The sequence below is a fragment of the Pseudomassariella vexata genome (genome assembly GCF_002105095.1).
Source record: "Pseudomassariella vexata strain CBS 129021 chromosome Unknown BCR38scaffold_6, whole genome shotgun sequence".
Classification (NCBI taxonomy): domain Eukaryota; kingdom Fungi; phylum Ascomycota; class Sordariomycetes; order Amphisphaeriales; family Pseudomassariaceae; genus Pseudomassariella; species Pseudomassariella vexata.
Genome location: NW_024467961.1, coordinates 1,163,798 through 1,295,427, shown reverse-complemented (window position 1 = coordinate 1,295,427; position 131,630 = coordinate 1,163,798). Strand labels below are relative to the sequence as shown.

Sequence of the window (131,630 nt, the reverse complement as noted above, 5' to 3'; positions counted from 1 at the left end):
AACTAATCGGAATCCTCTTCCTCGTACGTATCTTTACCATTCTCACAAGTACGAGCATTATGTCCGGGCTCTCCGCAGATCCTACAGCGCCGTCGGCGTGGCTCGGCCGGTCTCGTACGACGACGACTTACACGTATATCATCCTGTAGCTGCTGTTCAATATCCCGTTGAGACTGTAAGTCCTGAGCGTCTCGTAAACTAAGAGATCCTCCATCTTGTACCTGTCGATTTTGAGTCCTTCGACGACGGCTTAGCTCTTGATTAGCCTTCCGAAGTGTAGTAACCTCATCCTTAAGTAAAACTAACCGATGCATAACAGCCGTCGCACCACGTGAAAATTGGTCAATAGCCGTAAGTATTATCGTCGGGGAGCTATTCTGTGAAATCACATATTCCGGGTCGTACGGAATAAGTCCTGTCCCCCTGAAGCCTGCCTGGATATTCGACTTAGTTATAGTCGTACGATACGCCCTATAGAATGCCGAAAAGAAATCCTCCTTCGAGATATAGGTTATATACGCCCGTATTAGGTCTTCAATTTCTTTGCCGTACGACCTTTTCAAAGCCCTAAAACAGCCTACATCGAGAGGCTGGAGCTTATGTGACGAATGAGCAGGCATACTAAGTGTAATAATAGTATGCTGAAACGGGGTCAGGCGGTCAGTAGGATATACCTACCACCTAACACACTGAACAGACGGCTCCAGTACCAACATATCCCATCTGTTGGTCTGATCAGACGAAGATCGTGGTACTGGTTGCAAGAGCTTCGCTCTTGCACGTCTGGTGCGCGAGTTGGTCGGATGTGCCTCTGAGACTCTCGTCGGAATGATTCTCAGAACAAGACGTCTGGCTCTGGGAGTCGAATTGAAGCTCTCACTGGCACTGGATTTCTCTGATCAGAGCAAGATACAAGCTTTTGTCATTGTAAAGGCTAAGATAAGGGCATAATAATAGGATTTCGAAAGTAGTGTCTAAGTGCACGTAGGAATGAACCGCATAATTGAAGGGCTAGCTAACTGGAATAGAAAACAAAAGTCAAGTTGATTGAATAAGATGATGAAAAAGATGACGAGTTGTTGAAAGTCGCCTGTTATCTCCGTGTCCCTTTTTGAAGTAAGGAAGACAGAGGAGCCCTCCCTAGCCACCGTAACTTATTTCCCTGGTGTCCGGCCTTACCCCGTTACAATTCTCTTTGCAATATAGCTCGAAGTCCGTCGAGTGGTGGCTCTCATGCCCGTCGAGGATAAGAAGACGATAAACACCCTTCGTACGATCCATCGTATAGCGATCAAAGTGCTGAATACAGTCTACGCCTCGCTCATTTGTTGTCCAACCGTTTTTGGTTACAGCGATTACCCCATCGGACGGGAATGGGCTATTCTCGTACTAGGATAAGAGGTGGTTTTGACCCGCGACAAGAATATACGGCGGGATAGCCTAGCCGGACAAATTAATACCCTGGATTACTATAGCCTATTCTCGATTACCTTGTTGGACTGTACGAGGCCTTACACGTCGTTCGGCACTTATAACTACCATCTCGGATGAGATTAAGCCTATCGCGAACCCTGTCTCGTCGAAGTTATAGATATCCGCCTCTTAGATACTATATTTCGTAATTGTATTTCGTACAGGCGTAAACCACGCGCGATACGCGTTAGGATCTTCGAAATAGGCTGGTTGGTAGTCGATTCTTCGATTAAAACGCGTCCGAAGGTCTGGTTGTCGTCGTACGAAGTTCGAGGCCCAGTTGACGCCGACGCGTCCAGCGCCACGGTTACGGAGCAGTCGGTTAGTGTCAGATAGGGCACCTGGTTCCTAGGTTCAGAAATAATATGGCACTAGAGAAGACTAGTGTCACTTAAAGTTCAGACGGCGAAAGGAACCCCTCTTCCCAAAAGTAAAACCAAAGTTACTGTCTACTTAGGGGTCAGACACCTGAACAATGTACCTCCGACATGTTCTAAAGAATCTATAAAAGGCAGAGCAACGGGAGTTCGCGAGAACAGAACACAGAGAACAAGACACCTCATTCATATACAATCTTACGCACTTCTGACTACTCGATTGGACACACGTGATATTCGACAGTTAGCTATAGCTTCAACACCATAGAGCCGGGGAGGAAATGATCGCGAATCTAGGTCAAGTATGTATTGTACGACCGCTAACTCTTCTGATTCCGTAAGCTTACGACTAGATTGCCGAGTATCGCGTCGAGATAGTAGTCCGCGTTTTCGGTTAGCTAGAGTTATACGAGGGATATTATAGAGTTGGGTAGCGCGTCGGATGCTTAATTCAGGTTTCGATTGAAGCGCCTGATACGCTAGAATCATATCGCTTTCTTTCTAATTCGATCCCATCTTGGTATGTGTAAAGATGTTAATTAAAAGGTTGTTCGTACGGTGCCAAGAAAAAGTGGCCAACTTGCTTGTGGGGTACGTTATGTTCATGGTTATTTATAGCTCTATACATGTGTCTATAATTGATGGATATCTTGCCACACCCCTGATGTCAAAAACGACGGGTCACATGGTATTGGAGCATAGAAGCACCATATCGTTAGTTCTAGCTTTGTCTAGACTGTTGTTTGATATTAAATGTGGGATTGAGCACCACAGTGATTCCTAAGGTTGAAAGGCGCTTTATGCTTAGAATAAAAGCGCTTTGTGCTTCAGGATAAAGGCGGGATAGAGGTAGCCTAGTAAGGCTGGACCCTTCAGATTACTTAAAGGCAATGCACACAGCCAAGAGAACAGAGAGAAGGGATCGAGCATGGAAAAAACGGTGACCTAACCGTAACCACCAAATTATTCTTTTCATATAACCGTCATATCACGGTCATACTGCAAGATACGTGAATATCTAACACATGATGCCCCAAATGGTATCCCAGAGAACAAACCGTCCTATTCCGTGGTATAAATGCTAATATCCCATGTTATGAAAGGTCTTATTACGTGGATTAGGTAGTCTTGTTTCATGGAATACCCGTGGCGCCCCTTGAATCATCCAAATGTCCTAGGATTACTACAAAAACTGCTAGTTACCGCTACTTAAGGAGGGCTAGAATCAAAAATAACCAAAGCTGTGCCACAGCGAGGGGATATAAAAGATTGCATTACTCTTGTTCTCATTGTGTGCACTAGTCTCAATAATTTCCGTAGTCCTAAACTCAATACAAGCTAACTATCCATACCCTCTCAGACGTCAAGTCTTCAACAACATTGTCTGAGGGTATCCAGCTGCACCCTGAGCAGTCAACTCAAACCGGCGTGGCCGAGATCTATATACACTCTTCCAAAAACGACTCAATCATCGCAAAACTCTGAACTGCATATGCCACTTCATCCCCTCCTCAGACTGGTCCTCGCCCTGGATATAGCACTCGCCAAACGTATCCATCAGGTCAATGAACTTCGCCATGTCGCCCTGTTCCAACAGCGCCTCCATATGCGCAGCCATAGTCCAGTTCTGCCGTCCCGCACCAAATGCGTACACATGCTCGGAGAAGGCGCGCAATTGCAGCGGCATGGTTGGGTCTCTATTATGCATGTACTGCTTCGTCCACAGCTGCTCCTTGCTCTCAAAGTCGACTGTGAATGGATCTCGCCAGTCGCGTCGGCAGAAGGCGTATTGCAGGACTTGTCGGTGGTGGCCTTCGCTCCACCAGGGGGGCAGGAGGCCGGGTCGCGAGCGGCAGTACCAAAGAAATATCTGGAAGCCTTCTAGGGAGGACGTACAGCCCCAGAGGTTAGGTTCTGTGTTCATGATCCAAGGATCGACTGCTAGAGGGCCCGAGAATCGGAGGTTATCTTCTTGGCGTAGACGGTACGCTGAAAGGAGGAGCAGGTAAACGTCCTCGACGGGCCGATTATAGAGCCAATCACCTTTATCGAGGTGGGTGAAGGGCCTGCGGCGCTTGATTTTGAGGCGTTGAGGAGGGTCGCTGGCCGTGGCGACCGGCGGATCATAGGCCTTGTGGGACGATGACTGGGGTTGGGGGCTAGTGTGAGATCCCTCTGCCTGGCGGCGAGGTCCTACGGTGTGGGAGAAAGGAAGGAGACCTTGCAATTTACTCATACAGGCCAGGGCAACGTCGGTAAATTCGGGATACCCACTGTTCGACAGTTCCGAGGGCGGCGTCTCAGACATGAACCCCAAAGCTTCGGCAATCTGAAGTGATTCCGTATCTTCGGCTTGGGGTTGTGACAGTACAGAAGCTGGGTCGCTTTGCAGAGCGAGTGCATAGATGGAAGCTAAGCCAGGATCTATGTATTGGAAACGCATTCCCTTCTTGCCCTTGTTAGCTTGAGGTTCGTCTGTGACCCCTCCATCCGAAGATGGATAGGTTCCTGGCATCTCCGAAAATCTTTGCTTGTCCAGACGTTCAGCCATTTCAGCTGCCGCTTTTCTTAGAATGCGACTGGCTTGTTGGGAGTCGACGTTAGCAGCGGGGGTTGCTTTAGCTGGCTGACTTGGGATCATGGGTTTGGGTGGAAGACCTGCACTGACGAAGAGATTCTCGAGTCGTGGGAGCACTCCAGCAACTATTTCGCGTGGAGACTGCTCTGAGGATGGTTTTGCAGGAGTCGCCGGCGGAGCTCTCTTAAGGGCCTCTAGAGCAGCAGGCAGAGGTGGGACTTTCTTCAAGTCAGTTTCCGTTGATATAGAGATTCTAACAGCAAGGGTGGGGGAGGGGGCGAGGGGCGCTTACCTTCTCCTTGTTGCTGCTGAACGGTCGACGGTTCAGGCCCAACGGGAGCAGACTTGTCTGGCGACTTCGAAGGAGCAACTTTCTCGCTCGTCTGTGGCGCTACAGTCCCGAAACCACCGAGTTTTACGCTAGAGTGGGCTTTATGCCCACTGCAACAGCAATGACCGCAGTTGTCGTCGCCTGTGCTGTCTTGCTTCTTCAGTTGCATGACCGAGATGAGACATTTGGCAATCTCATTGGCCTGGGTTTGCTGAATATTATCTAGAGGCGGTCGATGGCGATGTGTTTTGCCCACATAGGTTGCCGGCGGCGCCGCATGTGCAGGAGGTGTTTGTGGAAGGTAGCTTCTGAGCTGATGAAGAACCGAGCCCGCGATGTCTTCAGATTGCGCTGCCTTGCTCAAATTGGGGCCGCGGTACGAACGGGGCGGTTCTATTTTATTACCAGGGGCTGGTTCTTTCTTAGATGCTTTCTGAGATGCCACATGAGAGGTTGCTACTAGGCTTGGAGCAACATATGAGGGGAGTACTTTCTTGAGAAATTCTCTCTTAGAAGCTCCGTGGGAGAGTGCTGCTGTCGAAGTTACAGATGAGGACGGCGCTGGCATCGAAGAAGCACAAGAGGGTGATTTTGTTTTGGAAGCCACGGCCGGGGAACCTGATGTTGAACTGGGAGGTATCGGGGCTTTCGTCTTTGCGTTGTTCTGTTGCAACGCCTCCCCTAATCTAGCACTGGCATCAAGCACCATATCGTTTACTTCATTGAGCACGGCATGGCATTCCTCAGGTGAGTCAATGGACGTTGGTTGAGCGCGACTGGCCATGGAACTTTGCCAAGGACCACTGTGCGTTGGCCAGCCCATGTTGGCCGTCGAATTATGGTAAGGGTCAACCGAATACACAGGCACAGGTGAACCATCAGGCTCACTATGGCTACCATGACCCTTGAAACCCGCGGGGACTGTGCTTGAGTGACTGTGATCGAGCCTGTTAGTCTTGTGTGATGTAACTGTCGATTTAGCCGTCACAGCTTGCTGAGGGCCTGATGAGTACTGAGGTGCTGGCGAAGCTTTGGGCCCAGCATGGCGACTATGACCGTGGAAACTCGTGGCAGCTGCAGCTGAGTGACTGTGACAGTGGCCGTGAGTGGCGTGTGACATAGCTACTGGTTTGACTGTCGCAGCTTGCTGAGGGCCAGGTGAAGACCGAGGCACAGGCGGAGCCTTGGACCCAGAATATCCAGTATGCTCAGTATTATCATGGACACACGTAGCGCCTGCAGCTAGGTTGCTTTGAGAGACGTGTGCTCTGACTTCCTCGGCGGGCATAGCAAAGTCGCGAAGTTCCTCCACGCCGCAACGAGGCCCGTGATGTTTGCGATCAGATCGCTGACAGCCGCGCGAACAATAGGGAATCATTTTGCACTTAGGGCAGTATGACATCTTCACATGCGATTTCCCGCATTGAACGCAGCCGGGCTGCTGCTGGCTGGGTGTGGTGGCCATCTTGACGTGATAGTAAGGTGCATGCGGTTTAATCGTAGGGAGAAGTAACAATCTGATTCGCACGCCGTGATGACAGGAAAATCGACGATCAAGTGGAAGTTGGGGTGTAGTGATTGAAAAACGTGATCTTTGGTGATTGAGTCGTTTGCTGGCCACCCTCCAGGGCTTTTGTTTGATCCACGCTAATCTGCTCCCTAGCTGGTCTTGATGGGATGGATCAGACAACAGGGCTTGCAGAAAAATCTGAATGTCGCATTGAGGTGAGCCTAAAGAACTGGCAACCAAGAGGCATTGGAATGAGTATGGGATCAATGTCGGTGTGTGAAGTTCTGAGGTAGATGCTGGGTTGCCTAGAGTTGTCGGCCCTCATCTTTCGGGTTGCAAGCAAGGGTAACGACCTCAAGACTTTGAACCCTGAAGTTCAATGGCCAGGAAATTCGGGCTGGCAACGGGTATTAAAGCGGGTCTACAATTGGCTTCAATGATTTTCTGGTGCCTAAGGCGTCAGAGCTCAGTCTTCACTATATCATGTATCAAGTCGCCTTCGTTTGCTAGGCAACGGTCGTGTAGGTCGGATAGAACCGTTGGTGGAGGACCAAATAAATCAAGGCCACCTTAAAGAAGATATGACATTGAATTTGATAGGAAGGTGGACACACTAAAGGCACTAAGAATCAGACGAGTACTTTTCAGTACCTGTTTCGTACCGGGCATTGCTAGAACATTGAACAGGAAAGTGATTCTATCATTGATTTGGGGGTTGCTTACTTGAGCAGCTAGGGCATCTAGGACAGAACGATATCAGAAATCTATGCATTTATCCATCTATTCAAAGCATCTCTTCACAGTGCTGACTGGCACCTCCTTTGTGACCAGTGTTGCCTTGTTCTCATGAGCCACTCCTGTAGGTGGGATTCTCTCTAGTGTCATGAGGGTAGAAACTCCGAGGCTCTCGAGGTATTCCAGTGCTCTTTTGTAATTCGTTGCCACCTGGGCGATGCCATGACTATCATCTGAAAGAGTGAACTTGCCTCCTCGGCTCAACCACTCCTAATCGAAGGTCAGTTCAGACATCTATGCAATGTCTAAAGCGAAAAGGGAAAACAGGAGAGTTAAAGAAAGGCACCTTGCAACTTACCTCCGCAATGGCACGGCATGGATAGGGCTCCACAAGCCCCTTTCTTAACGCACTGCTGTTGCATTCCAGCCAACCTCCATACTCGGCCACAAACTGCAAGTTCCTCACTATCCTCTCCCAGACCCCCTTCCACTCCCTCACATCTCGACCTGGTTCCGCGCTCAGTAACCGGCATAGATCAAAGTGACCCACGACTCTTGGCTTCAGAGCCTCGAGCATCTCAAACTGCTCATCGTAATACTTTTCGTAGAGCCGCTCCTCTGTGCCGCCGGCGGATTCCACCGCTTTCTGGTAATACGCCGAATCAAAGTCAATGGGTATGGCATTCACGTGGTGGAGCGAGCCCATGAAGTAGTCGATGCAAGGGTGAGAGGCCAAGGATTTGATGAGTGGACCGTAGCTAGGACGCAACCATTCTCCCTCAAAGCCTATCAGGAGGTGGATCTCCGACGCATAGGCGGCCTGTAGTCGTTGCGCTTCGACCAGGTATGCCTCATGCCGAGGACCCAGTTCGGCAAGGGACTGCTCTGGGTTGTCGAGCTTCGCAAAGTTAGACATATGAGAGAAAATGCCCGAATTTAGGACTTGGGATGATGTACTTGCCTCTTCAGGATAAAGGTCGTCCAATCCCGTTCGTGGCATATGCTCGGTGAGCCCCATCGTCGTGAAGCCTAGACTGATGGCGTGCTTGATGATATCCTCCAGCTGGTCTTTGGCATGCCCAGGGCAGAACTGCCCCGAATGGGAGTGCATTGTGAAAGCCATTTTGATTATTGGGTTGCTCCAACGCTGGCAACTGGACAGGATCTGAGAATTAATAAATAGGCAATAGCCAACACGAATTGTCGTTTGCTTAAAGCCCTACGATTGTGTTGCAGAATTTTCGCTGGCTCCCAGTGGCTCCCTATGAATCCGAGATACGGTCAAACATTATTGGAGAAGTATCCCTAACTTACTTTGGAAGGTCACTCTGAAATAGTTTTCTCATGGAGTTGGGTTCTTTGAATCATCTCAGCCAAGTTCAGTGAGACCTTATCGAATTGTGGATGCTATCGATAAAGATGCAGTAACATTGTGTGCATTGATCCCTGCACAGTCGGAGCTGAATCGAAAGGAATCCCTTACTGCTTTTTCCATACAGCTGAAGAGTGATACATGATATTATGCCTTTATTGGCCCTTTAGATTACCACCGTTGTAGTTGTGAGGGTAATGATGAGGAATAAGGAGAAGAAGCCTCCATTCGACCCGGTGACCATCCCACAGGTGGTTGTCCAAGTAAACTTTTGGATGCCCCACCCCACCATAGATCTTCCCACTAGGCTAGAAATGGTCGGTGCCACAAAAGCTTTCGTCATTAGGGTGGGCTTGCATGGTTCATCCAATCAGCGTGCAAGCATCAAATTTTCAAAGCCGTGGCTTCCGTCAGCCTTGCAGCTACCCTAGGCAAGGTATCGAGCTACACTTTTGGAGCATCAACAACGCAAGCACGCATCAGCAGCACAATTGATCGAATGTGCCAACAGCTATCGGCCGTTGACTTCGGATCAAGAAGCTGTAGCTGGAAGAAAATGGTCTAGCCTCATCGTGATCGTTGTTGCCTTCCGATTCACCATCATGTTATTCGCTGAGAATGACGCGCCGCTGCTCAAAGCGTGGATTGTTCAGCGGCTCGCAAATACGTCAGTTTGCCATCTTAGTCACCTATCTAACTCCTACGATCCCCAACTCACTATTACTTATCCCTCTAGATCCGATGCCGATGCCGATGTCTTGGCTGACTACGTTCTGGCGCTCCTGCGACACGATGGCGATGTCGACTCCATACGGAAGCTTTTCGAGGAAGAGATACCGGATTTCCTTAGAGAAGGTGTGCAAGCTTCATATGCTCCCCTTTCTTCGCGTACTGACGTTTGGTTACGTTTCAGATTCCGCTGCCTTCACAAACGATGTCTTCCAAGCTGTCCAGTACCGATCGTACGTTCCCGGTGCTCCGCCGCCTCCCCCGATCCCGCGACAGGCGCCCGCTCCGCCCTCGGCACCGCAAGCCCTGCAATCTCAACATGTACCCCAGGGGCCAGCATCACAATTGCAATATCAGCCGCCGCAGCCCCCGCCTATGTTCCCGGACTCGCATCATACTCCGTACGTCGATACTCGCGGTCCCTTCTCCAACCAACCTTTCCGTAATGGATCGAAAAAGCGGTCTTACCGTGACTTGGATGCCCCTGACCCTCTGACCCCGGCGTGGAGCCCCTATAACCCTTCGCTGTATCAGCAGGATGACACAGACCTTCCGCCATATAAGCAGGCACGAAGAGGCGGTATCTTCACACCGCGTGGCGGTCGCTTTGATGACGCCTATGGTGCACGAGGTCGTGGCGGTCCCAACGGCTATCTCGTCAACGAGTTTCCCGGCGTTCCTCATAGCACAGGACCACCTGGTTATAGTCCGCATCAACCCTTTCAGACTTCGTCATCACAGGGTATGCCGCCTATTGATGCCAACAGTATTCTCGAGAACATTCGACAACTGCAGGAACTTGGTGCACAAATGGGAATCCAGATGCCCCAGACAGGACCTCTCCCCACGCCGGTATACTCAGGGCCCGCTTCGACACCGCATACGCAGAGAAGACGCGGTCGCTGCAGGGACTATGAGACGAAGGGTTTCTGTTCCCGAGGCAACAAGTGCTTATACAAACATGGAACTGGACCTGCCTATCCTGCAAAGGCGCCAGGTGACGAGTACGATCCCAATGACGCATCTATGTCTATTACGTTGGAGCACCCAGGACAACCTGTTAAGCCCGTAGACATGCCATTGCTACAAATGCCCCCACAAATGCCGCCCTTTAACCGTCGAGAACCTAAGAAGTCGAAACGTAAAGGTAGTCGGGCACCTTTCTCTGCCGAGGGACCTGTGCATGACAAGACGAAGACGCAGATTGTTGTGGAGAGCATCCCCGAAGAGAACTTCAACGAAAATGCAATTCGCGAATTCTTCACGCAGTTTGGTACCATTGAGAATGTATCACTGCGGCCATCGCATCCTAAGCGCATTGCTATTGTCAAGTTTGACAGCTGGGCCTCTGCGAATGCTGCTTGGAAATCTCCAAAGGTTGTCTTTGATAACCGATTTGTTAAGGTATATTGGTATAAGGATGAGTCTCCAGTTGCATCTAATGCTAAGCTAGCGAACGGTGCCAAAAGTGACTCCGCAAATGGTCAAGCAGGCAAACTAGCGTCGACGGAGCCTGAATTTGACATGGAAGAGTTTAAGCGCAAGCAAGAAGAAGCCCAAAGGATACACGAAGAGAAGACGCAAAAGCGCGAAGCTATCGAGCGGGAGCGACAGGCTCTTGAAGAGAAGAAGCGTGCCTTAGCGGCGCGACAGCAAGAAGAGAAGCGTAAGCTGCAAGCCAAGCTCGCTGCACGCGGTGTGAGAGAAGCTTCGCTTTCGCCTATCTTATCTAGACCGAGCAATGACGGTGCCAAGCCGTCACAGGCGGAAACGCTACGTGCGAAGCTGGCTGAGCTGGAGGCAGAGGCTAACTCACTTGGACTCGATGCCGACGCGGTGCAGGAGGAGGCATCCTCCTGGGCGCCCAGAGGTCGTGGAAGAGGCAGACGGCCCTTTTACCGGGGACGTGGCAGCTTTCCGCCCCGAGCTTCCAGAGGTGGTTATGGGTACCGTGGTAGGGGAGGCGCCGGTGTAGATGTACATGCTGCGTATGCTGCTTACTCGCTTGACAACCGGCCTAAGATCATCGCATTAACAGGTGTGGATTTCACCGACCCGTCGAAAGACGAAGCATTACGGCACTATCTTTTCGTAAGTGTCAAACCTTTTGTTGCCTTCCCAGTGTCTTAGCTAACCAACATTCAGGGCATCGGCGAGTTTGCAGCAATCCACACAGACCCCACGACAACTCATATCACCTTCAAGGACCGCAAGACGGCAGAGCAATTCATGTTTGGCGCCTCAGCTAACAAAACGATCCCTGGAGTTGAGGGGATGCTGGAACTTACTTGGACTATGTCGGCGCCGAAGACCGCTGGGGCAGATAGCGACTTGCCCGTGGCTAGTGGCATTGATGAAGAACAGTCAAAGGCTCCCAACGTAGACGCAGACGAAAACGCTAGCTTCAGTGCGGTTGCGGACATAGGCGATGCTGGTGATCAAGGCGATATGGACTACGAAGGCGGCGAATGGGACATTTCTTGAGTTTTTTTTGGTATTGAGCACAGAATGATTTGTAAAAGTTGTCGGTAATTATGTATTAGTTATATGGCAGGCGAGAGGTTGCGGTGATCCAGTGGAAACACTGGTTGATGAGATACCACTTGCTTGCGATGTCCTTGGATTTCAAATGTGAAAAAGGGCTACGAGATCCAGGCGATCCTAGTTAATAGTTTTTCCCTTTCTCTTCATCTTATTATACTATATTATCTTATACTCGTGTTCTACGCAAGGTATTGTGAATACAGACTCAACATCCCAAATCCGCTGACGAAACCACGCCCAAGACGAGCTGTCAGATACGCGATATCGGCAAAAAATGATCGCCAACCACCCGCCGTAGGTACCAGGGGGTGCCAAGGGGTTTGAGGCTATAGAAGCCGAATTCAGGGTCGAACGTACCCAAAGTGCGGCCTTCAGGAGGATTTAGACTGCTTGAAGAGAGAAAAGAAGTGTAAGGCACTAAGTAACCCGAATCGTCGCTTTATGACCATTGCAGAGGCTATAGCCCACGGTGAACCGATTCAATCTAAGCAGCCACCTCAACAGGCCAATAACGCGGAAGTTGTGGTGGTTGAGGAGGAAGGGAATGCATCAGCGGAATCGGACATAGATCCCAGTAAGCCGGCCCCCGTCATTACGAGTGGCCGCACCATCAATATAATACAATAAGACTGATCTTTAAGACAGAAGCTATAACATAATATATTGACCTTATAAATCACTACATGGTCTGTTAAGTTGTGTGTTAGTGAAGTTGTGATGTTGTCTACGGTGGACCACAGATTAACGATACCCAAAGGGTGGTGGGGGGATGGCAGTCTCGAGCACGTACTTCGGAACTTTCTCATCAAAGTCGTCGGTAGACATGAAAAAGGAAGCCAACACGACCACCCATAAATGAAGCTGCCGGTAGCAGTCCTTATGCTTCGGCCAGTACCTCCCTGTCTGTAGTTAGACTTTCTCAATGTCTTCCGAGGGAGCTCGCGTCCGACAGGCCCATCGTTATTGAATACATATTCGAATATTATCCTTATACGAGCTACTATTAGGATACATCCTGGAGTATTAGAGTTTCGTAGCACCGAACTTAGTAAGGTGTAATGGGAACGCTCGAAGACTTGGAGATTTTACCTCACGGATCTTATTAAGTCCAGTACTGGCCACCTGTCAGATATTTCGTGAAGAGCCTCGGAATGAACAGTCTACGAGGTAGAAAAGAAAATATCTCGGGGTATTGATTGTGGCTCTAGATATATTCTTGGTCTACGCCAGAGACGGTCCTTGCATTAATGCGCCTCGCTCATTGCAGGTTGAGCCATCTCGGCCCTTCTGAATACGGTCGCTAAAGCGGGCGTCCGGCTGAGCGTGGTCAGAAAAGCGATTAGCAGTTTCGGATTGGACTTGTCGCAGTTGGTTACTCCTTTTCGGGTAATTGAGCTTGTCTTCCCGATTCTGTTACAGAGACGTTCTCCTGCTAGCTCTACGAACAGCACCAAGGCGCTACGGCGACCACGTGGGATTACCAGATCTGCCATTATTCAGTACATGTCTCAGCAAGAGTATTACCGATGTCACATATCTTGCCAGCTCGAGGGGCCAGCAGAACAATGTGTACGCAGGCGAAATATAGTTTCTACCCCACGGTACAAAGGATTGAAGGGATATGAAGTTTACAACTCCACGTCTGCGGCAACCAGAAAAATGAAAGGTTGTCTATATAAAGCCCCGGGCCTGGCAGTAGTTCCTCTGCCTAATCCAGTCAACTCGTGTCAACTGACGCCGCCCAGAAACATTCTTCTGGTTCCTCGTGTCTAGATGTCCTTTCCTGGCCGTTGTTCTGGTTGATGGACCTACCTATCGAGCCTCTATTGTCTCATTCCGCCTCCACTGAATCAAGGGGTAGCATATTTCGCAGGTGAATGTCTACGGCTCTGCTATCAAATGGAAAACCCTGGGGGCTCATATTGTTACACCCGCATGAACTCGAGTCGGCGGTGCAAAATGCGAAGCACATCCGGCTCACGTGCCAAGTCGGCAAGCCTAAGGAGCTTGTACATTCAATCCTCGGGACCTGCTGCGACAATGTGTTTCAAGCTGACATTGCTCTCGCAGATCGTCTTGATGGTAATGATCAGGTTATATCGTGAGATGGTCGGATACAGTCCAAGCTGTAAGATAGTTGATTAGCACAGAAAGCCCTAGTAAATATGCGATGTTTCCATTTGCAAGCATATGCTGAACAGGTACTTACTAGTATGTGGATACAGGCATTGAAGATTACATTTGTCTCCTACTGTGGAAGACGTATCGCAGTATCGTATACAACATGTCACAAGAGAAAACTTCAGGACGGAGAACAGTAGGGAATGGACCTGGTCTCCCATGAGTAGAAACAAGGGTGCATATCCCATTTCATGCCCATTCATCTATGTGTTCAATTCCTTCATCCGACTTCACAACTTTGTGCCCATATTGATATGCACCGCCTTAATCTGCGAATACCCCTCCAGCCCCGCCTCCCCCAACTCCCTCCCAATGCCACTCTGCTTGACGCCCCCAAACGGTATCCGCGGGTCGCAATCTTGGCTACTATTCACCCACACCATGCCCGCCTCAATATCGGCTGCCACACGATGGGCCCTCTCCAAATCCTTCGTAAACACGGCGGCGCCTAGCCCGTACGTGGAATCATTCGCGAGCGCCACGGCCTCGTCCTCGGCTTTGAACCGGCAAATTACCACGACGGGCCCGAAGATCTCCTCTCGCCATACGCGCGCTGTACTTGCGACGTCGGTGAATACTGTCGGCGCGATGAAGAATCCTTTCTTACTGCCTTCTTTGACTCCCAGTGGGTTCAGCGCCTCGCCACCGGCAGCCAGAGTAGCGCCCTCGGCCTTACCGATCTCGATGTACTCGAGGATGCGGTCGTATTGCACACGGGACACCTGCGGGCCTTGATACGTGTCTTTCTCCCACTGGCTACCGACCTTGCTGACCTGATTCACCGCGTTGAGGAAGCGCGCCAGGAAATCATCGTACACCACGTCCTGGACTAGAATCCGCGATGTGGCGGTGCAGATTTGCCCCTGGTTCGACATGATACCCATATGTGACCACTTGACGGCCTGATCCAAATCAGCGTCGGCGAACACGAGCAATGGCGACTTGCCCCCGGTCTCGAGCGTGATGTTCTTGAGCGTCTGGGCCGAGAGCGCCATGATGGATTTCGCCGTCGCCGTGCTGCCCGTGAACGCCACCTTGTCCACGAGCGGGTGGCCCACCAGAGCGGGGCCCGCGGTCCGACCTAGCCCGTTGATGAAATTCACCACGCCGGGCGGGAACCCGGCCTCCTTGATTAGCTGGCCGAAGACGAGGATGCTGAGGGGTGTCTGCTCAGCCGCCTTGAGAACGATGGTGTTTCCGCAGGCGAGCGCGGGGCCTAGCTTCCAGGTCGCCATGGAGAGGGGATAGTTCCAGGGGATGATCTGGGCGACCACGCCAATGGGCTGGCGGATCGTGTACGCGAACTTCTGGTGCGTTGTGCTGATCGTCTGGCCGAAGGTTTTGTCGCAGAAGCCGGCGTAGTACCGGATTACGCCGAGAGCCTCGGTGAGGTCGGTGTCGAGTGCTTCCTGGTACGTTTTGCCTTGGTGCTGCCGTTAGCTCAAGGAACAAGCACGTCGTCTGCATAGGGAACGCACCGTTGTCCCAGGCGTCAATCGTAGCCAAAAGCTCCCGTTTCTGCTCCATGAGGTCGGCGAGGCGGTACATCAACGCCCCGCGGTCTGAGCCCGACATCAGCCGCCACGAGGGGTGCTTGAGCGCCGCGTGCGCTGCTTTGACGGCTCTGTCGACATCCTCCTCGCCTGCTGCACACACCGTCGCGATCTTTTCTTCTGTGCTGCACTATCATATCAGCGTCAAAGCTCAACAGTTGCACCGGAGTGTCAAGTCCCAAGGGCATTACTCACGCGGGGTCTATCGCGTCAATTGTCTCTCCACTTGCCGCTTTGACGAATTCATTGTTAATGAACAGGCCAGTTGGCTGTGTCCAAGAGACTCCATTGGGAGCAACCAAATCCACCGACAGGTCTGACATTGCTACACAGTTCTGGGAATTAAATGCGCATGAGACAGGGACGGACGGGCCAGCTTGCTGTGATGTGCTGGATTATGGCGGCCTTCGTTGAAGAAGTAATTTTTCTTGCGTGGCCAAATGACGAGTAACGCTGCTGAGAAATGCAACAAGTAGCGGGGTATGTCCCTCAAATCATCACCTCCACGATATCGGCGCGCAGTGAAGATCCCGAGCAAGAAGATCATTATGCAAACTAACACGGTCGTTTCCTATTCGAGCTTGTGGACCCGATGCGATTGGACGGGGCGGAAACTTACCTATTTTAAAGGCGCCAAGAGGAGTGTTATCAGACATGGTTATCCAAGGTAGGCTAAATCTTATCGGCCTGGGTGTGGGTGTGATCAAAAAAGCGCGGGTCGGGATCAAGTGGGCCATCTACTGGGCAATCATCAATCCGCAGGATATCCAGTACCGAGTAGGCAAGGTTGAGTCAACGCAGCGTCTCTGCTCCCCGCTTTAAGCTGACATTACCATGTGATGTGCTTACGTAGCTAGCACTTGCTTTCATCTTCAACAGTCGTCACACGGTGGGTAAGGGAAACAGACAGCGTTTCAAGCATTGAGGGTACTAGTGAGACCAGTTCAAGGGGCCATTTCACTCTGAACGGTTGGAATCTTAGCTTCCCTTTGTCTTCTTTGCTTCGGCAAGACTTTCCGCCTCTCTCGCCACCGTCCGCGGAACATCCTCCTCCAAGCTCCCTTCCTCCGGCTTCCAACTCAACAACTCCGTGCCCCGCCGCGCCTTGCTCCTGGCATTCGTGCCAAACAAGACGGATCCATGCGGGAGCACCGTGTCGGCATCCGGCCGGACCAGCTTCTCAATAGGGGTATCCGAGCTGATAAGTTTCTGGTTTGCAGCCTCGGCCGCGATTTTGGATGAGATTTCCCCGAAGGTCTAGGGGAGTGAACATCAGTGATTGAAGTCATAACATTGGCGAGAAAACAGGGCGATGGGTCGGTGGATGTCACTTACCAGCTCGCCAACACCCGTCAAATAGAGCCCATTCTCACCCCATACCTCGTCTCCCCCGTCCTCACCAATCGCCTTCTGAGTCAGTAAACCAAACAGCCTTCCAATATCCCTAACGTGCACATTGCCCCACCGTGCAAGCCCCTCGCCAACCTGCACGCCCCGCCCCCGCTGTATGGTCGTCTTAGCCAGCTCCGGGATCTGGATGCTCCGCTGGTTGACTGGCCCCTGGCCCAACCCGTAGATGATGGGCGGGTAGACAACGGCCGTCTTGATTTTGCTGTTATCGGCGCCGGCGGCGACGTTGAGCATGTAGTTGTCGACCGCCCGGCCTGGATGCGCGCGGATTAGGTCGCGCAGCTTGGTGATGTCAGATACGTCGTCAAAGATTGCGTCGGAGGGAGAGCCTGGGGTGAAGGATGGGGAGGCGAGCTCGGCGGCGGCTAGAGCTGAGGCGCCTGATATTTGGATCCAGTATGCTGGACATGTGCTTATCAGACTAGGTTCTTGTTCGACAGCGTTCTGTAGATTTAATTTCGACGTACCGGGTTTGACTGAGCTTCTCTTCAAAAGGCCTTTGTGGATCGCCTCGACACCCTTGAGATGCCCGGCAGCAGCCAAGTCTGTGTCTCGAGTTAGTAAATGGTGTGTTGGGAAATAGATGTGTGAATACTTCCTCAGCACGACATCTGCTTGCGATACTTCATTTTGCACCAATTCGGCGTTGTCCAGACTCCCCAAAACAACTCGAACGGACGGGAAAGCACCAGCGACCACTGTGGACTTTTGCTTGTCCTGAAGAAGGACCGTGATGTCAAGTTGGGAGTTCGATGCGGCGATTTGATGAAGCACCTGGCCGCCGACATAGCCAGAGGCCCCAGTGCTGTTCTCATGTCAGCTGGCCCCTCCACATGCGCTTTCGGCGAGGACGGTTGGGGGTTCTTTCGTACAGGAAAACCTTAACCATTTCTGCTGATTCTGCCCTGTCTGGTTGTTTTAGCTTCCGAAAAAGACGAAAGGAAGAAAATATATAATTATCGCGAAAACCGCCTTGGTTGACACTACTAGAAGGTGTGTTATCAGGGGGGAGGATTGATCGTGGTAAGATGTACTGTGTATGCCAACAAGGTCAAAGTCATGCAAGCGAACCACAATTTATATCAGCTGAATCATGCCGATAACGATTTTTTTCTCCAAACGTCATTAATGACACTCAATGGTATGTGGGGGGGGGGCCGAGGGCCTTGGAGTTTTGGACAAGCTGCTAACGCACCCCGCTAATGCAACACTAAGGCCGGCGTGGCTTTCCAGAAGCTGTTTGACTTTTTGGGGCCGGTGAAAAGAAGACTTGAATTAAAGCCGTTATCGGTACCTAACCGTACTATCATGGGATGGGCATTGGCAGCAAAGTATGCGCCCTCTAGCTGCCAAGAAACCCTGTATCTGCCTATAGATGCGTATAGATGAAAGCCAGTTCCTACATTGCACCTCACTCAATCAATACTCGCCACTTCTGCCACCAGTTATCCCTAGGCCGAGCCGGCGTCTCAGCAGCAAGGATCTCTTCCAGACCAGTCGACAGGTCAATCTGATGCACCGGTATAGCCCAGGCGTCCTGCCTCCCCACTGTGAGCTTGTGGCCGAAGTAAAGAGCGGCAAAAATGGGAATCCCAATGTAACTGCTCACGAAACTGGCAGCGTCCCAACGCCCATCGAAGAAGACCTTGAATCCGCTGAGAAGTAGCATTACAGTGAAGGCAACGATACTGACGTAGCCGCTGTATGGCTGGAATCGCGAGCGGTAGGGGATGTCGGTAATGCCCTGAGCAGCGGTAGCTTTGCGGAAGCGCATGTAGATGATGCAGCAGCAGATCCAGGACTGGAAACCACCCGTGTTGATGATGTTAACGAACCAGCTGAAGACAGTGGCGCCCGAGGCAGCGACGTTGAGGTACGCCAACAGCGAAAACGACGCGCTCGCCGCGGTGGCGTAGTACGGGACGCCCTTCTTAGTGCAGCGGGTGAAGATCTTGGGCGCATTGCCCGCGAGTGCCATTGAGTACATAGTCCGAGTGGCGAGATACAGATACGAGTTTCCGGCCGACCAAGCCGAGAGGACGATGACAACGTTGACGACGGTGTCGAGGGCTTGGATTCCTGCGTCGCGGATTCCAATCGCCCAGGGCGACGCAGCGGCACCACTACCCGCCGAGAGCAGGTTCGGGCTGTTGCTAGGGACGAGGATGCCAATAGCCAGGGCGCCCAGGACGTAGAACACGAGCAGTCGATAGAAGTACCTCTTTGTGGCTACGGGCAGGTTTCGGCGGGGCGACTCCATCTCGCCGCCCGTGACAACCAGCAACTCGGGCGCGAAGGCGAAGGCGAAAACGGAGAAGGTTATGGTGCCGATGAATGCACATAGCCTCCCCGCTGCCCCCTCTACGAGGTACTCGTTGACGGGTCCTGGGTTGTTCCAATGTTTGAAGTAGAGGGGTTCATGTTTAGGGCCGCCGCCGAAGAACAGCACAACAGTCATGATGAGTAGACCGACGATGCCAATCACTTTGGTTGAGGCGAACCAGAATTCCGTCTCGCCATAGAATCGCACCGGAAGACACTACACAGATATCTCAAGTTAGTAAGTTGATTTGCCTGGCTTCAGAATCTTGAGAGGCCCCGGGGGGGATTGGCGATGAGTGGATGCGTACGTTAAGCAAGATAATCAAGACCCCAACAATAGTGAGCCAGACAGCCGTGTGAAGCGGGGGATCCCAATACTGAATCACCAGCGTCGTTGCCGTGATTTCCGCCGGCACCGTAATGGCGAAGATATACCAGTAGACCCAACCCATCGTGAAGCCCAAGCTCTTGGACACGAACCTGTTCCCGTAGTACAACATGGAGGCTCCCGGGACCGGCAAGTATGAGCTAATCTCTCCCGTCGCCGTAGCCACCCCATACAGGCATAGCGTGATGCAGCAGTAGGACAAAAGCAGAAATAGGGGACCGCCCATGGCGAGACCTTGCCCCGCGCCCACGAAAAGACCCGTGCCGATGGTCCCGCCCAGCGCAATCATCTGCGCATGGCGCGACTTCAGGCCTCGCTGTGTCGTGTGTGTTGCGGCGGCTTCTGTCGACGCATCACTGTTGCTTCCCAGTGTCTCGCCTATGATCACCGACGTGTTTCTTTCGAGGCCGGCATCGGATTCCCGCTTCTCTACTCCCTTCTCATCTTTAGGAAATGCCGACATGGTAACAACAATTTGATCTTGATCAAGAACGCAAAGAGGGACAGGATAGTGGAACAATGGCGAGATCAGATGCGCACGTCTTGGATATCCAGCGCTTTTTGTCTACAATCCCAAAGAATACTTATACGTTATCAGTCCACCCCCATGGAGGTATGGCCCCCACTGAGCTCTACCCCAGCTCCTTGGCCCTTGGAACATGGCCATCTGCTACGAATTGATGGGCCGATTATCTTGGAATTTACGATAGAGGTGGCAAAACGTGTTACCAACAGCAGCAATTGATAGCTACCGCCCAGAGTCAGCCACGGTTCCGAACATCCATAAACATATATGAACTATCTTTCCCCTCGTTCAGCTCAGGGGTAAGTGGGGTAAGGGTATCCTTGAAGTAAGTTTCCGCGTCACTAGCGTCAGGAAACCTTATCAGGATTGCCTGGTTCCCTGACCAATATTAATTGCAGATTGCTCGTCGGGTGCGGCTGGCTTACAACAGGGCCTGCAAAGAGGCCGATTGCCCCAACACGCACCTTTTGCTCGTGGGCCAATTCGTCGTAACGATTATTTGTACACCTCCTCCAGCATTTGGAACGTTATTGCAGTTACAAGCCCAATACCTACACAATCATTTGCTAGTACAGTATGAAGTATCTCCGCATACAAATAAGTATGTAGAGGTAGTTAACAGCAAGTATGTCTATACACTTTTGCGATATTCTCGGCCATTTATATATACTATAGACGATAATATAGAAATGTATTAACTTGTATTCTAGTTGTACTAAAGCCTGCAACTTAATATTACGAAATAAGCTAATACTTACTAGCCAAATTATATAGAGTATTGAACGTTTATAAGACCTTCCGAATAATCTAGTTATGAAGGAACGATGTACTCCTTCCATTAGGAGGATGTCCTATGAGATCGCATCATCTTATCATAAGGATCTTTCATGAGTCGAACGACTAGAGATTTAAACTCACAGAAATGTCCCTGGCTAGCCCTACGAGCGGGTTATGGAGGTAACTGTGCACTACGCTATGTGAGGTCCACTTACTCCAAAGAGAGAAAAACATATTATTATTAGAGCTAAGATAAAGGCCTTTCCAGACGAGGCCCACCGCTACCGTAAGATCATATAGCCCGACTCAAGGTTCTTTATACCGGAGATCTCTCTATGTAGAGAAAGAGCGTTAAATATAGCTGTAAAGAAGCTTAATTCTCATCCTTAAAATCGACGTCGGTTAATCGAGCTTACTCGAGTAAATAAGAACTAACAAAAGCGTTTCTGATACGAAAAGGTAGGGGGACTGATACGTGACCCCATGGGGGGTTGCCCTATAGCTAGAGATAAGATAGATAAGAGCTATAAAAGAGCTCTGCCAGGCCAGAATAGCTGACCTGGCCATCCTTTCCCAATACAACAATTCACACCCCATATGCACTCGCATCAGGCTCTCTCCAGCCCAGGAATCCCATCTGGCTGAATGGGTTCGAATCCAGGCTGCCCTAGGCCTCCCACCAACCCATCAACAGCTCAAAGACTTCGCCGAGCGTATCCTACAGATCCACCGAAACACCGAACCACTTGGAAAGAACTGGGTCCAGGCTTTTATCAAGAGGAACCCTTCAGTCAAGGTCCAGAGAAGCAGAGCTATCGATTCCCAGCGTATTAATGGAGCCTCAGCTAATGTGATCAGGCAATGGTTCAAATACCTCACTATCCCTGAGATCAAAGCTATTAAGGCCTCGAATCGATACAATATGGATGAGACAGGTATTCTAGAAGGTAGAGGATCAAATAGTCTTGTTCTAGGATCATCTGAGACTCGTTCTATACGGAAGAAACAGCCTGGATCTCGAGCTTGGACATCTCTTATAGAGTGTATCTCTGCGACTGGTACTGCACTACCCCCACTTGTGATATACAAGGGGAAGTCTGTCCAGCAGCAGTGGTTTCCTCTGGACTTGACTCCATACGAAGCCTGGAGGTTTACAGCAACAGAGAATGGGTGGACGTCAGACTCTACGGCTATTGAGTGGCTACACAAGATCTTTATTCCTTTGACTCAACCAGAGGACCCTGAAGAGACTAGGTTACTTATCCTAGATGGGCATAGTAGCCACGAAACGACAGAGTTTATGTACCTCTGCTTCATAAACAAGATACACTTGCTTTTCTTGCCGCCACACACATCCCACGTTCTCCAGCCTCTCGATCAGTCAGTCTTTGGACCCCTCAAGGCAGCCTATAAGAAGGAGCTTGGTTACCTTGACCGATGGGATACTACTACTGTCGTAGGGAAGATAAACTTTCTCCACTGCTATAGAAAGGCACGTCTAGCAGCATTGACCGCTAAGAACATTATCAGTGGATGGAAATATACTGGTCTCTGGCCTTCGAGCATAGCTAGACCCCTTATGAGCCCCCTGCTCCTTGAGAATACGTCAGCACCAATCAGACAGCCTAGTCAGACTTGCAAAGGGTACTCTGATAGTAAGGGTAGTCAGGACTGGTGTGACAGGCTATGCTTGAAATGGGATCCGGAGTTGCAAGAACCTTGCGTCCGGATCCACCAAAGGAACCATCGAGGGCATATAAAAAAACATGGTTTGTGTTCTCGGAAAACTCGCTTATTTTACTTTCCTCCTTAGTTAGATAATTAACAGTATTTGGCCATGTTGAGCTGTATAGTTTCGCAGTGAGCCCGTCACAACTGGGCGTTAGAGACATCAGCAGTAGCCTGGTCAACGCCTAAGAGGAGAGATGAGCTCCAAGATCAACTCAGCTTATTCAGCAAGCTTGATAGTGATCCAAATACCCAGCGGCTACTCTTTCGGAAAGTTCAAAAGGGCTTTGATGAGAAGGACTGCTAATTAGCTGTCGCACAGCGAAAGATTGAGGCAATAGAGGCATAGCTTGAGGCTAGTAGGGCCAGGAAGCGGATGAAGGTCAAGATGAGCCCAAATTCGAAGTTTACTAATATCAAGGCTATTCGGAAGGCTCAAATCGAGGCTGGTGAAATTGAGGATAGTACAGATGAGTCTAGCGAGTCTGAAAACCCCAGTGACGGTGAAATCTATATTGTAGTCGCATTAGAATAAGTGTAAAAAAAGGTTGAAGTTAATGGTTATAATATACAGCACCATTTTTAGGGCGTCCCACATGTGGGGGTGTCCCGGATGTAAGTGTGGGACGTTAATATAAAATAAACCTCACAGTCATTCTCGGCACAACCAATACGAATGTGACGCACCGAGGTTCGAGGTCCCCATTCTACGTTTATCTGCTATTTCTTGAATGGATTCTGGACTTCTATATAAGCGAACTATATCTGTTCTTACTAAAAGAATATAAGAAAGTTATTCAGCATCATAACAAGTCAAAGAAGACAACACAAACAAACCCCTTATAGTCACTATTGTCTCTCGCCCTGTTAGGAAACTAGATAGAGGACTACTATTCAGTTTCTATAATAATACTCGTAATTTGCGTTTCTTTATTCTGCCTCCCTCACATATTATATCAGACTCGACAAGTTATTGGCCAAGTGGCATAACCAATCAGAGTTCTCTTCTGCCTGGCTCGAATGGGTCTTGCCGACACGATATCGGGAGTCCTGTTCGGGTACCGTTTTCGCTACCTTGAAGGTACCAAGATACCTATCGTCGTTCGGTGCGACATTTGGCTTTACTCGGCTTTCACTGATTGCCTTACAATTGTCCACGTCAGTGGTCTTGAGATGGGAGTGGGGTGGATAACAGCGGGTCGAGTTCCTTGCATCTACTCCGCACAAGATAAACGGTAAGTTTGCGCGCCATTGTGTGGATCAAAGCTCTAATGAAATAGAACATGGGCTTTGGATCCACTACTCGAGGACCAAGTGTTGGGAACGCGTCCAAGTGTCTCCAGATGCGGCAGGTGATGTCGAAGGTAAAGATATGAACGGTATTGCCCATTTGCGGTGCCGAAGGAGATCCACACTTCCCGTCGGAATTGACACCTTACACTTACAGGGAAATACTTCACATATCTTGAAGTCTAAGCCTGGTCTACTGAGGTTGCCGTCTATCCCAACTAGCTAATGTAGCTTGGCCCAGATCCTGACCAGTTCATGGATAAGCTTTAGACAGGACTATCCCTCAGCTAAACGGATGACTTCACCATACCTTGCAGTTCGAGCGCCGTCTATAACTCTCTGAATCGACTTACACAACACCAACACAAGAACACGTGTTGAAAACGTAGATACGCAGCCATGGCGAACCGTGGGGCAAGTCATGATGCCCGGGTTCACACCATCGGGGATTTGAAGGAGTTGGGGAGTAACAAGCTTCCCAAGATGTACAAAGGTATGCGCCAAGAAAGAAAAGCTGTCCTAGCATGGCCATGTTCACGTTAATCTGACAGTAAACCCGAACAGACTATTTCAACGAAGGAGCGATGGACTTGATCACGCTGAGCGACAACGAAGCCGCCTACAACCGGTATAAGATCCGGCCGCGGATCCTGGTGAACGTGGATAATGTCGACACGCGGAGCTCGCTGTTTGGGATCGAGACGGCGCTGCCGCTAGGGTTCAGCCCGGCCGCCATGCACAAGCTCGCCCACCCGGACGGCGAGCTGGCCACGTCGCGAGCCGCCGCCGGGTTCGGCATCTCCATGGGCTTGTCGTCGTACGCGACCGAGTCCATGGAGAATGTGGCGTCCCAGGGCTTGGGGAACCCCTACTTTATGCAGGTGTGCGTTTTGAAGGACCGGTCTACCACGCTCGATATTTTGCGGAGGGCTGAAGGTGTGTTGTCTCTTCAGTGGAAAGCTGGATATGTAATGGAAATGCTGACTAACAAATTTTGAAAAGCGGCCGGATACAAAGCGATCTTCGTCTCCGTCGACTGCCCCGTCCTCGGCCGCCGCCTCAACGAGCACCGCAACAGTTTCGCCCTGCCCGAGGGGCTCTCCTGGCCTAACCTCGGCTACGACGGCGGATTCCGGCGGAACGAAACCTCCAACGCGACAGAACAGAAGCAAGAAGAAAATAACGACGCGGACAGATTCGCGTTCGACGCGTCGCTCGACTGGGAGACGACCATCCCCTGGCTGAAGGCCAACACCAAGATGCAGATCTGGCTCAAGGGTGTGTACACATCCGAGGACGTCGCTCTTGCGGTCGAGTATGGAGTTGATGGTGTTGTTGTGTCTAATCATGGCGGGAGGCAGCTTGATGGTGTGCCTGCTACGCTGGATTCGCTGCGCGAGTGTGTGGTTGCGGCGGGGGGAAGGATTCCCGTTGCTATTGATGGGGGCATAAGAAGAGGGACGGACATTTTCAAGGCCTTGGCGCTGGGGGCATCGCACTGTCTTGTCGGCCGAATTCCGATCTGGGGATTAGCTGTGAGTGGTTTTCTTATATTTGCCTGCATTGAGCTTTGCGAGGACTTGACTGACAGACACGAATTCAATAGTACAACGGTCAAGCTGGCGTCGAGCTAGCTCTCAAGATCCTCACTGACGAGTTCAGAATTTGCATGGCATTAGCAGGGTAAGTTTCTCGCGGGACCTCCGTGCCCTGACAAGACTCGTCATGGATTTCACTGACAGTGCGTTGCTGTGCAATAGTTGCCGGACCATCAAGGACATCACCCGCCAACATATTACGTTCCTCAATTCAGAAGGAATACTAGCCAAGCTATAGATAAATGACGGATATCAACGTACGATGAGATGAAAGGATGAATGTAAATAAAATAACCTGGTCTTGAGTTCGGGAATAAAAATAATGACTCAATAATGTCGACCATTCGAAGTTGACCAACTTGATGAATGGCCCGGGAAAACGCGATGTTGAACTTGTAGCAACCCACGGTTCAGGAGAGTGTCACTAGTTACAGCTAACCACCGCTAACCAAGATACTGACACTGATCCTACTGCATGCGAAATTCTCACTATACAACTCTGACCCGACAACACACAGTAACCAGCATAAGGTGAGGTAACGAGAATGACCGCGCACGAGAGCTTTGAAATGAGGCGCCGAGAAAGAACATGAAATAACGGCCTTGACGATAATGCTGCAGTCGTATAAGCTCGTATATTCCTATACAACTCCAGCTTCGACGTCATTTCGAAACTAAGTCTGTTGCATATAGTTATAGTCTAGTCCGTAGTGAATATCATTTTCATTTTCAGATGCTTAATGCCATTTAGGCGGGTCGTCCAACCCAGTTAGCTAATACGGCTTAGTCCATTCCCCTGACCATGAATGATTTCATAGTAGTTGATATTACTAATCCCAGCACAAACCAAAATATGACTGGACAGGAATCACTCGGAGTAACCTTACAAACACTATTATTGTATCTGTCGTGCACCCGCCCTCGACGTGACTCGAGTTGACTCTGAATCAGGAAATGCGAGATACCGGCCAAACTTTCCCTTCCCGTTGGAGGGGAGGAGGGGGGGTTGATTACCCCTCTTTCCGGTTCCGGTGCAGCCTTAGTTACCTTATTGGCCCGATGGGTTATCAGTCGGTGGCTATCGTTCCCGAGCACTTGTAGACGCAAATTGGGGATGTAGCAGGAAATTGAGGGTCCTAGATCACATTATGGGCTCCTCCCTTTCAAAGTACTTAGATAATGTAGGTTATTTACTTCTCCATCGTCTAATTTGAAAATCTGCTTACATCTTTTCATCCGATCAACCAAAATCTACGACAGCTACATCCGAAGAAAGACGCGTTGAACTGTTTCCATTACTTGAATTTGGGTTTGGGCCATTCTATATCCACATTTTCCTTTTATTCTTACAACATGGCGACCCAAGAACAGCTCAAGGGCATCCTTGTCGCCCTGACGACTCCCTACACGGCCGATCAGAAGTCAATCGATTTGGAGGCTCTAGACACCCACATCCAGCGCCTCATTGCGGCAGGGGTCCACGGACTCGTCCCCGGCGGCAGCACAGGCGAGTTCGTTGCACTCTCGACCGAAGAGCGCAAGATTCTCGTAGAGCAGTGCGTCAAGTCAGCAGCGGGCCGCGTGCCCGTAATAGCAGGCACAGGCGACCTCTCGACGGCGCGGGCCGTTGATCTCGCCAAGCACGCGGCTGAGGTCGGCGCCAAGGCCCTCATGGTGGTGCCCCCTTATTACGACGCCGTCAGCGTGCCCCAGCTCCGCGAGCTCCTGCGTGAGATCCACGAGGCCAGCCGACTGCCCATTGTGTACTACAACATCCCCTCGGCGAGCGGGCTGACGCTGCAGCCGGAGCAGATTGTCGCCCTGTCCGAGGTGGGCGTCATGTACATGAAAGACACGTCGGGCAACGCGCCCGTGCTGACAGACCTTCTGTTCACGAGCAGCTATAGCGACCGCGTCACCACCTTCAACGGCTGGGACACCCTCACCTTCTACGGCCTCGCCGCCGGCGCCAAGGGCTCCGTCTGGGGTGCGACCAACATTATCCCCGAGCTGTCCATGGAGCTGTGGGAGGCCGTTGCTGTCCAAGGGGACATAAAGAAAGGCCGGGAGCTCTGGACCAAGATCTTTCCCGTCTGCAAGTTCCTCGAGTCGCACAATTACGCTTCTGCCATCAAGACGGGCATGGAGCTGCGAGGGTGGGGGACCGGTGGCGTGAGAAGGCCCTTCACTCTGTTGGAGGGAGGGCTGCGGGAGGAGTTAAAGTTGATACTCGAGAATGCTGGTGTCAAGACGGTCTAATTTAGTATATCAAACGCACCCAGCAATACCATAAAAATTGTTAGCTTATCACGCGCCGGGCCAGCTCAGCGTCCAATCTCCTGATGCCAATCGCTTCGACCATATATTGAATACAATGTCCCTCATGGGCCCGGTGGTGAAGGGAGTCCCCTTGTCATCTATGGCGCTGAGACACTTCAACGCCTGTTCCTGCAGCTCTGGCGTCATGGCTTCACAAGATGCGATGAAGACGGGCCAGACAATGCTCGTCGCAAAGTCTTGGTCGTCCACGCCCTCGTCGATGCAGGGTTGTAGATAATCTAGGGTTTTCCGCACTGAGTCTTGCAGAATCATGGCATTCACGTTGTATACTCGCCGGTAGAGGTAGATTATGAGGGCCTGGTGCATGGCCAGCGTCATGGACCTCGCGTTCGGCTGGTCCCAAAGGCCGTGGGCGCTATCTTGCAGAGGCTGTGGCCCCGTTTCGCCCGGTAGTTTCCAAGACCATATGTTGGATTCCAATGTTTTGATATGGTGGTTTAGCGCAGTGGACACGGCCGGATCATTCCGAACTTTAGACTCCAGCCGCGTCTTCTCATTTGCAAACGAGATGACCTGCGACAACAGCGTAATGAGGGATTCGGGAACTCCGTATATCTCGGTAAACAGCGTTTCCTTCCAGTACCCCTGAACCTCGAGATGTATGTCGTTGTAGCCCACCTCCATCGTCTTCTCGCGAGCCGGGTCGAGGCCGATGTTCAAGGCATCCTCAGCGATGCGGAACCTACGCAGGACCACAGCGGGAGTCCCGAAACTGCCTTTGTTGTTGACGTCGGCATTTGCGATGGAAGTGCTCTCGGCGACAACACGAAGATATGTATACATGTGGTGCAAGATACGCATCTTGTACGTTTTTCGATGTTTCAAGCCATAAAGACGTATGAGTCGCTCGGCATCCAGAAGAAAACTTCTAAAATTATGGGCGCTATTGAACAACTGGGGATACCTGTATTAATGTGCAAAAGAATTGAATATTGGGACGAAAAGACTTACGGAAACCATGGCCGCGGCAAGAATCGCCATGAGCAGCTGCGTGTACTTGACATGATCACCCCCCTGCATTTCCGTCTGCAGGGCTATGCGAAGATGACGCTGTGCGGCTTGCTGATGTTTGAGCCCAACAACGCCCCAGGGGACCGTCGAGGGGAATTCGGGGATGTTTTTCTGGTGCAGTTGGAACGCACTGTGTGCTACCAGAGAGTAGAGGATGGTGGACCGGGTATGGGATGATTGATTCCACAGGGTCAGCTCCGCGAAGGTCTCGAGGGCACACGGCAGGAAGAGAATCTGCCATGGCGACTTGCGTTTGGCCTGCATGGATGAGCTTGGCTTCATCATGTGCTGCTTGTAATATCGCAGCAGAGGCCCGGCGTGCTCAGGGACATTCTGCATGCCGTCGACACGCTCGAGTGCGCTTCGAGGTGACACAACTGGTGGGGTATCAAGGTCACGCGCCGAAGTTTCGTCATCTGCATTGTCCAATCTTGACTGACCGACACAGGGTAGGCCAGGGCCCGTGTTGGGTAGGATGGCTTCGTGGAAAAAGCTACCCGGCATGCCAAAATCATAAAAGGACGAGTCTGGGAAATGAAGATCTAGGTCGGGAAAAGACTCATGTTGGTGAAATGTAGTAACGAGGGCGTCGTCATCGAACATGCCCAGGTGGAACTCAATCATGGGAGCATCAAAGTCTTCCCGCACGATACTCTCGAGATGGCCGTCACCCTCACCACCAACTAGCGATGTCGAGGGCGATGTTTCTGTGGAATCGTCGGGTGACCTTGATGGAGCTGGAGCTGGAGCTGGAGCTGGAGCTTGAGGGCTGAAAGTAGGGGATGCCAGTGGCTGCCATGACTGCGAGGGCCTGATATTGAACACACTAAACGGGCCCGCCGAGATGTGGTCCAGGCTCTCTGCCTTTTCACTCTCGACGTCGAGAAGCAGAACAAGTTCGGAAGCCGAGCGGCTTCCCAAGCTCGTCCCGACTTGGATGCTCATCCGCCGACGTTCGTCTTCTGAAGAAATGTTAGCATAAGCTAGGTCAACAAGCAGAAGCGGGATCGATCGAACATGCCGGAGAATAGCGGGTATCGATAGCTGGACGCGGGTCCCCGATGAGTCGACGATGCCGTCTTCGCCTGCGGGCTGGCCCCATGGTCGGCGAGCCAACGCAATTGTGGCTGGTATCCTTCACACGGAATCCCGAGTCTCTCGCAGGCTGTGCACGAGGGAAAACCTTCGTCGCACTGGAACTCGGCCGTCAGTTGGAATATGCCTGCGCTGTGTTTCTCACCTGGCTGCTGACCTTGGCATGCCGACTGCGGCAACTCCGGCAGCCGGTAAAGGTCCGCGACCTGACCGTTTTGGCTCCACTTGACATATTGTTGGGTGGGTTACTGAAGGCTAAATGTCGTACGATGAATTCTGCTCGTCTGGAGAGGAATGCCTCCACGACGTCCAGAGACGATCGGGAGTTGACTTTCCAAGCTCAGACTTGATAACGTACCCCGCGACGACAAGAGATTCCATCCCAGAAGACCCATAATAGCATCAAGCTAAAGACAACGTAGCTTTGGAGGCAGCTATGGAAAGGGAAGGTTTCCGCGCTGGGTGGGTCAACAAAGTAAAGTGGGGGATATGATACATGATAGGTCCTCCGTCATGCTACCAAGAGTGCGCACCTACTACAGCTTACTCGTGTCACAGCATCAACAGCTCCGGTCTGCATACAACTATAGAATCTGCAAATAGAATCTTCCAAGATATGCACCTAGCTGTTTCTCGGCTATCATACGAAGTACGAACCAATCAGTAGTTGCATGTTGAATTTCAACAAGGATAGCATCGAACTAATTACGAACCCAGCTTACAACCTAGTCCTACCAAGTGCCTTTTCTCATGAGCCTGGCTGGTCTGCGTGGTCAGTCTCAACAATGTCAAAACGTGGCCAACAACTCTCTCCAAATCTCATCTAGGTAGAACATCCCCGCAATATGACCCCATGAACCGTCTTTATAGCAGGGTTCTCCTGAGCCATTCGTTTATCGCACCAACCAGCTTATCCCTATCTGTTCCAATAATGAGAACCGGCTTCTAGTGTTCCGCATCTACTTCACTAAGCACAAAGTCACACCCACAACAGATACCCAAAGCTTCTCACTGCCAGAATATTCACGAAGTGTCGGCATGGGAGGACGACGCTGTAAAGGAAGGGGGTAATGGATGATTCCCGCTCTTAAAACTTCTTCTTTTCTCCTTATAGATTGATTATACTCGCAGAGTAGGCTCGGCTAATTGCAACATTACCCTTAGCCCTTACATTACACTTGATCTATCAATTATGGCATCGGAAATTATTAGCCACTGTTGAACTTATCAAACCCCCAAAGAAGAACTAATAACCGCGGGAGTAGCTTAGGCCACCAGGATAAGCGATATCCTGTGTTTATACATAACTAATCGACCGGATCTATCCGTGATGCGTGCACCTAGGGGGTAAGGCATTATAATGCAGTAGTGCGCAACATTATAATGTCTAATTGAAAGGGATTCACCTAACCAGTGGGTCCCCCTACCTTTTCGTATCAATCCGGCCCCGACACTTACGACTATACCCTCCCGTGCTCGAAGGATAGCGGACTAATCACAGATTGTAAGCTTTAGAAATACTATCTTAATTAATATTTAATGCTTAGGTGACTAGCGATGAAAGAAACCAACTCAAATGTATCTTTCCTAGCTTAGGAGGAACTATACAAACGATATATATGATATTTACCTGATTGGTTCGTACTTCGTATGATAGCATCGATCTTCTCAGGGGGGACTTTGTTGGTAGGTTGAGAACCAACGTAGTATGGTAGTGGACGCAACGCAGTCGCCAATAGGGCGAACCGACGACGCAGCGTATGTATTTAGTCCAGCCATTAGGGCACGGTTTGACATACGGGAGTACTAGCAGAGGTACCGGGGGCTTCGAGCCTACGGCGTATTTAATAATAATAAAAAAATGATATTTACCCAGCACGACCGTCTTGATAGGCAATTCGATCTTAAAGCTTTAATAATATACGTATACGGACCTGAACGTTACATCAAGTATCCTATATAAAGTACGTACGATACGGTAAGGCGTTAAGGAGAACTTAGCATTCCTAACTTGTTTCGAAAAGGAAATAGCTTGTCAGTCAAGCCTCAAACGACAGGTGGTGGGCATCTGCCAAGTATGTCAATAGTACCTGGCTTAATGAGTCAAGTCATCGTTCACCAACTACGTTGAAGGCCCTGACACATTATAAATTGCAATTAACTTGTCGGTCTCGGTTTGGAGATTTAGGGGACTTAGCTGAAGCATATACCCTGTGGTGCATCGATAATATGGGGGCGAATAGCAAAACTGTCTTGTATGTAGACCAACTTTCGAGCCGCCATGTTAGATCTTCTCCTTTTCCACTACTATTTTTTCATCATCCACTCATTGATTTATTGATTTTTTAAACTAATAACTGATCCTTCTGTCCATCAAAGAAAATCCATATATTTCAACTTCTCAACTAAACGTTCAATAGAACCCCCTCCCCAGCCCAACCATAATCAAGAGCAGGCTTCAAGATTCGGTCTATTATCCAATGGTATGCAGGTAAATAAAGCTCTGTGTTTCCTTGAACAAGATCGTGGCCGTCTCTTCAAACCTCCATACATCGACCTTCGCCGCAGCCGGTCCTGCTGCCCCTGACACCTCCGCCCTCCGGGAAGCCGCCAAGGCATATTCTGGGATTTTGTCCTGGACTTGAATAAGTGTGACAGCAATACGGGAAAGCCCGCTGGGCAGCATCTAGCGCTTCTTGGACGGCAACATCTGCAACGGCGGTAACCATGGCTTTCGGTCCAAGGCGTCGCGCCCTGTTAATACCGGTACCGGCGCCATCGAAGGCTACATTGAAAACTCGTGCCGCATCAACTGAAAGACCTCCAACGGCAAGCTTGCCATCAGCAGGCAGACACTCAACGCCGTCGCCTTTGGCAACCAGCGGAAGGCTGGCGAAATTAACTTCTCGGATTTTTTACCGGCGTTTTTAAACGCGTACAACGCAACTTTCACGGTTTCAAATATCCAAGGAGGTTTCCGAGGGGTAGGAATAGTTCCGTACGATGCAGATTATGTCATATCACAGCTCGATGTGAAATTACATACGCCAACACCTCCGGGTAGCTCGGCTGGTCTCCCCGTCCCTTGGGAATCAAAGACTCCGAACAACCCGACCGAAGCCCAATCACAAACCGATTATGTGAAAAATAGGATTGTACGACATCAAAATATCTCACCAACGTCAATTTCTGCTGGAATAGATCAGATTGCGCGAGGTACAACGAAGGTTATGCATCGGCTTGCCCTTTTAGAAGGCGAGGTCGAATCACTTCGAAAGGCAAATGAGACCTTAAGTCGATGTCGCCGTGCGAAGGAAAAACAGCTACAGAGTGGAGGGTTACTTCGTATACAAGCTGGACAGGACCTACAGTCTCAACGAGAGGTTGATGGGCAGTTACATGACGAATTTCGTCAAATTGGTGGTCGTACGAGGCGGCGAATTGCGCGTGTACGGCGCTGTAGAATCTGCGGCGAGCCCGGACATAATGCGCGCACTTGTGGAAATGATGTAGAGACGTCTGAAGATAACGATTCTGAGTAGTTTCAATTGATGATAGGCGTTGTGGTTGAATTAACTTATACATTGTCGTATAAGGTCTGCCAAAGTGTGCAATTGGACCGTGGACTACGTTAGTCATTAGGTCGTAAGTGGGCTAGATTTCCTCAGAGTTTTGTCAGTCCAGTGAATGTATTGGCTTGTGTAATGGGTTTTGTAAGTGACAGCACTATACCAGGAGATATTTTTAACAGAATAGGGCTATACAGACAAGAGGGTTGTATTGGTGATGATGATCATAATGATAACGCTAAGTTCCAAAGACTGCAGCTACGGAAGGGCTTTCTATGGGAAAATGACCCAAGCGCTGTGCTCAACAGCCAGGCGGTGTGCCTGGTGCACGCAACACATACGTATCCCTTTGTTTTTATTGATCAAGACCCCTTTGCAGGACTGACCTTATTAGTATAATTCCTAATGTAGTGACCCTACTTGAAGGTTCTTCCGTGAGTTTGCGGAGTTTGTTATAGATCCGAGTCTCAGCTTCTCACCTATAAAATCAAGATTCCTTAGTCCCATACTAAACATATATTCTCCAATGGTACCCTATTGTACCAACATAAACTGCCTGGAAGTATGTGTAATACACGTGTTCTGTGGACACTAAATAGATAGGCGTCTTCGGTTTTACTGAATATATGAAAGGACAAATACGCCGGAAGTCACGCATCACTGTTCCTCCTCAGCCTCTTTCCAGCCGTCTAACTCTTTGCGCTTCCAGAGATCATCATAGTTCTTATCCGCATTGTCGGCCGACTTAGCATTCGGATGAGCTCACCAATGCCCTGTATATCCCGCAATGTCTTCAGGATGCGCCTTGCCGTAGTCATTCAAATTATCTGAGTCGTGGGCAGAAAGGTGACATGACGTAGCTTTTGTAAGTGTTTGCTGGGAGACCGTAAATAATTATTGCGGCGCAGAACTTTGTCCACGATTTGCATGCTACCTTCCTCGTAGGTGAGCAAATCCATGTTGGGGCAAAGCATGAGAAGCAAGGCGGCGGCATGATGTGCGAAAAGGATGGTGTGTATTGGGTAGAATGGATCGATTTTGAAGGAGCGGCAATCACTTGCGATGGCGTTTTCACCTGCTGATTATTGAACTCGTGTAGATCAGTGTGTTTTCTATAGATATACGCCTTCATATGATTTCTTATATGCTTGATTAGCGAATAATCAGGACCATAAGGAGCTATTTGAAAGTCCAGACTTTGGTTTATATATGACTGGATATAGGTGCTTCAGTCAGATTTATACGAAGGCCAAAGAATGATGTTTTTTTCTCTCTTATTCTGATGGTTACTTCTGGTTTGAGGCGGGGTTTTGTAGCCCTGCACTTGGCCGTACCTTCCCATCCGGATACCAATTTCTCCAAATCCCCCCTTCTGCTACGTCACAACTTCGCAATGAACACCCTCAGCCGTGATGACATGTTCGGACTGCGTGCAAAATCCTAGTATTGCTTCAAGATATTCCTATCCCAATGCTTAGTTTCTCTTTTCACCAGGGCGAGGGGGTCCAGACGGGCAGCTCTATAGGGCGTGTCGAGTCAGAAGCCTGGAACACCTTCACGAAATTCTCGCCACGCGAAGCTTTCTTTTACTATTTTCTTCAGGAATCTCTGGTCCTGTGAAAGATCTGAGATCTTGTGTCGAGATCACGGGTGAAGATCCGCTTGTGCGGAAGGTTAGGCGCATAGCAACACTTGGCTTCATCGGCATGTTTGCAGTTCGCAGTCTACACCAGCGCTTCAGATCACGACGGATACTGGACTCCCGGATTTTGGTCACTCAATGGGCACGATGTGTTGGTTTTCCAATTGTATCCATGGATTACCTAGATAGCTGCGACATTGTGGTTTATGGCATAGACTAGCATGTCTGTGCCGTTTTATTCTATACACTATTGATAAACATGACCATCATAACAGGTCCACCGTCTCTGTCCGTTTATGCCCTGAGACGCCCAATTTGTGCCAGAGTTTTTATCTAGTCCAATATCTTCCCAAACATGTTACAAATGAAATCTAGTGTTCAAGCAGCAATTCGCCTCTTCGCATCTCGCACGCTGATGGCAGTACCCTCTTCGATAGCAGTCTTCTCTTCCTGCCCAGGTATACTGATCCGATTCGCCTTCGCCTCATCCAGCTCAGCCTGTCTATTCAAGAAACTCAGATATGTCTGCCAACCAACGGCGATGAAGCCGGTGAAAATGCTTCGATATTCCATGGGTAAAAATGCGAAACTGAAGGCTGTAATGGCAGGCCAGAGCTTGCAACTATTGATGATGCTGATGGGAACCGTCCTCGTGATGCGCTCCCATGTCTCTTGTAAAGTGTCGCCCGATAGCAGGGCCTGCGAGCCGAAGAAGTATGTGTTAAACAAAGGAGTGAAACAAATCTGGTTCACTAACACCTTCGTGCCGATCGAGATGATGCGCGAAGAATAGTTGAAATGATGCGACAGGAACATGAACCTATTCGCGCAATAAGAAGATTAGCCATGATCACGCTTAGGAGACGTGCTAATTCGGGGATTAGGATGACCTACCACGTATAATTAGGAATGGCAGCGAATGCGCCGACAGCTAGCGACCGCGCCGTGCGTTTGATATCGTAGTCCTTGCCACTCATCCTTTGTGCACTGATGTCGGCGCCAAGATAGATAACTAAGGCGCTCGCGACTTGCGTGACATACGGTCTCTTCCGCTGAGCGCGGGCATATGCCTCGGCGGTTCGGGTCAGGGGACCCAGACGCTGCCAAAAAGGCAAAGGCGCAACTGTGCTCGGTACCGGTATGGGGTCCTCCGTCTTCGCCGTTTTGGAATTCGGACTCGAGCCGGTTTGCGATGACTGGAAGCGTCGCGGCGGCTTGCGCTGCAGGCGCAATAGGTCGAGATGCCGCCGAAACGCGGCGCGAAGGGTTGGACTCGCCATAGTGGTGTGAGGAGAGGGAGACCTGGCTGGCTGTTCTACCGGACTATCATGGTGTTCGTTGGGGGAAGAAAGGATCCGGGTTTCGGGACAAAAGAACAGGAATCCCATCTTATCAATCTAATAAGTACTCCCGGCTGCGAGTTGATGTACTTAAAGTGGGTCGAGCCTACTTAGCCCGATTCCGAGCTCGGCACTTTCGACAGTCTAACCAATAGTGGCAAGCAAGCTAATGAAATGACATCACCGCCAATGTAATAATATGGGATAGCAAGATATCCAAGGTATAATAAATTGATATAAGCGCTGTGAAAGCTGGCTCATTTCACTTGGGAACACACCATTCAAAGTAATATTCCTATTCTCTATTTGATCGGAAATTCCTCCAAGTTTCAGCAGTTAACATTGATCTGTCTGCGCTCAACCCACTTTTGATCGATTCACCACGAACATGATCCATTGATGTGTGCTTTGTCTTACCTGCGATGCTGGCAACCCTCTCTGACCAGGCCTGCACCTGTGGCCCACGATGGCGGCCGAAGCAGCATAACGATTTGGCAACAGGTAGAAGCAGTACATCATGCTTGAAAGGTCATTGGAAAAAATACGTCACCAGCTGGATGTGTTGCTCTGAAATGTTCGAGATTGTCTGCATCAAGCGAGACCACCAGGCACGCATCAGACTCTTGGCACCTGACATGGTGCGGCTGAAGCTCGTCGTGTGGGTTATGTCCAAGGTTGCAGTTAGCTCCACATCCTAGTCGTCGGGGCAATACGACTGATCTTGCTATTTATCGTCCGTCGTTGCGAGGACTCGACCGCATTAAACATCTCTTTCATCTAGCATACTATTACTTTTTCAACCGCAACATCCCTTAGACTCTACTCTAACATGGTATGCGTAACGGAATGCAAATGCTATAGGCGGATGACGACGGAGTGTTTAGGTAGAGGAAAAAGTTGAGCAATCATTTATACGCAGTTACATTCCAAGTAGAAGATATTGGCCCATATCGATTGTAAGGGTTATACACTGGGTGTGCTGTTGTGTTTTCAATAATGTAGATGGCGGTGTTTGAAATGAAGACATAACTGCTTCCTTGGTTCATTCTGCGAAGGGTTGAAAACTAAATTATTATGGCGTTATATATAGACTGTCCACCAGTCCATTCAACGAACCCTAACGACTTGTTGAGACCTTCAGGCTGATTGTAAGGTTTTGTCCATTGACCATAACCTTGGTACGCGGTGCTGATCAAGACAATCCAGTCTGAATGAAAGAATCCCACGCTTAGGTTAACAATAAAATCAAAGCAAAGAGTTTTTACAGATTTTAAAACAGCACTGCCTCCGTGGAGCCTCTGTAAGATTCACTACCAGAATGGACCCACTGGTGTCATCGCCCGGCTCGAAGCTCCTTGCAAGAGGTTGACGAAATAAAAGGCGTGCCGAAGGTAGAACAACCAGGTTATACCCGTCTACTTTAGTGAAATATCGGGGCATGTTATATTATTCCACCTCCAGTGCGCCGTTTATTCTGTCCACCCTTGCTGAGTGCACTGATTTGCGATTGCAAATAGCCCTACAGATGTATTTTATCGTTCTAGTAACTCGATGAGATTTCAAGACTAACTGAAAATCGCGTGTAAAGAGACTTTTTAACTAACATCGATAAACGTACCAGAAATCCTGTCTAGCTCTAAGGAGTAACAACATTTAATGTAGAAAATAGATGGCATTCTGAACTTTGTGTAAGCCAGTATTGACCGTCAAGAAAACACATATAGTACTAGCAATAAGGAGAAAAGAAAAAAGCAAATGCGGCGATAATATGCAAGCCATTCCACGGATCCTAAACCATTGCGGTTCCGAACGTGACGACGGGCCAGTGTGTAGATCTCAGTGGGCCGTTGAATTGCTTATATCGCGGGCGCGCTAGGGAAATAAATCATGTTTCTGTTATTGAACCCTATTTCCGAGAACCCGATCCGAGGTATGAAGTCATTGTGCATGATGCTGCTTGTCTCCTATAAGACGATTTGTTGAATTTGTCCAAAACTTTCCATATGGGACACAGGTCCGTCATATTGGAAAAGGCTTTTTCGACACTGAGGCTGTCCAAGCATAAAGTCACGAAACAAAACACAAATTCGGCTCACTCCCATGGCGAACAAGCCAACGATAGTGCCGAGGCTAGCTCCTATTCTTATTGCGATGCCGACGTAGCCCGAAACAGTTAGCTGTGCCTTTCCAATCAGGAGTGAAACCAATACCTTGTCTCGGGCCGATGCGTTGTCCTTGATTCCCCGCGGTGATCTAATTGTGGATTGAATCAATTCAGACGATATGCTTATAGAAGACCCGTATAACCAAGCTAATATATGTTGCCGAAACTCGCGTGTACGGCATTATTCAAAAACTCTCCTTTATTTAACTGTGCTCGGGCCAATCCGACAACGAATAACGAGAGAAACAAAATGTTTCACTATACACACGGTCTTGCCCGCACATTCCACAACAAGGGTAACGCAACAAGGGCCAGCCTCCGACGCCAGCGACTTGTGACCCAAATGAAGGCACTCTAGGACCGGATAATGATCGTTGAATTCGTTTTTAACAACACAGAGGTATAGAACTAGTAGTCTAAGAAGGCTCCTGCTGAGGCGATTAAATGAAGGTATTTTCTGCCTTCCTCCACATCCAGGGTGAAGCGAGATATTTTAATCCGGACTTAAGACTTGCTAACGCAGTATTTACTGACTGTAATGGGCTTATTGGAGAAAATCAGCCATAAGAATCCAGCCTATGATGCTAGCGAGCTGATTAATTATCTGCTTGGAGGCTATGCGGGGCTGATCTAGAAGACTAAGTAGACACAAATGGCAGGCACGTGCATGTAATAAGACTTTATACCTAGTGATTAGGTTACTATGAACCTTAGCGTCTTCGAGATGATATTTCGCTAATTACTTGGATACGAACTCGTTCGTCGAGGCACCTTCACTTGGTGTGGACATAGTATTAAGCTACGCCAGCCAGGTAACGATCAAACCCTGCAGGGATATACCCTTGATGTCCGCTATACCAGGGAGCCGTCCCTATCAGATGCTATTTCGAGAAAATGTGGAATTCTCCAGGCGGCTATGTTTATTACAACGCTTACCCGAAATGTTCTAAGCGCTAATAAGCGTAGCTTATCTACAAGTTTCGTACTTGCTAGAAACCCTCCTTGTGCCTTTATATTACATGCCGGGCGAGTTCATGATATCTATGCGGGTCTGCTTTCCCGAATGCATTGATATGGCAGAATCGGTTAACGATCCCGACGACGCGGATAACTAACTAGGAAAGTGCATCTACCGGCCTCTAGCGGTGATCACCGTACCCGATGATTGAAGTACAAGACTTGGCTACTACATTATGTACGAGCGTCTTAATGAGAATGAGTGGTAAAATATGTCTGTTTGCAGCTTTGCTTAACCTCATCAGCACCGCTAGTACTTAGGATATCCCTTCAAGTGTCACAGGACGTCCAGTGGAAAATGGGCCCTTGCCAGTATCCCAATCATTTGCGAGTAGATGAGTAGTAATGAATCATATAATATGGGCTTTTGCTTCAATTATGAAAGCCTCAGTGCAAAAGCAAGGTTTGGAGGTATAACTAATGTGCCCCCGCAGGCCCTCAGGGCCCTGCTGAGGGTTATTGGTTCACTAGCCGGCATCGCCAGGATCACACGTGTCCATTTCAATGTAGACAGTTTCACTCCATTGTAGCAATAGCCCTGCAATATCTGCCTCATCTCAGCCAGCGTTGTGTATGATATATGATTCCACGATCCACATGGGTTGCTTCGTTCAGCCATGTTCTATGTCAAAGTGAGAATCTCGTACGAGTTAGTTCAGGGACGGCGGAATAACAAAAAAGAGTAAGGCGAACCTACCATTTCTTAACTTCAGATGCCCAACTCGATTCCTCTTACTTCGGTGTCTCCAATATCTTGTAGTCCCGGTGGGCGCGGCCAATTCCTAGCCCATCTCATCGTTGAAGTAGAATGCCCATCTTGCCCCGCTTTGACCTTCGATGTCATACATGCGGACGACCAGGAAGACCATGTTGGGATCTCGTCGGGCAATCTCACGCTTTTAATTGCTGGAGTCAGTGACATGGAACGAGGCCAAATGAAGGAACAATAGATCTTACCAATTCCCTTTGGCTCCGGCTCAGCTTATAACCTGTTTTGTTTTTAAGCGTCGTCTTGACTTCCAGATGGAAGGTAGTCTTGTTAGACCACTTCGGATCAGGGCCGAAACCTTGACTAACAAGGTAGCTTTTCATTTTGCCATGTTCGTCCGTGAAGGTAAAGTCGGCAATGCCCATCTCCGACTCGATAAATTCGGGATAGCCGGCATCCGCTCGGAAGTGACTTGTCCAGTTGCGGTAATCCCAATCATCACCAAGTACGCTCTTGAAACGTTCGTAAACCTGAGGCCGTACTGTTAGTAGGTAAATACCATCAGGTCAGCATCAATTACCTCGGTCTCTCCAAGGAACCCTACGTCGTGTCTCAGTCCTTGAAAGGGAGCTGCGTGCAGAGTTGTGCGTGCGCTTTTGGCCGGTCTGGGATCTGCCTGAATTTGGCTCTCCTCGGCCAAAGATGACTCATCGCGACTGCGTTTCTGTCCGCTTGTTCGAGAAATATCTGGGGCGGGTGCATTCTCCCGGAATTTTCGACCCTCTCCTCGTCTGCGTTTTCTCTGAAGCCTGGACGGGTCTCTCCCTGCTATGTGTCAGCTGAGTCGGTTCAAGTTGGTGCCATTTGAACTCGTCTCCTCTAAGTCCGTGGCCAAGCCTTCTTGTGGTTTGAAGCGCACCATTTTTAGACGGAACAAATCCCTGGGGGTCCAGTGGGACTTGTCGAGTTTCACCAGATCCATTCTTGTTAGTTTGGACCTGTTGACTTTGAGGTTCCACTGGAACGTATTGCCTTTGGGGTTGAACCTGTGGCTGAATGTAACCATCTCCGACAGGGCTGTGAGTTGATTTGCACCAATCGCCCTCGCTGGACTCAAAAGTTGCAATTTGGGCAGGCACTAGATTTTGTTGGCGCCGGCGTTGCCCCTGAACTTGTTCCTGTTGCTGCTGATCACTACGACTTCTAAGTGGATAACGACAAGTTTGAATTGAGCGTGGCTTCAGAATCTTTCTTGTCTGCATATCAATGTTCTCCACAGCCGCCGACTCATCACCATCACGGTCGATTACAATAGGATTACGGGGACCCTCTCCTACCGGGCGAGAACCGACATCAGGTACCAGAGCGCAACGGCTCTGATGGGGAACGACATCAGATGCAAGTGCCTGCTGGAGCGCAACAGTGGGCAAATCCGCTAGTCGGAGGCTGTTTCCTGGAATCAGTGCCGGACGGTTACCAATAGGGAAATCCGGCGTCGGCGGGAGGCCGAGTCCCGGAACCAAGGTCTGGTGACGACCGACCTCACATACCTCAGCGGGGTTGGGATCAGGTCCAGATAGCCGAGCTTCACGAGGACCAAACACACCTGGCACGGCGGAGGGAAGACCGAGCCCTAGGATCGATGCCTGATGGCGACCGAGGGCTGGTACCAGTACTTGTGCTGAACCGGCAACACCTACGGCCGTGGTTTGACGAGGGCGGAAGAAATGAGATATTAGTGATTGACCCTGAGTTACCAATTGCTGGGGAGAATTGGTCTCAGATTGCTGGGCCGTCAGGCGACCGACCTGTCGTTGATCACGAGATGCAGGTCTCAAAGCCAAACTGTGGCCGATATCTGCCTCGAGATCTTCATGCGATCCCAATTCAGGATCCTGGGGTTCAGGTGGTGGAAAATCACCAGTAAGGTCGATGACAGCGTGATTCTGTGAAGCCATATTCGGCAGGACTAAACCTATCGTTCTTAGTAGAGAACTCGTGAGCTTTTTCTCTTGGCTGGCTTGCGGCGACGCGCAAAGCTTTCTAATCTTGCTCAGCGCGAACTCAGATTCCTGGCCCTGTGACTGCTTGTGACCCGAGGCAGGAGTTAGATCTGGTACATGGACAAGATCCAAAACTTTGCGTCTGTGCCGAACACCACCCAACTGAGAAATTTGGGGAGATGAACGAAAGAAAAGGAGCAGAGATGGTCTGGAAACACGAAAATATTGAAATAAAAGCGTCTTCGGGTGCTCGAGGCCTGCGAGCAAGTCGAAGGTGATTGGAGGGTGAACTTTTCGGATTGAGGTGCCTATTCGCCGGTTCAACATGCTGGGCGGGAATTTGGTTAGTAGATGTGGGATCGAGCGCCACAGTTATGCCCTAGGCCGAAAGAGGTACAGTTGTTAATGTGGCTAGTTTCTTGCACCAACCTACGTAGCACAACGCGTAGAGCAACCATAGCGGTCATTATGACATCCATCCAGAGTCATCAACAGAGGACTGACTCCCTCAGTAGGGTTGCAGCTGTTGACTGCCTTAGATAATTCAGACTAACCGCGAAGATTCAGGGAGGCGCCACCCGGCAACCCCATCGATGACTCTATTTGCATTGTGGTCGCCGCCTCGAGCTTCTTACTTCTCGCCATGGTACATTACAATTCCAAATTCTGACGGCTCGTTCAAAATGTACGTCTAATAGCATTTCTCTCTACTCTATCACATAGGTCATACACGATAATGCCACTGAAGCCCGTCATCTAATCTATTTGGCTTACAGCTTGCTTGTTCTCCCATCCTTCTTGAATAGTACTCTGCTGTTGGGATAGGGATCAACAATCACCTTGTTTAACGCATTCAGCGAACTCGCTCTGTGGAACATATCTTCGTAAACCTTCCCATCCGATCGTCCGAGACTCGAGTCTAATTGCCAGTCTGGAAAGCTCCAGGCATCGACCAATCGCACCGCGTGTGGACGGATTTCCTCGAGTAATTTCATCGAAGCCTTGCGTGCCAGCTGGATTTGGCGCACCGTGGTGGCAGCGCTCATGAAGAACTCGGAGGCTTCCTGTTCTAGAGTGTGGAGCGCAAAAAGCCGGAATAGCTGGTACAGAATGGTGATGGTGTCTTGAGGCAGCGACTCTTGCGTCGCAGGCTCGCTGAGAGCATCGTGGAATGACTTGACCACCATGTACTGCGCATGAGCGGTGCTTAACCGCCAGAAGTCAACTAGAAGACTGTTCCAAGATTGCTTCTCTTCATCTCGGTGTCGCAATGCCTCGAATGTGAGGAAAGCCACGCGCCAGGCGAATGCATCCACGAGATCGGTATCGGATCCCAGAACATCGAAAGCAGCGCCCATGTCCTGACGAGCTAGGAATGCTTTCAAGATGCGCGTCGTGTCGTTGGCAGCCGCTTTGCCTGCGAGCACAGCGCGCGCCGACTTCAGCAGGTATCGGGCCACTTGTTGCGTCAACATGTAGTTGTCACCTTCCCACGTCACTGTAGGCAGATAATCCGCATAGTATGACCCGATGCCTGAAAAGGACGAGTAGCCGTGACCTCCGCACGCGCGACGGCAGACTTCAAGCCCCTCGGCTGCCATCGTGCTACCGTATGCTTTCAGCGCGCATGAGGTCGCATGCAAATCAGCGAGAAGATCGGTTCCAGGATTCAGTTCTTCTGGTCCGGGGTGACGTTTGGTGTCTTCCGACTTGCTTGCGTCCCGACTGGCTGACATGCGCTTCTGATTCTCCTGGTACATCCGAATCATTCCACGGCCTGTGAAGTGGAGTGCAAACGTTGTTGCAAGCAGAGGCAGCAGGCGATATTGCACCATAGTGTAATTGAGCACCTGGTTCTCCCCTGCTTGAGACGCCTCGGCGTCTTGGTCCTGGAACTGCCGCCGTACTGCGCAGTAGCGGGTTGCGATCGTCACTCCACGGGCTAGGACGGAGCCAGACTTGAGCACAATATCTGCTCGTACGAAAGTGAGCGTGCCGTAGATTAGGGACGGATTGGCCGGCCGAGTGTACTTGCTTGTCTCTGGATCGATGCGCGAGAACCTTGCAAGCATGTTGACGTGAGGTATTTTGACCTTGTTTAGAAGGAGGTAGCCGTTGTCCATCTGAAGTCTTGTCAGCACATTTCTCCCGAACTGAATGCAGCGTGATACTTACTGTATTGAAGCCAAACTTTGGCCCAACGTCACCCACGTGGACATTGGGCAGAGGCTCGTGAGTTATCATATCCCTGACTGGCACCACGAAAGGATGCGGGCCATAGTTCTTGCCATTCACGCTGAGCTGAGCCATAACAACAGCGTGGGTGGCCACTATCCCGAGAGATCCAATCCACCATTTCGAGGAGGTTAAGTGAGGCGAGTGGATTATAAATGTCTTGTCGGCTGCATTCCACGTTGCTGTGGTCTCAAGTCCCCGCACATTGGAGCCATGACCCAGCTCCGTCTGCGCATAGCACCCGATGATTTCGTAGTTCTCGGCCTTCTCCAGGAACAGCTTGTGTTGCTCGGGCGTCCCTTGTTCTCGAAGAGTCACCAAGAACATGGAGTAGTGGAGCCCATATGGCGTGGCCTCGCTGAGCAGCTCGTTGGCACACATGAACTCATCCTGCGTCCAGTTGTGTTGAACCTGGAGCTGACGGAGGCGCTTGGCTTTGGCTAGGGAGGCTTCTATCCTTGCCTCGCGGCCTTGGAAGTAGTTGTGCGACTTGTCGAAGACAGGATCCGCAGTGAGAAGCTTGAGAATTCTCTCGTTCCGTTCAAGCGCTTCCTTGGTGAACAGAAACTGGGCCAGCTGATTGGCGTCGATATTGCTCTTGGCGCGCTCTTGCTTGAGCAGCTCGGACCCGTGAGGTGCGGCTGGGGTCAGCTTCTGAACCCATGATTTCGAGGCCATGTTGACTGCTTGTGGATGAATAGATGAGAAGAAATCGACTAAATTGAGGCCATTGGCAGCTTCGGATATTTAAAGGGCAGATACGGACACCATGTTGTCGAAAGCAACCTCGGTGCACGACCCGATTGTGGATCAATGATCCATTCATGATCCACTCCACACACTTACCAACGCCGGCACCACGTCAAAATGGGGTATCATGGGGCATTGTGCTTTATCAGATGTGATTAAATATGGGTGCAGCATTCCATGTGACGGAGGGATTCGGGGGGTTACAGCTAGAGCCTCAAGTGTGAAGTGTGAAGTGGAAAGTCGCTATGTTTTGCTGGATACATGCCGCGGTTGATACTACAAGTGTGAGTTTCAATGATGCCGAAACAGCCGAGGAGACGACCCAAATTGTAATTGGCTTGTCGACCTCAGCTCCGATACCGGAATAAGGGAGCTCCTTGACACTAACGCTAACCTCAACCCTGACCCTAACCGCAACCCTGACTTGCCTCATCTGCTTGAACAACCGCCTCAGTTCTCGAGATACCACGAGTCCCTCATTTCACTCTACTATATCAGATTACATCACACATGCACCATCTGGTCTATGTCTTCTCGCATTGCACCAGCAATTGCAGGCAGCCTGTGAGCTACCATGATGAGATACTGTGCTTTATACCTAATTTGGTAAGCTATCCTTGGCAAGAACTTGGCCAGGGTTAGATATATTTCTGACCCTGATCAACTTTGCTGCGCCACAAAATTTCTACCCCTTGGTCAACTTTTTCTGACCCTGGTCAACTGTACGCTCCCATATATACTTTCAGCATGAGCTCCTCATGGATGATGTCGAACATATGGCCACTTACCGTACGTTATGGGCCAATGTGGCCACCACCCATCGTAGTCTGGCTTTGTCTAAATTGGAGCCAATGCTGAGGAAAGGTAACAAAAAAAGAAGAAGATGCAGTAGATGCTACAATGAATGAGAGCTTTCCCCAGCCGGAAGATTGGAAATAGTAGCCTAAATACCTTTCGTCCGGCGGATACGGGCATTCCGTCTTACCATAAAGTGCGCTGTCGTTAGCTTGCCGGTTCAGATCTAGGGCAACGGAGTTGCTAGTTGGAGTTTTGTGATACCACCGGCTGCACTCTTGCTGGATGGTAAGCTTCATCATGCGAAGGGTCATAATCATCCATGAGAACTTTGGTAATCTTATTCTGTCTCTGTTGAAGTTCATCCAATTTGCCCTACTTTTGCATGCGTGCATCTTTGAGAATAACATCTGCAATGTGAAAATGCTGTGCTACCCAGGATAGTCAGGGAATTTGCATTGTTAGTCTCAGCGTATAAAAAACCGTCATTAGTAGCCAGGAAAATTCTTACGCCTATATTCCGTACCAGTCCGTTGGGATTGAAGAGCTTGCCGACAATCTGATCTCGGTCTTGCCGTCAAGGCCACTAAGATTGTCATTCAGGACCAGTATTTCAATCGAGTATATATTGCTGGAGCAAGTGCCTTCTAAGACCTTCTCAGCTCAGACTTCAGAAACACCTAGGGCTATGGAGACTTACAAGTCGTTACCTTTGGCCATCAGACAGGTTCATGCCCCTCGAGCCTATGATTGTGGCATCTCCATGTTGCATATGATTTAAGTCTTTCCGTAAACAGCAGGCATCTATCACGCAGTCATACCACAAAGTGTCCGACATAGAACTGCTAGTGAGCCCCTTAATCGCATCTTTGATGCTTGTACTGTGAAGCCAGGTTGACTGTGCGCAGTAACTCCATTCAATTTAAGCTCAATGATATGAATATGCTGACTGGACAGACTTCTCCTATAATCGCCCGCACAATTGTTGTTTTTGCTGCTGTAGTAGGTCCCGCGCAGATCACGATAGTGCCTTTTGGTACCTCAAAGGTGATATCCTGCAGTATTGGATGTGATGTTCCCACTGACACTTGCTCAAGCCGACATCCCTGGGGAACGCCTTGCTATTAAGGTATCTATGAATAACGGGAAGGACACGTCGATAATCTTATTTCCGACTTGGGAAAATAGGCTATACTTAGGCCGGTTAGGGGGCTAACGGTAGGGATATATATATATAAGAGGTATTGCGCCTGATGTAACGATTGTCACGTGACTAACCGAGACTGGTCCGAATAGATTAGATTGACAAGTGGTTGTAAGTACCGAAGTCCCTGACTTGGGTGTTGGTCTCTTTTATGAAGACATCTAACGTGATAGCGCAGTGCTTAGGATTGCAGCCTCCAGCGCGGCGTGACACCCAAGGCTCTTCTTATCTAACAGTCCCTTCTACATTTCTTTTTTTCCTCTTCGCATCGTTCAAATACCTCCCTCTTAGTAAAAGCACTATATCTTGACATAGTAATTGTGAGACGTGTGGCTTTAGGTTCGGAGAGGTACGAGGTAGGCAGACACGCGTCGTAGGATTTAGGAACCCCTCTGGCCCAACTTGGGATTGTTCCCTCACGCACCTTCATAATACTATAATATATAGGGCCTTAAAAGTTTAAAAAGTACAAGGAAATATATTAACCAGCACTTTTGTGTAGATATATAAAGTAAAAGAAAAGTCATGTAATAGAGAGCGCCGACGATGAGGTTACGCTTGGAAGTACTACAAAATCAATCCACCGAAGTATAAAACCTCATGCAATAAACTACATTGCATATTAGAGTTAATAACTATATGTAGAAAAAGTTTGTGGAATGAGGGGTTGCGCGGAACGTACGTATTGGTTGTTAAATAACCCCTCCTTAAGAAATATTCCAATTCTCAATTCATCGCAAGAGAACAAAGTATTCATACCTGCGGAGTCTTCTAATGAAGCTTGGTCCCATAACTTAAGGATCGGCAGTATACTTCGGCCGAGTGTTCTGGGTGGTTAACTTTTGCCTTTGTCTTTTAGGCCATGCCGGGATCCATCCTGGAAAGTCGTCGTCAATACTTCTACCCTGGAACTTTAGATGACTATGAAGCTCAACAGAGCACGTGGGAACTTCATACTGACCTGATAATGCGACTCAGGCACTTATTCAACATCTAACTTCACTGCTTATCTATAGTGTTTGAGTGCCGCTTAACCGGGGATCCTGCGATGTCAAGCTCACCCCATTACACCTCAAAACACGGCTGAAACCCAGCACCAAAAAACCTTCAAAGCAATCACTGGATAGCACGAGTCGCGATTGATTAGGGACGAGATGATCTAAGAATTTTGAATTCAGTATTATGGATAGAGATGATCGGCTTACATGCACTGGTCTATATTATGTCTTTTGTACTCCAACAGTAAGTAAGCTTTATTAAGGCTCACATTTGGCCTCTGATGTTCTACAACAACCCTTAACTGACTGCATCCTGAAATTCTCCTTTGCCCCTGGCTGCCAAACTTCAGGATAAAACACCGCCCCTTGGCACCATGAAACGCAGTCACACTAAGGCCGCATCAACCTTCCCTTTCCACCAGCACTAGTCGACGATACCCCATGTATACATGGTCTCATAATATTGCCAAGTTAGTCATGATAATCCTGGCCCTACGGCTATCATACCCATGACGCGGCCGGGAAATGTGTGTTTATATCAAAACAGTCGAAAGATAATACAATGGAATATTCCGCATGGATTTCGGTCTGCTGACATCTGAGGATAGATGGACTTCGAGGCGAGTTCTGCTTTTCTTCGTCAAAACTTGCGCTACAATATCTCGATACGCAGGTTCACGATGGATTCCAAGGACCAGACTTACAGCAATGTCTCGATTAGTGATTACCACGAGGAATCATCATCGAGCACTGAGGTGGACGAGTCATTGATGGGCGACGAGAAGCATTGGCAAAACGAAGATTTCAAGGGGAGGCTGCGGTCGAAGAGGAATACATTGGTGATGGTCATCGGCTCTGTGAGGTTGTTCGTCGATTGTCTTTTACTCCTTATCATTGCCGCATTATTATTGCTGCTATGGGAGCAATGGAAGGAAACGTCGTCAGGTTCATGGCAAGTCGGTGGAGACTTCACCGGAGCCGGCCCAGAGTGTACGCCATTGCCATCCAGCTCACTTCCAATGACAAGATAGAGTACTAACGCAATACAGTTACGACCCATGTCGTCAAATGGGAGGCGGATTCAACGTTTGTTCCTAGCAACATGTCTGAGTGGTTTTCGAACGAGACACTGGCGAAATGGAACACCATTATGCCTGGTATGTCATTCATTGTGCCCAAGGTATCAGCTCCTTGTCCAATGCTAACGTTGCGATAGCTGGCACCCATCCTGCTCCGAGTAATGAGACCTTTTTCACAACCTCCGTCACACATCAACTGCACTGCCTGGTCAGTAGTACACATCACGTTCCAGGTTGTCCAGTTCCGTCACTGACAACTAACCAGTTCATAATGGGGCGTATTTATTCCGGCGTGGTAACAAACATGACCGAGATTCTCCCAGTTGATTACCACACCCACATGATGCATTGCATCGATTATATGCGCCAGGCTGTGATGTGCTCCGCAGATGTGGCTCTTGAACCTCATGAGTTGACGGACTCTGATGATAATGGGCCTGGGGATGGTGGCTGGAACGGACATCATGGTGAGTCTATCCGCAGGTCAAGGTTGTCAACTGCATACGCATACTAACAATGACCAGTGTGCAAAGACTATAACCAAGTCATACCCTACTTAGAACGTAAGAAGCCTCTCTGCCAGCAATTGGTTCGTTGACTGACATAAACACCCCAGAACAAATTGTAGACGGGATAAGAACGGTGTTGCCCATTGACGACTAATGATGGCTAGTACCTTATACAATTAACATGAAAAGTAAGAATAAACTTGCATTATTCTGCGCAGAATGACTGTTCGTAACTAGATCTGGAAGATCAGAAGCGGCAATTATCCTACCATCAACAGAAATATCACACATGAGAGGTAACTACCCTGCACTCAACCCTCCGCTATCTTCCTCGCCTTCACCACCACCATACTTGGCATCTCCAAAAACAAACCCCAAAACTCCGGATCCCTCCTAATAATCTCAGCATTCTCATACGGCTCAACCTCGATATCCACCAACCCAAACCTCTGATGCATCTCTGTCGACCCAGAGTAACTAACCTCCATGGACGTCGCCTCAAACTCAATCGGAGGATCAGTTGACAACACGTATCGGAATTTTAACCCTCCCGGAATCTCCTCATGGTCTTTATACGTGGTCCCATACTTCCCACTCGTAATCCCTGGCGCCTGCGGGTCCCCCGACCTCACCCCCACGAACCTTCCCCCGGGGCGCAAGTACGACACCACATTGCGCCACATGCCCTCGAGCTCCGCAACACTTGACGCGTGATCGAAGACCCAGTTCGCCATGACGAGATCGTATTCCCGCAGGGGCAGATGGTCCAGCGGTTTCGAGACGTCGGCCTCAAGCCAGCGGACGCGGTCGAGCCCGTTGAGGGAGGCCTCAATGGATTTGCCAATGCGCAGCATTTCGGGGGAGATGTCGACGACGTCTATGGTGGCGGCGCCAGCGTCGAGCGCTTGGCGGGCTCGGAGGCCGGTGCCGCCGCCTAGATCTAGGACGTAGAGGCCGGTGCAGTCCCCAAGGGCAGAGGCGAGGAGTTGGGATTCGAGGATGCCGTGGGGGATGTAGTCATAGTCGTTGTAGATTGTGGCTTGGTTGTCGTACTCTTTTTTGACTTGCGCGAAGTCTGCCATGATTGGTGCGCTTGTGACAGTGGCAAGCAGATTCTTGGACAAGGTGAACACAAAGAGGAGATGACGAGGAGATGACGAGGAGAGGGCTGCTACGAATTGCCTGCCGCTCACATACATATATTTATATATACATTTGTCTTGGGGTTTTACAATATCCCCGCTCCATCAATCCTTGTTTTGATGTTACGTCGGATGCTTCTAGCCGACTACTGCCGTTTCTAGTTGTGAAAGCTGCTGGTTGAACGATACAGCATTCGCTTAAGGTAACATACACAGCACGTTGCCAAATTCAATGAGACGTATTTGTGCAATCTTCGGCGGAGCTCCTCTGGGTACATCTGACCGAGGAATCACGTCGACACCTTATGTACTACATGACCACACAGTCCCAAAATCGAAATTATACAAGATTTTGTTCTCTTACAACCTCAAATTCAGTCTCTAATCGGCTTGAAATAAAGTCAACAAATGGTAAACAAGCGCAATGCAATCGAGCCCAAAGACTGGATTCGATCGAGAAACGACGCGCTATGCTACGCAACCTTTTCCCAAACCGGACTCCAAAATAAGTGCTGCCTAACTCCCCTTCCCTAGATATTGAGCACTCAATTCAACTGTCTCGAGCCGCGGAACTTCTTCCTCGCATTCTTCAGACTATCATCAATCTTCCCGACAAGCCGTCGCGCGACGAATACAGCCTCCTTCTGCCAGTATCTGGCCGAAAAAGGCGGCACCGACAGCTCCGCTCCGCGATCTTATCTGCGACCTCTTTCTTGACTTCTGAACCAGAAGCGCTGCCGGACGCTTTTCTGCCTCGGGCTGCTCCTCCTCCACCTCCGAGATGTTCTGTAGTTTGGGCTTGTAAATAGGTTTGGACTTGGGCACGGGCTGTTCTTCCTCGTCTTCACTGTCGTAATGCGGCTCGTTAGCGGGCTTCTTATTATGATAATTGCGTGGTGTGCCAAGCTCGTGAACCTGGGCATCGGTGAAGATCCCACCTTTGAGTATGAAGCCATCTTTGTCATACGGCTCGGGCGTAGCGACGGACGTCCTCTTCTTTCTCCTCCTCAAGGTCTTCATATTTACAGACAGTGACATTTGACGTGGGCCAGAAATAGACAGCCCTGAAATAATCCAGGAGCGTATCGACAACCTTGGCCGTTTCGGTGATTTCGATGTCCTCGAGCTCTACTTGAGTGAGCGCGGTTTCGATATCGTCCTTGTTCATCTCCCTGCTTCGGCGCCGGTACTCTTGAATGATAAGTCCTACGAGGCGGTTGCCACTGGCTAGGGGCTCATCCTCGGGCTTGAGACCGCTCTCGGGAAGGGAATAATCCCCTGGCTTCTCGCCATAGTAGGGAAGCACCTCCCATACGAGACCGTTGGGTTTGACCTCGAGGCTGGCCTCGTCTATGATGTACAGTCGTCGCTTGGACCAGTCTGTCTCAGCTTCCTGAGTTCTGGAGAGGTAAGTGTGAACTAGCTCAATCCAATCGCCACCCCTCTTTTTCAGGACGTTGACCTCGCTTCGGTAGCTCATCATCTTTCTAGCGGGTGATGCCATGTTTGTGGTTTTGTTATTCTGCATATTTTTGTGATTCAGTTGTTGAGTTCCAATGTTCCTTCTTAGCATTTGCTTAGAGAATACCAAGAAGCTAAAGATAGGGATAATTTTCACCCTTTCATATACCGGAATGCTTATCGACAAAGAGCAAATAAGATCGTTATCCGCGGTGTAGCCACACTAGAAAGCAAAGCTTGCCATTTATAGAACAATGAAACACTTTGCCCGTTAGATGGCTTCTGCTAGAGTTTTACCACTCGTCCCTTACTTTCTATCGAAAAAATGAATGTGCAAGATTGCTATCCGGGATCTAGAGTCTATAACGACGACTTCCGCCGAGTTTTTGGCCCCTTCGTTTCCCTTGTACCAGGTGAACATTATGTGGAATTGGTCATTCCATGTCAAAACTATAGAATAGTGTAGCTGATGTTACAGCCCGATCATAGTTACTTAAGTGGAAAGAAGGCATTGCCTTCGTCGTTCTTGAGACATGATTGGCCAATTCATAGGAACTTCTAGTCCAGGCAGGGGAGGGGGCAACGCAACGGCCCCCTTCCGCCACGCTAAATTTGAAAAGAAATGTCAGCTTCCACAGATTCTGTCATGGGTTTCAGAAACGCTCACGATAAATTGCACGTGCTATCGCGTGTTCCCCCCTTATTAGAAAAGTTCTGTTCGAGTTCAATAGATTATAGATTTGTGGCTTGGCGCCGCATGTTTGACAATCTACAAACGGCTGAGCGTCGATGCAGCGCCTCCATTGATCCAGACTCGGGGATATTTGCGCGCCTATCGCCGACAGGAATCCCTTTTTCCAATTGACTAGACTAACCAGTAACAGGAACAGAGGCTCCGGAAGTGCGTGGTGGAAGTTGAAAAAGTATTTTGATCCCTCCATCCATCCATCCATCCTAAGCGGATGTACGGCAAGGGGAAACCGACTTACCGACTTACTGATTTCATAATCCGCTTTCACTGGTCGGGTTTGTGGGGGCCAATTGAAGGGGGGGCGCCTTTTCAGTTTGCCCAGACGGGGTCAAAGGGGGGTCTACGGGCTGTTTTCAATGGGCCGTCGCGTAATGAGGCGTATATCGACGGTATTTGCTAACTGGAATGGATCGCTCTGACAGCTCATTGCATCATTCATCAGCACGGTCGCAAGCCACCCAACGCATCATGCCTCCTCCGATCCGTTTAGCTCATGAGATTGAGTTTTGTCTCGTCGGTGCGGTGTATACTTAAGGGAGGAAGGGAATGGTTGTCGATTTTCGGTTGGGAGGAGGGTGAAAGAGTACTTATTTGTGAGGAAAGCTAGAAGTTTTTCAAGAGAACACACTTGAACGTCTTTGTTAGGAGTTGCAACATTCAAAGTCGAAGATGGCCGTACAAGATCAGGTGCACACTATGCGGCATCATCACCCACACAACAAACAGTGGCATCTCAATCCGCTCCAGGCAAACCTCGTCGCCGCCGCGGGTGAGTTCGTCGGCACATTTCTCTTTCTTTTCTTCGGTTATGGCGGGCACATTATGGCCGTCTCGCAATCTGCCTCCAATGGTGATAGTCCTGCCCATACTGTAATATTTGTGGCCCTATCCTACGGGTTTTCGCTGCTAGTTACGGCCTGGTCTTTTTATCGTATCAGCGGTGGACTTTTCAATCCAGCAGTATGTTAAAATCCATCTCAACATTAAGACAGGTGGTCTTGCTAACTGGAAACCGGAAAATTTAAGGTCACGTTTGGATTGTGCAGCGCCGGTCAACTCTCTTGGACTAGGGGGGCTTTCCTGATTCTATCACAGCTCGTCGCCTGTATATGTGCGGGCGGTATCGTCTCGGCTATGTTTCCGCCTGATATCTCCCTGGTCAACACACTCCTCGCTCCAGGGGTCAACACGGCACAAGGTTTCTTCATGGAAATGTTCTTCACATCCTATCTTGTCTTCGTCGTCCTCATGTTAGCGATAGAGAAGTCAAAAGACACATTCATTGCCCCTATCGGCATTGGCTTGGCCTTGTTTGTGGCAGAGATCCCGGGTGAGACGCACTATCGCCACTCAGATGGTATATACTGCTAACAATAGGTGTAGGCGTATACTTTACCGGAGGCTCGTTAAACCCGGCAAGGAGTTTCGGATGCGCTGTTGCCGCTAGGAGTTTTCCCGGTTACCATTGGATCTACTGGTTTGGGCCACTCATGGGAGCTGTAGTTGCTGCTGGCTTCTATCGTTTCGTCAAGCGGTGCCACTACGAGGAGGCAAATCCCGGGCAGGATGATTCAACGGCGGAAGAGGTGTAGGACTGCTTTTAGCTGAAGTATGTAAATTGTGAAAGGTATTCTGATTACTTCAAATCAGTATGAGCACCATCTGAAGAGCTGATGAACATACTTTTAATTGGAAAGATTAGTCAAGTAGCCCTTTTTCTGCATGTGAAGGTGTTTTGGTGTATTGTTGTAGCGTAGTAGAAGATTGCATTTCATATTTAGGCGAGATGGTAATATGAAACGTATAATTTCCCATCAAAACATTGGCAACATTGTACATGATGCAATACGTGAAACGGTTTAGTAGAGACACGCTATAAGTATATACATTATAGTTGAAACATCACGTCTATACATAATTGGTCATATACTGAATACGTCCTACAAATTATGTATCTCATGTGTTCTGCAAGTTGAAATTGAATAAGTCTCTTCATACAACTATATGTCTCTGTTGAACATTACTCCAAGATGCGACAACAAAACTATAAATAAGAACTGAAATTGCAATTTCCGTAATTATCCCCTAGATCTTATTCCCACATAAATTATTCTTGTACTTTGAATTACCATGGCCTTAACCTATCATCCTTTTCCCCTGTTCGTTGATTTCATTTTCATTTGGTGTTTACTCCGACATGGCGCCCAGATACCTTCTTTTTTATTTTAACAATGGGTGATTGTCATGTTAGTTATTGTCAAACCCCAGGTATCCAAAAAGTGTTCTCAACCAGCAACCAACGTTCTTACAACTTCCAATAAAGACCCAAAGAAGTCATTTCCACAATTTAAATATATGTGGCGCTTGCAACTACACTTAGCTTTGATACCTACACACCTGCTTTCATATTCATTCCACAAGAGCGCATGCTCCTTTGCCCACCTTCCGAAGGCAATATAACTCGTATCAGCGAGGTGCGTTTGACCACCTGCGACCAAAAGAAAACCCCTTATTGCCCTGGATGACTTTAACTTACCCATTAATTAAGAGCGACCTCTTCAGCCCTTCTACGCAGCACACACTGGATATTCACATTCCCGTTTTCATTTTATTTATTAGTTCATAGAGAAATTTCCATCAAGAAAGCCTCGCTCAGACAACTATATTAAAATGGAAGGTAGAATGGAACATTCCGCGCAAAAAGAAACGAGCCCCAAGGGCATCCATCGGATATCTGACGATCTACTCCTGAAGATCTGCCACTTCATGGACTAAAGAGGTGCTACTCGCGTTGGTTAAAACAGCTTGTCAGTTTGGAGAAATATCAGTTCTACGTAGGTTGCCCAAATGGAGTGCCATCTAGCAGAAGGATCTCGTCGAGTGGGCGCTGAGGTACAACATCAGAATGTTCAACCGTTTCGATATCTATTTTGGAGACGACATGTATCCGCCCAATGTTATTTTCCAAGCAATCGCTCATCACGGACCGTAGAATCGTTCGAAGTGGCGACCAAGGCACGCAAGCGGGTCTTTCCACAACTGCTCGACGGCTTTGATTTCCAATTTGGCAAACTAAATGTACCCAGTATGTCCCGCGCATACCCCAGCGAACTCAGTCTCGAAGACCTCTTCAACCCGCTCCCTCCACTTCACGGTAACCCAATGGTCCTATAAAGCCCGAAGTAGAATCTCTTGTCAATTTTTCTCCGTCTTTCTGTTACGATGAGCCGCATCAGGAAGACCTCGACGCCTGCCCCATGGCGACCCTCAGGTACTTTATGATGCTGCCCCGCTTCCGTTTGCCCAGCTGACGCCGGACACGTACAAAGTCTGGTTAAAGCTTTATATCGCAACCGGTTTCGAGGGTGCTTATGATGGACTACTCCCCCCGGCGAAGAGGAAGGCACTTGATGACGTGAGGATGGCACACGCATGCATACGAATATGCCTCATATCCAAGGGTTTGAATGTGGTCCAGACGAGGTCAATTTAGATGATATTCCACGTGCAGCTGACAATGTCGCACCTGTAACGACTATAATTCTGGGGCGTGTAGTATCTGTTAAGTGAAGTATATCATTATCCCACGCTTTCGCTTGTCACATTACAACAGTGCCGACATGTTTGATGGCATACGCAGCTTAAATGTATCCATCCGTGCATTGAGAAGCACACATGAACCCCAAGCAGTGACTAGAGATATTTAATACCCTGCCTTTTACTCCCGTTTGGGTCCACTATGATGAACTCAAATATTATGATACAGACAAAATGACAGAACCAGAAACGGCACAGGAAACTACTTTAAGGGGTATCTTGACGCATGGAGCTCGTTGCCTCTAGTTGAGGACTGGATGGTGGTACACATAAACGCAACAAACCGCAATGCAGGTCCGCGCCAGAAAAAAATTAAAACCAGAAGAGTCAAACAGATCACACCTTTAAATGTCGTTGATCATCGCCTCCATGTGTAGAGGTTCTCCGTCGCGTACGCCACGCAATGGGATTTTCATCCATCGCCGAGTTCGACAGTCTCTAGCCAATTTCTGATAGCCCCTCTCAGAGCACTCTCCCGTTCAATCGCCTCATATGTGATACCTGTAGGCTGTGTCTGGCCCTGTTTCTCTCGTTGGTCGACTACATCCTGCACGATCCCACCAAGAGCCGACAAGACCACCGTCTTACATTCTGCTCGAGGAACCTCTCGGATGTTGGGGGACGCCGTGGCCACATCGAGTTTGTCTGGTTCCGAAACTCCACTATCGCTTCGCTCACGCCGCTTACTCACTGACCGAGACGAGTTGGTCGAACTACCCTTGCTCGCGTCATTTGCCTGTGCAATCACCTTTTCCACGGCGTCAATTAACACCTCATCCAGTGTGACCAGAGTCTCTTCCTCGATCTTCTCCTTGATGGGATGCTCGTACGGCGACAGTGCAGGGGTCATCAAGGAAGAACTGTAGGGATTTGTCGAGCTTGTGAGATTATGCGTGCTGCTCCTGTCCGCAGCAAGTTTTGGCTTCACGAGTCGACGATATCGGTATCGTTTGATGGTGAAGTTGGTCGCATCGGCAACGATTGCGCTGCTGACATCAACCCAACGTTCCACAGGCCATTCAACAGGTGCTGACAGTGCATGGGTTGACGGGGTGGGTTCGGCCTTGAGAGATTCCTTTATCTCGTCCAGCAGATTGGCCTGTGGAGGTATGGCCTGCAGCGCGAAATCCGGATGATATTGTTGCAGCCAACCCGCAACATTCAGTGGCGCTTCTCCTTCGATGGCAACACGGGAGAATTGCTCGAAACTGTCAAGCCCCATTCCCATACCAGGCGTCGAGAGATACCCACTGCTTGAGGGCGAACTTATGGCGGATTCAAACGACGTCAAGTATTCTGGAAATTGCACATCCACGTCTATCACCCCATCGTCTGTGTTGATAGAAGTCTTCACAGGGGATTCGAAAGCCCCTGAAGGGTCAGGTATTCTGCTCGACCCGATGAGTTGAGCTTGGCTCCTGCCCTCCAACGTCCGAAGTGTGTCTGGTAGGTCGGCCGTAGCCGGCGGCAAGCTATCACCAGCTCCGAACTCGTCTCGTGCTGGTGTCTCTATCACCTGTGCCTCGCTGACCATCTCAGGCCGTCTGTCTTTCCGCCCAGTAGGGTGCGAAGGAGATGCAAGGGGACTTTCCTGACTCTGAGGGAAATCCATTGTTCGAGAAGAGGTGGCAGTTGAGTCCCTGCGTCGCGTGCTCCATAAGCCGCTGATCATACTGCCCCAGTTCGAGCTTCTGCTTCTCGAATCGGTGCTTGCGATACTTATATGACCGGTGCTTTCGCCGCGTCTGAGAGTACGCTTCAAGTCATCTGCAGCAATGCTACCGCTGCTTCCGGGACGATGTCCCCGACGCAAGTTGTTTTGGTGGACTACGGAGAAGTGTGGAATGGCAGCGTCTGGGGTTATTGTATTGGTCGTCGCGGCACTACTTTTCCTAGTGCTGAGATCGCTTCCAGGGATAGGTAGATTGGCCGGTTTAAATGTCGAGGGCGCATCAGATGATTGCCTGGCGTGGTGAGTTTCCATACTCAGATGAGCAAGCTGCGCGGGTATACCCGATACGGACCTCGTCGTGGCCTGGGACTGAATGCTGAAGCTTCGGTTATGCGACGCGCCTCTGGGTCCTGTAGGACGACGGTTAATCTTGCGACGTAGAGACTCTTCCTTAAGAATGGGGACGATGTAGGAAGGCGGCGAGTGCGAGAAGGATGCAGATGTAGATGGTCTTTGAGTTCGAACTGTCGGCAGTTGTTGATTAGCTGGTAGAAAAGCGGACAACAAGAAGACTAGTCGCCTAGCAGCCATCTTATCTTTGGCCACAACAATAGTACGAGACGGCAACGACGTATCTTCCTCACTCTTGGCCTTTTGTTGTTGGTAATGGCGTCGACGATACCACACTGGACTCAGGGCCTGCAGCCAATCGGTATGTGTTGCCAAGAAACCAGTCAGAAGGTTGAAGAAGAAGAATCCTTGTTCTTTGCCTCCAGCCCATTTCGCAACCCATCTTGCCTCGTCACGCCATGGGCCCCAGCGGCCTTGACCTGTCACGACTCTCGTGGCTCGAAGCCCGGATACTATCCGGACACGCGCCGCACCGACCTCGCGACCAATCTGTTGATCCTGCATCAAACAATGCGGACCCAAAGTCACTAGTTTCGCATTCGTCTTTGGCGGCTTCATCTGGGACGCGTTCGAGCCTCTACGGCTGGTTATCGACGACGCCCGGGCAATCTGAGCCGATACCGGCGGTGGTTGCGGATCTGGAGCGGCGTAGTCTGCTTGCTTAAGCATCGGGAATAGAGCCGTGGCCACAACTGATTGGAGATGAGTAAGAGTTCTCATGATGATATCCCAGTGTTGGGTAATGGCGTCCATTCTGTCTTCGACATCGTTGCTATAAATCGAGTCAAAGGCCTCTGCGCCATATCCCGAGCCAACCATAGACCATCCCGACCGCCTTGCCGAGTTGAAAGACGAGGAAAAGGAAGTTTCTGGGTCTGTATACGAGCTGGGGCCACGGAAAGCCTGCTTAGAAGCTCCAGCTGCGGAGCTTATCTGATGGGCTGGCAACTGCAAAACCAAAGCCACAGCATACATGGGAGTTCTCTTTTGCTTCGGCTGGTGCTTCTTCTTCTTCAAGGTGGATTCGTCGGGAGAACAAGGAAATGGAAAGCCGCCACCGTCTTCTGACATGCGGCTGTGGACTGTTGCGCTCGTATTGGGGGTGTCGAGGTCATCATTCGGCAGGTTGACTGGGAATAGCCGAGTGACGAGGACTTTCTTGCGTTCCACCGGTCTTCCCGGGTTGTTAGACGCAGCTGTCGCGGACTCCGACGTAAAGGACTGTGCTAGCCTGCTTGTCCGCATGCTCGTCCTGCCCATGGACCCGCGGCTGTCCCCGACGTAAGAGCTGGCAACGTCAGAGGACCGAGGTTCACTGGGTACAATGTGCACCTTGGTCGAAGTTCCCTTGTAGGACATGACCTCGGTGTTGGCAAATATGCAACTCGAAAAGCTCGCGAGTTCTTCGCGGTACTCCCTAGAGGCACGTTGTGTTTCTGTCTCGACGTACGTGTGGTTTCGCGACTGGAACGACGACCTGCGGTCAAAGGCGCCTTGGCGAGGTTGGGGGCTATCCGGCTGGTTCACCACTGGACGCGACTGGCTTAGACTCGTCTTCCTCGGCGACGTAGGGTTACGGCGAAGGTCTTGAACAAGAGTCTGCGCCGGTGTTTGCGTAGGCGTGGCTCCGGGCGACGGCCGGTCGCTTCCTGAAGCTACGGCCGGGCCAGGGTGGCTGTCGAAGAGCAGGGACGGGTTTACTGACCCCAAACTGTCCTGCATGATGATAACGCGAACATCACGAACGTCGAGCTCAAGTTCGCCATCGTAGTCGAAGGTGTTGGGTGAGCTTGACGGCAATGCTGTGGCCGTTGGTAGCGGGAAGACTTGGTCATGGCGATAGTACAACGCTTGTGTGTCTGGAAACAGAAGACTCCAAGTGTGAATTTCTTCCTGTATAGACTCTGGTGACAGCCTTGAAGTGGAGGAAGTCTGATTAGCAGACGCGCTGCCAGCGCCGCCGGACGTCAGGTTGAACAATTTCCCTAGCATGGTCGCCTCAGGACCGACTGAACGGGATTCGACTCAGATGTGCGGAATGGGGTCGCAAGAATCCAGAATGCCTTAACATGCCTCCATGACGACAACCACAACCATTGTGGGCTTCATCGTCGCGTAGAGAGCCATGTGGAAGTCGTTGGTTGAGGTTGTGTTGTTGGTGATGTCCGTGTGGCTCGTCGATGATGGCGATTTAGGAATATGACAATCCTGGTTGAGCCAATCACAAGGAGATCTGCCAAAGTGAATTGATGTGCCCAGGAAGCTAAACGTCAGCAATGTTTTGACTCTAGTTTTTGTCGAGTACTTTTTGGGGAGCCTCCAACGTCCGAACGCAAGTTTTGCGGGTATGGCGTGGGGTGTGATGGTCTCGTGAGGAAAAACGAGCAATTCCACTGATCGGAACAACCCACCGACAAACTGCATAAAATTGTGTAGAAACTAGCAGAATAGTAACCATGGAAAGGCTCTCATAGGAAGGCAGGGCCAGATAATGACGTCCTCTCGAGGAGGTTGCGCAAAAAGGTGTCGAGGGGAAACCTTGCACGCCAGCCCGCAAACATGAAAGGGTTATTATGACACAAGAGAAACGAGCACTTCCGGGGATCGGAGACGCCGCGGCAAGCCAGGTCAAGATGCGAATTGGTCCATTCTTTTCAAATCGATCCTTGTTTTGATGTTAATTGTGAATGGGCCCCTGCCACTCGTCACTGCCTCGTCCCACGGACTACAGATATCTGTGTCTCGTTCCATGGGTCACGGATCTGATGAGAAGTAGGAAGATGCGGTGAATGGAAATGTACTTTTACGTGTTCTGGCGGTGTTCTAGGTCCTAGCGGCGGTAGGGGTTTATCGCTGGGATGGGCCTGTGGCGCTCGGTCCATCGGGACATGGAGGGGAAATAGGCAGGATGGAAAATGGGAGTCCAATCACTTTGCACTCAAACAGACCCCTGCGACAAACATCATTGATGCCTTACGTGGCCCGTGTGTTGCTGCAGCTGGATTTGGCCATACCTCATTGTCGCGATAGTCGCGACAATGAATGGCCTCACAACCAGGTGGCTCTTCCGCAGTCCAGACACAACTGCTTGGGCAGATGCGAGGAACATACCGAGCTGTCGGGGAGTTCTTGCCATGAACCGCCGACGAAGCCTTCCAGCCTTCTAAAGTTCCCAAGAGTTGCTTGCAAGTTCTGAATCTTCTTCCATCCGAATCACCTTTCATGCCGATACTTAATTTTAGTACTTCGTACTGCACACCTTTGAAGGTTTAGTATTCCAAGCACATCGTCGATTCCGATACCTGGCACCAATATTTCTCGAAAGTTCTCCGTCGATATGCCATATCAATTGCCGAGCGGCAGCATCCGTATGGTAGGATGCTGACATTTACCGCTTACCCCTTCTTGTCCCTGGCCGCTCTTTAATTTTTGCGAGTCGCAATCAGCCAGTCAGATGCGATAGGCCCGGACGAAGATGCGTCTTGGATGTTGATATCTGATACTGCTATATACGAGCGGTGAGAAGTCGTTTTCAGGGTTTCCGTTGTCAATACGAATGCCACCCCTATCCCAGCTTAGCCACAAGCGCTTCAAAGGATACGCATGCGTCCACATCACGTTGGCCGTTTCTGCCAGTCCAGGATTCTCCTACTTCCATGTTTCGTTGACCAGCATAGGTAGTGGCCACACGGTAATGCACACTTGCGACGCTATCGGTAGCGCGCCCGCCTGTAGCATCGGCTTTCGACTGATTACAAATGAGGACATATTTGCGGCGTCCAGATGCCACGCGCTCCGAATGTAAAATTCAGCTACAGACGGCTCGCCTAAACCCGTTGACAGCCTCTATGGCATTCTGGCATCGACTTCAAGTCTTGCCTACGGCTAATATACAAGTGCGTTGTCCGCATTCTAGATCCGGATAGCGCCGCGGGCATGTGGCTATTCTAGCAAGTGATTGGCGGTCTAATCGCTTAGTCAATGCTCTCGAAGTGTCACTGCAAATTCAAATTTTCCATTTGGTCGAATATCCAGATCGAGGCCCACTGAATAAAGGAACGGCTATGTCGGCTAGCATTTGGACAACCGGCGGCACTGGGTATTGGGATGTTCCGGAACTTCTCCGCGTATCGGCGCATCTCATCGGCCATGGCCACTCCGTCCGGCGTCAACTGAGCCACACGGCCACAACACAAAAGGTGTAAATCCAAGCTTGTCAGTTTACGATCCAGTCATTGTCGCGGCCGAGGAGCGACATTATGGGCTTCCGATCTACAGATGGAGAGCTCTCAGCTGTCAGATTTCAAATTCCAAGCCTTCGGCTAGATGATGCTTATGGCTGCAGCCATCTTACAGGCTCGCACCATTTACTTGTTTACATGCTGCCCCAACAGTCTTCCCAGTTCCAAATTGAGCGGTAAAAATTTTTGTTCCTAATAGATGATGAACATTGACTCATTGTCGTATGTATCAATACTTCTTAGCCCTGAGAAAACACATCAGTGCCTGCTTGTTTCTGGGCCCTGATTACCAAATTCCAACTCCTTACATGATCGTATGTCGAAGACCATGAGTTATTCCGTGGATGACACCAAATCTTCACGTATTGACACGGCATCTTGTTGCGGCGGTCAACGATTGAGCGCAAGAATGACTTCCAGGGTGTTCGATGCCACTATCTAATTTGAGCAACGACCCTGCATCCATGAGTTCAAAGGTGATAAATGTATACCCGTTGGAAATACCCGTTGGAAATATCCGTTGGACGCTTGAACCAAATTCCAAATTCCGTTCCGTGCACAGTAACCAACGCAGTTGACAAAATGTCAGGACGGGTCTTCCAAAGTATGGTGACGGCATGATGGTGTACTCCAAAGATGAGGCCATGAAGCCTCGGATCATCCAATTCCTACAGTGTCGTTTGAAACGAGCCGGCCCCGCCCGTTAGGCTTCAGCCAAAATATGCATGCACTGCCGGTCCGATAAGACGCGCTTCAGCTCTGTTTTGGTCGGTCACACAGCGTTGCACTTTCTCCCCGGTCACCTCTTCCCGACTTGGCAGGTAGCTCTTGACCGGTGAACGACGAGTAAGTGGCCGGTGAGGCTTCTTTTCGCAATGTGGCAGCCTTGTCATGCTCCTCCGCCTGTCAGCTGCCCCCGGCCCCGTTACCAAACAAAATTGTTGGGTGTTGTAGGGCAATTTCCACCCTAGTTCATTCATTCCTGCTGCTCTCGTTTATTGGTGCGTATAGTTGGCTCGGGACGTGCTTATGGGGGACGGCAAATCCTCCGGTCGGCGGTTGGAATAGTCCCGAGGGAAACACAGTCGTTCCCATGATCCCCGGCGTGCTATGGTCGCACGTTACGTTCGTTTCGTCTGAAACTCGCTTTGCAAAGCTGCTTATTCGCCAGAGCTATTTCCCTGATGAACCTACTTGTCACCAAATACAACCTGGATTTTGGAAACCAGGCTATCGGGTGCCCCCACGCTCGCAATGGTTGGGGTTTTGTGGATTCGTGCAACCAGAACCACGGTGCCGGGTCCAGGGGGCGACGAAGAGGGGCGTAATGATCTGCCAATTTCAACTGCCGTTATCTCGTTCGGGGTGCGTTGAAGATTACGTCGTGTGTGGCAGCGATTGCATCATTTCGTCGCAGTAACTACGAGGCTACAGTTTGCGAGATGGAAAACCCCTCAGCTAGCATAGTGCTACAGATGCCGACCAACCTGTCGTATCATCGCCGCCGCGATTCCTGCTACGCGTACTGTCTTGGTCGGTTTCTAAGATGTTATCGGATGGACTTTACCGAAAGCTGGACGGGGCTTACGTAGGCCCGTTCCAACCTGGTCGTATTTTGCAGTCTTCACCGCAAGTACTCGATATTCTTATCAACGGCCTGACGTATCATATTGAATCTTATTCCCTAGTCAGTTTGCTGATAAGTTCATCCTCCTTACAATGCAATGTTCGTATGTAGCTGTAATATCCGCAGCAGAAAGTGATAGCTCGTGCGAAGTCGAGGAAACAAAAAGGAGCCGTAGATAGGAACCCCTTATGTTAGGAAATGCTGGGAATCGTTGAGAACCCAGAAGGAAGTTGGCGAGGCCATGAGTTCCCGGGTTTCCACAGGATTGGCATATTTGAACGGCATTTGATATAGTTGCACGTCGAGGCCACCAGGCTTGTCGTAGTACTGTATAGAAAAGAGTGGCGTGCATCTGTTGTTCTCTTAGAGCCCTGCGGCTCTCATTCACACGGTACTCCACGAGAGTTTCCTGTCTTAGAAGCCCCATTCCTGTCCTCATGAATGCGAGCGATTTCCCTCCACTGATATTACTGGCACAATCTGTGTACAAATTTCTCCGTTACCCCACTATTTGGCCCCCACTTCGTATAACAACCCCAGACCTCCATGGGTCATTCTTCGGCCAATTTACACTCAAGTAAACTGGGGATTTCTGTAAGTGTTTCCTTCAGGCGTATACTCCAATAATAGGCGTATCAGCCATGAGCCCTACGCACTACAGCGATCCTATAAGGCATAGACCGCATTAACTTTAACAACACGTCCGGATCCAGCTCTACCCACGCTATCTAGATTGCGTCTCTGACCCACGCTTTAGTCGTGATGTTCTGCAAATCGGCAAAATTAGGCTCGATTTTATGAATGATTGCAGGGAAACGGATTTGATAGACAAGGCGCTGTGGCCCACTGTAAGATTCCGCTAGTTATGGTACTAATTGCATTGGCACCCCTAGACTGCGAGGTTTTACACTAGGGGCTGCACAGTCCGCACGCCTGAATAGGTACCCGTGCCACACCCCACTTATTTCGGATTCGCTTGAGCTCACCAACTTGGCCAGTTTTTCGACACTTTCAACTTCAACCTATCCTATCTTCGTCAATTCATTAGCTTTTTCCAATCGCAATGGACTCACAGCTACAGGAAGCCGTCCTCTACATGCAAGAGCATCCTCAAGCCAAAATTGCCAAGATTGCGCGAGAAAGCGGCGTAAAACGCGAGACCCTCCGATACCGCGTCAAGCAAGCTGGGAAGACTAAGAACCACGGAGGACTCAACAAACTACTATCTGAAGCCGAAGAAAAGGCCCTCTGTAATTACATCGACCGCCTTGATAGGATCAATCTTGCGGTTCGCGTAGAATTCGTTACCGACGCTGCAAATACGATATTACGTGAGAGAGTCAAGGTTCTACCAAATCAGCCACCACCAACAGTGGGATCAAACTGGACTACACGTTTCCTCAAGCGCCATAGCTACTTCCACGCTTCCCAGCGGAAGCTCCATTCAAACCGCCAGACTGCTGAAAACCTCGACACTATACGAGAGTATTTTACACGGCTTGAGAGAGTCCTCCGGGAAGAAGGAATCGATCCCTCTGATCTCTGGAATATGGACGAGACTGGCTTCCGGATTGGTGTTGGTAAGGATCAACTTATCATCACTAAGCGCAAGAGGGCCCATTACTTCGGCCTACCAGAAAATAGAGAGACAGCGACAGCTATTGAAGCCATCTCTGCTGCTGGCGACGTAATACCAGCTTTCCTCATACTCACGGGGACTATCCACTCGGCTCAGTGGTACGCGCAAGACCTTCATCCAGATACGAAGCTACGGCCGGTCGATACAGGCTATTCGAATGACGAGATCTCTCTCGAGTGGCTTATGCACTTCGAACAACACTCTAAGAAAACGCAGAAAGGTCAAAAGCGACTATTGATCTTAGACGGCCACGGCAGCCACCATACGAAGCAGTTTATCCAGTACTGCAACGACCACGATATTATACCCTTCGGCTTGCCCCCCCATCTTACTCGTCTCTTACAGCCACTAGATGTGGTTGTTTTTCAGCCATATAAGCACTGGCATGCGAAGTCCCTCGATCAGCTAGTACGGGATGGATGTACCAATATAACCAAGCTAGAGTTCCTCTCAATTATCGAAGATGTACGCAAAAAGACCTTCAAAGCGAGTACTATCCAGTCAGCCTTCAAGAAAACCGGCATATATCCATTTTACCCTCATCCAATACTACAAGAGATTGAAGAACGTATACCAAAGACGCCATCACCATCACCAGCCCCTTCATCTTCGTCATATGAAGGCACACCTACTACTTTTCGACAAATTAATAAAGTAGTTAGCAAGATTACGAACTGTCTTACTGATCCAGAGCTTGGTATTAGTCCAGATCTAGCCTATCGACTTAGTCGCTTTGTTAAAGGGTCCCTCGTTAATGCGACCGAGCTTATACAGACTAAGCGCGATCTTAGTCGTACAAAGTACGCCGAACGTATATCAAAACAACGGTGCGCTACGAATAACTATCATCTTCAATCTGGTGGAGTTTTATCCGTTGCAGAAGGTAGAGAGATGGTGAAGAGGAAGGTTGAAGATGAGGTAGCTAAAGCACAGAGAGTTCTCGCCAAGTATCATGAAGGACTACGTAGAGTAGCCAAAAAGAGCTTTTCTGATGCCGCAAAAGAAGCTAGAAGACGTCGATTTACAGGCCAATTACAGCCTACAGATGTCTTCGAGACAGGCCTTGGTTGGCGGTTATTACGTAGATTCTAATTGAAGGTTGAAATCCGTCGAAAAACTGGCCAAGTTGGTGAGCTCAAGCGAATCCGAAATAAGTGGGGCGTGGCACTGGTAGTCCTGGTTCTTCCTCTTGCAAGCCGTTGTGAAATAGTCCCAATACTACGAAGTCCACCCGGCTGCTTCCGTCTGATTGTCTGAATCACTGTTTCACCTACAATATTTTTCTTCAGAGCGTGACATCCGTGCTCTGTAGGTTTCTAATAGGCTATAGGCCGACTATTCGATCATCTAGATACCGTGTTTCTCTAATACGGTAAACTAAGGTTGTAAGGTTACGCTACTATAAGGAATATCCGGATTCCCCTCATAGAAGACTAACTTAGCTATACGGGCCTTACTATTCCATAGCTAGGTTATAGACCACACTATAGTATGAGTCCTCGGCTTTCTATAATTATACGGCAAACTTTCAAGTTTCCCAAACTGTGTATCTTCCTCATCTTATCCACTCTAAGGTGCGAAGTTGATTACTCCAACGAATTCCACTCCAAAGTCCCAACTCACTTCATCCCATCTGCACATGACACGGCTGTCAGAATCCACCTACGCAACTCAGGTGAGCTCGATGACCCTCTGCTTACCGGGAATCAGGACTCCCACAAAGGACGAATAGTCAAGAACGTTTTGCCATGATCCTCCCGCATCTCACATTTTCTGACTTGATGTCCCCCCATCCAATTCGGATCCAAGACAACATACACCTGCGTGTTCAATAGCGTCTCCTCGCCCTCAGTTGTAACTTTGCATGAGCTAAAATACGTGACCACAGCTCGCATGACCCGTAAAATCTCCACGTAGGTTGCAAATGCCCAGATGTGCGAGCCCAGTGGTGCTGAGGCCTGAGCAGATGCGAATGTTGCCGCCATATGGTTGTCCCTTACCAAGGAACGACTACCGAGAGTCGTGGCTCCCACAGGCTGGAACCCGGTCGTTGTTGAGTCTAAGCATAATGATAATTTGAAGACGACAAGTTTCAAAATGCCGAGAAGGTATCCGCACATATGGACATGGTGTTATTGATGAAACGCTTTTCTGCAACAGAACGTGGTATAACATGCTATATACATGGTGTAAGTGAGAGTGGGTATGAAAAACACGTGTAACACGCGGATAAGCACAAGACGATTGCTCATTCGGCAGTTTCTACGCTCACAGTCCTAAGCATGATCAATGGGCTGATTCTTCGGACCGATTCTTGAATGGCAACTGGGTATGTCACAGCCCCTCAACCTCAAGTTCGGCAGCTCCAGATTGATAAATCTTCAGGACCGGTCAGCCAGCAGCTTAAGCGGGAGCAGGACTTCTCCTTTCACTTCCTCGATGGTCCGATTGAAACGCAACAAGCAGCCGAGTCCACCGCAGGCATCTTCGAACCTCCTTTTTTCAGCAAGAGGCCACGGAAGAAAAAGGTCCCTTTGACGGAATCATCGGCTTCTCGCAAGGTGCATTGGTTCTCTCTGCATATCTGCTTCGTTTGACGCACCAGAATGGCCACTGTGCACCCTTCCGGTCTGGCTTACTCTTCTCCAATGGTGGGGTCCCCGACTCGTACCTGGATAGCCACTTTATGGGCGGAAGGCGCGGAGTCAGACTCAACATCCCGATCTTGCATATTTATGACGAAGCTGACATCCATGTGGCATCATCTGTTGTGTTATCGAAGCTATGCGAGGGAAGGCTGACATCGTTGGTCGCTCATAAGCAGGGACATGTTATTCCTCGAGATGGGCCGATAGTTTGGAGGATTTCTGGCGCTGTTGACAGTATGATGCAAAAGGCTGTGTCTTGATTCCGTGTTCTTGTGGGTGGGCAAATCGAGTTACGTCCTTGGCCTTACACAATCCGTGATTGCTTATCAATGAGCTATCCGTAACCGGTGAATATAGCACAATTTTCTAAATGGGCTGTGCCTTCTTGTTGCATGCTTCGCTCCCACTTGGGTTGCAGTATTGAAATATCCTCAGCAGATCAGTAAGCAGGTGTCGTCTGATTGGGAATATTTGGGTTGCATTTATCCTACTTCGACCTATATAAAAGTGGGCTATGCACATCACAAAGGAGTAAGTCGCATGACATTTATCCAACCGTTGATGGTCCTATTCGTTGAACTCAAACTGTTACAAATTTCGTAGAGTTCCATTCGCACAGTTATTCACGCCTGTTTTCACCATGTCATACTATTCTACTTGCAGACATGTATGTGCCTGGTCAAATGACTTTCCTGCGGTGGCCGTCTTGCCTCAGTTCTGGGTTCTCCTTGGTCGCGGCTTACAGCTAAGATATTATAGAACTTGAATGCCTACGTATTTTTGGGCAATTCAGGATATTTGAAATGACGGGTACTCCCGCTCTTAGTCTACCTACAATAAGATGCCTAGGCAGCCAGTCTGTGTCGCACAGTATTGCACGGATTGCAGCGATCGTGTGCTAGAGGTTGGAATCATTGTGTTACCTTTCACCTATTACTTTTACATATCGATTAGTTATGAGGCGGGTGGTCTATTGTTTTTGGACATATCTCGTAAGGATGTGAACAGTAACATGGCCATGGCAACTTGACTACAGTAAACTACCCATTGATGATATCGGCCTGGGTAGATTGATGTTAATTGTGTTGTATCTGAGCCCTGGAACTCCGCTGAATTGCTCATACTCCTTTCCTCGCCTACAACATCGTTTACGCATACGCATTTAAGCACTTCTGGTGTGCCCTCTCTGATAATGATGGAAATAGGCAAGTCAACGGAAAAGGAGAAGATGTTCCCAATCGCAGCCATAAACCCGAGTGGAAATTTTGCGGTTAGAGCCTTGAACCCAGAGAAACTGTGGGAGATGTGCTCTCGGGGATGAGATGCTTGGATTCCCATTCCGGCGCCAAGATTCAATCATGACGCTTTCTATCATCCAGCCCCGTCACTGAATGCGTCAACAAATTTCGAAGTGGGCATTCTATGCTCGCAGGCCGATTGTTGTAATTCTTCAACCTTCACGGTGGAGCAATGATAATTGAGAGCGCATGCTCAGCATCCAGTGGCCCTGCAAATGGTATCTCCAGCTCTCAGGAACGGGGAGGGCAATCTTGAATGCTCTAGGGGGTGAATTACTGAAAGCATGTATAGGTTCCTTAATTACGACTTTGCGGACACTGGTTTCTTTGAGATCTTGCAGGAGAAAACGGCTCTATGGGGTGACCATGAGAAGTACAGGCGACCGAATATCGAATGGGATCCAGACGAGCAGGGCTTTGAACTCGAGTCACAAGACTGCATCATCGCGGCCAATGCGCCACACTCTACAGAGAGAATAAGCCATACCATGACGAATATTCGCAAACTTCTCAAACCTGATGGTAGCCTAGTTCTGGAGGAGCTTATGAAGAAAAAGCGTGTTTACACAAATATCTTCGGCATCTTTGATCGCGGATAGGGAAGGAACCTGATCGCCAAGACGGCCCTCTCCTGTACGAATCAGGTTGGGACTCGTTGTTAAAATAGACAGGATTCACAGGCCTGGATTTTGTGATATGGGACCTACCTAATACGGAAGTACATTAGGCGAAGACCAGGTTTCGAGTCTATCAATTCCATGACAGTCTCCCGCTCAGTCATTATAGTCGATAGTATCTCTAACCAATCGCTCGCAAGGACAACCCAAATTCTGCAAGCCAACTTGATCACCCTTAAGGTTATGCAACCATATCCACGATAAGCTTGCGCAGTCATCTCGGGATCACGTTCGTCTGTGCTGAAATATATTACCAGCAAAGTCCTCATGGTCACGCTGGGTGCTGCACTGAAATCGATGAATCCGGACCTGAACCTCGTTAACGGATTCTTCGCATCCCTCCGACTAAATAATGTCGGCTCTCCATCGTTCATCTCGACTTAGACCCCGGCAGGATACTCAATAGTGAAGACATGACAAAGCTCATTACTGATGTGAATCGCCAACTTTTCTCCGAGGTGCCACAGTTGAAACCAAATTCGACTTCATAGAGCGAAACGGCGTGGTAATGAATCCACGCTACGTGAAAGATTAGCAGGTTAGTAACGTCGTATCATCCATGGTAGGAATGCTCACGCCAGATATGCAAAACAATTTTTAGGAAGGGCGGCCTCTGAAGCTGCAAATTGGAAAGCCCGGGTCACTTGATAGCCTCTACATGGTTAGAAGATGCCAGAGCGTCTGTGGTTCATCCTTTCAGAGAGGATAAGGGCGGGAATGTCTTAACATGGCTCGTCAGGCTGGCTGGCGGCAGCAAAAAGGAGCAAGCTCTGTGGAAGAATGGACCTCCTTCGCATTTGTGGTGCTTGACCTTGGTTAAAGCTTAAAGGGTGTAAAGACTCCGCAGGGTGGATCGGCGGTGATGCTAAGAGCAAGGCAGCTCTCGAAGAAGGCGAACAACATGAAAGAGGCGGAGGTTCTTGTGATAGGTGCCGTCTTAGAAAATGTATAAAGCTTTCTGCGAGTGTCGGTGTACGAAATCGAGGCTTCGAGGCCTTTGAATCACTACGGGCTATACTCGCTGGTCGCGGTGGAGTTGCGGAACTGGATCACGGGTGGAACTGAGGTCCCTGTTGCTGTGTTGGAATTTCTCGAGATCAAGCCCCATGAGGAGCTGTGTCGGAGCATTGTATAACAGACGAGTATTGCGAGGAAGGAAGTGATGGGGGAGAAGGCTGTGGGTTGATAGTTTGACTGGAAACTACGATATTCATAAGTGGTGTAGTATCAAATCTGTTAAAATACAGAGGTAAGGAATTCGTTCTTTCTCTTAAAATATACGTAGGTGTTTTCTTACCTCGGCCGCCATCTATGTACTACATCGATACGTGAAATGATATTTGGGTCCTCATCACACAGCGTAATAAAAACTGAGCGCTTCCGGTGCTACTGTGATATCGACCTATCCACAGCGGTACATATTAGAATAATGTGATAACTGAGAGCTGCACCTCCGGCTCGTCAAACCTACGCCCAACTGGTGGATAAAAGGCCGCACTCAAAACAGTTGTAGTGCTTATATTTCCTCATAGATAATCCCTGCCCCCTGTATGAAGCTCCACAACACCTGGCTATCTCGGGATGGACCCTTTAATCGGATGGCTGCTCACGAGTGTATTCATATCTTCCATGGTTGGGGCGGCATTGCCAGCAGCTACTAAGATGGTTTCACGACTAGCAAAGACCGACATCCTTCCCAAACAGTCACACTCGCGATCGACTTAGAAGCCTGACAGGAACAGACTAGGCTTGCCAATCTTGCGGTTATTACTCTGGAGAAGCTGGTACCTCCCAACCCTTTATTCTTTCCAGAGTCCACAAGCCTGCTGTTTATTGCCAAGTTCAGGTACTAACGGGCATAAATTTGAGGGCTACCCCTCGTGTGCCCAGAGGGCGAAGCATGTCACGTAAATACCGGGCTAAGGGCTGTAGGATGCGTCATCACGGGCGTGGGCGAAGGTGCCTCGGACCAGTGGGTCCCAACCAAAATACTTCAACTCAGAAGACTGGCATACGGGGGCCCGCGACTCTATGGCCCACGGACGGGATGCTGGTAAATTGAAATGGCCAAAGGGAGAAGAAGCCCAATCCTGTTCTGTAACGAATCTAATGGAGGCAATGATAATAACAACCGCCCTCAAGATCATCTAGCTACGATTCCGGTTTCCCCGAATGTATCGCCTTCATTTACACCGGTACCTAGTTCGAAAACTACATCCTGCTCCGATGCGGACAGATGGCCGGCCTGGGATCCGACCTTCTGGCCAACCACCGCCGCCAACGGCACGGCGCTGGGAGAAGCAGCAAACACACGCAATCCTGCTGGTGCGCCAAGCGGTCTCCCAACTACGACGCCAGCGGCCGCGACTCCTACCACCACTGATGATGACGACGACGAGGCCCATCCCTTGACAAGAGACCAGAAGATTGTGCTGGGGACTGGGTTGGGCGTTGGCGGAGCCGCTCTCCTTGATATCATCACTTTGTGGCATATGTGCAGAAGCGGGAGATAAAGGGGACGGTGTGCTGGAGGCGATTCGGTGAGAATAAGGTCTGACTTGGATTGTATGATTACTCAAGTGCCCATGTCCAAATTCTTAAATAACGTCTGATATTGACCGTAATCTTACTCCACATCGAAATTTCAGGTTCTGGATTCCCCAGAACTCCATCACAAAGTACTAACTGAAAACCAGCTCAGTACGCCAAGGGATGTTCGTGTCGAGCTGCTGTTGGCCATACATGTACGATAGGGTCGCATCATTGCAATCGATCGGAGGAATGGCGACGAATTCGGCACACGGCAATGGGCGCTAATCATGTCTCTCAGGGTGTAACTAAATGCTCTTGGAGAAAGGGCCCTCAAATTGACTCGGCCTGTCTTCACGACGACGACGCTTGCCTCTAGCCAGTGGTCCGCAGCCACGACCACAGGGATTTCAGGTGGTTAATTGCGTTGTTTGCAGTGGGATTAATTGGGGTGCTGTAGTGGTAAAATTAGCTCTGTGGTGGCTTGGAAAGCAAAGGGCATCCAATAAACCAACGACCAGCTCGCCTGATCATGAACAGACATCAGAGGCGCAACACCATAAGTATACCAAGCCCGAGCTACCGACTCAGGGTTCTGAATTGTCCGAGCTACCAGTTAAGGAAGATGGAACACCCCATGGACCGACAGAAATATTAGCAGAAGCCCACCCGAGCGAGCTAGCAGTTCAGCGGGCTGAAATGTCAGAGCTCCCGGCGGTTCTAGGTCGGAGGCTAAAGAACCCAGCCCAACCCTCCGAGCGGCGAGCGAGCTACCATGATTTCATATAGTAACCCTGGGGACATAAAATTGTATGTAGCTCAAACCTCCCAGGCTGATTCTTCGTAAAATGTCCAGAAAATACTCACCTAGGCGAATTCAACGAAACTGTTTCTGAAGCCCACTAACAACAACATGAGTTCTATGACTTCAACGCCGTATTCCGAAGACATTATGCCTGCGAAGTGTCAAAATAGTGGTAGCATCCACAGTTCAGACGCGGGTTGCAATTTTACCGGGTTGCACTTGCGCTTCTGGTAATTATTAAATGCATACTTGCCTCAATATATCACCTACACTGTCATCTTCAATAAGCTCTTCGTCACATGATAAGCCAAGTATGACGACCTTGTGCTTATATGGGAAAAACATGCGCCAGCGCCAGCGCCTCCACAAGCACTGCACTTGATGACCCCTACAGTCAACCGTATATCGAGGGGTTCTTGGTTGTTCGTCCAGATTATACCTTAAACCCAGCCGACAGTATTGACGAAGGTTAGACAAAGCAGAAGCCTGTTCCCCACCTTCGACACGTATAAAAAGGATATCACAACCCCGCCCCGCCAATATCATAGAACTCCCACCTTCCCTCCTTCATATCCGCCCAGTTGTCACCTCACTTTTATACACTGGTACTCATGACCCGCACCAACAAGTCCCCACACGGAGGAGCATCATCCAGCATGTCACCACTATCATCATCCAGTGGCAATATCTTGTCGGAGACACTCCGTGAGATCACCACGACCAAACTCGAAGAGCTGTCCAAGCGGCGTACCGAGTTCGTCGACAGGAAGACGGACATCGTTGCTAGGCTGCATTCGGAGAATGATCGCATCAATCGGCTCACGATCCTCTGTGATGGCGTCAAGGCTTGTTTCGCCGTCAAGACGGACAAGACGGGCAAGGTAATCCGGGGCCACACCAAAACGCCCGATGTCGAGATCGAGCTGAAAAATCTTGATTCTTTCCTGGCCCAGGCCCGCTATGATCCGTCCGTGTCGACAAAGACGTTTGATGCCTGGGAGAATTCATTGCTTCGTCATCTGGAGACACAGTCTTTGAGGTTTGAATACGCCTCACTCTATGCCCAGTTGGTAACAGAGTGGCTCTCCACTGAAGAGTTCGGATCGCACGCTGGAAACTCAGATGAGAGTGCCGAGTATGTTCCTAGCAAGAGGAAACTCGAGTCGAGGCTAGAGTGGGAACGTAGCGTCTTCGAGCCCGCAATTGTGGACGTCCAAAAGCTCGAAGAATACCTGGCACAACTATTTCAAGACGGAAAGGGACAGACCAAGCCAAAAGCAAAAGCGTCGAAGCAGCTCGCCGACGAGATTGCTAGTTTTGAGATGGAGATGTCTTCGCCCAATCAGTTCACTCCATCCAGTCTGAACTGGGTCATTCAGGGGCTTCTAGATTCTGAACTGCTGTCAGACGAGAAGCGGGAGGTGCTTAAGAACTTCAAGACCAGCCAGGTGATGTTGACTGAGGTTTCAGATGTTCTCAACATGAGGATCACTGGCTTGGCTAAGTGGTCGTGGGGTGAGAGTGTTCCGGTAGAACAGCGGCGCAAGATTAGCGGCGGATACAACATCCACATGCACGAGGACCTTCTCCAGGCCATTTTCCTTCAGCACATCGGCGTGAAATGGTCGGTTTTTCTGAAGGGGGCTTTCAGGCGCTTCAGAAAATTGCCGGGCCCCTGGATTGACGTGCGGAGTGATGTTCCCAACATCGATAGGAAGAGACTTGGCTACTATCTCGGACCCATGGAGACCAAACCCAGCGTCCAACACACGAGACGGAGCATGTACCGCAAGAATTACTTCGTGGCTCATCTACTGGACTCGGAGTGTCAAACCGTTGAGGCTCTAGATGGAGAAGAAGAAGCTGAGATAGTGGAAGCGTGTCAGGTCCAGACGAATCAGATACCAAGGAGGGCCATGGCCGCCCAGCCTGCAATGAACAGCTTTTCATCCCGTTTTATTTCAAGGGGAGGTGCCAAGAGATACAGAAAAGTTCCGTCTGATGCACACCCAGAAGAATCCGAGTCAGACATAGAGTCAGATGATTCAACGACGACCAAGAAGCCGATGGAGGCGAAGCAGCGTCTGCTACACCTGCTCTCAGCCGAAATTGCAATCAACACCAGAATCCACGGCGAGATCACCGTATTTCGGTCTGTGTTTGACAGTTGGAACTCGTTGCTGCCTCATGCCACGCTTCGAACAGTCTTGTCGTTTCTAGGGGTGTCTGCCACGTGGCTGGAGTTTTTTGTCAAGTTTCTCGAGGCACCCCTGAGATTTGTTGGTGAAGACGAAGATGCAAACCCGGCGCGCACCCGTCGCCGTGGTGTCCCAGCTAATCATGCATTGAGCGAAGTCTTTGGTGAGGTCGTCCTTTTCTGCCTGGACTTTTCCATCAATCAGTCCACCACTGGCAGCTTGCTGTACCGTCTCCACGACGAATTCTGGTTCTGGTCCCCCAACCACAAAATCGCGGTCACAGCTTGGAAGGCCATCCAAGACTTTGCCACAGTAACGGGAACCGACTTGAACCCATCCAAGACCGGAACAGTTCGCATTTCTGGCGATCCCAACGTCTCTCTATCAATTGATGCCAGTCTTCCCAACGGCCCGATTTGCTGGGGCTTCTTGCAGCTCTCACCCGAGTCTGGTCGCTTTGAGATCAACCAAAAGATGGTAGACTCTCATATCGAGGAACTTCGAAAGCAGTTGCACGGTAAACAGAATAGCATCTTCGCCTTCATCCAAACTTGGAACACTTACGCTGCCACGTTCTTTGCGTCTAATTTCGGCAAGCCGGCCAACTGTTTCGGGCGCAATCAAGTCGACCAGATGCTTGCCACGCACTCGCGGATCCAGCGCGAGATCTTCAAGGAGGGGTCCAACTTGCGTTCTCATGCCGGTGGTAATGCCAACAACGTCGTCGAGTATATTAAATCCGTGCTGGGGCAGCGTTTCGGGGTCAGTAATATCCCCGACGCCTATCTTTTCTTCCCCGTGGAGCTGGGTGGTCTTGACCTCCGAAGTCCCTTCATCTCCACGCTGCAGATCCGGGACAGCGTCATCAGAGACCCCTCACAACTCCTGGACGCCTTTGAAGAGGCAGAGATGGAGCGATATGGCCCCGCCAAGACGGCCTTTGAGAAGGGTGACACCAAAGATGAACGATACGCACTTGAGGATCCGGACTGGGAGCCCGTGGAGCAGCATGACAGGGACACGTTCATGAGTTTTCAGGAGTTCACGCGCTGGCGCGAGGAGTTTCAGTTTGGCTTTGATAACGAGCTGCACGATGTTTATCAGCAACTGCTGCAACAGCCGGAGGAGGAGAGCTTGGAGATTTCCGACGGAATCGCAAACGGCCTTTCGAGCTTGGGTCAGCAGAGCAATGCAAGCGGGATCCGGGAGAATTGGGACAGCATGGAGCCATACTGGCGGTGGGTAACGATGCTGTACGGGCCCGAAATGATAGAGCGGTTTGGTGGGTTGAAGATTGTGGACGCAGGCCTGCTGCCTATGGGCATGGTGAGTCTGTTTCGCGACAAAAGGGTCAAATGGCAGGGTTAGGCAAGGTTGGAGAATGTGGTGCCTTGATTTCATCCGTCCTTACTAATGATCATGTCCGAGATGTCCGACTCTCCGCACAGAGTCCAGATGTCGCAATCAACCCTGCTTATAAATCGCAACTTCATCCCATCGGGTATAAGACGACCACCCCGCTTATAAATCGTAACTTCATCCCATCGAGTATAAGACGACCACCCCCGCTCTCAAAGCTCAATTGACGTTTTCGACTATTAAAGAACCTGTAGATGGGAATTCGTAACTTGTCTCAATCAATCCTAAAATCGGTAAACAGCATCAAGATGGCAGCTTCCCCCAAGATCAAGCTCTACACCAACCACTTGTGCCCTTGTATGTGACCCCAAACGCCCCTCCCTACCCACTTACTATGCAATGTATTACGTATCACGTACTAACACAAACACCCAGGGGCCCACCGAGTTCACATCGCCCTCAGCGAGCTCCAAGTTCCCTTCGAGGAAGAAATCATCGACCTGACCGTTCCGCGCACGCAGGAGTACCTGCGAGTCAACCCGCGCGGCCTCGTGCCCTCGCTCGAGTACAGGGGCGAAATCATCACTGAGTCGGCCATCGTTTCCACCTTCTTAGCCGACGTCTTTCCCTCCAGTCTTCTCCCCGCGTCGACGGATCCCAAGGGGCCCCTCACTCGTGCCAGGATCGGCTTCTTCGTTGACACCTACTTCTCCAAGCCCCATGCTAGCTTCGTCAAGGTGTACTCGGCCAAGTCGGATGAGGAGGTTAATGCATTTATGAAGGAGTATGTGAATGTTATTGCGAAGGAGGTCGAGCCGCTGCTGAAGGATGCGGCGCCTTTCTTTGGGGGAAGTGAAAAGCTGACGTTGGCTGAGGTTAGTACAAATTGTTTTATCATAGTTCCTATCTTTCTCTTGATATTGATTGTGGCATCAGGTCTTGATCGGGTCGTTCATCATCCGGCTCTACACATTCCCTAAGCACGGCCTGCTGTCCCAGACTCTCCTGAGTGATCTGGCTGAACAGGCTCCCAACTTCGACAAGTGGGCCAAGGTGGTCGCTCAGCATCCGAGTGTTACTGGCATCTACAATGAGCAGGAAGTTGTGGATACGACTAAGGCAAGACTCGCTAAGGCTAGAGCCTAGGCGTAGTTTCTTCAGATTCGGTGTTGACGTAGGGAAGTTTCGCACGTTAGCCTTTGCCCAGGGCGTTAGAACTCAGTCCTAAATTGCGATGACATCATCGTTCGTTGAATGCAAAAAATTGATTAGTTCATGAGATGAAACTGTAAAGAATTGGCGAACTCATACGTGGAAAGGAGCTCGAGTGTCCACTCATACACAATTTCGAACCCGATCATCAGCATCGTCGGCAAAGCCCGCAATCGCTGAAAACTCAGAAGACTCGTTTTCTCCGAGTTATGGCAACGTCACATGTATCAGTACGTTATGGACGACATTTGTCTAGTTTCTACGCTAGAATCCATCGTCATCACATGCCAACGCTCCAATTCCACGGCGCCATGCTCATTCCGGATTTTCAGCGTCGCTCTCCCACTGCACGATTGAAGCCTAAAGCAGGTAACTTCGTTTGGTATCGTCTCGTTCGGACCACTAACCGGAAGACGACTGCCGTGAAGCAAGGCGATAAATTGAGATCAAGTTTCATACCATGCTGCTTGGCCCAGCGTAGCCTCACCTCCCAAGGTCTTGGTGATGACGCAAATAATATCAGTAATCTTAGCGTAGCCTCCAGCCTAGTCTCTCGAATGAACACGACTGGGCGCGATGATGACAATTGGCAGAGCCCATGAGTTTCCATATATAGCACAAATGCCACCAAGTAACAGGGTTGAAGAACTGCAGCTCTGCGAAAGCATTGGACCACACCAAATCAGTCAATGGCCGACTGTGTCCATTTAGACAAAGAAGAAATAAACTCCTTCCTCGATTGCGTAGACAAAAACAACGATGGCTTATCCAATACAGCGAAGTCGAGCAATAACTCGACCTGGTACATGACGAAATCGCGCCACAAGCCCAACCGCACAATCAACATCACGACACCAAAGAGGACGAGGCGCGACACCCCTTTCTGCGATCCATCATCGGCAATGGCGACGATAAGCGCTGTATCCCGCGGGCCGAGTTCGCGGAGCGGGTTAAAGCGTGGAAGATCCCCTTCCTGAAGCAGGATTTTGAAGAAGAGGAGAATGCAAAGAACTATATCAAGTCGTTAAGCGTGTGGAGGCGAATGAGGGCTTACTGGGCGGTATACGAGCCGGAGATTTTGTTCATGGGAATTGTTGTGGGGACTCAGCTCGCGTTGGGGTCTGGCAAATGGTGAAGTATATTACGGAGACAATATATCGGGACGCGTTTGGATGGGGGTGGAGATGGTGAAGACTTGTGCGGGGGCGCTGTATCCGACGATGTTCTTTTTGGTTTTGAGTATGTCTAGGTAAGTCCTTAATGTTTGCACGACTAAGAGAGATGCGTGAGTTGCAGTGTAGGGGGTTAGTCGAGGAAAACGTGTGATAACACCACTGACTTTTGAATACGTACTTCTCTACCTTCTTACGCCGCTCCTACCACATCTCCCGCTTCTTCATCAACTGATCGTCCCAATCATTCCACATCCATATCTCCATCGCAGCCCTCCTCTTCGCCACCCTGCATGCCATCGGCCGCCTAACGGGCTCCTTCTACTGGGACAGCCAGCCCATCAACCAAGAGCCCGTAGCCGCCGTCCTGGGCCTCACGGGGCTGATTGCTCTTGGTCTGTTCTATTTATCGAGTCTCCTCAGCGTGCCCCAGGTACGACAGTGGAACTACGAGGTTTTTCAGTTGGGACATTTACTAATGTATCCCATCATCGGCCTCCGCTTGGCGCATGGCACGGCACAGTTTCTGCAGCGGCCTTTGCTGGGTTACTTTCTTGCCTTCCCCACGCTTCTCGTTCTAGTTGAGCGAGTCGTGCGCGTAGCGATGGGCTTTCACCGTATCCCTGCTGCCCTGCGCGTGCTGGATATCGAGGCGGTTGAGATCAAAGCCACCGTCCCCAGTGAGCGCGTATTGAAGTACGAAGCTGGGCAGTACGTCTTTTTGCAAGTGCCTAAGTTAAGCTTGTTTCAGTGGCATCCCTTACCGTGTCCTCGTGCGTGGGCAATGAGACGCGGTTGCATATCAATACAGATAGGAACTGGACATCAAAGCTGAGGTTCCTGGGTGGCGATACGGGGATAAGGAAATCGAAACAGGTATTAATGGACCCTTTGGCGCCCCTGCGCAGCGTTTCAACGACTTTTCGCATGCCATTGTTGTTGGCACTGGGATTGGCGTCACCCCCTTTCCCGGTATCCTCGCGGATTTGCAGGCGCGGGATAACAGGGCCCATGGTGGTCCAGGGACTGTCGGCTTCGGGTGCGCCTCGGAGTTGGACATGCCCGTGAAGACGGAAATCGGGCAGGTGGCAGTCGGGAGTAACCCCGTACAAATTTCAGATCACCAAAAGTCTAGCCGTTGAAACCCCTGGTTTCCAATCAGAACCCCAGTCGCAATCAAACACCACCTCCGCCTCATCTCCCACACCCGAACGCACCTTCGCCCCAGGCTACCGCAGCGTCGATTTCCACTGGATGGTCCGCGACCGCAACCCCCTTCTCTGGTTCTCTGACCTTCTCAACGCCGTGCCTCGGAGCCAGGATTGGCACCGCGGCCACGAAAACCAGACGCATCTAGCATCAGGCTTCATACCTACGTCACGCAGAAGCGCAAGGGTATCGCTACGCACGTCTACTGCTGGCTGCTCGAAACGCACCGCACCCATGCGCACCCTGCATCGCCCCTGACGGGGTTACTTAACCCGATGCGCTTTGGGAGATCAGACTTTGTGCGGATCCTTGATGTATACTATGGGGAGATGAAAAAGTTTCGAGCTAGTCGACAGGGAGTGAGTGATAAGAATTCAGAAGCACCAGGCGACCATGACAGTCTCGAGGTTGGGGTGTTTTTTTGCGGGATGCCATTGATAGGTGAGATCTTGGCAGATCGGTGTCGGTTATTGACAGATAGGGGACGGGCTGAAGGAACATGTGTTTAATATCATTTCATGATGGAGGTGTTTGGGTAGGGACTCGAATAAAGCCGGTGGGCATAACAATAAGGAGTCTGATCAATACGCAGGTTGATGACTATTAATACTATAGTTACAGGATTAATACCCAACAAGTTTTGCATCTCGAATTGTTCCCGTTACTCGGATTGGACAACGATCCACATTAGTTAGCTAAAACATCTCCGTCATTGCGTAACCGCCTCGAGCGTGGGCAGCGTCGTAAAGAGCCTGGATATCCGCCTTCCACTGCTTTTTGTCTAGACGAAGAAATCGTCGATCATAAGTGAGGACTAACAAATTGATGGTTAGTACGCTTCCTCGAAGTGGCCGTGGTTACTTACATCCGTTGACTTCGCCCTCGACATCCGTCGTCTGCGTCCACACGGCGCCACTGCATGAGTACATTTTGACTTGGTCAAGGAGTTCGCTCATGAGTAGATGACCTCGATAATTGTACGCATCAAGGTCTTCGTTGATTTCGTACGTCTGATTGATCGTGTTAATGGCTGCTTGAACTTTCCAGAGACTTCAAAATCATTGTTAGCTTTTCCCTACGCTGATACTGTGTCGGTTCAAGTTTAGGCTTGATGAGTAACTGACTGCTGCTCGGAAATATTGTGGCCAATGCCGCCGAATTCCCCCTGTATGGCAATGCGGGACGGATCATATGGGCTCGAGTTGAGCTGTTCAACTCTCGGTGTTAGCAATTACTATTTGCAACGTGTCGTAGGAGCGGGAGGTCATGTCTTAAGAAGGTAAGGTAAAACTGCTTTTTACAGATAATATTACCCGTAAGACAATACAAGTAAGGGAAATAAGAGCTCCAAGAGTTACTTGCACTGTAGAATTTACTGCCGCATTGCGGGTTGGCATAATGGTGATTGTCGTGCCAGTCCCCTGCTCCATGATCGTACCAGCCACTGGTCGAGTCGACAAGTCTCGTTGGGTCCAGCTCTTTCGCGCGGGCTGTCAATCCGATTTCCGGAGTTCGTCCGTCTCTGTACTGGCCCCAGCCTTCGTTGTAAACAATCTAACTTGGGTCAGCAATGGCGCACAGTTAGATAGTTTGCGTAGATGCGTACCCATGTGGCGATGCTGGGATAGCTCTTGTGCTGATTGATAAGAAGCTCGAACTGTCGCTCAAATTCGGCTTGCTCTGCGTCTGTAGGAACATATTTCACAGAATCATCCTTCATTGATGGCATGTCCTGAATGAGCAAAAGCCCCATCTGGTCACAGGCTTGGTAAAACAGAGCATTCTCGACTTTGATCTAGACACGTGACAAAGGCAATCAGCTGGGGTCCGATACTAGGAGCAAATGACTATTCAGGATCACTCGAGTTCTTACGTGTTTGCGTAGCATGTTTGCTCCTAAATCCTTGAGCACTTTCAGGTCATACACCATAGCCTCACGGTTTGGAGGGGTGTATAAGCCGTCGGGCCAAAAGCCTTGGTCCAGAGTGCCGAACTGAAACAGGAACTTCCCGTTCAACAGTGGTCTTAGGACTCCATTGACCTCGCCCGACGAAATGGTCCGAAAGCCCGTGTAGCTGGTGACTTCGTCCCCGCCCATGCTGACCGTCAAGTTGTACAGAGTGGGAGAGTCGGGCGACCACAGCTGCGGTGAGTCGACGACAAAGCTAAATGGTTCATTAGAGGTGGCGTCGTGTGACGCCACAACGTTCCCGCTGTCGTCGAGAACCGAGACAGAAACACTTTCAGAAGCGCCAGAACTCAAGACAGTCATGTCGACTGCGGGGCAGTTTGCATCAGCATTCCCAGTTTCAGTTCGTAGCGGCGCGGCGGGAACCTACCTTGACCATCCATGCCTGCCGCAATATCCAAGCGGGTGATAAAAGAAGTTGGAACTGATTCCATCCAAACAGTTTGCCAAATACCAGTACACGGCCTGTAGAATATGTGTGACGGGTTTCGAACCTGCTTCCCGTGGGGTATGTTGTAGCCTTCCATGTCTGTCGGGTCAAAAACGAAAACTTGGCTGCGGTGCGTCTGCATATCAGCGAACTTAACCACAACTGCGAGAAACACACACAGGGCTTTCTAACAGTTTATTGGTCCCCTTGAAATTGACGAATTCAGTAGCATCGACGCTGAAGTGCCAATATCCACCTCTGTGAAACCCGGCTTTGCGGCCGTTGATGAAAACAGTTGCCTCGTAATCGACAGCTTCGAAGTTGATAATGAAGCGTTGGTTGTGTGCCGACCAGCCCCGGGGAACCTGGAACTCTCGGTCGAACCACGCGTAGGTGACGTTGAGCTCCTGCACACCGGAGAGTCCACTTTCAAGACATGACGGCACCAAGACGTCTTGTGTCAGTGTCTCGTTGAGGGGAGCCATGCGGGCCTCGTCCAAGCCCGACGCAGGTCTCCACTTCCAGACACCGTTCAAACTCTGCCACCGAGACCTTTGAAGTAGAGGCCGCGGATACTCAGGCCACGGATCAGTCCCGACCTTGTAGGTCCAGTCTGTGTCGAGCGGTGGTGTCTTGACTTCGTAGCCGAGCACCGAGGATCCCAACAGCACCACGCCCAGACCAATACCGATGCTGAGGCGCATGTTGACTATATATGGCCCGTTCGAATGAGGTAAAATATTCTCCGATAAGATACTACCTGCACTGGCAGCAGTCGTCCAGGTTGTGGATCTCGACCGAAGTGGCAGAGCTGAATACCCTAGTGGGCAAGGTAAAAAGTAGCTGCTTCACACAGGGAGTGCCTGGACTCTGGCCGTCTCCCTGACATCTTGTCAGTCCGGTGGGCTAGACATGATATATACCCAACGGAGGAGGTAGTGGTTGCGGCACAGGCTTCGCGTCACCGTAGCTTCTCCGCGATGCTCCAGGCTATCTTGCACCTTCCTGTTTTCGTTGCATGACCCGATCCTTGGAACTTACGACTGACAACTTAGCGAAAGTGATCGGAACGCGAGATATGCTCGAGCACGCTGCAGTAAGCTGTGGTCGACCTGCCGAGCTGCTTCTTTTCTCGGGACGTGGAGCTTACCAAAAGCTCGACGTTGCATTATTAGACATGGGTGCTGCATGTCGTTACTTCAACTTGCCCGGGGTAATTATGGGGTATCTAGAACTAGCTGGCTGGGCATCTGCAAGAGAAGCCAGGTCGGCGGCGGTCAGCAGGTTCAAGTCTAGCATACTGCACGGCAGCTGCCATCTATTGGTTGAGGCGCGCGGGAGACGGCGGCGCAGCTGTCGAGATAAATATCGCGTGGCCGATGTGATACGTCCAAGGTTGTGCAACGTCCAAGGTTGGTTTGATGGGCAAATAGGGACAGCCACACAGTCAAGCTGAGCCAAAGCATCCCGAATGTCGGGAGCACGGCGCACCGGGATGAGTAGAAGCCGAGTGCGGAAGGCAATGCCGTAGTCTAGGGTGCTTTTCTGCCGCCGTTGCAGCTGCTGGACGAAGATAACAATCATCAACCGTCACAGCGGCGTGAGCAACCAGCACCGTTTGAAAAGACTCTCGATACGGCCCGAATGTGCTGGCAGTATATTGATCTTGTGATCTGACTGTAGTGCGGTAGCCAAGTGTCGCGCAGACAATGGATCACAACCTGCAGGCCACTTCAGTATGCGGTTCAATCACGGCAAGACATTTCGATCTGCAATAGCCGGGGGTCGTTCGCCGACGCAAGGCGTGTCCGCATGATGCATACACGGAGATTATCTCTGCCACGTCTTGCCTCGGTGGAGTTGGGATAATGAAGTGCCGAGTGTATGTACGACATGGTCATGGGGAAATCAAGATGGCTGGGCGGGCTTGGAGTTGAGAATAAGAAAAATTGATCGCGAGGTTGATGGGTCTGAGAGTTGCAGACAGATGCATTATGGGCTGCATTGTGAAGTTACGTTTAAGGCTCGGAGCGCTGGCGATGCCGCTGTGGAGGCTGAACGATCGACTCTCATGCGGGGAAGCGCTTGCATTGCGGAGAATTTCTGAAGCTTAAGCGCCAAGGCTAATAATACAGTGGCCAAGCTAGCTACTATGCTTACTGCTTACTGCTTACCGAAGCCACCGCCGTCTGCCTGCCGTATTTGTCTATTGGAGTTTATCAGATCACCTTTGGTCATAAGCTCAAGTTCTAACGACTACAGCGGGCGTCGTTGATGCGATCGTTGCCACATTGTGTTCGCGTGATCCCTTCCATTCTCCTCTTGTCTCCAGATAAGTAATTGACGCAGCCCATCTTGTTCCACGCCTAGGGCTTGGCCAGATGTGTAGGGCATTGACTACTTGGATGGTATTTTGGCAGCTGGTGGGGTGCTGTGCTACTTATATAAACTGTGCCGAGGTTCTTCTTGTGGCTCGTCGTGGGTTTCATCCATAGGAGAGGTCGTCGTGAGCCGTGGTAATGGCCAGCACGGTTAGAAGGGCTTCTGGGACACAGGACCGCGAAAGATCACTTGCTCTATTTTCATGACAGGCTGCCAAGTTCACCGATCTGTCGGTACACTAGATGTTGGATCTCTTGGCAGAACAAAGTCGCAACCGGGTAAACCCAATGTGACGAGACCCTCAGTGTATTTATCCACATATGTATCTATCTGCGTAGATATCTGAAGAGTATATAGCCCAACATTCTGTTCAAGAAGAAGCGCATAACGAGACCGAACGGCCGAATTATTGGAGGACATCAAGCAGTGGCCGATCATGAAATGCATCTTCAATAGATGACAACCCAGGATATATATTTCTAAAATTTTATGAACAGGTCCTTGAAGAGAGAACGCATACCAATGAGACTGTGGTAGAACAACACTCTAGACATACTCCTCCACAGGTTGATCACGGAAGGGAAAACACATGGATACGGCGAAGTATTATCATACGTATCGCTCGGTCTGATCGTTGTTGATACCGTGGTGAAGTGATCAATGCAAATGGAGTTAAAGATGAATTAAAAGGACGATAGATGTGCTGCAGTGCGGGTTTCTCACATAGCAGACTGTCAATTACAAATGCAGACAAAGGTGTGTATACTTAATGATCAAATCTTGTAGTTTATAGATGCACTCGTGGTCTAATTCCCATGTGCGATATAAATTTCAAAGCCAATAGCCTAGTCATTCATAACTACTGGTTAGTGAAAGAAACAACACGGTTCTGCCGGGTTGATGTGGTGCGAGAAGCATCGTAATACTACAACCTCCAACACTTTTCTGACAGAAACTCACTGACGTCCCAATGTAGATTGTGGGCAGAAATGGCAGTGTTCGGCCCCGCACGGACCACCCAGTGTAGCCACTGTAGATTAGCCAGAGCTTACGGCAAGTAACGATAGTCATAAGAACAACAATGAACGGTGGGCTGCGATTTGCCCACATAGATAACAATAACGTACCCCACAAGCAAGTTGGCCACTTTTTCTTGGCACCGTATGAATAACTTCAATAACTTAACTAACGTAGTCCACGGTCCAATTGCACACTTCGGCAGATTTTCGTACGCTACCACTTTGACCTGCGGTTTTTCACCACATAACTATGGTTGGTTCTTGGAATGAAAGTGATATGATTCTAGCATTGCGTGCGCTTCAATCTGATCCAAAATTAAGTGTACGTCGCTGTCAGGGTACGGCTAGACCGAAGGCGATAGTACAGAGTGATGGGGAGTAACGGGCGTCCCTCCTACGTAATACCGGGTGGTCACTGGCGGTCTCAGGTAGGGGTGCCCACGGTGATGCATTGATCTCTACTCTCCCTCTATCTTCTTCCCGGGCCTCCGCCCCTTACATAGATAGCTAGAACCCGACGTCGGAGCCGCGGAGCACTAGTTTCCCCGATTGTTCCGCAAACCAAGACTTCCATATCGTCATGACTCGCACATTCCTACATCGGAGCCCCACCGGTGTCCCACCGGTGCCTATGGCATTCTGTTCTCTGACAGTCGCGCTGGTCAGATCTATAACGTACCTTTTAGAACCCTTGCGTATCGACGCGACGGTAAAACCGCTTGAGCGAATACGTGATCGCCAACGCAAAAGTTGACTCCTTCCGAAGAAGAGGCAATCGTACGACATATAACCGACCTAGATTCGCGAGCATTTCCTTCCCGATTGAGTGGTGTTGAAGATATGGCCAACCGATTACTTCGAAGTCGCGACGCGGGACGCGTCGGCGTCAACTGGGCCTCGAGCTTCGTAAGACGACAACCAGACCTCCGGAGGGGCTTTTGGAGTGTACTCGCCGCTATGCCGCTGTAGCGACGCCCCTGAGACGGCAGAGCACGTAATCCTCTTTTGCGGGCTGTTGGAAGGACCGAGGGAACGATTACGGGCCACTATCACATCACGGCCACTATACTCTCACAAAGACCTCGCAACGGCAACAGGAGAACCAGTAGTTAGTGGGACTATTGTAAGGTGGCTGCTAGGGACGGGTCGGACAGCTTCAAGGCCCAGATAGCATCGATCTTCTCAGGGGGGACTTTGTTGGTAGGTTGAGAACCAACGTAGTATGGTAGTGAACGCAACGCAGTCGCCAATAGGGCGAACCGACGACGCAGCGTATGTATTTAGTCCAGCCATTAGGGCACGGTTTGACATACGGGAGTACTGGCAGAGGTACCGGGGGCTTCGAGCCTACTGCGTATTTAATAATAATAATAATAATATATCATATTGCACGCGCTTCAAAAGAGCATTTCTCGACTTTAGAATAATTTATTATAAATCGCGTGTAAAAGATTATCTAGGGGTATCTTTCATAATTATTAAGCAACTGAAAGCAGGTGTATTAAATCAAGTTTTTTTCAAGTTTAATATGACTACATTGAGAAATGGGCTCTTTAGAGGTGATTACTAATAAAGCGCATCCAAAAACTTTCTTAGGGGTGCCTTCCATGTGCCTGATTGTTAAGTTAACGTGAGCGCGTCGTGAAATAGTGGGGTAGGGGCCAGACTTTTCAAGGTGGGTCATTTTAGAAATAATCTGTGTGGGGGGTTTTGTTGCCCCCACCAATCTGTGGGGGACCTCTATTGAAAAACTGCCTGTGACGTCATTCTACGTTTATTGCATCACTCGGTTTACAAGATAAAACTTTTTAACGGGAAGCACTGCACAGTTCTTCTCACTAACAATCTACACCCTTCATCAGAACAACCCGCTTTGGAGCATAGCCTGACTGCATCTGTTATAGACATAAGCAAGCACAATGGCTACCCTCACAACAACGAGCATAATTCCAATGCTCTCACTGGCAACAACATCTCTGGGTAAAAGTAACTCAACCCAATCCTTGGCAATCATCCTTGACCATCCTCGACCATCCTCAATCATGGCTCAGTCAATCAGCATGAGATCAATGACGCTGTCTGAGAAGGAGAGAAACGAGTATTACTATGGGCTCCCTAGCCAGCCTAAGCTCGTGGCTCGAAGCAACTTCCGTGATACCTTGTGGGAGCCAATCATCAAGGATCAGCATCTGCTACCCAAGCGCATTGCCAACATCGGTTCTGACCACTCCCTCGTCGGAAACTACACTACGGAGCTGCAGAATCGCATCGTGGGCATTCTCGCCGGGACCAAGTGGACATCAATTGACGTCCTCCGCATTGGCTACGATGACCAGCATCAGAAGCCCGTAGTGCTCTGGGTTGCAGTCGAGCCGCGTAGTCTCGACCCTGACCTCGGGCTGCAGCTTGCTGAGCAGTGCCGCGCCGCGCTTTCTGATGCCAGCATCCACGATGTCCATTGCGAGATTCGTGAGGCCACTGTGACGACCTTGGCTTCGCACGCGAATGCTCAGCCTTTCCTACCCCTCAACCAGGGCGCACTCGGTAGTACCCGCTATCACAGTCTCACCTCCACCCTCGGACAGTCCGTTGCTGCCGCAGACTCGGACAAGAAGGAGGGATCCCTTGGTCTCTACCTATCTGTATGCGACCCCAAGCGCAAGGGCTTCCCTATCAAGTGCGCTCTGATCTCCCATCACGTCGCTTATGAGAAGGACAATGATCTCTGCAAGGATGACGTTCCCAACTCCAAGCCCAAGGTCCAGATTCTGATGCCGGGAAGTAAGAAGTTGGAGGACTATACCCATGAAGTCACTCAGACCGTCGATTTCTGGGCAAAGAATCCGTTGCTAGATACCACTGGCGCCTTGAAGAATGCTCAGCATCTCCGAGAGTATCTCGCCACACTCTCTGCCACGTCTGCCCGCTGCATTGGCCATGTCATCTACTCTCCTGCCCGCATGCCCAAGAAGATGTCCGACACGGCCACCAACAACGACGGTGAATGGTTGCCCGACTATGCCTTGGTCCAGTTGAACGAGCCACGATTTGGCGACAGCTTTGTTCGCCTTGCTAACCAAGTCTTCCTGGGCGCGTTGGGCCAAGAGCGTCTCCAAGAGCTCAATCACGGCTTCTTGGGCCATCACGCCTTCGTGCCACCGGCCGATGGTGTCTTGCGTCTCAAAGGGACCATTCCGCGCGGAGAAATCGCCAGTCCGCAGGAGGAAAACATCATCACGGCTGAACATTCACTCAGACTGGGTAAGAGAGGCAAAGCTACAGGGCTGACGTAGGGCATCAGCAATGAAGTAAGAAGCGTGACCCGTGTCAATGTCAACCGTGTGTGTTCTCAGTGGTGCATCATCTCTGGAAACGACCGAGTCTTTTCGCAGCCTGGCGACTCTGGTTCGTGCATCTGGGATCTCAAGGGCAGAGTTGGTGGAATGCTAGATGGTGGTAGCGGCGGCCAGAATGGTTCCCACGACATCACGTATGCTACGCACATCGACCAGATCATCGGAGACATCCAGAAGCACTTCACCTCGGTCATTATTCTGTAAGCAGCTTCCATTCTACTTTTAGCAGCCACTTTCTCAATATCCTCTTCCCACGCTAACTAAGGTATTCACCTGAAGGTAATGGCATCTCCCGATGGATCACCGAGCTCCCGGAAGGATGACACGGCTGCTCTGACAAGACACAGTGGGTATCTCGACGGTTTATGCTGGATGACTAATCGTGGTGGATAAACCAAGAGGGAAGAACGAAGGGAAAAATTGGCGAAGGGAGAAAATCGGCGAAGGGAAAAAATTGGCGAGAGAGAAAAAATCGTAGAGGAGACACATCAGAGGCAAGAGATTGTATTGCACGTAGACCTGACCAGTTCGGGTTTTAGATAATTGATTCATGTCTCTAGCTGAGTTCGTCTATGACCACGACGTGCTCTAGATCTGACCTGGGTCTGGTTGAATGAATATCCCACCGAAGGTGTGTGGCTATGTGACTTGTAAATGTGGCTGTAAACCAACATACGCCCTTAGATGACTTGCACAAGGCAAGGGGATCTGTCTTCAAGGCTGGAGAGAAGACGAAGACATGACGGAATAATTCTGAAACGATCCCATGAGCTGGAGAAACTACAGGCTAAATGGGACAACAAATGGATTAGCCACAAGTGACACCGAAGCCTTACCTCTTTGTGGCTCCATCACTGCACTGGGCCCTCAGAGAATAAATTACTAAGCACTCTGCCATCGAAACCGAAGTACTAGGGGCTGTATTGGTACTATGAAGGCGCGTGAGGAACCAATCCCAAGTTGGCCCCGAGGGGTCCCTAATTACTACAAAGCCTGCCTGCCTGCCTCGTAGCCCTCTATCAATCCATATCAACCAACCATATCCACCAAGACTATCAAAGCTACAGGCAGCTTTATGCCATTCCCCTTTCTTAGTAGAATAATGATACATGTACTCACGTAAGAAATTGTATGTAGAGATCACCATTGAATACAGTTATTATTGACGAGAATGGAGTGGTATCTTTCCTTTGCTGTGCACATTAAAATCAAATGCAGAATTACTTCGCAAAAAATGCACGAAAATATGTAATGCAAACCACCAAGCCCCCTATGCTCCATGTAACCCCATGACCAACCCATGCGTTCCAATGTCGTGTATCAGCAATATCATCATTGCTTATTTGCTAGCGGCGACAAACTCAGGGTCGCAGAGAATACTGCTAACCTCGCTGTCCTGCTGGAAGGTCCACTCTCCCTTATCCGCGTCGGGAGACGGCGCGTTGCGGCGTCTGCGCTGCAACGGCACACCCAGGGGGTGAAAAAGACTGCCCCGAGAAGGCACTTAGCGGCAAAAAACGTTGTGTGAACTGCAAAGGGAAGCACACGGCGTGGGACAGGGACTGCCCTACGGCAGAACAGCAGCGGCTACGCGTACCCGAGGCGTACGCTCACCGCCCCCGACAATTTGAGGTCCGCAGCTACTCGGACGAGTTATCTAGTGAAGGCAGGCTCACACCACCTAGCTCATTGTACGACCCCGGGGCCGCCCCCTAGGCGGATCGCGAGTGGAGCAGGAGCGAACCGAACGGTCTGCGTCAGCAATGCGTAGCTTCCTCACTAAGGGACGTACGAACGAAGATATACCATCGACAGCTTAATGGCAGTCTCTATTCTCTACTGTAATATCGCAGATTCAAAGGCGAACGCAACGCTAGCGCTGGATAAGGGGGGTAACTATGATATAATAGCGGCTCAAGAGCCATGGATCAACCGGCGGACGAAGGCGATTTATTGCCCGAAGTCGTCCAGGTACGAAGTAGTGTACAGCAGCGGCAGAGCTGCGCTATATGTCCATAACGATACGACGTGGCTACGTTGCGACCCCGTACCGGGATGGACTGGAGCAGTATTACGTTCGGGGCAGGCCCGGAAGCCCTTACAATCTGGTCTATCTATTCACCAAACCAGACCGGGAGCCGCTGGGTCAGCCCGCTCCAAGACCTCCCTAATGGGGCGCCGGAGGGGACACAGGTCCTCGTAGGGGACTTCAATACACATCACCCGCTGTGGGACGTCCACGGACGGTCGTCACGGGGCAGCGACAACGTAGTGGGGTTTGTGCGACGCTGGCGATTAGAGCTCGTTACGCCGTTCGGGGAAATCACACGGCAAAGGCACAAACAACGAGACTCAACTATCGACCTAGCCTGGGTGACGAAAGGGACTAGGATTGCTTACGATGGGGACCCGGGCCTAGAGGGCTCAGACCACAGAGCGCAAGTGATTAGGGTAATATCCAGCGGGGAAGCAGTCAAGGAGGGCCGCCGCAGTGTCGAAGGGTGGAACTGGGCGATGGCGGATAAGTGGCTCATCGTAGCCGAATCAAGCCAGAGATTTATGAATTATTTGCCGGTTGAGACGATAACGGAGTTGGACCAGGCTGTTGACTGGGTTATCCGGAACCTCCAAGAGATCGCCGATGTGGCGGTCCCGAGACGCACCGTTGGCCGAGGCGCTGGGGTCCCGTGGTGGTGCCCGCAGGTTAGCAAGGCTTGCGCTGAGACGAAGAGACGACGGCGGGACTACCTCCAGGCAAGATCGCAGACCAACTGGGACGAATATACAAGAGCCGGCCAAAAACAACGGCTCGAAATCAGCGAAGCGCAGACGCGTAGCTGGCACGAGAAGCTCGAGGGGACGGCGAAGGATCACAAAAGCCTGTGGGCACTGCAGAGGTGGGCTAGGCTACGGAGCTGGGCCCCCCCCTGAGGCCCACGGGTTGCCAGATCTCCGGAGGCACGCCGGCAACACGCTTACGGCACGTACACATGATGAGAAGGCAAAATTACTAGCTGAGAGGTTCTTCCCAGACCCGTGTATAGATCTATCGGACCTCGATCGCGGTCTATTACAGACGAGACCAGAGCTGAACGTCCCTAGGGAGGTGAACACAATGGATATCGAGTCTATCATCAAAGGAACGGCTGCTTGGAAGGCTCCCGGCGACGACATGATCCCCACTGGCCTGCTAAAGGCCTGCGGTGAACCCCTATGGGAGATCCTAGCGGATCTGGCAACAGCTAGCTTTAGGCTGGGGTACTACCCGGAGCGCTTCCGCTCAGCGAGGGTGGTTGTTATCCCTAAGCCTAATAAAACGACAGCTCAGAAGCAGACCCCTGGCGGCTAGCGCCCCATTGCCCTGCTTAGCACGGTAGGGAAGGTAATAGAGACGGCGATGAGCCAGCGTATCACCAAAGTAGCTGAGGCGGCCGGCCTACTACCAAACGGTCAAATGGGTAACCGCGCTGGGAGGTCCACCGAACTGGCAATACGTATAGTTGAGGACGTGGTCTATACGGCGTGGAGACGCGGGGGCATCGCCTCGCTGCTACAGCTAGACATCAAGGGGGCATTCGATACGGTCAATTACAGACGGCTGATTTCCATATTAGCCCGGAAAGGCTACCCGGAGTGGGTTCAGGAGTGGGTACGCAGCTTCGTGGAGGATAGGACGGTACGCCTCCGGTTCGATGGCAAGGAGTCAGAGCCAATCCCCCTACGAGCTGGCGTCCCCCAGGGGTCACCGCTATCCCCGATACTGTTTATATTATACATTTCAACGCTGTACGAGGAGCTAGCGGAGCAGCACCCACTACTTTTGGTAGTCGGGTTCGCGGACGACACGAACCTGCTAAGCGTCGGCACCGATCCAGACACGACCTGCCGCCGGTTGGAGAGCGCATGGGCTACGTGTCAGCCGTGGGCAGTGAGGCACGGGATGGAGTTCGCTCCTGACAAGAGTGAGCTAATGCACTTTACTAGGGCCCGAGAGCCCTTGCCGCAAAGTATTCGCCTTGGGGACGCCACAGTGTCGCCGGTAGTCTCAGCGAGGTTCCTAGGAGTCTGGTTCGACCGCAAACTGACGTGGCACGCCCATGTTGAGCGTGTTAAAACAAAAATGGCAACTCAAAAGCTAGCCCTGACAAAGCTAGTCAATATGTCGTGGGGCTGCGATCTTATACGGGCGAGGCTGTTATATACGGTGGTTATCCGTAGCGCGATCGCCTTCGGGGCGACTGCTTGGCATACTATAAGTGAGGAACCGACAGGGCCAGCTAAGAGCCTGATGGGGATACAGAACGAGTGCCTCCGGGTAGTCTGTGGCGCCCACAAAGCGACGCCGGTTCGCCACCTGGAAGCAGAAGCAGCAATCCCGCCACTAGACCTCTATCTTAGTGCCCGGGCTGCTAAGTTTGAAGAACGGCTACGGCTTAGCGGGAAGAGAAATCTGCTTCGCAGCGCGAGCGCTAAAGCGTCACATATACTCCGGCAGGATAGGCCGGCGAAGAGGAAGCAGGCGTCGCAGCTACTCCGACCGGCAGGGTACACTATGGAGAAGGAGGCCCGGGGCTCCGAGTGGATGAGTGAGGAAAAGGAGGTCCCGGCTGCCCTCCTCGGCCACTGGAGGAAGAGATGGCTCACCGGAGCAGAGCATCACGATCGCCAGCGACGCGCTATCGCTGAGGAACCGGAGGGCCCTTCGATGCAGATACCGAAAGGGGGCAAGTATTTCGGCCTGAACCGACTGGAGGCGTCTACGCTGTGCCAGATCAGGACGGAAAAAATAGGACTAGCAGCCTTCTTATTCAAGACAGGGGCTTTTGGCGTGTACTCGCCGCTATGCCGCTGTGGCGACGCCCCTGAGACGGCAGAGCACGTAATCCTCTTTTGCGGGCTGTTGGAAGGACCGAGGGAACGAACACGGGCCGCTATCGCACCACGGCCACTATACTCTCGCAGAGACCTCGCAACGGCAACAGGAGAACCAGTAGTTAGTGGGACTATTGTAAGGTGGCTGCTAGGGACGGGTCGGACAGCTTCAAGGCCCAGATAGCATCGATCTTCTCAGGGGGGACTTTGTTGGTAGGTTGAGAACCAACGTAGTATGGTAGTGAACGCAACGCAGTCGCCAATAGGGCGAACCGACGACGCAGCGTATGTATTTAGTCCAGCCATTAGGGCACGGTTTGACATACGGGAGTACTGGCAGAGGTACCGGTGGCTTCGAGCCTACGGCGTATTTAATAATAATAATAATTAAAAGGTTGTTCGTACGGTGCCAAGAAAAAGTGGCCAACTTGCTTGTGGGGTACGTTACTCCAAAAAGGCAACTTGTTAAATGTTTTGAAACACCCGACCTAGAAAGAACATGGTTAACCATCACAACGGACGAACATGTGGGGATTGAGCTGCAGACTATTGCTCCGTTGGTATAATTGCCAATTTGGGTAAGGAGCTATAGCTTTTGGCTTCTGATTTTCTCGGGACACTTCTTGCGTTTCGTGATTTGTGCTCAAATATTCATATTGAAGGAAACAGGGGCAAAATGGGTCCAAGTTCATCGAGCGTATTCCAATATGAACAATCAACAATATACGACGTTATGGAGCGTATGGAAAAGCGGGGACTCGAGACTAGAAATACCGTGTTGACTTGGCGCCGGTCATGTTGGACACTCCGTCACTACGTAACTCAGTAGGTGTCCCCTGGCCTTCGGCATGTTGGGTGCCCGGAACCCAACATGACACTATTCGGGGATCTGAGCCTCAGATCTTGAAACAACTGCTTGTCCAATGATATTATGAAAGACCTTCCAAATCACATGGCAAAATACAACAGAGTTCAATTTAACTGCGGAACTGTGTGAGATGGGATGAATTACATCAATAGACCTATGCCAGTCCTCACATCAAAGGCAGGCAGTGACAGGAGTTCATAAGTGCTCCCAGATCCAACCTCCGACACAATACTGTGCTAATACCCCCTTCCGTATACAATTACCTCTTGACTGAACACCATATCTGTATGTAATATGTCTGAAGAAATCAAGAACGTCACCATTGTCGGAGTAAGACCCCTCCTTCCTCTACCTCATACCCCTCAAGATACCTAATACCTATTTTCAGGCCTCAGGCAACGTAGGCGCACCCGTCCTGCGTGCCCTCCTGGACGCCAACTGCTTCACCATCACCGTACTCATCCGCCCTACATCGACCTCTACGTTCCCCCCAGGCCCAACCGTTGAAGAAGTCGACTTCGACTCCCATGCCTCTCTCGTCTCCGCCCTCAAAGGCCAAGATGCCGTGATCTGTACCGTACCAGAAGGTGTCCAGCAGCCCATCATAGACGCCGCCGTGGCAGCCGGAGTCCGCCGCTTCATCCTGTCCGAGTTCGGACTCGACACACGCACCATCACCACCGACCAGCTCGAGGGTCTCGGGAAGATCATGCAGGGGAAGGTGCAGATGCTGGAGTATATCCAGAATAAGTCTAAAGAGAACCCCGGATTCACATGGACTGCGATCAAGACGGGTCCTTTCTTCGACTGGGTAAGCGGCTATTTACTTTTTTGCATGCTCCAACTTCATTTTCCGTTGCTGATACAAGTTTTCAACAAATTCAGGGACTTGCCTGGGGCTCCCTTGGCTTCGAAAAGAAAACCAAAACTGCTCAAATCTGCGACTCGGGCAACGAGCGTTTCCCTGCCTGCAACCTGCCTTTCGTAGGCAAGGCTGTCGTCGCGGTCCTGCAGCACTTGGACAAAACGGCCAACGCGTATCTTGAGGTAGCCTCGTTCAATACCACCCAGAACGATATTTTGGCTCTCATCAAGAAGAACAGCAGTGATGGCGCCGAGTGGAACGTTATCCATACTGGATCCACCGAGATTAAGAAGGCTGGGCTTGAGAGTCTCGGGAAGGGAGATTTCTTCGGGGGTTTTATCCCTTTGCTCATGAATCACTGGTTCGCTGATGGGGCGGGGCGCGCGTTGAAGTTGGAGGATAGTGCGAATGCCATTCTGGGGCTTGCTGAGGAGGATCCCGAGAGCGCGATCAAAGCTTGGTTGGCAAACTGAGGAACACCACGGACTGTGGCATGGAAGTTAGCCTGCAGACAATTCGATGCGTTCTTATACTTATGCTCATCATTGCCGATAAGATGAAGTGAATAATTCAGTTAATCCCTATGACGCTAGTTACCTCAGTAAGTACAGTACCTCATGGCTGGTATGTAATTTATTGTAATGTTGTAATTCGGTGAATTCATAATGACCTCATAGTAACCTCCACCACACCTGTTATGACGCCGCCTTCCGTGTGCCTTTCTCACGTAGCCCGAAACAGCCGGCTTGCAACCACTCTCTAGCTATCACTTCTCGTGATGTTAATGCCACATCTTTCTTTCTGCCCTACGTCAAACTTCGCGACGTCTACCGTGACAACCCAATGCATTGGTCTGGCCGGCCATCTCCAACATCGACCCCAACACATCGCCAATTGGGCTCCTGTGTCTACCTCGCGCAGCCGTCACCCGGCGCGTCGACTTCCCGTACTCATCAGTGTGATTTTTTGTTTCTTCTTCTTCTTGCCGACACCGCCACCACTTGGGGTCGGAGCAGCCCCAGAGGCGGGACCATCTAGGCCGAATGCTTCCATTTGCATAGCAATTTCCGCAGCACTTAATAGATCATCATCCTTAAGCCAGCCATCATTGGCTCCCGTCTCAGGCACTGGTTCAAGACTAGGTGATGCTTGGATGGCTCGGGTGCCCCACACCGTTTTCGAGGTCGACGGACTAGTGGACACGTCGGCCAACTGCTCAAAACCGGGACGAGGGTTTGGAGGTGTTGTGCCAGGCGCTGTGCCCAAAGGCTGGAAATCGTCCGAGCTCATGGCCGGCATTGGTGCTGCCAGTTCCTCGTGTGTCTGGTCGAAATGCCTGCGAGTACCGCGTCCGATAGCGGCTGCTTCCAACCGTTCTGACTGAACCCTTTCCCGTTCCTCTTGCGCTGCTTTATCTCGATGTGACTTCCGGCGACGTTCTAAATCACCTGAAAAAGTATTAAGTACCTCCGCGTTCACAATATCTGTCCAGTCACACTCAAGAAAACTGACAACACAACCATGTGGCAAGTGGCTAAGATACTTAGCCCGTTTCCTCAGGGCATCGTCAACAGGGTGTCCGGTCGAAATGTGTTCGACCCTCGGCAAAAGGGTCGAAGGAAAATTAGAGAAGTCCCCGAACTTGGTCTTCAGGATACGTATGTCGAGTGGTGAGAGGTAAAGATGCGGCGGTGCCGTGTAGAAATGAAATGTCGGGCCAGCCGGTTGTTTCGCTGCCACCTTGGACAGGCCGTGCGACACCGTAACATCGTCCTCATCACTCTTCAGCTTCGACTTCTGCTCACTCGCCTTAGCCTTGGCAGTGTGAATAGCCCTTATGGCTCTCTGGGTCCAATCTCCATCTTCCACTCCGAATTGGTGCTCATCCTCCTGCGCCTGCCTTCGCAGATCCTCTACCTCCCCGTCGAATTGCTCCATCATGTAGTCGTTAGTACCTTTCATGATACGAGCATAATCCAAAACGTTCGCGGCAAAGTGCCACGGGACGTCCTCTCCCAGGTTGACGACGTCGGTTCCACCTTCCTTCGGCATCGCTAAGGTTGATCCAGTTTCTCTTACCATTAATCGCAGTACGACATCGTCTCCCGGCCTGGGTAGAGGGTTCTCCTGGCCAGCGTAGAATCGCACCGGGCGGACCTCGGCCAACTTGAACGAATCCTCACAGATTGGGCATTTCTTCCAACGCGCCTCTTTCCTTGAGCTTGACTCCTCGTCACTTGTAGAGTGCATGAATCGGATCAAACATGGCAGACAGAAGATGTGACCACACCGTGCCATTCGGGGTGCGACAGGGTCTGAAAGACAGATGGGGCACGACGTGGATTGAGATTCGGTCGACGCGATGATTTGCTGCACATCGTTCCAGTCCAGGTGTTGGTCGGCATCGTTTGCCTGTGCCGAATACTCGCCCGTCGGAGATACGACAAATCTATAGTTGGCGTGCACGAACTTGGCCTTGTCGACAGGGTGGTACCCTGAGCCCGGACCCCATGTAGCCTGTCGACGATATGTTCTGCCATGGCCATGGGAGTTATCGATGTATTGACGCGTCGGGATCGAATAATTCAGTAAATGGGTGATGGAGGTCTGGCCTCGACGGCTTGAAGCGTTTCGGACGGCGCGCTTCATGGAGAATGTCAGTGTGACACGAACGGGGAATTGCATTAGCTTGCTCAGCTCACGATTTCGGCCATGGCATCATCGTCGTCCGCCCGATCGTCCCGCAGAGGTCTCCTCTTCTCTTTGTGCTGTCTCCGTGCGCCTTGTCCCTTCCTCGGTGCCGCGTTCGGGGTAGACGTCGAGAGTCCCGATCGGCGGGCACTCGATTCGAAACTGGGTGACAGGATAGAGATGGGTTGAGACGCGTTAAAGTTGGAATTCGAGCCCGGTAGGGGTTTGCCTCCCAAATTTGACAGTCCCGAGTTCATGTTGACGGGATACCCGACACGTTCAACTGGTGGAACTTGCAAGGCGGGATTCGAGAACGAGCGGCGAGGCGTAGTGGTTGATGTCACCAAGCTTTGTCCCAGCGGAGAACGGTGCTCGTACGACAGGCGTGGAGGACCAAATCAAAGCAATCTTTCAAGCCTTACAGATCCTGCAATTATGAATGGATAAATGGCAAGCCAAAGATAGATGTAAGTAGATTGGAAGGGTTCCAAAAGGATGGAACCCCAAAGAGTTGCAGATAGAAGGAGACGATCAGTCATCCGGCGGCGGGGCAAATTGGAAGGCTCTCTGACGACTGGAGCTCGGTGACTCGGAAGACGGAACTTGCCCACCATTGAACGTTCAACTTTCTATTACGATCAGCTGACTTTGACCGAGACCGTAGAATCCAATACCATTACAACTTTGCCTCGACGTTTGAAGCTGCTATGCAATGTATTGCGGAAGGCGCAATCAGAATCCTCATAGACATTCAAAACCCCCCAACATCTATTGAGAGAATCTACGAGGTAATTCGGCAGACTAAAGGTAACAACATATATCCAATACACAAACATTTTACGCCCTACCGTCTCAACCATTCTCTGGACAGCATTAAAATCGCGGCAACTCTATTGATGTAAGGTTCCTGCAGGGAACCATCAATGCATATAGTCATCTTCCGTTTTCATGTCCCAGAGTCGTTGCATTCGCCAGGTTCTGCCTTAAGTACGGACGAAGTTGGGTGCTGATTGGTGCTAATTAAAAGTCAAGCTCATCTATGGGGCTTGCTCTTTCAGACTAAAGCTATCTATTCATTCTCCTTCTGGGGGAGCTGCAGCTCTCCGTGGTCTATGACAGGTTCCGGCGCTTTCTTGACCTCAGCAAATCCCCTTTCGTCTCGAACTCCGTGGCCAGAGCGGTCATGAACCGTCTCTAAAGCCATCATCGGGTCCAGGGCATTAGATCCAGCTCAGCTGGACCGATTGTCGAAAGATGGCACGAAGGTAGTCGTCCATAGTTGCGTTCCGGCATAGAGTGACATGAAGGGCCAGCGTGTTTATCAGGGGTCCGATTGTGTCTTCAACATAAATAAGACGAGTGCGGGGGGAACTAATCGTAACAATACTGTCAGACTTACAATAAAACTTCTTAGCCAATATAGAAGTTTAAATTCTGTCCCGTCTAATACCACTAGTCAGAACTAGTTCTTAACAACCTTTAGATCCTTATATAGGGCCCTTTAGAAGATACGGGAACGAGAAAATCGTGGTAGTGAGGCACTTTGCTTTATAAAGCGCTATACTTAATCCTTACTGACGCGTCGCGAACCCGCGACACGAGGATGTAGTTGGCTATATATTCCACGCCCTTAAGCTAGAGAGAAAACCCTCTTATATCTAAGTTAAGTATACACTAAATAATAACCCTTTCCTCTGCTTCGGTTAATTGGATGCGATTTGAGCAGAGTCCGCTACGTAATACGCGACTATGTAATATATATGGATTTTAGCTTCTTAGCTTCAAATGGTTTGATTAATAGAGATATTTTTAAACAATGGATTATAGTATTCATCGGAATTAGTAGTATGTAAGAGATATCGTTGTTAATTATGCCGAAGATAATACATTTCAAGTGTTGCATTCACCTGGAGCTTCCTTTTCCAACTGCAACTATTTAAGCGTCTTACAAACTAGTGGATTTGCCACTATCATGTCTAGCAGGATTACGATCAGCTTTGCGGAAAATATCGTCTCGAGTCTATCAGCTTCCGCTTTGAGTTAAGTATTATTTCCTGGGGAGGGTAATATCCTGTTAACGCGCATTCACAAATATAAACTAAATACACAGCTACCCTTCCTTCCCCTTATTAATTTCACTTCTTTAAAGCATCATCCGCCAGGCCTTCGCGTTTTTCTTAATTTCCGGAACATACATCCGAGCCATCTGATTGGGGTTCTCCGTCGATTCATCAGTCCACAAGTCATCCTTGCTAAGCAACTTCGGCTTCTCAAGAGGCAAACGTGTGTAGTTTAGCTGTTTCGACAGCACAAGCAGCTCGTCGATGCGGTTTTGGCGGATTCTCTGCCAGAACGTCGATTCGTCTTTCCACTTCAGTCTTCCGTTCTCTCGAAACGTGGAAGCAGCAAAGCCAGCGATATGGCGTCTTCAAACACTTGTCCATTCGTCGACGGGATCCGACCACGCGGCGGTATTCCTCTGAAGTCCAGTTGTGTAGACGGGTAATCGAGCAGAAGATCCACATGTTTATGTTATGGTGTCCGCGTTCATGTCTTACGTACCGGACTTGACTATATCGGGCCAGATATCCATATTCTGTCTAACCCGCTCCATCAGTCCTTTCTTGTCGGTCAAGAGCTTATCCCATCCATCCATCCATCCCTCCCTGCCATGTTCCTCAATATTGAACAGTGTCCCAGACAGAATGGCCGAACCATCAGGCTTCTGAGGAGCCAGGAGAAATATCATTTTTGAAGTGATGACGCTGACCATAAACTTTTCATCTTTGTCCTCAGGTATTCGAAGTTGTTTGGTCGGCATCTCCCAGATCAGAGCCGCCATACCCATGAATTTCTTCTGGGCATCTGGAGAGACGTAGTTTCTCAACTTGCTATCTGTCTCATCGACAACCTTGGTGAGCTTCTTATTCAAGTGAACGGGAATTTTCCGTTCGAAGCAAGCATCGTAGAGAATGTCGAGGAGCTCCTGGCTGTAGAAGCCGAAAGCTTTGTACCCAAAGATATCTTCGTCGCCGAGGGGATAACAGTCGATTGTCTGTTCGTCTGCATCCTCGTAGTAGACCCATTCGAAAGCGAAACACTTTATCCTGCAGCTTTGCATGGACTCCAAAGCGGTCCAGGATTCTCAGGGTGTTGGGAGACAGCATGAGCGCACCACTGGATGTTTTTGAGGCGGAGTGTGTGCTCCGCCCTTTTTAAGCTGTGCAAGGGATGGATAGGTCATGGAGTGAGAGGGTCATTGTCATGCCCTATGATTTCGTCAGTCACTCTGTGTTTCGAGGGAAAGTTGACAGGACTTACGGCAAGGCCACCTCCAATGATAGCAACATTCTCTGCCTTCACCGCAACCCCTTACTCCGTCCCCACCTCCGTAGTAGTCTCTCTCAACGCCCGGCGCGCCGCCGACTCCCCTTTCGCAGCCCCGTCACCGGACACCCCGTCCCGAATGATGGCTGATTCGGTCGCCAACGCCGTTGGTGCCATGGGGAAGCATGGTGTACGCAAGATTGTCATTATGAGCTCTATGGGCACGGGGTCGAGCTTTGCGGGTTTGAACTGTTTGATGAGGTGGCTGATGGCGAAAAGCAATATGCGGTTGCAGGTGAAGGATCACAATGCCGTGGATGCGGAGACGAGGGAAGCTAACGTGGATTTCGTGCTGGTGAGACCCGTCATGCTGGCCGAAGGTCTGGCGGCCGAGGTGAAGGTGTACCCTGATGATGGGAAGGGGGCTGGGTTCATGCCGAAGATCACTCGGGCGAGCGTGGCCAAATTCATGGTTGAGGCGGTGGAAGGACATGAGTATGTTGGGAGGGCTCCGGTCATTACTAATTGAGGCTCATTGGGGCAAGAAGGGAAGGGCTTGGATTGATGTGGGAACAGGCAAGGAGATCAACGAGGGGTTGTGACACGCGCAAGAAGTCCAGGGTGTTTCTAGATCAATAGGTTGTTTTCCTTTGCCATACTCAGTTATGATATAAAACCCTAAAAATGACACTCTCAAACATTGTAAGTTATGGTGATGTCTAGGTCTGACAGTCAGTTTCACACAGCTCCCAAATGAATCCTATTCGCAAATAATGTATGGTCCTCCAATCACTTGAGTCTTGCATGGAGATATTCTTCCAGACTTTTTGTACCTGTTCGTCATATATTATATCATGGATATCGTGGCGCACGCTTTACCTGCCGGTGAATATCTTCACTTGGATTACGTGTAGACCATACTCATATAAGAGCTGCAAAGTATTTTCCCAGTCTCATCGGGCACAAGGAGAAGCTGAAAATGTCTACCAGTTGAGTAAAGTCGAGTAACTATCTTTGGGTTGGTATTGCCATAATTCCTGCCCTCACCTGATTTGACACCAGGAACGAAGTCGCACAAAACCAAAAGTGACACCTACACATATTACGGTATGATTGCGTCAGTAATCTCAAGATAAGAGAATAAGTTTTGTTAAAGAAACGAAGCGAATACCACTATGTGCACGCAAATATCAAGGACAACCGCATTAGGGCTATTAGCTGTATTAGGTGAACCATCTACATCCACGCACCAGACTGTTGTTCGTTCCTGTCTCTAGTCGCTTCATCTCCAGTTTCCAACAACAACGACAACACATGTTTTCATCTCCCATCTATGCTGATCCGCTCGCTACATGCCGAGTGCCACTACCAGCGTGCATCTAGCCCCACCGACAACGCATAGAGGCTCAAGACCCCATGGTGAAAGCAAACGAATACTCGACAAAAGAAAAGTTGTGAAAGCAAATGAAAACGACGAGACCAAGACGCGCCCCGCATCGTCGCAGTAAAGAGACACAGCGGCGCAGCGGGTCATCAGAACGACCTTCCTCCAAAACTGAGATCGAGGTGACCAAAGTGAACGCGTATCGTCCCATCACCTCGAACCAACTTGTTCGCTCAACACATGACCAACGAAACAACCATGGTGGGTCCAAAAAGCCGAACGATGATAGAGGCAAACAGTTATGCCGCATAGACGACGGGTATTATGTTACAATTAAATGCTTGATGCGACGCGCCAAAAACGAGACGAACCATAGCGGGGAATCATGATGCGCATCCTTATTAAACAGAGAAACCAGAGACGCTTGAGCCGGTGTGCGGGTTTATTTGGCGGCCTTCTTGCCCCTGAACTTGCTGAACAGAGCGCTGAGTCTGTTCTTCTTCTTTTTCTCCGTGGCCGGGCTCGGGTCTGCTGTGCTGGGTCCTGCCGCTGACTTCTCCGGTGTAACGGCTGCCTGGGCTCCGTTGGGCTCGGGCGCGGCCTCGGCCGCAGGCTCCGTCACGATGGCGGGGATAGCGTCAGTTGCGGGTACGGGCTCTGTCGGGATAACGGCAGTTGTGGGCTTGGACTCCTCCGGAGCTGCCTCAGTTGTAGGCTTGGGCTCAGTCTCGGACTTAGACGAAGCACCACCGACCTTAGCCTCTTCGCCGACCGAAGCAACCGGCTTCACCTCCTTCAACAACTCGGTCTCCACAGCCTTCTTCTCCTCAACAGCCTCGGTGTTGGACGCTGCCTCGGGGGCCTTTCCGGCTTCGGCGATTGAGTCCTTCACTTCTACGGGGACCTCAGGTGAGACGGTCTCGATCTTCTCCTCTTTGGCCGTGGTGCCAATGGCACTCTGAACCGACGCGGGAAGCTTCTCCTTGACGGAGTCGGGCAGGTTCGTCGCGGCTTCAGTAGCAGAGACCTGCGCTGTCGTTATGGCCTGGTCAGCCTTCTCGACAGCTATGTCCTTTGCGCCAATGGCCCCGGCGACAGCGGCGCTACCCAGGGCGGCTGCCGCAGCGACAACAGAACCAGCTGCCTCTCCAGGTGTTACGGTGGTCTCCGTCTTTTCGGTGCCCACACCAGAAGTGCCCTCAGCAGTCGTGGGCGCTGGCGTCACCTTCTCCAGCAACTCTTCCTCCACGGCGGCCTTCTCCTTGACTTCCTCGGGAACGCCACTAGCCTCGGCGTCGACGTGCGCCTTCTCTTGGCTCTCTTTCACAACCGCGGGAACCTTGGTCTCAATTGGCGCACCGGCAGCCAGAGCAGCAGTGCTAGACTCTGGGGCGGCAGACGAAAAAGTCAAAGCGGCACCGCCTGTCCACAGTTAGCCAGGGTCAAGTCTGGACCGCTCGCGTGGAAGTAGGACTTACCGGGCAGTTCATCAGCCTTCTCGTAAGACTCGGCATCCAACTTCACATGGCTCGTGGTGTCACCAACAGCAAGGCCTTCGGGGATCTTCTCGCCGGGTGCAAGCTGCACAGGGTTAACGGCTCCCGGAGCGGCAGGCAGTGGGTTGACGCTGAATTCCTGATCCTTAGGCTCAAGGGCAGCGGGTGTCTCAGGGAAGGCTCCCGGGAGATCGTCGTGATTCTCCTCTTTCTTCTCAAGTGGCACCCCAGCAGCCAAGGCGGCGGTGGACGACTCTGGCGCAGCAGAGTTCATGGTTACGGGTGCTTTCTGGATATTTTCGGGGGTGAGGACGTTGTTTTCGTTTCCGCTCTCGTCGGCTTCCTTGGGGGCAGTGTGGTCGGTTACCCAGTTGCCGTCAACAACAAACTGCAAAAAATCAAGTAAGTGTGTGGTTCGGGGAATTAATCGTTCTCGCGAATATTGATGATGGACCAGGAATGCCTACCAGCACGAGGCAGAGTAGTTTGGGAGAGGAAGTAAGACTGAAAGTGGATCGGAACCAGCTGGGGACGATTTGGGGAGTGTGAATGGTTCGCAATGGTTGGATGGTGTTCGGAGAGTCAATAGCAACCAACAAAGTGGAGAGGCACGAAGGAAGCTGGGAGGAAGCTATGGTCTTCCAAGGCCCAATGCATCACGAATTGGCTGCAGGGGCCCTCTCGTGTTCCTGTTATGACCTTGTTGGTGCCGTCCTATTCACCGTGCACTTGCCCATCCTATGACCAACCAGAACTAGACGCCCTCCCCGCCCCCGCCCACCCAAGAAAAAAAGAAAAAAAGAGAGAAAAAGAAAATTGGCTATTCCCATTCCCCGTGATCTCTTGGCCGGCCCTCCACTGCATCCCTGTCGTTACCCGATCACAGTCTAATGACTTCAGTTGCTGGCGCCTTCCATTGACCTATCGGCAGCTTTGCCTCGTAGCTTTTCTCCCACTTGACGGAACATGCGGAAAGTGCAGCCAGTGCAGCCAGTGCAGCCAGTGCAGCCAGTGCAGCCAGCGCAGCCCCAAGTCTTGCGTCATGGTCATTCCATCTTTTGCGAAAGAATCGAGCCATGTGAAAGATCCAGAAACATCACCGCGGCCCATCCTCGCTCAACTGTTTCCAGTTGTCTTCTCTTGCAAGCGTAGTCAACCGCCAACTTAGCAGGACGTCGGACAGGCTGCTGCTCAGATGGTTCACCCAATGGGCGCATACAACCCGTATGAACATAGACGGCGCAGGCTGCTGAGACGGCGCGTCTGACACCTCTTCTGGTTCCGGTGGCTCCGCAAGGCAACAACATTTTATCAGCGCCAACCCAGCATGCGGGCAACTGGCGCGACGGTATCCCGGCAGTGGAATGAAGCAAGGTAGGAGTTATCACAATGGAATGTGGACACGAACCTTGTAATAGATCTTCTGGGAGGCATCGGGCAGCATGACCAACTTCTCGAAGTGCTCTCCAATCTTTTCTAATCTCTCCGTCTTTTTCCATTCGTCAAAGGTGCCGGTGACGTAAACTTCGGAGGCAGAATGCTCCCTACAAGACGTCCAAAGGAGTTAGCAGAGTGTTCACGAAGCTCTTGACGCGGGCCAGCATCCCGCTTGATACGGCTCTTGTCTGCGACGTAACGAGCTTAAGGTGACGCCGTGTCGAGTCCGGCGTAGAACAAGTTCTGCGCTTAAAGATGCGCGCGGCAGTGTCGCGAGATGGACAACGGCGAGACATGAACCTGGGGTAATTGAGACATACCACTTGAAAACGAAGCTTCCCATAATGCCGTACAATGTATTCGGCTGGCGCGTAGTCGTTGGGTCGGTGAAATTCGCGAGTTGGGACAAAGGACGGGCCACTGGATGACTCGATACTGCAATTCAACTTTAGAAATTTTTGACAAGATGACGAAAGCCTCGTCGGCGGTCCAGGATCGATTGCGGCCGATGCGTGCGTAGACGGTGAGCGATGGCTGCAGGTGGTAGAAACTTCTCGGAGCTTAGGTCCTTGTTAGGGTGATGGACGGAGTCTACGGGGGTTAGCTGGAGCTAAAGAAGCACAGGCTGCAGGACTGGCGTCTACTGGTGCTCAGGTAGGTGGCCCCGTTGTGTAATGTAGGCAAAATCGGATCAGCATGCGAGGTCCAACCTAATTGCTGCTGTATCGACAGGGCGAAGGGAGGGTTTCAAATGATATATCTGTGGTCAACTGTTGACCGACTTTCCAGAGGTGTTTGAGTCTGGAAAAAATGAAGGGGTTGGGGAGCATTGGACTCGTCAACCCTCTGGAGAATGGAGAAGGATTTTGACGAATGCTGTGGTGCTGACTACGAAGTACAGCAGGGATGGGGTATCGTGTTCACGGAGCTCGAGCACGCGGAGTAAACTTGCGCGGGGCATCTGCAGCTTTCATCTGACGTCGACGTCGGCTTCGAACCTGGACACAACTGTATCAACCATTGGGTGATATTTCCACTTCATTCGCCATATCCTTTGCAACCACTATGTTGTGCAACTCCTCAATCGTTGGGGCCTCGCTTCTGCCAGTCTCGTCTGCAAATTGCCTGTAAGCATCAGTCATTTCGTCTACCAAGACAAGCCGGTGCAATATCATGCCCATGCTGCAGCGTCAGGGCGGCATTCTCCACAATCTGCGGACTTGCGGCCCTTATCTTAACAGGTGAGTTACCTACCCTCAGACGTCGGAAATCCCCCGCTGGCGCAAACTTTGTAGCCTTCGTCGCGTCGCAACAAGACGTACAGGAGGCTCGACAGTTACTATGGATGCTACCTGATCAGCCCCTTTTTGGACAATGGATGCCCGAGCAAAGCCTCAGAGAGACCCCGAAAGATGTCGCCGAGCGGCACTGCCAGCTATTATTTCAACAGTTTGCACGAAACATGCAGGTGCTACGTAAACTGCTTGTCTGCGTCTCGCGCCAACTTCTCTGCAGCGGCCAGTAGTAGCGCATTTCGTTGGTCGTCGAATTGACTGTCGTGATTCAACAGCGCTACCCTGGAGTAGGATCTGCTGTGACAGAAATACTGCTGCTCTGTGGATCGAAACAAGAATCTCTACATGCGCTCCAGGTTGATATTCCAAAATTTACCAGGTCTAGAAGTGGCTTAAGCCTCTGCAGGTTTATATGGTCCGTTTCGTAATACAGTGAGCAGGGCGTCGCTCAGTCGCGATGCGGTTTGTGAGTTGGTGTAATTGAGTACTGTTAGGAGAAGGTAAGGTATACTTGACCAGTTCAGACATTTTGGGGCACTTCAACCCGATATTTTGGGAGTCGCACTGTATAGCATATGGAAGTGGATCAGCAAAACACACCAGTCGTAAGATATAACGAGATGTTGTTGATCTGAAGCTGTGTTGAGGTTCGTCAACCATATCCGACTCATTCGCACTGAACACTCACCACCGATGTCACTTCTCACACGTATCACCCTGTTCATCACAAGCGACCGTGCATTCACCTAAACTCCAGCCCATCGAGGTACACATCTATATGCTTGTCCTCAACTTCTGTTACCTCAGTCTAAGTTTATGGTTCTTAACTAGTTCGCGCTGCTTTCAGTATGGACCGTGCTGGTTACATTCGAGATCAGCAGAATCCAGGGCATGTGGCAAAACTAGCCATAAAGCGTACGTCTAACTCATTGCTAGTCACTACAGGACCCTGCTACGTATTTTGCTGGAACAATTTCACTGGATTCACAGGTTGCTATCCTGAATGTGTCTCAGAGCAGCTCACACCACGTCTGAGAGATCAGCCACCAAGAAATGCTTTCCAGTTGAGCTCCTGCCTGCTTTCTGTACTTGCGGCATTATGGCAGCCATATCGACTGTTGCTATACCGGAGTTAGAGCTAAAGAGACACAGGGAGCCCAGGTGATCGGCTGAAATTCATGACGCCTATTCTCAGAAAGGCTTCACATATACGCTCTTTTTCAAATCCCCAAAGTAGGAAGTTACCTCGAAGCTATCGGATATCTGGGTGTATTATGAAAATGCCTGGTTCGTTACGCTTCACTTCTGTTACATCATCATAGCTAGTCCAGCTGTACTCGAGTATATGAAATCGGATTTACATATTGATTGCACCTGCAAACTACGTGTATACTCATGACAGCAGGCATCATAAGGGATGCCATTACGACGAGACAGGGCAGATAATTGAAATCCTTTCTAGACCAAGCCATCGCACGAAACAATTCAAAGCCGCTCTTAGATATGGTTACAATTCTTATGCTACCATGTTGGTGCTGTTCAGCCTACATGTGATTCTTTCCAGAGTCCTGCTCTGCCCAAGTCGTGAACCTCTTCGGTAGTATGTTGTCTATGTATAAAAGTAAATACGCCGCGATGTGGTGAGCATCCCACCATAGTTTCGGCTTTCTCAAGCACTGACACTCCTGTGTTTTACTTTAGTAGCTTCTGCTGCGTCAGGCGGTCCATAACAAGTTCGGCCCAAGAATGTGGATCAGTGTATGAAAACAAAGCTGGGTAAACTGAACATCTTGCGGATTCACCACGAAAAGTAATCTCAATGGAACCGCCCAATCCATACAGCTAATCGAGAAGTTGCATACGACAAGAGATCTACAATAACAGCTTACCATTATGAATGATCAGGTAAATGGCATAGGAGATCGACGGCAAACTTGACGTGTTACTACACGGGGCAAATTCTTACGAAGTTAAGTCACAGAGCTATTACACAGGCAACGAGGACCAACAATGTGAGATGCTGCTCATAACGAGACAGCTGCAGTCAAATTCAGAGTGCCCTTGATGGCTCATGTTTGTACAGGCTGAGGGGTTTTCAAGCTATAGATACAGGAGAACATGACTGCTTCGTGCAGCCCTTGCGCACTTGTTCCATGAGCCATAGAGCTTCGTCCATGGGAGCCGAAGGAGATCATTTCCTACAACCTTCCAACTCACTTCGCTAAATAAGCAACCCCTGGTTTCTAGTTTCTACAAACCTCGCCAATCGTGTCTCCATTTGACTGAGGGAGGACCCTTCACATGCGTCCCGGAACTCGTCACTATGGAGACGTTTTAAAATAAAAAAAATGTCGCATACCTCGCTATGTGTCATCGAGACAAAACGCGTCGTGAAAAAATGCATAATAAAAATCGTATAGGTAAGAGTCGTCCAAGAAGCCATATCATCCAACAAGGTGTGTGTGTGTGTGTGTGGGTATGTGTAGAATGAGATGTGATCCCGACTATACTTCGTTCGTTCGCCGAGTTGAGTGTGGACCTTTCAGTGAACCTCACATCGGGGTAGAATAGGCCGCAGCGATGACAACCAGAGTGGTCTTTTCCATCATACTCAAATAAATATGAGTCCTGGCCTGTCAAACATGCAACATTGAATGTGGCATCCCTAATGTCCCACTTCAGTTCACCCGCCGACCCCGTCGTTGGTTCGCGTTATCCTTGACAGGGCTCACAAAGGTGACATGTTTGCTGTCCTCCTTGTGCAACCGCACAGTTGTGCCAGTCCCCGCACCACTTGAGGCCCGATGATGTCCCATAGACCTTCCTCCGACGTGATCGTCATCGAAACCGATTTCAGCGACATCGGAGACCGACTCGGCGTCAAGGTCATCGTTCACTTCCGCCTCATCAGATGAGCCGTCGACTGAATCATCGTACTCGCCATCGTCACTAACAAGTGATGGCGCATTGTTACTGACGGTGTTAGGGCTCATGTCCATGTCCATATCGTCGATGCCGATTTCTGGCTCATGCTCGGACATAGTTCGCGGAGCAGGAGTAGGCAAAGGAGTGGCGTAAGGCACAGTCGAAATGCGACCTTTGCTACTCGATGGACGGGGAACAGAAGGAACAGGCACCGGTGAAATTGCTGTGCGAGCGGGCACGCGCATTCCAGGCACTAGTGACGGCGCTTGCTGGCTGATAACACCATTGGGTGACACAGGGCTAGCATCCGTCTCTTCGTCTTCATCCTCAGGAGAAGAGATAAGGGCAAAATCCACTTTGGTCTTAGCATCGCGAACCAGTTCACCCAGATTCATATTTACTCCACGCTCCTGAAGGAGACGGGACAGATGAGGCGAGTCAGATGACGCCGAAAATTTGGACGGCGGCGACAGTGTTTTGCCTGCTGAACTGTTTGGCACACCTGGTATCGATGTGACTCCAGGCAGTTGCCCGTTTCGATAAAGTTCCATTAAACTTTCGATGCGAGCAACGACTGACGAGCATGCTTCAGACATCGCATCCTCCCGTGCAAAAGGATGCACGAGTCCATTCGCAAGGCCCATCGGGTGTGCGCCGCTGCTGTTGCTGTTGCTGACCGTGGCGACTGTGGCGACTGTGGCGACCGGCTTCTCCGGCTTCTCCGGGACAACACCAGGCCCTTCACTAACCTCGATAGGATGACCGCAAGCAACAGCTGCTTCCTCATGGCTCTTGAAATCCCGTTTGTGCGCTATTCGACAGTGATTGATGAATCCCTGAGTGCTCGAAAAGTTCTCCCTATTACAGTCTAAGCAGACAAGCTTGACAGTCTTGCCATCACTACCGCGCTTCAGGACGCAAGGCCCGGCTTTGTCCTTTGGTTGTGGGTAACCACTTGATAGGGATTGCAGCTTGTGACCGACATTCCCGCGAGCGGCCCGACCCTTGCCATGAAGACCGCCTACCTCTGCGACACCATGTCTCGTCGTTCTGCCTTCCATCGAACTCCTGAACCGACTTGACTCAGCTTGCGTGGGCACCTCGGGCTGAATACCGTCGAATTTGGGATCTGGAATGAGCCACTTGGCGTAATGTCGCGCGTATGGCCCTTCAGTGATGCCAAATGGCGGAGCCCACTGAGGCAATGTATCGCCCGACTTCTCATGCACCGCAGGCCCTGACCCATTGCTGATGTTCAGCATCTGATTGGGTGTAGGAACGTTCACGGGATACGGGATCAGGTGACATCGACGTAACTGCTCGAGAGCAATCTGGCATTTTGCGATTTCCTGGTTAATCAAACGTAGTTCGTCGTGCTTGAGTAAGATGGCGTGATTGAATTCAAGTTGAATCACCTCTCTCGCGCGTTCAAGGTCGACCATTTTTGATGCTGGTTGCGGCGCATACCCATCCTCCACTTTCGCCACGGCTATCTTCTTCCTAGGAAAAGTCGCGTCATCTTCCCTCGGCCGCTTCACCGCGGGAGAGGTAGCAGCGTTGTGCGACGCTATCGCTGCGTTGCTTTGCCTCCGACGCTTTGGCGATCGCGCTGAGTTGGTCACTGAAGTTGCTGACACTAAAGGTTGTCCTGCTTTGCCAAAGTCAAACATGGACTGGTGGATCTGCTCAGTCTTATCGCTTCCCCTAGAGTCTGAACCCCAAAAGCGGAACATGAGCATACCCGACAGGAAAGGATTCTGGCACGGTTAGGTTGAAGAAACGGCAGACGACGTGATTGAATATGGTGGTGTAGATGGTAAAGTTAACGATCTACCAAGGCTGACACAGAGGAGGAGGGACGATGTGCGACAGGAGAGGTGGGAAGGCAAGGCTGACGTAACCAGCAGCAAGCTGCAGGTGGAAAGGGTAAGATCGGGGGGATCGGCCCAGTCGGTGATGCAGCCTACGCGCTAGCGACCTCAAGTCCTTGGGGCCAAGGTCAAAAGATCCAAGGATGGCGCCGTGGCGGACTTGCTTTGGAGCCTAGAGCCGACGATGATGTGGCTACCGTCAAACCCAACGAAACTCAGACTGAGTCAGGGTGCGAAGAGGGAGAGCGGGCGGCAGCCAGAAGAAATGCGAATGCGCAACCACACAGGGGCGAGTTGGGGGGGACAGTAATGCACACGACGGCAGCAGAGGCCGGGTTGTCTCCGTGGGTGCGATGCGCCCGCAAAGGCAGGGGCAAACCTGCGGTTGTGGGTGAGAGACGCGACCGGCGACTATGAGCTCAAGGGTGATTAAAAAGGAGAGTAGATGGAGTATTAGAAGGCGCGTATTGTGTTGAAGATCCGACTGATGTCAAAGTGAAGGCGCGACACGAAGACGAAGTCGCCCAAAAGGAATGCGCGAAAATGAATTAAAGGCTCTTTTTGTCGAGAAAAACCAGCAAGGCGGGTTTGCAGTGGTGGTTGTGTCCGCGTCGTGCGTGAGATTTTGGTGAGATGCAAAGGTTGCGAAAGGGAGAAATGGTGGCCGGGCGGCCTTTGATTGCTTGATTGTTTTGTTCAACCAGCCGATGACTGGGGTGGGCGGCGGCGATGGGATGGTGTGAGTGGTGGTGAGATGCTGGTGACAGTGAATAGCGAGCTACGAGACCCCAAGCCTGCAAGGGGGTGGGTGAATGCCTATGTGGCTGCTCGGATCAATTGATCGCTGGCGCTCTCACAGTTCTGAGAGTGATGAGCAGTTTTAGGCGGGCCCAAAAAGGAGTGGGACAAGCGAGATTCGTCTGGGTCGGACCCGTCTGGTTGCTGTCACCTATTAAAAATGGGGCGATATGTTCTATGTACTTCTGTACTTCGTAATGCACAATGCGCTCGCAGCCGGGGTACCAGGAAACCAGCCGTCGACGTTATAGGATAAGTACTTGAAGAAACCACAAAACACAACCAAAGTAGCTATGCCCTGTAAGGACTGCCATGGAACCTGAAAGAAAAGTGCGACAAATACGCAGTTTGCCGCTCAGAAATCATCACAATAGTTGCAAATAGTAGGTTGTTAAGACAATGATACCTACCCTATTTAGGAAAAATGGGAGGGACGACATAGAATGTGACAAGCGCAAAGAGGGCCCGTGAGATGCCCAGTGAGTTTGCTGAATGGTTGGTTGATTGGAGATGCGCGGATGATTTGGGCCGGGTCCAGCTAACCTTGATGGGCTTGGCCATTGGCAGGTTTAATGGCGAGCTGCCAAGTATCTTGATGAGGGTCAAGAGGGTGTGGTAGTGAATCAAGATGGATTATGCTGGACTACGGCGCATAGGCATACAGCAACTAGGCTGTCGTGCTATTGTCGATCGCCGACATGTGTATCAGGAAGTTGCAGAAGGCGTTGGTGTGTGTGTGGGTACATTCATGTTTGGGTATTTGGAAATTGGAGGTTCGACCTGCCTGCCTCCCTGGCTTTGGGTAACACCTACTTCTCGCTGCTATCACTGATGCTTTTTGAGACCACCAAGCCACATGCAAAATGCCTATCGTACAACCTTGACGGAAGTTTTCCATTCTAATCGAGTCGACATTCAATATGGACAGCATGCCAACCATGCAAGGATGATTTGGTGATGGGGTGAGTGTGGGTACTTTGAAATATATGATACGACACGGTCAAGACACGAGGATAACAACAGACGCTGTTTCAAAGGGGCAACAAGTGTTAGCGCGATACCGGTAATACGAGCTAATATAAACCAGCGCAAGACGACATCAGACATGCGCGATTCTCGCCCGGCGCCTGTAGTAGCTATGCAGACCTACTTGCCTCGTCAGCTTGTCAAGCCTATTAACACGTCTAGTACCTGTGATCTGCCTTTCTGCCTCGAGCAACAGCGTCCACAGTTGTGGAGAACAGATGGTGAGGTCTTTGCGACAGGTCACATAGATGCCATTGTTTCACCGCCCAGCACGACGGGCAGGACGGAACTTGAGGTGAAGTTTGGCCAACCCCCGTCAGGGTTGAGCGGGTCTTATCAGCATCACAAACACACATTAAGCCTGCAACAGGTAGCTTATCCTTGGCCACTATCACAAGTAGAAACAAAACAAAAGGCCCTTCCGTCGGGGGCTGCCTCATCGCCATGCATGAATAAGGCATGGGTGGGTTATCGTGAACAGGCAAACTGGGGTTTACCGCAGTTCTCGACCTAAGCTCTTGGTAGAGCCCAATAGAAGGTGTCTAAGCTTCAGCCAATGATGACTCAAAGTCTTCCCTTTTTGCATCAGCTTCGCGAGGCAGTTGCAAGCTTACCAAGTAGACTCCATCAAGGGCATAATAATATGGAGAGCTTGCACTGTTAGACAGGCTACGATAGGACGATAGACTGCCGGCAGTTGGGTAAACGAGTCGTGCGGGCTTTGAAGTTATTAATGCGACTTTGGCCTTTTTGAGATGTGAAAGTAACCATTGCCGACTCAATAGCAGGCCACTGACGCGCCTTGAGGTTATTGTAATCCACAGACTAGGGACCCTTTGTTCGTCATTGATCTCCCGTATGAGCTTGATGAACTATGAAGTTACTTTGTGGAGGCGGCACAAGGCAAGTATGTGGAAACATAATGCCCTGTCGAGCTCTGATCTGTGAATACCACCCCAAACGCATAGAAGGATGATGGAATCAAGCGCATAGACGATGCTTCAGCTGGTGTCAAACAGCTCTACCAAGTTCGTTATCGATAAGGGACGGTGAGATGCATCCGTCCATCCCTCCAATGAAATTTGTGCCGAATTCAGGTAGTCTTTCACCTGCGTCCATTCACAGTTCCGGATCAGCGCTGCCGGAAAGCAACGCGAACATGACACGGCAGGTCCTCCGTGGCGATTCCATTGCGAAGGGCAAGCAGCCACTGCCTGCGCAGAAGGCCGGTCTTGACGAAAACGGCTATGACTCGAACAAGCGCAAGCTGTCGCAATTCGCAGCAGCAGCACCCGAGTCGCCGAAAAAGAAAGCCCGCACGGCAGCCGAGAGCTTAAGCATCAGCGCCATCGAGGATGCGAAAACCCTCGAGGCCGTGGAAGCAAAGTACGACGTCCAGGTACACTCGGTCATATCGTCCTCCAAGATGCAGAAGAAGGTCGCATCTGTCTTGCGACATCTCGATGCCTCAAGCACAGTTACTCCTGCGGCGAAGCCACGGGTATCGATCCTGCGTGCTAAAGCATCTGATGCGGGAAAGCTCATCTCGATAACCGAAATCGCGAAACGCGAGATCCTGAAGGGAAAGGAGGCAGGTAGCCGGTGGTATCAGTACATCGCGCTAGGAGAAGAGATCAAAGATACGGAAGCGGACCACGACCCAACGGTTATCGAAGATACCATTCTCCGGGGGGCAGATGGAGACGGAGAGGATGATTTCGAAGTCATGAAGACACCGTTTGAGAGAGCCATCGAGGGTCGCCCAAAGATCCGAAAAGTGGCTGTTATGAGTCTGTTTCTCTCCCGGGTTTCTGTCGACGAATTGAAGAAACGCTATACCGAGCAGACGAATCATAGGCCGGTGCTCGAAGGTACCTGAACATAAGAAAATGTCGAAATCACACGACCTGGAAAAACTTCAGTGCTCCAGCGCGGGAAACCATCCTGTCGCATTGCCTATCCGCCAACATGGGGCTTCATTGTGAGACGATCAATATTCAGTATGCACTGCATGCAAAAGCTCGATCTAAACTCAGCTCCTATGTTATCATTGCGCAGGGTTGGTTTGTTGTCCTATGGCATGGCATAGTGTTCCAGCCACAATTACCCAAGTAGGCACGACAACCATCATTCGAGACTACAATAAGGGAGCAGGATACCAAAATTCACCCATTAGACCACAAGGCTCTCTGTGTCTGCTTTAGAGCAAAGCTGACTTTGTCTCGCTACCTGGGCAGCGAAGACGAAAACTGCTATTGCAATGGCAAAGGCCACCATTAAACTTATACAATTACATGTCTACGACTGAGTGCTATGGTAGATGCGATACAAGTATGCACACTATCCGAACATAACGTGCCCAATCGAGTAGCATCCCCCTCGTCAACGTCCCCTAAGGGAGTTTGTACAATGCCATCAATTCCTGCACTGATACCTCACCACCCGTAACCAGGCGTTGTAGTTGGAGTCTTCTTTGGGTTAACTAAAAAGGGCACCAAATATGGAAAGTTAGGATATGGACTCGTTGGGCTCGACGGGATATTCGTTGTTTGCTGAGTTCGGTGACAATCTTCCCTTCTGCGATGACTCTGCTCCTCCAAGTGGTTACGACCTCCCGGAGGACCACACAACCGCAACGAAGAGGAGCCGCCAACATTGTCACGCCCGAGATCGTGATCCTGACGTCATGCGCCTCCCATTTCTTTCCATGGCGGATCCCAGTATATAATCAAGCACGCATCATCGAGGGAGCTCCAAAGAAACACGTGCCATCTTTACACCTCTGGCGCTCCTCTGTCCATGCTGTATAGTTCACTCCTAATGCTTCTTGCCAGCTTCACCGCCCGAGTAGATTATCCGCAGCACAAAGTTGACCACGACAGCCCCGAAAAGGACGATGGCCAGGACAGTCGGCCCGTAGCGGTCATCAAATCCAGACTGGCCTCTCTGCCGTATAGAGTGCGCTCGCCAGTGATATGTTACTAATGCATATAACATCGTGAACATGGCGACAGCAGTGAACAGGAAGGCAGAGATGAAGGCGGGTCGGTCTCCGAAGTTCAGCATGCCAATGGCGAGGGCACCAAGGATAACGGTAAAGTTGAGCCATGATAGGAACGTTCGCTCGTTGGCAAAGAACACCTTCGGTTCGACTCGGGTCGGCAGTGCAATACGCTTGCCTAAGAGAGGAATTGGGTCAGCGAGTTGTGGTCGTCAAAGGAAAGGTGTCCCTGTTTACCTGGCGCTGTCTGGAGAAGAGGCTGGCTGGACATGATGGACTGCTGGTTAAGGGCAAGTGATGTTTGTCCGTCCACAAAACCAAAAAAACCAGAGTTCCACAACAGCGGGAAAGGACTTGACTCGGTGATGCGTGGGCGGATGTTGTTGATATCGAAGCTTGTGTTAGTATACGAGAGGTACGAGTCTAAATAGCAAGACCAATTAAGGTTGTCTCAGCGATTTGAATACTCAGCTTTGTTTAACCAAAAGAGTTGGATAGTCGAAGAAGAATCCCGATTACTAAAAAAGGCGCAAGAAGCAGAAGTCTAAAATACAAAAGAATGACGATAGCTAGAAAAAGCTTGGGAAGCTCCAGCAGCTTGTGGGTAGCTCCATGTCTCAAAAGGAACGAAAGCACTGACGAACTACGTAACCTGCATCCCCACATTGCCGTTGCTGAGGACCCCGAGGCTGCTCGGCAGCAACAACAACCGCACGTGGACCAATTCACTCCTGTGATTGGCTCTTGCCTGCCTTTCCTCGCCTGCTTCTCCAAAAGTCGAGGACGACTTGTGAAAACAGTTCAGTCAATTGCTCACGTGCTCAGTTGCCCCGCGTCAATTTGTTTGGAGGTGTTCGAGACAATTTTCATCGACCGTTCGCGTTGGCAGCTTGTGGAAGTATCTTTGTGGGTAATCGCGTCCCAAACAACTGGCCAGACCCAAAGAAACTCATTGTCAACTACATCATCTCGAGATAAGGCAGCAAGAAGGCTGAAATCGCAAGGCTACGACGAAAACACCGACCGACCGCCCTGTGCAACTTTACCAGATCAAAGATACGCCCCTTGACCTGCATAATCGACGTCAACGAAAACCAACGAAAACACGGACAGAGAACTACTCTCTATCCCAGCGTCACCATCGATAACAAATCTCGCGACAAAGACACAATGGCGCCCAACGGTGTATGCCTCACCTCGTTTCCCAGAACCGCATCGAACCTCTCCCATTCGCTAACAGCAGTGACAGCCTGAGCCTGTTAGCTCGACCAGGCTGCGGCAAATTGCGTCCGACGCCTGCCAAAGCGCAATCGGCAGCGCAGACTTCTACGAGCACTCTAAAGTGGACGGCTGGAACTCTACCATCATCAGCTCAATCCTGCGGTCTCTCATCTCCGAGTCGACCCCGTCGAGCTCCGCGGCGCCCGCCCACAAGTTCGTCGTCAACAGCACCATAGTCCAACACCTCGTCCCAACATCGGCCCTGAACCGGGCCAAGGGGGGCAGCGAGACCAAGGACGAGGAACCGCACATCAGCACGAGCGACGGCCCGACAGCCACGGATGGCAAGCCCCATGTCGGCCGACGCGGCATGCACTCGGCAACCCAGGCCTTCTGGAACGAGAAGACGGACGGCATGTGGAGCTTCAAGTACGATGGCGGAGAGGGCAAGGGCATGGACGTCGTTATCAGTGTCATTTGGATCGCCGTATAAAGTGGCTGCTATCCAGCAGAGATGATTTTGCTGTTGGATATTACAGGCACATTGAACCTCTTCCGATAATGACCGGCATTAGTCCGCAAGCTATGCCGTTTCTTCGATACCCAGCTTTTGGACGTGCAGGATGCCATCAGGATGAGAGGCCAGCGCCACGCTTGAAGATTGCGGAGGATGTGTCCATCTGAATTTAAGGAAACTGCCCTGTCGGCGAGACGGGCAAAATAACATGGCACTTAGTGCTGTTGTATCATGTATGCTAACTTGTACGAAACACTGAGAAACGAGAAAATATAATGTCCGCCATTCTAAGCCGGTAGATGCCGAGTGATCACGTCAACATGATGGTGCGATTACGTACATAGACTAGAATGAGTAATGTAAGCATATAATTCACGAAGAGGCCGTAAAGTTGCTGACAATAGGAAATTTCTAATGGCCAGATATATGTTTTGGCATGCATTGTCAGCGATGGTTTAGTACGGACCACGCAGAGCGTGGCATGGCTTGGCTTTGAAGACAGACAGAACGCTATGAATACCACTTGGGTATTCGCGGGGCCCCGCTTGAACAGCCTTATGTCACAGCTGCAATGCGGAGGAACGGGATGGGTGGAGTGTTCGGATATCATAAGATCTGAATAACATGTGCCTTTCCCCGGTTTCTGATTTCGGCCAGTCTATGCCTTACGACTTGCAGTCTGGGGTACAGTACAAAACTAGTTCAACTATAGATATATAAGCAATGCTTGCAAAATCCAGGTTATGTGTACGGCGCACGGCGAAGTTCACGATAGCTACGTCCAAATGGTGATCATCAGGCCATGCTCAAGTCTGGTCCCCATCGCTCGGTGCAAGTTAAACCGAGGTGAAACGACATCCAAGATCCGGGGTCTTGCAAGACACGATTCTTGCTTGTCTGGAAAGCGATACATCATCAGATGAGCAAAGAGGCGGTGTGTATAGTTCAGTTACGAGTCGTGGGGGAAGCGTTCCCGAGTTGGGGGTGCCATTCTCGACTCTGGACTCTGGGGAACATCCAAGGTAACAGAATACTCGAACGGCTGAGGTTTTAGGAAGCGTTCTGGAAGTCTTCGATTCTCCGAGCCACCGCCGAGGTGTGTATGTCTGCAGCGGGCGCTTCCGACCAGAACTTTTCAATTGGACAGACTCTTCGAAAAAAAAGAAAAAATGGTAGACGTTTGGGACCGGAATGACGACCAGATTCTTGGCAAATTTCAACCGCATGTGCAAATTCGGGAACCGTGTCCGTCAGCAACAAGAACCAAGCGAGGAGCAGGCCAACAGAAAACCAACGAACATGCCAGACGAGCCTGGACCCGTGGTTGGACCCTGAAAAACTGTTAGTAGCACGAGTTGATCATTTCCATGTTGGCAACAATGCAACGATGCAGAAAGAAGCGTGGCAGCCGCTGCAAAAACTTCTGTGAGACAGTTCTACCACACAGAGACGGCGACAAGCGATGGATTCGGTAACAGGACCCTGTGACACGGGAAACACACATGACTCCGCCTGGTCAAATTCGCCACTATGCTGTCCGATTCCATATCCCCCCACGACGTTCTCCATCGTCAAAGTTCGGTTTCGATGGCTCAGTTGAGCTTCTCCATATATGTGGATAGAGAGTGTGGACTTGGATCTGCCATGACGGAGAGAGATCGTGAAAATGGGGGATCGGGGGGGGCCGCCAAAGCCGCCGGTCTCGCTTCTCGCCTTGTCATGAAAGAGACAGGCCGATAACGCCGTATTTTGCATGGCACGGGATCGTGAGGATAATTGGAAGGTTGGAGACCCGCTCTAGTATTTCACTTGGAAAAGTTGGAGATTTCCCCGGCTGGAGCTGGCTTCACAGTGTGCCATAACTTGGCCTGGTATCATTTGAATTCAGTCCTATCAATGGTAGCTTTGAGCTGAGCCCTTGAGTCTGTTAGCCATACACGCTGCTTTGGAGATATCGCATTCAGCTCATCACAAACTCGAGTCGAAGGGACCGGTGGTGGTTCGGAAGAGATTAGGCTACGGCCCGTCAAACCTTGACATGGCTGCAAGTGGTGCGCTTACTCGTCGTCCATGCAGTTGGTGCTGACGGATGCGACTCGTCCCCGTGTGCTGTTTCCGGATGGACGGATGAATGTAAGGCCTTGAATACCTGTCACCCAAGCTTCCCAAATGGGGCCATATGATATGTTTCTTGGAGAGGAATCGGATCACGGGAACAGGGTCACGTCACATTCAGTATACGCTTCGCTCGTCTGGTCCCTTCTGGTGAGTAGTGAGTTATCCCGTATTGGAAACCCCACGACATTAGTTGCACGAGTCTAGTTCGAAAACAGTCTTTTGTCTAAACAATGCACACTGTCCGCTATCGCCCAAAATGAAAGCGGGTCGTCGGTCTCGCCTTGAGGAAAATACTGGGTCTTCTCAGTAACGCGTCCTATCGTGAATGCCAAGTGCCCACCTGGGCATGTCGACCTGGTTGGTGTCTTCTAGAACTGGGGCCGGCCGCCGCCGTTACGAGAATGACGAAGGGCGAGCCCGTTTCGTCGCCTGGCCCTATCGTGAGATTGTTCGACATCCTGCTTTAACACAATCCGAATGTGATACTTCACAGCTTTTCTGTTCGCGGGGTAGATGTCGTATTTGGACCCATCCGGTCATACCACCATCGCCAGATTGCATCGTCGCCTATCTCCATGCTTTGCCCCTGACCTGTCCGCGGAGCCTTTTCTATAAAACTGGCAGGAGTGGACCTCATACTTGGGGTCCCCACCGCTCCAAGCTGAGATTTACCTCTCTTACTGCAGACCCTTGACAGCTTCTGTGCTGATATTAAAACCGTGTCTCCCCCTCGTATTGCCACGAAGTCACTCTTCACTTGTTCTAGAGCCTCAAGCATTCACACCCACTCTTCCGGTAGAGCTCACTACGCCTGGACTCGGCTGTTCCTGGCTACGTCCGGCACTACTTGCCTACCACCACGACTAGTATCTAAGCCACTTGACCCATCACGAGCAGCTAGCCCTAAGTTGCGGGTGCGTGTCGAGTCAAGCTGGCTGGATAGCGTCAAAACGTTCTCATTGCTATATAATACAGACACAGCTCGCTTCTTCCCGCGATTCGCAAAGCAGACGATCAACAGCTGTGTTCCCACACCAAGCCATACCGATATCCCAAAGGAGGAAACAACCAGATTCAGATACCTTACAAGCCGCCACTATGGTCGAGGTACTGCGCTCCCCGTCATTGGGACAGAGTTTGTCGGGGCCCGTGGATATGATGGAAATGGCGACTCAATATTCCAACATGAAGTTAGCCTCAATCCACGAGACAGAGGAAACAGGCCCGGAAACTCGTTCCAAGAACGAGCAGGGCCACATGATAAAGGGCGCCTTCCCTAAGCGCCAACCCCGACGTGCCTTCTCATCCAATGACTACCGCCTGCCCAGTGCTCCTGCCACGCCGGGTGCACACAGTCACTACATTGCCCCGGCGGCCATGTCGAGCTTGTCTGAAATCACCGAATCCTACTTCTACCAACTACCTAGAATCCTCGCACATACACCATCACCACCTAGAGAATCTCACACGCCAGCCGAAGTGTCTGTGTCAGTGCTTCCAGGCCACCGGCCGCCCATGTGGCGGTCGCCTCAGCGGTCATACTCGGTCATGCCCGACGAGCCCATCCCCTTCACTCAGATCCCTGGCGAGAAGCTCCAGCTCGCCTTCCTCCCTCCCGAGATCCACTACGCCATCTTCGACTTCCTCGACCCCATCGACAGCACCTGTCTCGGTCTGACCAGCAAGCACTTCTACGCCATTCACCGACGCATGCACGGCACCGTACCCCTGGCGGCGCGCCGCAGCGGTCCCAACGACATGGAATGGGCGTGGAGGCTCGAAAAGCCGCTGATCCAGGCCGGTGCAACCGAGGAGAATGCCCTCGCCATGTTGGCTCCCCAGGGCCAGGTCTACTGCCGAAAGTGCGGCATCACCCGCTGCGAGCTGCACAAGCATATCCAGGAGTGGATAGGAAATGACTACGAGTACTGCGCGGTTCGGGAAAAGTTTGGCCCCAAGGCGCCCGGCGGCACGAAGAAAGAGTGTTACCGGAGCTCACCCCGGCACCCGCACCGGTGCGGCCGACACACGAGGCAGCAGCGAGTCGTCAGGCTGGTATAGGATATCATCGGGAAGGCGAATGGTGGAAGACGACCTTCGATGCTCCGTGAGTAACTCATTGGAAGTTGAAAATTGCGGCTCAAGGACGTTCTGGTGTAGCCAAAGCAAGGGCCTGCTTCCTATTGGATGGCCCGGCTTTGGTCAGACCTTCGTCATTCTGCGCGGGCTGAAGTTTGTGTCGTGCAGCATTTTTTGCATGCGGGGTTTTGGTTACCTTGCCAACTGGGGGTGAGGATCGGATTGTTCGTGAGCGACAAAGAACGCTACTCTGGTGCCGCTGGCGTTTGGAGCATTTCATGCTAGAATAAGCATGTATCACTACAGGAGTTTGTGCTTTGGGTTGGTCCTTCGTAAGCTTACTGCATCTTTGGAAACATAAGACTTGGTTTAATGAATGACGACGGTTGGGAAAGCGCTGCTTCGAAGAATGGCAAGACTATGTAGATTCTAGAGAGATACCTTGAATAGCTTCAATTCATCATTCTTTACTCCATACCATTTGTAACTATTTGCCTGGTACCTCTCGTCTGGGGTCATTATTGTCAGCTAGGTTAGAGTCTTCATGTTGGAATCTATCGACGGGCGCAGGGTCTCCAGCCAAAAAATGTGTACTAGCGGAGGCCCTTGCAACTGTGTGGAATAGCCCTTGACTTGGTATTTGGCACTGTACAGCCAGACCCCTTAACCCAGACTCCACCGTACAGGTTGTTTTGTCTGTGGTTCTGTAGGGAACTTCCTTACTTCTAGAGCGCAATTTCCAGAGACAAAACTGGCCGGTACAATAGAGCGCGATAACGCTGAAGCGTTTCCTATATATGTTTGCGGCCGTACACTGAAGGAGATTAAGGAGAAAACAGGTTATAGCTAGCTTTAGATAAAAAGTGTTCGATAAAGTCGACAGTAGATGTGGCGAGACGAATGCCTCAAAGCGAAGCTGGTCGCTAACCCAAGCCGGAGAGCCTGCAAATAATGTCGAGGTGGTGAAGGGCAGAGACCAGCCCAAGCCTCTGGGTATTGGCCCTGCCTCTGGTTATAAATGCAGCTCCCCGGTATACATACCGGATGCCAAACTAAGCCTCCCAAGGAAGCTGCTCCCAACGCCAGATGAAGCAGCTTGGCGGATGACAGACCCGAGGCCCCTCAAGGCATGTCTTGCGCTAGCATTCCGCTGCACGCTTCGCGCCCCTTTGTACAAGCTGCCGGCAACCATGACTTGCCTATTCCGGGCGGATTTGGTCGTCTCTAACGTACCGGTTCATCGAGGCAAAGCCTTGTTCAGGGAGGACTATGATATCCCGGCTGGCGAATGGGAGGCTGATGATATCATTGGACAAGAGGATACTAATGGTATAACCTACTACATGGTCGCCTAGAAGCTAACACTCGAGCCTGAAGACAGCCTAGGACATTTGAAACAGTTGATTACGCAGTGAAAGAGACGAGTTCAGACACAGCGTAAGAATGGTCGGAACAATTCCGAGATCAAGACGCAAGGAGCTGCTGCTAAGGGTCAAGTCTAGGTCGGTAAGCTGGATCATGCGTAATGAAAAGAGGTCGAAATAGGCCGCAAAAGCGCCATAAATAAATACTCTCCTCCTATTGCATTCGAAACTTATCTTTCTCCGTCCTTACCAGAATCAATTAATCTTATGCCTTGATGATTCCATCGGCCGTCTCTACCTTCTTTGGGTATGCTCGCGGCACCAAAGCTACAAGAGTTGTTCAACACTTATTGGTCACTCTGGTCGTGAGTATATGTGGGACAGACAGTATGCTCCAGGCTCATCCCCAAAACCGGAGCTTAATGGGTGCCTCGCACAGTAAGTTTCAGTCCTCGTGCCCAATCCTGCAAGTCTTGCCAAACTTATGACTGATTGGGCGACAACTGAATCTAGTTGCGAGGATAGATCCTTTGTCTTGAACCCCATCTCCCAGTCGATATTTGAGCTCTCTCAGGAGCCCAAACACGAGTTTCAACCAATTGTCGCCTTCGAACACATATCGACTACAATGAACAGGAACGTGTTCTTATCTACGAATACTTCAAGGGCAACATACTTTCCTTGGTGAAGAATGAACCCGGACCTGCGGGCTGAGGTAAGAAAATTCATTCTGCGAGAAGTTGGACTGGTGCTGAAGGACCTTCACGCCAAGCACTGGATACACCTAGGTACGTTGCAGTGAAGCCGAAGGCATTGCTATCCATAAGCTTATTGACCAAATCTATACAGATCTAAAGCCTGACAATATCAGGCTTGGTTGGATGATAGACGAGAAGGGCCAATTCAGAATTGAGCAAGTGGTCTTGGGCGACCTGGACTGCGCTTTGAAACTCAAGGGCGAAGGCTCCTCGATCGCATCATGGGAAATGTCATGTGGCGTAGGTCGGAAGGGCAAATAGGGAAGAAAATCGGCAAGCCATCGGAGGTGTTTTCTTTTGGACTTGTGGTAGGTGAGCTTTGTTCTGGCAGGAAGGCCCTTTCTAAGCTTTGCTTCTACTGTCTCTACACAATTACGAGTGTATAAACACTGCATCCAGACCTCGATCAACTCAGGAAAGAAGGAGCCGAGCCTGAGCAGGTGATTTTGTACAAATTGCTCTCATCCTTCGGGCCACTTTCAGATGAGCTCGTAAAGCATGTCAATGACGAGTATGGGGGCGAAGTCTTAATGACATTATCGCAGGTAATAGCGGATGAAGGCTCAAGCGAGCACTTCGACCAGTGGGACGAGACAGTATATCCAAACTCGACCCAGGGAAGAGAGCAAAATGGATGAAATTTTGCAGAATCCTTGGTGGAATGAGGTGAGGGTCACGAGGAATATTAATGGGTCGCAAATATCAACTTAGATACTACGGCTTATGTATGACGTTGTTGCCTTGGGTGTCAGATGTGCGCCCGTCTTTGGCGCCGGACAATGTGTTGCATCAAGACCGGGACTTTTCCCAATGGCACATAGCCTCGCGGTTCACCCGCCCGAGCTGACGGAGGATCAAGAGCTAATGGCAGCCCGGAATCGAAGAAAACATCCTTGAAAATCTACGCTTCCGCTGTTGACTCCCCGCACTTGGAATAATCAACGACCAGCAAGAAATCGAGGGACCGGTAAGTGTCTGCTGCAGCCCACGAAACTAAGTACCCATAGCAGCGTGGTCGTCCAAGCATGAAGAACTCCGGTATCCAGCGCAACAGCCGGGCATCGACAGAATTCCCGAGGACCAGGTCGACCAGGCGGTCATTGCCCCTTTGTGGGCTAAGGTCATGACCACTCTGTTCAAAGATCAGGTGAGAAAATCGGCATACAAAAGCTCAAGATCTCTGACTGTTCTTAGGAGCCTGATGGATGGATACTTGCTCGGTCAAAGCACTTCATATTAATTGCAGTACCAAATACCCAAACAGTTTTTTTATTCTCATCAATATCGTAAACCCAAATCAAGACTCTCTCGCCTCCAGGGTAATAAAGGTCACGCTTTGAACTAGCAGGCCTGAGGCTTGGGAAAGCATACATTTGGAGACGTAAGGGAAAGGTCTTTCTCATTGCTCGCGTCTCGTTTGTTTCCTTCATGATGCCGACTGAGTAGTTGTCAAGGAGTCCGAATTAGTGTTGAATCCAGATTGTGTCCACCAATTATTGCTGTTTCCCAATGGTCCACTGTTGGAGTGAAAGGTGTAATCGTCCTGATGGCATGGCCACCATATGCTGTTGGCTTCGTAGAGCTCATTAGTGGGACCATAATCTGCATCTACCGCTTGGTCTCCTATAACGGAGTTGAACAAATTAGGCCTGTTCATCGTGGTTGGTACAGCCGCTGGATTTGTGCTGGAAATGACCTGCGCAGCGGAACACAACTTCCAGAAGCCTGCCATCTCTTTCGCGTCAAGAGCTGTTGCATCTCCTTTCATTAGCAAAAGCCGGGTTAGAGATTGCTGGAGCATGAGCAGGAAAGGCTCAAAATATCTGCGACAACAACATCTGTTAAGAAGATCGAGCCTAGTAACCGGCGATAGGCTACGGTAATTTGGGGAGTTTGTGCAAACGTGTAGTATATCCCACCGTTTATCGTAGTAAAGGGGGTCTACTACCTTACCTATTAGTGCTGAGAGTACAGCCTTCCGTAAGATTAGGCTATTAAACCGACCGTCAATAGATATACTAATAACGAGACGGGCTTCTAACATTACACGTGTATCTGACTAATAATAGGGGTTTTAAGTAATTAATTATTGTATCTAGTTACATGTTTGTCACAGCCGATTAACTGCTAGTGTGACTTTATGTAGGGACCCTAAATAACCTAATAGACGCTATTTCGTAATCTGATTTTATTAAGAATCGAGTCTTTAAGGAAGCTCTCCGATACTAATTTTATTAGCTATCGCCACATGTTAATTTGTCAAGCCACAATCGACGCGACTTTCGGACACTTTTCGACGAGGTTCTGCCACTTTCGTCGTTCGACGCGATTTGAAGAGTCTAAGATTTGTAGGGATAATTTGGAAATTTCGCAATCGACCATCGGATGGACATCGGATTGGTACAATTTTAAATGATCTCTGTCCCTATCAAATCGGTTCTTACCGTCTGGCTAGACTCACTAAACAGCTTATCAGTACAACGTTTGACGTCGCTCTAGCTGTTGCAAAGCGTCCCGACGTAATACTCGGAGACTACCGATAGTAGAGCTGTGCATCTATTGGCTTGGCCGAAAAAAACGTCATCAGAATATCAGAATTAGTCGCATTGAACCATCGACGATTCTGGGCTGTTGGCTGTTCCACATGCTCCTGAGCTACTCTCAGCGAACTTTAAGTCGATAGGCCGTTGCATGTGCTGCTTCCCATCACCGCCAATACGTTAACGTCTTTGCTTTGTCGTCGTCGTCTTCGTTGTTCGAATAGCGAGGCAGGAAGGCCTGCATACAAGCATCCCCACACCCACGCGAATTTGACGTTTGATCTCAGATCCCAGTCTCCAGACTCGGCCCTGATTTGAACAGATAGGTGTGTGCCAGTCGTCATCGTCACTCCTTGCACGCCAACAGGGAACCTTGGAACCGGCGTACACACTATTACGACACTGCTTTGTCCATTACGTTGATTGGACTAATCGGCCGACGCTTCAAGCGGACTAATACAACTCGGCTGCTGTAGTCGAGTTTCTCCCCGCTCGACATGTCCTCACCGTCCAACTCGTCCTCACATGTCGGCAAGCGCAAACGCACCGCCACAACCAACTCCTCCATGATGGATGAGAACGCGCTTCTCCAACCTTCGTCGCGGGATGCGTCGGGCGAAGAGGGCGACACAACTGCACCCGAGTCCGGCAAACTGACCCACCGCAAACCCGACTTCGCATCAAACAACTCAAACCCTCCTACCAAACGCCAGCGGTCCAGCTCGGACAGACAGCAGCTCCAGATGACCGATAACACCGATCACACTGTCGACCCTGGCGAGCCCAGTGACACAACTGAGGCCAGCATCGACATTGCTGACCGCGTCGCCAGGAAGAGCAAGAAGCCCGCCGCCCTCAGGGATATGCATAGCAACAATAATGATGTCGATGAGAAGACCAAGGCCATGCCGCCGCCTCCCCTCGGCAAATTGACACATCCCGTGGGCTACAAGACCAATGACCCGCCTGCCGGACGACCCATCAGGGTGTATGCCGACGGTGTCTTTGACTTGTTCCATCTGGGCCACATGCGCCAGCTTGAACAGGCCAAGAAGGCCTTCCCTGAGGTCTTCCTGCTTGTCGGTGTCACTGGCGACGAGGAAACGCACAAGCGCAAGGGCCTGACGGTGCTGTCTGGACAAGAACGTGCCGAGACTCTTCGTCATTGCAAGTGGGTGGACGAGGTGATTGAGAATTGTCCCTGGATCGTCACAACCGAATTCCTTGAGAAGCACCAGATCGACTACGTAGCACACGACGACCTCCCCTACGGCGCTGACGAGGGCGACGACATATACAAGCCCATTAAAGAGCAAGGGAAGTTCCTGGTGACGCAGCGTACTGAGGGTGTAAGCACCACGGGCATTATCACAAAGTACGTGTGGTGTAAATAGCCAACCCTCGTTACACTCTTGCTAACCCAAATCTTTTCTCAGGATCGTTCGCGACTACGAAAAGTACATTGCCCGCCAGTTCAAGCGTGGTACCTCCCGGCAAGAGTTGAATGTTAGCTGGCTCAAGAAGAACGAGATGGACCTCAAGCGTCACGTCCAGGACCTGCGTGATAACATCCGTGCGAACTGGACCACCACTGGTCAGGAGCTCAGCAAGGAGCTGAAGCAGTTCTGGCCGGCCAGTCGACCACAGAGCCCTGCCCCGTTGGGTCGTCTCCCGCCTCTCACCCCCGGCGGCCCGAATGGAGACATTAGTCTGCGCGAAGCTGCCGCCATGGCCAACGCAGCCAGATCACCTACCACACCTGGCGAGAGAGCTGGGCAAAATGATTTCATTACTGGATATACATTGGGGCTGATCGGTGGTGTCCGATCTTGGGTACGTGTCGACTCCTGTTCCGATTCACATAGAAAGTTTGCTGATTCTGTTATTACCGTTAGATGACCAAGAGCCGCACAAACCTCAACAGCCGGGACAGTAGTCGGCCACCTAGCGACGATGAATCGGAAGAGAGCGACGCCAAATCCAAGTCACGGGAGAGGGAACGAGGCCGCCAACCTGTCGTGACCTCGAGCTAGCTGCCAGGCGGCTTGCGAGTTCGCTCTCCTTGCCCCGTCCACCCTGATTCGCGTAACCCCTTGGGTAGGGCTAAGGGCGGGAAGTCCCCTACACGAATTATCTGTCTTTGAACTTCGAATATCGCCATAATTAACGACCGAGTATGACGGCTATACACCAAAAACGATTCTCAGGGGGCGGCGTTCATTGCGTTTGGCTACAAGACGAGTGATGAATCAACGGGGAGGCCATCCCTGTAGCGACAAACCGGACTACAGGCCGAATGTATGCTTTATTACAGTGCTCGGAAAAGGTATACTATGCCAAGTCGATGGTGTCTCTTACTCGATAGCAATTGTTAGAGACAGGCTGTGCTTCATATTTGATTCGTGATGGTGCTGTGTAATCGAACTCATCGAACTTCTGGACCTTGATGTTTGTGAGTTCTAATTATATTTTGCTCCAGTTCAAATTCTAC

General features: G+C 50.5%; 39 protein-coding genes across 39 annotated transcripts; 19 read left to right on the top strand and 20 right to left on the bottom strand.

Annotated features, from left to right (window-relative positions):
• Positions 1-3,318: 3,318 nt before the first annotated feature.
• BCR38DRAFT_340868 (uncharacterized protein) lies at positions 3,319-6,224 on the bottom strand (the record flags this gene model as incomplete). Its single annotated transcript, XM_040855818.1, has 3 exons — positions 3,319-3,952; positions 5,307-5,320; positions 6,072-6,224. The coding sequence occupies 3 exons, from the start codon at positions 6,222-6,224 to the stop codon at positions 3,319-3,321; spliced, it is 801 nt and encodes a 266-aa protein (XP_040716283.1).
• A 726-nt stretch (positions 6,225-6,950) lies between these two features.
• BCR38DRAFT_431942 (histidinol phosphate phosphatase HisJ family protein) lies at positions 6,951-8,619 on the bottom strand. Its single transcript, XM_040860137.1, has 3 exons — positions 7,966-8,619; positions 7,363-7,902; positions 6,951-7,274 (listed from the first exon to the last, which is right to left on the bottom strand). Exons 1-3 carry the CDS (start codon positions 8,125-8,127, stop codon positions 7,050-7,052), a joined length of 927 nt encoding a protein of 308 aa, XP_040716282.1. The 5' UTR covers positions 8,128-8,619; the 3' UTR covers positions 6,951-7,049.
• Positions 8,620-8,819: 200 nt separating this feature from the next.
• On the top strand, positions 8,820-11,817 carry BCR38DRAFT_368143 (uncharacterized protein). Its single transcript, XM_040857253.1, has 4 exons — positions 8,820-9,043; positions 9,113-9,231; positions 9,290-11,196; positions 11,251-11,817. Exons 1-4 carry the CDS (start codon positions 8,979-8,981, stop codon positions 11,587-11,589), a joined length of 2,430 nt encoding a protein of 809 aa, XP_040716281.1. The 5' UTR covers positions 8,820-8,978; the 3' UTR covers positions 11,590-11,817.
• A 2,327-nt stretch (positions 11,818-14,144) lies between these two features.
• Positions 14,145-15,829, bottom strand: BCR38DRAFT_191858 (aldehyde dehydrogenase domain-containing protein; the record flags this gene model as incomplete). The annotated part of the gene is made up of 3 exons (XM_040854013.1): positions 15,579-15,829; positions 15,309-15,508; positions 14,145-15,253 (listed from the first exon to the last, which is right to left on the bottom strand). Coding segments are annotated over exons 1-3 (1,437 nt in total), but the record flags the coding sequence as incomplete, so codon positions are not given.
• Positions 15,830-16,253: 424 nt separating this feature from the next.
• On the bottom strand, positions 16,254-17,870 carry BCR38DRAFT_391229 (uncharacterized protein). Its single transcript, XM_040857567.1, has 5 exons — positions 17,666-17,870; positions 17,393-17,598; positions 17,261-17,338; positions 16,719-17,194; positions 16,254-16,640 (listed from the first exon to the last, which is right to left on the bottom strand). Exons 1-5 carry the CDS (start codon positions 17,680-17,682, stop codon positions 16,362-16,364), a joined length of 1,056 nt encoding a protein of 351 aa, XP_040716279.1. The 5' UTR covers positions 17,683-17,870; the 3' UTR covers positions 16,254-16,361.
• Positions 17,871-18,204: 334 nt separating this feature from the next.
• BCR38DRAFT_484591 (putative proline-specific permease) lies at positions 18,205-19,966 on the bottom strand (the record flags this gene model as incomplete). Its single annotated transcript, XM_040863763.1, has 2 exons — positions 18,205-19,332; positions 19,424-19,966. The coding sequence occupies 2 exons, from the start codon at positions 19,964-19,966 to the stop codon at positions 18,205-18,207; spliced, it is 1,671 nt and encodes a 556-aa protein (XP_040716278.1).
• A 4,257-nt stretch (positions 19,967-24,223) lies between these two features.
• BCR38DRAFT_340822 (uncharacterized protein) lies at positions 24,224-25,660 on the top strand (the record flags this gene model as incomplete). Its single annotated transcript, XM_040855816.1, has 5 exons — positions 24,224-24,317; positions 24,389-24,760; positions 25,001-25,359; positions 25,431-25,507; positions 25,585-25,660. The coding sequence occupies 5 exons, from the start codon at positions 24,224-24,226 to the stop codon at positions 25,658-25,660; spliced, it is 978 nt and encodes a 325-aa protein (XP_040716277.1).
• An 862-nt stretch (positions 25,661-26,522) lies between these two features.
• On the top strand, positions 26,523-27,713 carry BCR38DRAFT_368133 (uncharacterized protein). The gene is made up of 2 exons (XM_040857252.1): positions 26,523-26,603; positions 26,659-27,713. The coding sequence occupies exons 1-2, from the start codon at positions 26,571-26,573 to the stop codon at positions 27,679-27,681; spliced, it is 1,056 nt and encodes a 351-aa protein (XP_040716276.1). The 5' UTR covers positions 26,523-26,570; the 3' UTR covers positions 27,682-27,713.
• Positions 27,714-27,729: 16 nt separating this feature from the next.
• BCR38DRAFT_457362 (fungal-specific transcription factor domain-containing protein) lies at positions 27,730-30,100 on the bottom strand (the record flags this gene model as incomplete). The annotated part of the gene is made up of 4 exons (XM_040862034.1): positions 27,730-28,656; positions 28,714-29,735; positions 29,795-29,966; positions 30,026-30,100. The coding sequence occupies 4 exons, from the start codon at positions 30,098-30,100 to the stop codon at positions 27,730-27,732; spliced, it is 2,196 nt and encodes a 731-aa protein (XP_040716275.1).
• Positions 30,101-35,231: 5,131 nt separating this feature from the next.
• Positions 35,232-36,459, bottom strand: BCR38DRAFT_368127 (uncharacterized protein). Its single transcript, XM_040857251.1, has 2 exons — positions 35,974-36,459; positions 35,232-35,899 (listed from the first exon to the last, which is right to left on the bottom strand). Exons 1-2 carry the CDS (start codon positions 36,357-36,359, stop codon positions 35,458-35,460), a joined length of 828 nt encoding a protein of 275 aa, XP_040716274.1. The 5' UTR covers positions 36,360-36,459; the 3' UTR covers positions 35,232-35,457.
• Positions 36,460-40,227: 3,768 nt separating this feature from the next.
• On the bottom strand, positions 40,228-41,709 carry BCR38DRAFT_191812 (uncharacterized protein). Its single transcript, XM_040854011.1, has 5 exons — positions 41,229-41,709; positions 40,890-41,134; positions 40,558-40,839; positions 40,298-40,496; positions 40,228-40,240 (listed from the first exon to the last, which is right to left on the bottom strand). The coding sequence occupies exons 1-4, from the start codon at positions 41,569-41,571 to the stop codon at positions 40,383-40,385; spliced, it is 984 nt and encodes a 327-aa protein (XP_040716273.1). The 5' UTR covers positions 41,572-41,709; the 3' UTR covers positions 40,228-40,240; positions 40,298-40,382.
• Positions 41,539-42,603, bottom strand: BCR38DRAFT_191819 (uncharacterized protein). Its single transcript, XM_040854012.1, has 3 exons — positions 42,335-42,603; positions 41,860-42,278; positions 41,539-41,755 (listed from the first exon to the last, which is right to left on the bottom strand). Exons 2-3 carry the CDS (start codon positions 42,265-42,267, stop codon positions 41,702-41,704), a joined length of 462 nt encoding a protein of 153 aa, XP_040716272.1. The 5' UTR covers positions 42,268-42,278; positions 42,335-42,603; the 3' UTR covers positions 41,539-41,701.
• Positions 42,604-43,082: 479 nt separating this feature from the next.
• Positions 43,083-45,225, bottom strand: BCR38DRAFT_457360 (acyl-CoA oxidase; the record flags this gene model as incomplete). Its single annotated transcript, XM_040862033.1, has 2 exons — positions 43,083-44,435; positions 44,488-45,225. 2 exons carry the CDS (start codon positions 45,223-45,225, stop codon positions 43,083-43,085), a joined length of 2,091 nt encoding a protein of 696 aa, XP_040716271.1.
• A 3,839-nt stretch (positions 45,226-49,064) lies between these two features.
• On the top strand, positions 49,065-50,036 carry BCR38DRAFT_340790 (uncharacterized protein; the record flags this gene model as incomplete). Its single annotated transcript, XM_040855813.1, has 6 exons — positions 49,065-49,284; positions 49,344-49,451; positions 49,511-49,581; positions 49,639-49,840; positions 49,898-49,936; positions 49,990-50,036. 6 exons carry the CDS (start codon positions 49,065-49,067, stop codon positions 50,034-50,036), a joined length of 687 nt encoding a protein of 228 aa, XP_040716270.1.
• A 59-nt stretch (positions 50,037-50,095) lies between these two features.
• On the bottom strand, positions 50,096-51,100 carry BCR38DRAFT_431916 (S-adenosyl-L-methionine-dependent methyltransferase). The gene has a single exon (XM_040860136.1). The coding sequence runs from the start codon at positions 51,079-51,081 to the stop codon at positions 50,194-50,196; it is 888 nt and encodes a 295-aa protein (XP_040716269.1). The 5' UTR covers positions 51,082-51,100; the 3' UTR covers positions 50,096-50,193.
• Positions 51,101-51,624: 524 nt separating this feature from the next.
• BCR38DRAFT_408857 (uncharacterized protein) lies at positions 51,625-52,528 on the bottom strand (the record flags this gene model as incomplete). The annotated part of the gene is made up of 2 exons (XM_040858314.1): positions 51,625-51,939; positions 51,992-52,528. 2 exons carry the CDS (start codon positions 52,526-52,528, stop codon positions 51,625-51,627), a joined length of 852 nt encoding a protein of 283 aa, XP_040716268.1.
• Positions 52,529-53,932: 1,404 nt separating this feature from the next.
• On the top strand, positions 53,933-54,828 carry BCR38DRAFT_457357 (aquaporin-like protein; the record flags this gene model as incomplete). Its single annotated transcript, XM_040862032.1, has 3 exons — positions 53,933-54,196; positions 54,263-54,566; positions 54,620-54,828. 3 exons carry the CDS (start codon positions 53,933-53,935, stop codon positions 54,826-54,828), a joined length of 777 nt encoding a protein of 258 aa, XP_040716267.1.
• A 2,417-nt stretch (positions 54,829-57,245) lies between these two features.
• Positions 57,246-60,908, bottom strand: BCR38DRAFT_457356 (folliculin-interacting protein N-terminus-domain-containing protein; the record flags this gene model as incomplete). The annotated part of the gene is made up of 4 exons (XM_040862031.1): positions 57,246-57,495; positions 57,529-57,551; positions 57,582-58,818; positions 58,858-60,908. 4 exons carry the CDS (start codon positions 60,906-60,908, stop codon positions 57,246-57,248), a joined length of 3,561 nt encoding a protein of 1,186 aa, XP_040716266.1.
• Positions 60,909-67,715: 6,807 nt separating this feature from the next.
• BCR38DRAFT_431901 (uncharacterized protein) lies at positions 67,716-68,553 on the bottom strand. Its single transcript, XM_040860135.1, has one exon. The coding sequence runs from the start codon at positions 68,541-68,543 to the stop codon at positions 68,130-68,132; it is 414 nt and encodes a 137-aa protein (XP_040716265.1). The 5' UTR covers positions 68,544-68,553; the 3' UTR covers positions 67,716-68,129.
• An 89-nt stretch (positions 68,554-68,642) lies between these two features.
• On the top strand, positions 68,643-69,446 carry BCR38DRAFT_191741 (uncharacterized protein). Its single transcript, XM_040854010.1, has 2 exons — positions 68,643-68,984; positions 69,245-69,446. The coding sequence occupies exons 1-2, from the start codon at positions 68,742-68,744 to the stop codon at positions 69,329-69,331; spliced, it is 330 nt and encodes a 109-aa protein (XP_040716264.1). The 5' UTR covers positions 68,643-68,741; the 3' UTR covers positions 69,332-69,446.
• A 1,207-nt stretch (positions 69,447-70,653) lies between these two features.
• On the top strand, positions 70,654-70,968 carry BCR38DRAFT_342280 (uncharacterized protein; the record flags this gene model as incomplete). The annotated part of the gene is made up of 1 exon (XM_040855931.1): positions 70,654-70,968. The coding sequence occupies one exon, from the start codon at positions 70,654-70,656 to the stop codon at positions 70,966-70,968; it is 315 nt and encodes a 104-aa protein (XP_040716263.1).
• Positions 70,969-73,109: 2,141 nt separating this feature from the next.
• BCR38DRAFT_408853 (uncharacterized protein) lies at positions 73,110-73,559 on the top strand (the record flags this gene model as incomplete). The annotated part of the gene is made up of 1 exon (XM_040858313.1): positions 73,110-73,559. The coding sequence occupies one exon, from the start codon at positions 73,110-73,112 to the stop codon at positions 73,557-73,559; it is 450 nt and encodes a 149-aa protein (XP_040716262.1).
• Positions 73,560-74,991: 1,432 nt separating this feature from the next.
• BCR38DRAFT_408852 (uncharacterized protein) lies at positions 74,992-79,083 on the top strand (the record flags this gene model as incomplete). The annotated part of the gene is made up of 4 exons (XM_040858312.1): positions 74,992-77,904; positions 78,192-78,294; positions 78,373-78,812; positions 78,874-79,083. The coding sequence occupies 4 exons, from the start codon at positions 74,992-74,994 to the stop codon at positions 79,081-79,083; spliced, it is 3,666 nt and encodes a 1,221-aa protein (XP_040716261.1).
• Positions 79,084-79,627: 544 nt separating this feature from the next.
• On the top strand, positions 79,628-82,073 carry BCR38DRAFT_465655 (uncharacterized protein). Its single transcript, XM_040862708.1, has 8 exons — positions 79,628-79,930; positions 79,977-80,245; positions 80,334-80,388; positions 80,594-81,094; positions 81,133-81,165; positions 81,198-81,419; positions 81,457-81,604; positions 81,679-82,073. The coding sequence occupies exons 1-8, from the start codon at positions 79,909-79,911 to the stop codon at positions 82,037-82,039; spliced, it is 1,611 nt and encodes a 536-aa protein (XP_040716260.1). The 5' UTR covers positions 79,628-79,908; the 3' UTR covers positions 82,040-82,073.
• A 1-nt stretch (position 82,074) lies between these two features.
• BCR38DRAFT_465653 (glycoside hydrolase superfamily) lies at positions 82,075-84,633 on the bottom strand (the record flags this gene model as incomplete). The annotated part of the gene is made up of 8 exons (XM_040862707.1): positions 82,075-82,344; positions 82,396-82,580; positions 82,655-82,745; positions 82,889-83,084; positions 83,137-83,325; positions 83,404-83,807; positions 83,870-84,054; positions 84,107-84,633. 8 exons carry the CDS (start codon positions 84,631-84,633, stop codon positions 82,226-82,228), a joined length of 1,896 nt encoding a protein of 631 aa, XP_040716259.1. The 3' UTR covers positions 82,075-82,225.
• A 4,757-nt stretch (positions 84,634-89,390) lies between these two features.
• BCR38DRAFT_523633 (uncharacterized protein) lies at positions 89,391-92,402 on the top strand (the record flags this gene model as incomplete). The annotated part of the gene is made up of 3 exons (XM_040865269.1): positions 89,391-90,591; positions 90,712-90,886; positions 92,093-92,402. The coding sequence occupies 3 exons, from the start codon at positions 89,391-89,393 to the stop codon at positions 92,400-92,402; spliced, it is 1,686 nt and encodes a 561-aa protein (XP_040716258.1).
• A 4,318-nt stretch (positions 92,403-96,720) lies between these two features.
• Positions 96,721-97,764, top strand: BCR38DRAFT_408848 (uncharacterized protein; the record flags this gene model as incomplete). Its single annotated transcript, XM_040858310.1, has 3 exons — positions 96,721-96,756; positions 96,815-97,237; positions 97,312-97,764. The coding sequence occupies 3 exons, from the start codon at positions 96,721-96,723 to the stop codon at positions 97,762-97,764; spliced, it is 912 nt and encodes a 303-aa protein (XP_040716257.1).
• Positions 97,765-97,849: 85 nt separating this feature from the next.
• On the bottom strand, positions 97,850-100,552 carry BCR38DRAFT_431873 (uncharacterized protein). The gene is made up of 2 exons (XM_040860134.1): positions 99,994-100,552; positions 97,850-99,934 (listed from the first exon to the last, which is right to left on the bottom strand). The coding sequence occupies exons 1-2, from the start codon at positions 100,237-100,239 to the stop codon at positions 98,216-98,218; spliced, it is 1,965 nt and encodes a 654-aa protein (XP_040716256.1). The 5' UTR covers positions 100,240-100,552; the 3' UTR covers positions 97,850-98,215.
• A 1,561-nt stretch (positions 100,553-102,113) lies between these two features.
• On the bottom strand, positions 102,114-103,462 carry BCR38DRAFT_474074 (uncharacterized protein). Its single transcript, XM_040862958.1, has 2 exons — positions 102,545-103,462; positions 102,114-102,461 (listed from the first exon to the last, which is right to left on the bottom strand). Exons 1-2 carry the CDS (start codon positions 103,101-103,103, stop codon positions 102,253-102,255), a joined length of 768 nt encoding a protein of 255 aa, XP_040716255.1. The 5' UTR covers positions 103,104-103,462; the 3' UTR covers positions 102,114-102,252.
• BCR38DRAFT_484567 (uncharacterized protein) lies at positions 103,320-103,838 on the top strand (the record flags this gene model as incomplete). Its single annotated transcript, XM_040863762.1, has 1 exon — positions 103,320-103,838. One exon carries the CDS (start codon positions 103,320-103,322, stop codon positions 103,836-103,838), a length of 519 nt encoding a protein of 172 aa, XP_040716254.1.
• A 1,270-nt stretch (positions 103,839-105,108) lies between these two features.
• BCR38DRAFT_191409 (uncharacterized protein) lies at positions 105,109-108,400 on the bottom strand. Its single transcript, XM_040854009.1, has 4 exons — positions 107,947-108,400; positions 107,598-107,733; positions 106,172-106,577; positions 105,109-106,115 (listed from the first exon to the last, which is right to left on the bottom strand). Exons 1-4 carry the CDS (start codon positions 107,967-107,969, stop codon positions 105,136-105,138), a joined length of 1,545 nt encoding a protein of 514 aa, XP_040716253.1. The 5' UTR covers positions 107,970-108,400; the 3' UTR covers positions 105,109-105,135.
• A 3,199-nt stretch (positions 108,401-111,599) lies between these two features.
• Positions 111,600-113,585, bottom strand: BCR38DRAFT_341675 (uncharacterized protein; the record flags this gene model as incomplete). The annotated part of the gene is made up of 2 exons (XM_040855884.1): positions 111,600-112,531; positions 112,580-113,585. The coding sequence occupies 2 exons, from the start codon at positions 113,583-113,585 to the stop codon at positions 111,600-111,602; spliced, it is 1,938 nt and encodes a 645-aa protein (XP_040716252.1).
• Positions 113,586-115,143: 1,558 nt separating this feature from the next.
• BCR38DRAFT_474070 (uncharacterized protein) lies at positions 115,144-116,190 on the top strand (the record flags this gene model as incomplete). Its single annotated transcript, XM_040862957.1, has 2 exons — positions 115,144-115,247; positions 115,521-116,190. 2 exons carry the CDS (start codon positions 115,144-115,146, stop codon positions 116,053-116,055), a joined length of 639 nt encoding a protein of 212 aa, XP_040716251.1. The 3' UTR covers positions 116,056-116,190.
• Positions 116,191-116,907: 717 nt separating this feature from the next.
• BCR38DRAFT_319074 (uncharacterized protein) lies at positions 116,908-117,393 on the top strand (the record flags this gene model as incomplete). The annotated part of the gene is made up of 1 exon (XM_040854750.1): positions 116,908-117,393. A coding segment is annotated over one exon (486 nt), but the record flags the coding sequence as incomplete, so codon positions are not given.
• A 965-nt stretch (positions 117,394-118,358) lies between these two features.
• Positions 118,359-118,813, bottom strand: BCR38DRAFT_457347 (uncharacterized protein; the record flags this gene model as incomplete). Its single annotated transcript, XM_040862030.1, has 2 exons — positions 118,359-118,720; positions 118,780-118,813. The coding sequence occupies 2 exons, from the start codon at positions 118,811-118,813 to the stop codon at positions 118,359-118,361; spliced, it is 396 nt and encodes a 131-aa protein (XP_040716249.1).
• Positions 118,814-119,496: 683 nt separating this feature from the next.
• Positions 119,497-120,423, top strand: BCR38DRAFT_191306 (Tctex-1). The gene is made up of 2 exons (XM_040854008.1): positions 119,497-119,727; positions 119,792-120,423. The coding sequence occupies exons 1-2, from the start codon at positions 119,713-119,715 to the stop codon at positions 120,254-120,256; spliced, it is 480 nt and encodes a 159-aa protein (XP_040716248.1). The 5' UTR covers positions 119,497-119,712; the 3' UTR covers positions 120,257-120,423.
• A 3,232-nt stretch (positions 120,424-123,655) lies between these two features.
• Positions 123,656-124,459, top strand: BCR38DRAFT_340745 (uncharacterized protein; the record flags this gene model as incomplete). Its single annotated transcript, XM_040855809.1, has 1 exon — positions 123,656-124,459. One exon carries the CDS (start codon positions 123,656-123,658, stop codon positions 124,457-124,459), a length of 804 nt encoding a protein of 267 aa, XP_040716247.1.
• A 1,461-nt stretch (positions 124,460-125,920) lies between these two features.
• BCR38DRAFT_513509 (uncharacterized protein) lies at positions 125,921-127,279 on the top strand (the record flags this gene model as incomplete). Its single annotated transcript, XM_040865057.1, has 6 exons — positions 125,921-125,983; positions 126,176-126,206; positions 126,291-126,483; positions 126,532-126,629; positions 126,798-126,911; positions 126,999-127,279. 6 exons carry the CDS (start codon positions 125,921-125,923, stop codon positions 127,235-127,237), a joined length of 738 nt encoding a protein of 245 aa, XP_040716246.1. The 3' UTR covers positions 127,238-127,279.
• A 2,357-nt stretch (positions 127,280-129,636) lies between these two features.
• Positions 129,637-131,172, top strand: BCR38DRAFT_408837 (uncharacterized protein; the record flags this gene model as incomplete). The annotated part of the gene is made up of 3 exons (XM_040858309.1): positions 129,637-130,514; positions 130,576-130,972; positions 131,035-131,172. 3 exons carry the CDS (start codon positions 129,637-129,639, stop codon positions 131,170-131,172), a joined length of 1,413 nt encoding a protein of 470 aa, XP_040716245.1.
• Between the last annotated feature and the right edge of the window lie 458 nt (positions 131,173-131,630).

What these genes read in the sequence shown, in the direction of transcription:
- BCR38DRAFT_431901 (XM_040860135.1), bottom strand. Translation starts at nt 68,543, where the DNA reads ATGTGCGGATACCTTCTCGGCATTTTGAAACTTGTCGTCTTCAAATTA.
- BCR38DRAFT_474074 (XM_040862958.1), bottom strand. Translation starts at nt 103,103, where the DNA reads ATGCAAAGCTGCAGGATAAAGTGTTTCGCTTTCGAATGGGTCTACTAC. An exon ending in GCCCGATATAGTCAAGTCCG is followed by an intron (nt 102,462 to 102,544) that starts GTACGTAAGACA and finishes ACTGGACTTCAG; the next exon opens with AGGAATACCGCCGCGTGGTC.
- BCR38DRAFT_431873 (XM_040860134.1), bottom strand. Translation starts at nt 100,239, where the DNA reads ATGAACTCGGGACTGTCAAATTTGGGAGGCAAACCCCTACCGGGCTCG. An exon ending in ATGATGCCATGGCCGAAATC is followed by an intron (nt 99,935 to 99,993) that starts GTGAGCTGAGCA and finishes TTCTCCATGAAG; the next exon opens with CGCGCCGTCCGAAACGCTTC.
- BCR38DRAFT_191409 (XM_040854009.1), bottom strand. Translation starts at nt 107,969, where the DNA reads ATGGGAAGCTTCGTTTTCAAGTG. An exon ending in CCCAGAAGATCTATTACAAG is followed by an intron (nt 106,578 to 107,597) that starts GTTCGTGTCCAC and finishes GATTTTTTGCAG; the next exon opens with TTTGTTGTTGACGGCAACTG. An exon ending in GAAGGCTGATGAACTGCCCG is followed by an intron (nt 106,116 to 106,171) that starts GTAAGTCCTACT and finishes AACTGTGGACAG; the next exon opens with GCGGTGCCGCTTTGACTTTT.
- BCR38DRAFT_368143 (XM_040857253.1), top strand. Translation starts at nt 8,979, where the DNA reads ATGTTATTCGCTGAGAATGACGCGCCGCTGCTCAAAGCGTGGATTGTT. An exon ending in GTTCAGCGGCTCGCAAATAC is followed by an intron (nt 9,044 to 9,112) that starts GTCAGTTTGCCA and finishes TTATCCCTCTAG; the next exon opens with ATCCGATGCCGATGCCGATG. An exon ending in ACCGGATTTCCTTAGAGAAG is followed by an intron (nt 9,232 to 9,289) that starts GTGTGCAAGCTT and finishes GTTACGTTTCAG; the next exon opens with ATTCCGCTGCCTTCACAAAC.
- BCR38DRAFT_191819 (XM_040854012.1), bottom strand. Translation starts at nt 42,267, where the DNA reads ATGGCTTCACAGAATCACGCTGTCATCGACCTTACTGGTGATTTTCCA. An exon ending in CTGATCCCAACCCCGCTGAG is followed by an intron (nt 41,756 to 41,859) that starts GTATGTGAGGTC and finishes TCCAGGAAACAG; the next exon opens with CCTCCGACTAGCGGATTTGC.
- BCR38DRAFT_391229 (XM_040857567.1), bottom strand. An exon ending in GAGAAGCTCAGTCAAACCCG is followed by an intron (nt 17,195 to 17,260) that starts GTACGTCGAAAT and finishes GCACATGTCCAG; the next exon opens with CATACTGGATCCAAATATCA. An exon ending in TGACGGGTGTTGGCGAGCTG is followed by an intron (nt 16,641 to 16,718) that starts GTAAGTGACATC and finishes TCACTCCCCTAG; the next exon opens with ACCTTCGGGGAAATCTCATC.
- BCR38DRAFT_431916 (XM_040860136.1), bottom strand. Translation starts at nt 51,081, where the DNA reads ATGTATGTGAGCGGCAGGCAATTCGTAGCAGCCCTCTCCTCGTCATCT.
- BCR38DRAFT_368127 (XM_040857251.1), bottom strand. Translation starts at nt 36,359, where the DNA reads ATGGCGAGTCCAACCCTTCGCGCCGCGTTTCGGCGGCATCTCGACCTA. An exon ending in GCCATTCCTAATTATACGTG is followed by an intron (nt 35,900 to 35,973) that starts GTAGGTCATCCT and finishes TTGCGCGAATAG; the next exon opens with GTTCATGTTCCTGTCGCATC.
- BCR38DRAFT_191812 (XM_040854011.1), bottom strand. Translation starts at nt 41,571, where the DNA reads ATGCAGACAAGAAAGATTCTGAAGCCACGCTCAATTCAAACTTGTCGT. An exon ending in ATTTGTTCCGTCTAAAAATG is followed by an intron (nt 41,135 to 41,228) that starts GTGCGCTTCAAA and finishes GACACATAGCAG; the next exon opens with GGAGAGACCCGTCCAGGCTT. An exon ending in GGTTCCTTGGAGAGACCGAG is followed by an intron (nt 40,840 to 40,889) that starts GTAATTGATGCT and finishes GTACGGCCTCAG; the next exon opens with GTTTACGAACGTTTCAAGAG.
- BCR38DRAFT_191741 (XM_040854010.1), top strand. Translation starts at nt 68,742, where the DNA reads ATGGCAACTGGGTATGTCACAGCCCCTCAACCTCAAGTTCGGCAGCTC. An exon ending in AATCATCGGCTTCTCGCAAG is followed by an intron (nt 68,985 to 69,244) that starts GTGCATTGGTTC and finishes GTCGCTCATAAG; the next exon opens with CAGGGACATGTTATTCCTCG.
- BCR38DRAFT_368133 (XM_040857252.1), top strand. Translation starts at nt 26,571, where the DNA reads ATGGGCTCCTCCCTTTCAAAGTACTTAGATAAT. An exon ending in TTTCAAAGTACTTAGATAAT is followed by an intron (nt 26,604 to 26,658) that starts GTAGGTTATTTA and finishes ACATCTTTTCAT; the next exon opens with CCGATCAACCAAAATCTACG.
- BCR38DRAFT_431942 (XM_040860137.1), bottom strand. Translation starts at nt 8,127, where the DNA reads ATGGCTTTCACAATGCACTCCCATTCGGGGCAGTTCTGCCCTGGGCAT. An exon ending in ACGACCTTTATCCTGAAGAG is followed by an intron (nt 7,903 to 7,965) that starts GCAAGTACATCA and finishes AACTTTGCGAAG; the next exon opens with CTCGACAACCCAGAGCAGTC. An exon ending in CATGCCGTGCCATTGCGGAG is followed by an intron (nt 7,275 to 7,362) that starts GTAAGTTGCAAG and finishes ACCTTCGATTAG; the next exon opens with GAGTGGTTGAGCCGAGGAGG.
- BCR38DRAFT_465655 (XM_040862708.1), top strand. Translation starts at nt 79,909, where the DNA reads ATGGCTTATCCAATACAGCGAA. An exon ending in GGCTTATCCAATACAGCGAA is followed by an intron (nt 79,931 to 79,976) that starts GTCGAGCAATAA and finishes TCGCGCCACAAG; the next exon opens with CCCAACCGCACAATCAACAT. An exon ending in CGGGCAGGTGGCAGTCGGGA is followed by an intron (nt 81,420 to 81,456) that starts GTAACCCCGTAC and finishes CCAAAAGTCTAG; the next exon opens with CCGTTGAAACCCCTGGTTTC.